The 144179-nt window shown below is 33.9% G+C and overlaps 11 protein-coding genes, 3 long non-coding RNA genes and 1 other non-coding gene across 20 annotated transcripts; 4 read left to right on the top strand and 11 right to left on the bottom strand.

The window, feature by feature from the left end:
* Nucleotides 1-12473: 12473 nt before the first annotated feature.
* Nucleotides 12474-15088, bottom strand: LOC123897103 (putative F-box/LRR-repeat protein At5g54820). The gene is made up of 3 exons (XM_045947597.1): nucleotides 14055-15088; nucleotides 13642-13785; nucleotides 12474-13224 (listed from the first exon to the last, which is right to left on the bottom strand). Exons 1-3 carry the CDS (start codon nucleotides 15033-15035, stop codon nucleotides 12910-12912), a joined length of 1440 nt encoding a protein of 479 aa, XP_045803553.1. The 5' UTR covers nucleotides 15036-15088; the 3' UTR covers nucleotides 12474-12909.
* Nucleotides 15089-15141: 53 nt separating this feature from the next.
* Nucleotides 15142-16199, bottom strand: LOC123895884. The gene is made up of 2 exons (XM_045946352.1): nucleotides 15762-16199; nucleotides 15142-15159 (listed from the first exon to the last, which is right to left on the bottom strand). Exons 1-2 carry the CDS (start codon nucleotides 16197-16199, stop codon nucleotides 15142-15144), a joined length of 456 nt encoding a protein of 151 aa, XP_045802308.1.
* Nucleotides 16200-37044: 20845 nt separating this feature from the next.
* On the top strand, nucleotides 37045-37422 carry LOC123895885. Its single transcript, XM_045946353.1, has one exon. The coding sequence runs from the start codon at nucleotides 37045-37047 to the stop codon at nucleotides 37420-37422; it is 378 nt and encodes a 125-aa protein (XP_045802309.1).
* Nucleotides 37423-42374: 4952 nt separating this feature from the next.
* Nucleotides 42375-47271, top strand: LOC123897104 (probable LRR receptor-like serine/threonine-protein kinase At1g14390). Its single transcript, XM_045947598.1, has 7 exons — nucleotides 42375-43874; nucleotides 44517-44650; nucleotides 44758-45001; nucleotides 45500-45693; nucleotides 46063-46103; nucleotides 46194-46305; nucleotides 46881-47271. Exons 1-7 carry the CDS (start codon nucleotides 42653-42655, stop codon nucleotides 47115-47117), a joined length of 2184 nt encoding a protein of 727 aa, XP_045803554.1. The 5' UTR covers nucleotides 42375-42652; the 3' UTR covers nucleotides 47118-47271.
* Nucleotides 47272-52191: 4920 nt separating this feature from the next.
* LOC123897105 (ubiquitin-conjugating enzyme E2 2) lies at nucleotides 52192-60468 on the bottom strand. 2 transcript variants are annotated; one of them, XM_045947599.1, is made up of 6 exons: nucleotides 60228-60468; nucleotides 59335-59468; nucleotides 59083-59108; nucleotides 58038-58127; nucleotides 56001-56089; nucleotides 52192-52494 (listed from the first exon to the last, which is right to left on the bottom strand). In XM_045947599.1, exons 2-6 carry the CDS (start codon nucleotides 59457-59459, stop codon nucleotides 52366-52368), a joined length of 459 nt encoding a protein of 152 aa, XP_045803555.1. In that variant the 5' UTR covers nucleotides 59460-59468; nucleotides 60228-60468; the 3' UTR covers nucleotides 52192-52365. The 2 variants fall into 2 exon arrangements, with proteins under 2 accessions (XP_045803555.1, XP_045803556.1); XM_045947600.1 differs by having other exon boundaries at nucleotides 59335-59474.
* A 619-nt stretch (nucleotides 60469-61087) lies between these two features.
* LOC123897107 lies at nucleotides 61088-66965 on the bottom strand. The gene is made up of 2 exons (XR_006804823.1): nucleotides 63283-66965; nucleotides 61088-61351 (listed from the first exon to the last, which is right to left on the bottom strand). It is a non-coding gene; the product is annotated as an uncharacterized LOC123897107 (long non-coding RNA).
* A 259-nt stretch (nucleotides 66966-67224) lies between these two features.
* LOC123897108 lies at nucleotides 67225-69933 on the bottom strand. The gene is made up of 2 exons (XR_006804824.1): nucleotides 69420-69933; nucleotides 67225-67488 (listed from the first exon to the last, which is right to left on the bottom strand). It is a non-coding gene; the product is annotated as an uncharacterized LOC123897108 (long non-coding RNA).
* A 3042-nt stretch (nucleotides 69934-72975) lies between these two features.
* Nucleotides 72976-76633, bottom strand: LOC123897110 (single-stranded DNA-binding protein WHY1, chloroplastic-like). Its single transcript, XM_045947603.1, has 7 exons — nucleotides 76312-76633; nucleotides 75813-75913; nucleotides 75425-75517; nucleotides 74831-74925; nucleotides 74488-74561; nucleotides 74153-74241; nucleotides 72976-73354 (listed from the first exon to the last, which is right to left on the bottom strand). The coding sequence occupies exons 1-7, from the start codon at nucleotides 76511-76513 to the stop codon at nucleotides 73235-73237; spliced, it is 774 nt and encodes a 257-aa protein (XP_045803559.1). The 5' UTR covers nucleotides 76514-76633; the 3' UTR covers nucleotides 72976-73234.
* Nucleotides 76634-79690: 3057 nt separating this feature from the next.
* Nucleotides 79691-85931, top strand: LOC123897109. The gene is made up of 8 exons (XM_045947601.1): nucleotides 79691-79988; nucleotides 80073-80128; nucleotides 80885-81047; nucleotides 82465-82553; nucleotides 83122-83254; nucleotides 83807-83899; nucleotides 84579-84681; nucleotides 85339-85931. The coding sequence occupies exons 1-8, from the start codon at nucleotides 79845-79847 to the stop codon at nucleotides 85701-85703; spliced, it is 1146 nt and encodes a 381-aa protein (XP_045803557.1). The 5' UTR covers nucleotides 79691-79844; the 3' UTR covers nucleotides 85704-85931.
* A 418-nt stretch (nucleotides 85932-86349) lies between these two features.
* Nucleotides 86350-91725, bottom strand: LOC123895886 (AP2-like ethylene-responsive transcription factor BBM2). The gene is made up of 8 exons (XM_045946355.1): nucleotides 91514-91725; nucleotides 91047-91129; nucleotides 88037-88045; nucleotides 87854-87942; nucleotides 87641-87714; nucleotides 87465-87515; nucleotides 87290-87366; nucleotides 86350-86984 (listed from the first exon to the last, which is right to left on the bottom strand). The coding sequence occupies exons 1-8, from the start codon at nucleotides 91723-91725 to the stop codon at nucleotides 86350-86352; spliced, it is 1230 nt and encodes a 409-aa protein (XP_045802311.1).
* A 6897-nt stretch (nucleotides 91726-98622) lies between these two features.
* On the top strand, nucleotides 98623-98706 carry TRNAL-CAA. Its single transcript has one exon. It is a non-coding gene; the product is annotated as a tRNA-Leu (tRNA).
* A 1857-nt stretch (nucleotides 98707-100563) lies between these two features.
* Nucleotides 100564-105327, bottom strand: LOC123897112 (probable glycosyltransferase At3g07620). The gene is made up of 5 exons (XM_045947604.1): nucleotides 104811-105327; nucleotides 102543-103002; nucleotides 102206-102438; nucleotides 101515-101863; nucleotides 100564-101262 (listed from the first exon to the last, which is right to left on the bottom strand). Exons 2-5 carry the CDS (start codon nucleotides 102726-102728, stop codon nucleotides 100603-100605), a joined length of 1428 nt encoding a protein of 475 aa, XP_045803560.1. The 5' UTR covers nucleotides 102729-103002; nucleotides 104811-105327; the 3' UTR covers nucleotides 100564-100602.
* Nucleotides 105328-119518: 14191 nt separating this feature from the next.
* LOC123897113 (probable glycosyltransferase At3g07620) lies at nucleotides 119519-121998 on the bottom strand. The gene is made up of 4 exons (XM_045947605.1): nucleotides 121487-121998; nucleotides 121153-121382; nucleotides 120462-120810; nucleotides 119519-120209 (listed from the first exon to the last, which is right to left on the bottom strand). Exons 1-4 carry the CDS (start codon nucleotides 121649-121651, stop codon nucleotides 119550-119552), a joined length of 1404 nt encoding a protein of 467 aa, XP_045803561.1. The 5' UTR covers nucleotides 121652-121998; the 3' UTR covers nucleotides 119519-119549.
* Nucleotides 121999-125110: 3112 nt separating this feature from the next.
* LOC123897114 lies at nucleotides 125111-127949 on the bottom strand. 5 transcript variants are annotated; one of them, XR_006804829.1, is made up of 6 exons: nucleotides 127788-127949; nucleotides 127447-127550; nucleotides 127045-127183; nucleotides 126333-126700; nucleotides 125954-126123; nucleotides 125111-125449 (listed from the first exon to the last, which is right to left on the bottom strand). It is a non-coding gene; the product is annotated as an uncharacterized LOC123897114 (long non-coding RNA). The 5 variants fall into 5 exon arrangements; XR_006804827.1 differs by having other exon boundaries at nucleotides 127042-127183; XR_006804826.1 differs by having other exon boundaries at nucleotides 126333-126430; nucleotides 126536-127183.
* Nucleotides 127950-128467: 518 nt separating this feature from the next.
* On the bottom strand, nucleotides 128468-131055 carry LOC123897115 (pectate lyase-like). The gene is made up of 3 exons (XM_045947606.1): nucleotides 130646-131055; nucleotides 129483-130137; nucleotides 128468-129290 (listed from the first exon to the last, which is right to left on the bottom strand). Exons 1-3 carry the CDS (start codon nucleotides 130867-130869, stop codon nucleotides 128802-128804), a joined length of 1368 nt encoding a protein of 455 aa, XP_045803562.1. The 5' UTR covers nucleotides 130870-131055; the 3' UTR covers nucleotides 128468-128801.
* Nucleotides 131056-144179: the final 13124 nt, after the last annotated feature.

A 144179-nucleotide genomic window follows, 5' to 3' on the forward strand; every position in this document is an offset into this window, starting at 1 on the left:
AAAGGTGAACGAGTTAACATACATTCTTCACACAAAAACAATAAAAAACAAGTATATCAAGAAGAATCAAGAAAAATGAGAAGATTTAGTTCACGTATTGCAGAGTTTCGGAGAAAGAAAGAAGAAGAAGAACGCGAAAAAGATGAGAAAGGTAAAGAAGACAACAAGAAACCACAAGATGCTGAGATAATAATCATTTCATCAGATTCTGAAACTGAAGAAAATGAAGATGATGCTGACTACGTTGAGTTCTTGGCTGGCTATGTTCCAGAAGAAGAACAGGAAGAAGAAGAAGAGCAGAACCCAGAGCCTATAGAAATTTCATCAGAGGATGCTGAGGAGAAATCTGAGATTTCTTCTGAGTATTATCCTTCTGACTAGGATTAGGTCATCTTTTTCTTTTAACCAATGTACTCATCGTTGTCAGATCAGCAATAAAAAATTTTCTTTTAAATTCATCTTGTGTTTTTATGTTCTTGTTTAGCAAAGAAAATAAAAGTAAACATCACACAACAAAAAAAATCAAACCAATAAATAAGAGAAAATTTAAAATAAGATTGTTCAGACTATAAATAATCATTAAAGACATAAGGTGCAAAGAATCCTAAGGTTTTTTGAGAAAGGCTAAGAGCTGGTCAAATTTGTCATTCAGAGAACCCACGTTGGAAACTAGACCATCCACTTTAGATTCCAAATTGAGTTGAGCTGTCCTTTGCCTTTCCAAACCTTCTTGTTGTTCCCTCAGAGCTTCTTGAAGAATCTGCAACTGATCTTCAACCAAAGGTGCCTTGCCTTCATCAGAGGAGGGTTCACCTTCCTCTGGATAATCAATCATCAGAATATCAGCATCTGGAGCATCCTCTTGGTTCAGCTCAGGAATTTCTTCAGCAAGTCTTGCAGCAGCTTCAGCCAGACGTTCATTCTCAATCCTTTGATCCTCAAGACTCTTGAAAAGCTTGGAATCCACCCAGCATTCCTTAAAAGCAGACATATGCCTTGCAGTAGCAGAAATAGCAGCCAGCTTAGCACGCTCATGCTCTTCATGGTTAAACACAGTCAGTCTTTACAAATAAGCCCTTGCTAAGCTATCCTTCAGCAGATGTACCACTTCCAAATCCCGTTGTCCAATAACAGTCTTGATCTCATCACCCATTGCATCCAGAGCATTGCAGATTTTAGCCTTAATTTGTGACACCTCCATATCCACATCAGAGGGACACACCAAAAACCTGTCCTGAATGTGTGATAACCTAAGTAAATCATCATAAAGCTGATTGGAGAGGTTACCAAAAGGATCAGAGGATGAGGGTGAGATATTGGGAATGGTAGAGTGTTTTGTTGATTCATTAGCAGGGTTGTCAATGATGACAACTTCTGCTTCTGAAGGTTTAGGGGCACAAGTATGAATGCGTGCAGGAGAAGCATGCTCAGCACTTGGATTAGGATTGGGTTCAGGAGTTGATTCAGAAGATGAGATGTCAGATGTTGATTCAGGATATATGTGTTCAGATGATGGTTCAGGAGATTTGTGTTCAGTTATTGGTTCAGGAGATTTGTGTTCAGTTGTTGGTTCAGGAGATTTGTCAGGAGAGGGTTGCTTTGTGGGAGAGGTTTGTTCAGAGATAGGATTATCTGGTTGAGGTTCAGATGATGGAATGTCAGGTGATTCTTTTTGTGGTTGAGGTTGAGGTAGAGGTGATTTTGTTTTAGGAGGTGATGAAGATTTGTGGGTTTCATGAGTAAGAGGCTGATTATTGAGGGGGTCAGGGCTAAGGTGTTTTTCTAGCTCAGAAAGGGGTTTATCAGAAGTTGAAATGTTGGGAAGAATAGTTCTAAGAGGTTTGGTAAACCCTATTCCAATTTCAGCTTCGTCAAAGATGTACTTAGGAGACTTACCTTTGGGATCAGGAACTTGTTTCTGATGCATCCTAGTACTCAGAGTTTCTTCATCAGACTCAGTTTCTGAATCAGACTGAGTTTCAGAAGAGTCACTTTCTTCACTTTCCTCTTCATCATCAACAACAATAGGCTTCTTTGATGAAGTTGCAGCAGCTTTTCCAGAAATAGCTTCATGTTTCCTTTTCGTTCTTTGTTCAGCAATAGCTTCTTCTACTTTAACCTTCTTCTGAGCAAGAAGATCTGGTTTTTCTTGTTCAGCTTTCCTCTTAGGTATCCTCTTAGGATTGTACATGTTTACAGGAGCTAGAGGGACCATACTCCTATCAACAGTATACCCTTCTTTTCTAAGAACTTCCAGATAATCTTGGATGATGTGCTCAGCATCCATTTCAGAGATTACTGGATATCCATCTACATACAGTCGATCTTCAAGACTAGCTGTAAACTCTTGTGGAGGTTGAACCAATTTTGATGAAATGATACGCATCTTGGTTAGAAAACTTGCATTCAGAATCTCAGGAGTGAACTTCTTTTCCACAAGTTCTGGATGAAACTTCTTCAGATTCTGAACAACATGACCTTGATAAAGAAGGTCTGAAAGTAATCTTGGATAAGCGATAGCTGTTTTCCTCTGAGATTTGCTGGAGAAGATTGCTTCACAGATCCTCTCAAAGAAGTATTCTCCCAGATTCACTTTCGTTCCTTTCAGAAGGAAATAGATCAGATGACGATGAGTCCAGGAGATTGTATCAGTACCACCAACTCTTGGACTGATAGCAGCTAGTATGATCTTGAATAGCACTCTGCAGACATCAGTCAAACCCTTGACTTTACCCTTCAGTTTCAGATCTGTACATATCAGAGCCAGAAGATCATCTCTGTACCTTGTGTCCTTCTCAAAAACATCTAACTCTATCCTAGAGTTATCCAAACCAAGCAAAGCGTTGAAGTGAATAGGAGAGAAAGCCAGATTCATACCACAGATATTTGACCTAATCTGTTTTCCAGTAAACTCCAGTAAACCCATTTCTTTCCTAGATTTACCTTTTAAACTAGGATCTCTTTCAATAGCAGCAAGTTCTTCCTGCTTAGCTTCAACCTTATCAAAAACCTTAGCCTTCATCCAGAATTTCTTCAAGAGATCTGGGTAAATAGGACCATTAAGCATGTTGAAGTACTTATCCCATCCTTGAGTGGAGAAGTATTGTTTCACATCGAACCCATTCGTCTTTAAGCTATCAAAATCTATCATCTTCTTAGAGAGAAAGATGAGTTCAGATTCTGGAAACTCCATTTCGTTCCCAACGATTTGAAGATTTCTGAACATGAATGGAGGAATCTTTGTTGTTGAAGAAGACGAAGAACCAACCATGATGGAGTTTAGGTAAGGGTAGGAACTAATGAGAGAGAAAGAAAATTTTGTTGAAGGTTTAGAGAGAAAAGAAAGTGTAGGTTGTGAGAGTGAGAAGTGTGCAAGTGTATTGTGTAAGTTTTATTTAAATGCACACAGTTAACACGAAAATAGCAAATTTGGGAAGTTACGCTAATTGACAGAAAGTTGAATACTAAAAGTCATCATTAACCACCCACTACCTGACACACGTAGACCACGTGCAGAAATTTACTCGGTAACTGCTATTTTAATGGACAACTGTTCAGCAGCGAATACTAAACGTTTCCACTTAAATAGTTCAGAGCCTCTGAGATTTTTAAAATTCTCTATCAGAGTTAAGTACTTCAGAGCTTGTGTTTCAGATGTTCTGAATCATAAGTTCTGATATACATAACCTCTTACACTTTAATTGCCAAAAAAAAATTTTCATTCAGAGATTGAAAACATGTTCAGATGTTTCTTTATAAAATCAAATCTTTCAACAGGTAAAGCTTTAGTAAATATGTCAGCCCATTGATTTTCAGTATCAACAAACTTAATATCTATAATGCCTCTCTGAACATAATCTCTGATAAAATGGTGTTTGATTTCAATATGTTTGGCTCTAGAGTGTAGGATAGGATTTTTTGATAAATGAATGGCTGCAGTATTATCACAATATAAAGGAATATTGTGACTGCTTACCTGATAATCTTCTAACTGATATTTTAGCCAGAGTAGTTGTGTGCAACACTTAGCTGCTGAAATGTATTCTGCTTCTGCTGTAGACAAAGCTATAGTAGTTTGTCTCTTACTAGCCCAGGAGATAAGGTTTTCACCAACAAATTGACAATTGCCACTTGTGGATTTTCTTTCAATTTTATCTCCAGCATAGTCAGCATCACAGAATCCATTTAGCACATAATCATTGGATTTCTTATAGAGAAGTCCAAGATTTGTTGTTCCTTTCAGATACCTAAAGATTCTCTTTACAGCAGTAAGATGAGATTCTCTAGGATCTGACTGGAATCTTGCACATAAGCAAACACTGAATAAAATATCTGGCCTAGAGGCTGTCAGATAGAGTAAGGAACCAATCATACCTCTGTAGACCTTTTGATCTACTTTTCCTTCATCTTCTGATTTGTTCATGTTGGTAGTTGAATGCATAGGAGTGTTCATTATTTTGCAATCATCTAGGTTGGACTTCTTCAGAAGTTCCTTGGTATATTTTGATTGATGAACATAAGTTCCTTCCTTCTTCTGATTGATTTGAATTCCCAGAAAGAACTTCAATTCTCCCATCATGCTCATTTCAAATTCATCCTGCATTATCTTAGAAAAATTCTTGCACAAGGAAGCATTAGTTGAACCAAAGATAATATCATCAACATAAATTTGAATGATTAAAATGTCTTCTTTGGTTGTTTTTCTAAAGAGTGTGCAGTCAACCTTCCCTTTCTCAAAACCCTTTTCAAGAAGGAAATTACTGAGTCTATCATACCAAGCTCTTGGAGCTTGTTTCAGACCATACAGTGATTTCTTCAATTTGAAAACATGTTATGGGTTTGAGACATCTTCAAAACCAGGAGGTTGCTTAACATACACTTCTTCAGAAATAAAACCATTTAAGAAGGCACTTTTAACATCCATCTGATACAAGGTTATTCCATGATTAACAGCATAAGATAGAAGTAACCTGATAGCTTCAAGTCTAGCAACTGGTGCAAAGGTTTCAGTATAGTCAATCCCCTCTTGCTGACTATAACCTTGTGCAACCAATCTAGCCTTGTTTCTCACCACTTCACCTTGTTCATTTAGCTTGTTTCTGAATACCCATTTTGTTCCAATAATGTTCTTGTGTGAAGGTTTGGGCACTAGAGTCCATACATCATTCCTTTGAAATTGATTCAGCTCTTCTTGCATTGCTACAATCCAAGCATCATCTTTCAGAGCTTCATCAATCTTTGAAGGTTCCATCATTGAGATAAGACCAACTAAAGATTCCTCATTTCTCAGTTGAGATCTTGTCTTCCTTGGACTATCCTTGTTGCCTAAGATCAGTTCCTCTGGATGTGATGATTTGTATTTGAAAGTGTTTCTTGGGGGCTCATCAACTTCAGACTCATCAACAGCAGGTTCAGCAGTTGCTTCAGTTCTTTGTTGTTCAGAGTCTGTAGGAACTGTCATGTTCAGAGGTTCTTCAGAGAATGGATGTTCTGAGTAGTCTGGAATATCTGAATACTGATCCTCTGATACCTGAAATCTAGACAAACCTTCCATAAGCTCTGACACTTGGTCAGGCTCTTTGTCATCAAATTTGACATGCATAGTTTCTTCCACAGTGTGTGTTTCAGAAATATACAGTCTGTATGCTTTTGAGCGTTCAGAATATCCTATAAAGATACCCTTATAACCTCTAGCATCAAATTTCTTTAGATGGACTTTGTTGTTTAAGATGTAACAAGTACATCCAAACTGATGAAAATAAGAAATGTCAGGCTTTCTTCCTTTGAACAATTCATAAGCAGTTTTGTTCAATTTAGATCTGATATAGATTCTATTTTGAACATAACATGCTGTGTTTACAGCTTCTGCCCATAAAAATTTTGCTACATTAGTTTCATGCATCATGGTTCTGGCCATTTCTTGCAGAGTTCTATTCTTCCTTTCTACAACCCCATTTTGTTGAGGAGTTCTAGGAGAAGAGAATTCTTGCAAGATGCCATATTTTTCACAAAAGTTTTCAAAAGGTTCATTTTCAAATTCCCCACCATGATCACTTCTAACTTTTAAAATCGTGTAGCCTTTTTCATTTTGAATTTGTTTGCAGAAAACACTAAACTCATCATATGCTTCATCTTTTGTTCTTAGGAATTTTACCCAAGTCCATCTACTGTAATCATCAACAATCACTAATCCATACTTCTTTCCATTGATAGAGGCAGTGTTAACTGGCCCAAACAGATCAATGTGAAGAAGTTCCAATGGTCTTGAGGTAGAAACAATGTTCTTAGGTTTAAAAGATGATTTTGTAATTTTTCCTTTTTGACAAGAACCACAAAGTGTGTTTGAGTGATATTTGATTTTTGGTAAACCTCTGACAAGGTCAAGCTTGCTAAGCTTAGAGATTAACCTCCAGTTAGCATGGCCTAACCTCTTATGCCAGATCCATTTTTCTTCACTCAAGGTCAAAAGACACATCACTTTTTGTTCATTCAAATCAGAAAGATTAATTTTATAAACATTGTTCTTTCTCAGACCTTTGAATATAATGGAGTTATCAGATTGTTTAGACACAGTACATGATTCCTTATTAAAGACAACTACATAACCATTGTCGCAAAATTGACTTATGCTCAATAAGTTATGTTTGAGTCCATCTACTAACCAAACATCATTAATAGATAGGGAAGAATTACCTACTGTACCTGTACCTATTATCTTTCCTTTTTGATTACCTCCAAAGCCAACAGATCCTCCTTCTTTCATAGTCAGCTTAGAAAATAGTTATTTGTCACCAGTCATATGCCTTGAACATCCACTATCCAGATACCATGAGTGATTCATGATACTTCTTTGAGTGGCAGGCTGTATGAGAAACAACTTTAATCATTGCGGTAGAACTCTTCATCACAGTTAATGATAAAGTCATCCCAGTATTCTTCCTCTTCATTTCTCAAGTTCTGATTGTTAACTTGAGAACTTGTCAGCCATTTGTCTAGGACATAAGCCCTTCTTCCTTTGCATAGGACTTGTTTCCATACTCTAGGTAGGACATATCCTTTCCTAGTTGGTAAATCTGAATGATACATTATTTCAGCTTTTGGTACCCATCTTCTGGGTCCACGCTTGTTAGTCCACAAATGCTTACTATGTTGTTTAGTGTTAGAGAAAGATCTTGGTTTGGAATAATAACCTTTTTGAAACCTTTTCTTTGTTTGAAATCTGTTATTATTCCAGGATTTGGATTGTTTATGATTCCAAGGTTTGTATTTATCACCAATCCCATGTTCTGATTGATTATATCTACTGACTCTAGAATCATAAATAATCTGAGTCCTGTACTGCATCTGAGGTTTGGAGTTTGAATTCTTTCTTTTAAAAACTTCTGAGCTTTTAGATTGACTAGACTCAGGTACTGAAGTCCCTTTGGTTCCAGAATTTGAAGTCTCAGATGTTGAAGTTTTCAGAACTTCTGAACTAATGTTCTCAGGGTCTAAACAACTTCTATCTTCTGAACTTTTCTTTCCAGATCCTGAGGAACTTGGTTCCTCTGAGCTGTCAGCTTCTAAATCACTCAGATCATCATTGTCATTTTCAACAATACCAGGATTCTTTCCCTCTTCACTTGGTGGAACAACATAATAAACCCAAGATTTTCCAACCTTTTTGGCAAAGGTCTTCAGCTTTGAATATGTTCTACCATATTCATAGCCAAGTCCTTCTCCTCTATGTCTCAAAACATTATAAATTCTATTAGCAGCTTTGCTCTTCCCAAGGTTGAGATGCACAAACTGTTGAAGAGCTATTTCCTGCTCATCAATAGGTTTGTGACAAACAGCACAACCCTTTTCAAAGTCATTCACTCTATTCAGAGTTTCTTGATATAGACCTTGAAAATGTTCTGCTTGTTCAGTCAGAGTGTTAATCTTTTCTTGTAAAACTTTTTGTTTACTTAACACTCTGAAATGTTTCTCAATGACCTTGTTAAGTGCAGTTATAAGTTGAGATTTAGAACAGTCAGAAAATACCTCATCTATTACTTCTGAATCTGATTCTGATTCATCCTCTGAGTCTGCATCTGAGTCAGTTGAAGCCATCAGGGCTAGATTTGCCTCTTCCTCTTCCTCAACTTCTTCCTCAGATGATAGCTCTTCAAAAGTAGCCATCAGACTCTTTTTCAATTTGCTCTTAAATTGTTGCTTCTTTGAGCTGTATCTTTTGTTTTTGTCTTTGGCAGACATTTCTGGACAGTCAGCAATAAAGTGTCCTGACTTCTTACAGTTGAAGCAGTTCTTCTGATCATCCTTTTTGCTTACAAAATTTCTGGAGCTGTTACCTCTGAAATTTCTTTTGTTAAATCTGTTCCATTGCTGAAACTTGGTGAATAAAGCAAACTCATCTTCACCCATTTCCTCCTCTTGACCATCTGCAGAAGATTCCTCTTCAAAGTCAAGAAGCTGAGTCTTAAGAGCTTTAGAAGGAGTCCTAGTTGACTGCAAAGCCACAGACTTGGACTTCTTCTTAGCTTCTGAATCAGCATTCAGAACCATCTCATGGCTTCTGAGATTGCTTATCAGAGCCTCAAGACTCAGAGTCTTGAGATTTTGAGCTTCTTCTATTGCAGTGACCTTAGGTCTCCAAGCAATAGGAAGACTTCTCAGAATCTTCTGAACATGGTCATAGGTGGAATAACTTCTCTTAAGAGCTTTAAGACCAGATACAAGGATTTGAAACCTTGTAAACATAGTCTCAATGTTTTCATCTTGTTGCATAGTGAATAGTTCATATTGCCTTATCAAGAGACTAGCCTTAGCCTCTTGAACCTTTTCATTACCATCATAGGTAGCACACATAGAATCAAAGATAGATTTAGCAGTAGACTTGTTTTCTATTCTGACATAATCTTCATGTCTAATAGCACCAACAACAATGTCCTTTACTCTATGATGCTTAGTGTAGGTTTTTAAGTTAGCTGGTGTGAGTAACTTTCTATGCTCAATGGACAATCTTCCATGTTCATTTAAGTTTTCAAAAGTTACTCCCAGCTCAACCAAATCCCACAACTCATGATCAATAGCAGTAATATTGCTATACAGTCTTTCCTTCCACCACTCAAATAATGATGCATCACCATTGAATATAGGGGCTTTCCTATTGCCACTATGTTCATGTGATTCATTACTTAAGTAGTCAAAACCAAAAGCATTTCTAGGACCACCACCAGCACCACTGGCATCACCGGCTTCACCGGTTGTTCTAGTGCTACTATCGTCTCCTCCAGACATAGTGTTCTCACAAGATCTTTACTGTCTCACTGTTAAGTGAAAGTAACAGACCAGTGCTCTAGATACCAATTGAAGGTGTGAAAACACAAGAAGGGGGGGTTGAATTATGTTTTAGTCAAGTTTAAAACTTTTTCAAGTTCTTAACTTAACTTCAACAGCAGCGGATAAATAACACAATAAAACAAGTTAAGAGAGAGAGAGAGAGAGAGAGAGAGAGATCACACAAGCAATTTATACTGGTTCCTCTCACAAAACGAGAGTAGTCCAGTCCCCTTGCACTTCCAAGGGATTTCACTATAATCACACAAGATTACAACTGCTCAAGCACACAAGCAAGAGACTTCACCACAATGCTCAAGCACACAAGCAAGAGACTTCTCAAGTACAAATGAAATGAATAATAGAATGTATACAACAGCTCTTAATCAAAACCTAGAAGAACAAATACTAAATATTTGAACTAAAAGTGCAACAACACAGTTTAGAGGTTCAGAGCTTTGTATGAGGAATTCAGATTTTTTTTCGAGCGTGTTAATAATCCTTGATAATAGTTACAACTGATTCCTTTAGTATATATATGACTAGAAAAGAGTCGTTGCAAAGAAGACCGTTGAAGTAGATAACCTTTTGTCTTCAAGCAGCCTGTCTTGATGCAGTTTGGTTGTATCTAAAACTAAGTAAGAGTTTCAGGTACTTTGACTACTGCAGAGAAGACTTTCCTTATTCAGCTAACACCACTGATGACCCACATTCTCAAAAGAGGACAGACATAAAGAGATTAGTTGTTCTGATCAGGCTTGAAAGGTCCTTTTCTTCATTGGTAGAAGAGTTGACTTGCAAAAGAGAATCTTTACAAACTTCAAGAAGATCATCAGAGTTTGATGAAGCTTAGACCTTAAGAAGTTCTGAAGACTTCATCGTCTGAAGATTACAACTTCTGAGTCTCACAATCTTCTGAACGCTTACAAACTTCTGAAGTCCTTATCTTCTGATCTTTAATCAGAGCTTAATTGAATCTAAGTCCTGCACATTTAAATTAAATTTTTAGTCCTTCCAATTGTTTATTAATACTTTGTTATCATCAAAACCTTAATAGATTTTAGGGGCAAACATTTTTAAATCAATTTTGTTCCAACAACAACCTGTGGTTTTCATATAATGTTGAATACAATGTTGTGACAATCACCGTGACAAACTTTACTCTTGCTTAAAAGCTTCGAGTAAATCACACACAGTTAACTTCGTACTTCAAAGCTTAGGAGTAACCTTAAAACATTACAACTCAATAAAACACCATCCTACTCAAGTATTAAACCAATACGTGAGAGGCTCACAAACACTATCTCCTTGCTTAAAAGCTTCATAGATATTACAAAACTCTACTCATTACCTAAAGGTTTCTGAGTTAGGACATAGTGACCATCTCACAACCCGAGTGGTTCACTTACACCAACTCTCCTAGAGAGTGGCTTAAAGACACGAAACCCTAAAGACTACATCTTTGATGAACAATGGTTTCGGTTCAATAAAATCTTGGTCTTGAGTCTTCTTTATATAGACAGAGCTAGCACACTCCTGATCATCCAAGATAAGCTCAGAACACAGCTAGTCTTTGAGTCACGTCCAGCTAAGCAAATCAGACCTTAATAAAAACTTTCCTAAAATGGTTGATCCTCTTTAGGAAATAAACAATGTGTTAATCATTCCATTAAGTCATGATAAGAACATATCTTCACTAATAACGTCTTGATCAGGTCAAATCTTGATATACACGTTTGTAGAGTGGATTTCCATATATAGCAGATACGTGTAATAAATGCGCGAGATTTGGGCAATCTGACTGTCGTACCCAAACATGTTACAACATTTGGTCCAACATCTTTTGTACCTAACATGTTGAAACATTTGGTCCAACATCTTGCTTGTATATTTGTTTTAGCAAAATGAGGCCAACACACAAATATCCAACATAATGTATATGGTCCATAATATAGACCTGATGCATTCAATATACAATGAACCTAAAAAGTATATTTTTGCTTATAAAGTGTTACGGAGGGGATAATTTTAAACACATTAATTTTTTTTTTTTTACAAAAGAAATTTTAAACACATTAATGAATACAACACTTTAATGCAACTGTTTGGATCAAATATATGAATCATTCTATGAATCTAAAAAGCAAAAGGAACCGGTGGAAAATGAAGTATATGATTGTGGTATATAGGCATTACATATATACTCGTTATTCATATAATTTTAGACACATTAATTTTTATTTTTTTTGACAAAAGAAATTTTAAACACATTAATCAATACAACACTTTAATGCAACTTTTTTTTATATATAGATGAGGGCTAATGTCCAATGCAACTTTTATTTAGTTGAAAGCTTTATCTTTAACTCTTAATGCAACTTTTATTTAGTTGCTACTAGGAGTGAGAGCAAAATATCTGATTACAAATATGTCAAAACCAATTTTCTACACACTAGAATCAATTTTGGCCTCTCTAGAAGTAGAACTAAACATACACTAAGTCTATAACCAAATCACAAACCAATTCTATATGATAGAATATTTATACAAAAAAATTAACTGGTCAATTCGAAAATGGTTGGTCCTCCGGTTTTATAAGCTAAGATCTTTTGTTGGATGTCCAGATCCATAACCATATATATTGTTGGATCGTTGGAACCTCTCTAGTCTCAAACTCTCTCACGATAGAAATGGTGAACTGACATTTTAAGATCGCGGAAACACAAAAGGCTTACAAGGACTGTCACTCTCTTAATCTCGTCATGGAGATTTGTTTCGTCGGTGAGCACGCAAGTGGATGATATGTTAGACCTCTTTCTGGCAGTGGTGCGCGTTGCAACCTGCAACAAAGATGGAACACCACATTCTCTAACAACATAACCATATTCGAAATCGTTTTAAAACTGGTTGCGGAATAGATATGGTTTTGGATTTGAAATCCAATCTAGAAAATTGTTTACAAATGAATATGGATAGGTTTTCGGATTATCCAATCCCTAAACAACCCTAGTTACAACTTTGTTCGCTCCACTTAACACTTTCGTAGTGATAAACAAACATAGAATTGAGTTGAGGGACATAGTTCCTTCTTTAACGCAATCGACTAAAGCAAACGAAATCATTGTTAATAAACATTGCATGATCATTCAACCTAAATTCAATTCATGTCAAGAGAACCTTTTTAATTTCATTGAAGTGTTTGGGGGAACTCCCTTTAGTTCAATGAACTCAGGGGTCCTAAAGTGTCCTTTTACATTTCACATTAGACTATAATACTAGTGAATCCCAAATTATAACCTTACACATTTCCATCATTTATTTTTCATCTACTTTCTCTCTAGATTCATCCTTGACTCACAACATCATACTTCATTAAGCTAATACAAGACTCCTTTTTATTTTATTTTTAACCACCAGTATTCAGGCCCCTTCACCGCGTAATTTGGTTCTGAGGTCAGCTCTGGCATCAAGTGGTTGTAACCTCCTTTTGATCGCAGTTGCGAGAGATCGAACCGTAGTACTCCCTACAAAGTACAGCGTCAATCACCACTAGACCAACTAACAATCGGTAAACAAGACTCCTTTTGTTTACAAGATTAACAATTCTACTAATGAACCAACTTCTTTCTTCAGAAAAAATTCAACTTTGTGCTTCTCAATTCTGCTCCAATTCTCACACACTTCTGAATGAACACATTTACCATTCCCAAGGTAAATTCTTGGATGCGGGTCAACTATCATCTTCTCAAGTGAAATTGCATTCCTTAGAAGATAAATTGCAATTGCAATTTCACTTGAGTGACCTCTAATTCCAGTTATTGTTATTTCCTTCAAATGTTTATGTAAGCATCTAGGAGGCCAATACGCAGTTAACTCTTCATCAATGTTAAAATATGTCCTAAGCTGCAACAAATTGAATTCATAAAGTATTAAAAAAATTCACTCAAAAAATTCAAATCATTTTTTTGTTTACAATGGAGTTGAGAACCGAACCTAGGAACCTCTACCATACTATCCAAACCCCTCAACACTAGACCAAACCTAGTGGCTTAAAAATGTATTTTAAGATCAAATATATAATAGTATATTACAATGGATTCTATATATATGTACACATTTTGTCCAATATATATATATATATATATATATATATATATATATATATATATATATATATATATATATATATATATGGACAAATTGGAAAAATCCAAGGATTGTAATTCATTGACATGGTCAGAATCAGAAATACATTACACAACCATAATTAAACAAAGTATTTTAAATTAAAATATTGTAAAAAGAAAATTCCAAACTTACATGAAGCTTAAGTTTTGTGATAGTGGGACAAGCATTGAGAGCAACTGGTATCCATGAGAGATCCTGTCTAAATATGCCCACTTTTATAATTTCTAGATGCCTCAAATTTTCAAATGTGGGAAATCTTTTTGTCATAACATCACCCTAAAGAAGAATAATTCAAACACTTATAATAATTATTAATATATAAATGGTTGAAAACTTGCATAAAACACTGCAGAACCATCGCATCCGAATGCAGTGGAATCTGAATCTAGATTCAATGCATCTGCAGTGGCAATAGTGGTTAAGGCAACAAATCTCAGTCGTCGAATTAATCTAATTGCCGAGAGTTAGGTTAAGGCAACGAATGAGATTTGACTAGAGAGATTGGAGAAGAATTTAGTTTGCACTCAAAAAGTGTATATACTTACCATGCAGCAGCATTCAAGGAGCAAATTTTCGAGCTGAGGAAGATCGGTAGAAAGTTTGCAAACTAGCCAATTTTCGCTCACATAACCAAAGAAACTTTTAAGGTTTGGGGCATCAAAAAAGAATGCAACTTTGCTTCCAACATATTCCAAGGTCTCCAAAATGTTGCTTTTCAGCATAATTCCCTTCAATTGGCGACAAAGGTTCACTTTCAAATACTTCAACTTCTTGCAAAAAGAGTGCTCAAGTTTCAAGTAATCCATATTATAACATTCGGAAAAGCTCAAAGACTCAAGGTTGTCGCAGCTAGACAACAAAATCCGGATATGCTCCTCAGATTTCAAATCAACTTTGAAAAGTTCCAATGTTGCGAGCGTGCTAAAACCATAGTTACATGAATTTAGTGGAGCAAGTACACAATGCGCCAAGCGCAAACACTTCAAAGTTGAATTGAAGTCAAAAGTATCGCAAGGGAAAACATAGAAGGAACCATCATTAGGATTAGGAGCACTAAGATGATTATCTTCCAACAAACAAAGATCAATCTCTTCTACATTTCGTTCAACCGCAAACCGGATCCACTCTTCGAGATCGTTGCAACCATACCCTTTATTGCGAAAAGTGAAACAAACTTTTAACTTGTCAATTTTTTGGACATTTTTAACATTTGACAAATACTTGTTCACATTACTTACAAAAGTAGAAGCTCTCTTCATTTTGATATTAAACATTAAAACTTTGCTTAGGTGACATATATTGGGAAATGGGTAATCTTTCACTAGCATGTTTTGTGCATCAAAAATAAGGTTGGTTGGATTGGTAAAAATATATCTCCAATTGGAAGATAGAACACTAGTTTTGACAGCTTCATTGATCTTAAGAGATGATAAAATATTGCACAATAAACTATAGGGTAGTTTACTAATATAATCTTGATTATTTCTTTCCACTACCCTTTGTTTCTTCCTTTGTTGATCCTTCATTTTCTATTGCTTCTTTCTCAAAACTTGAGAAAGTATTGGCCGTAGCCAAAAGGGGAAGGTAGCCACATACCAAAGGGGTATTTATTAAGAAATGGTTACGGAATAATCAATGTGCATAATTTGTCTTCACATATCAATGTGATTATAATAATAAGAAAGATATCTTAGAATATGGTCACAAAATTCAAATTGACTATAACCAACTAAGCCGGCAAAATCCCTCGTGTCCATTAATATTTTAATATATGAATAATATCAATTAAGATCTATATCTTTGGATTTATTTAATGTCGTCATAATGTATTCATATGGCCAATTGTTAAGGTTTCACCACATATCCACAATGTCCTATGTTTGGATTCCGCAGTTAATGTAAGGACTTGTTGGTAAATAATAATAATAAATTTGAATATTTTCTTAACTTTAATAAGTACTCGAAACTTGTCAGGTTTAAATTTAGACTCGATGAATTTTGAGGCTTATTTATTAATTCAAATTTAGATGAATTAATTGGAGTAAATATATTTCTTAACCTTTATTTTTTTTGTTTTTGGTAGATAATATATTTCTTTTTTTTTGAACCAAACAAACTTAATTCATATCATTAATTAATAAATGTTCAATACATAAGGGAATATTCTCAAATCTATGGAAACTAGCTCAAACATTGACCGCCCTAGCAAGAGTATGAGCAACCAAATTTGCTTGTCTCCTAACAAATTTAACCTCAAAGTTTACAGAAGAATATGACATAAGAAGAATAATGTCGTTAACAATTAAACTAAATTCCGAATTGCCCCGTCTTCTCGAATGAATGGCGTCAACCAATAACTTTGAGTCACTTTCAAGTTGGACTCGCTCAAATCCACGATGGATAGTCTCTCTCATAGCATGTAATAGTGTCAATGCTTCGCCTTCAACTATAGAGTAAAAAGACTGCTTCCATTGAGTCAAGTCAGCCACAAAATGCCCATTGGTATCACGAAAGCAAAGACCCATAGAAGTAACACAGGACCCAACTACAAACGCATCATCAACATTACACTTTATCCATCCCGCTGCTGGTTTCTCCCACCGAACCGGCCTAGGATCCTCAACAGGAACAACGTTATGACGCTGCAGTTGGTGGACAGTAAACCACTCATTCCAGACGATGAACGCCATGTTCCCAACTTGGCTCGGGGACTGAATATTGTCATTCCAGATCTTGTCGTTTCGATTATGCCAAATGCACCAAAATAACGATGCAACTCGTCCTATCATTGCACTTTCCTCGTTTCTGCACATTCGAAATATCCTGTCTGCGATAGTCCCATGCTAGTAAGTTGCATTATGCAGTAACTGTGACAGGCATGCGACCGATCAGCATTCGCGAGTTGCTACGCATCCAAAAAAACACATGAATATCATCTTCGACCTCGACATTGCACACAGGACAACTTAGTTCACATTCTACATAACGTTGTCTCAAGCGTACTCGCGTCGGCAGACACCCCCTACACAACCTCCATAGTAAGTGACGCGTTTTGTGCGGAGATTGAGCTTTCCAAATATCATTCCAATTGCCCTCTACATGGTGGTTATCGCTTCGAATAATACATCTCATGGCTAGATTGTAACCAGATTTAACTGAATAACACTCATTCCTTTCCTCATCCCAAACCACGTTATCCTCTTTAACCGAACTAATAAGAGGGGTTGCAATAATCTCGTCCACTACCCGACCTGTAAACAAGTTACGAATCTTAGCTATATCCCACGCTTTATAATTCTCAAGTAACAAGTCTTTAACAACTAAATGATAAACATCTTCCACTTGAGGTGAGGACACTCATCGATCACCCTTTCCACGCAGCCATGGATCATACATAACACGGATTCTGTCGCGACTACCAATCCGCCACCTACACCCATGTAAAAGAATTTGTCAGCCTTCCAAATACTACGCCACGCAAAGCTAGGATAATTATAACCCAAAGATGCTTCGAGTAACGATGAGCGTGAGAAATACCTTGCTTTAACTAGTTTAGCCACCAACGAGTTCGGATTTTGAATGATGTTCCATGTTTGTTTGGCCACCATAGCCATATTGAACGCTTCAAAATTACGAAAGCCTAAACCACCCTTCGCCTTAGGGCATGCGAGTCTGTCCCAAGCTAACCAGTGGATCCCTTTATTGTTGTTACCTCCGCCTCCCCACCAAATGGCATTCAACATTTTCTCGATATCGTCAATGATTGAGGAAGGAAGGATAAACATACTCATAACATATGATGGGATGGCTTGAAGCACAAATTTTATCATAACATCCTTACCGACCTTAGACAATGCCCTTCCCCTCCAAGAATTCATTTTCTTCCAGATACGATCCTTGATGAAGGAGAATATTGCTTTCTTACTCCTTCCTATCATAGAGGGAAGACCAAGATATATACTTGTTCCTAAAACATGACGGACACCAAGTATACGGGATAGGTCTTCTTTATCGGCAAGAGACATATTGCGACTAAAAAATACTTCGGATTTGGCCAAATTAATTTCCTGACCAGAGGCTAGTTCATAAGTATGAAGGATGCTCATAATCTGATTTACCTCTGCTACACTTGCCCGACAAAACAAGAAACAATCATCCGCAACACAAAAGGTGAGACACCTCTGGTAGAGAATATATTTCTTAACCTTAATAAGAACTTGAAACACATTATACTTGTGCTAGAAGATTGTTAAAAAAAACTTGAAAATGATATTTTGAACTCATATACTCCTTATCATTCCAATTTACTTGTATAAAAAAAAAATTATATTTGAATACTTAAGAGTTCCACATCAGCTTGTTCAAAAAAAAAAAAGTTTCACATCAAACACATCAGGTATTTTTAACGAACAAAACAAATAACACATTAGATATTAGATGACATGAACATAAATTTATAAATTGAAATAATCATCACTTTGTTTTGTAGAATTTAGTTAGAATAAATTTCCATTTTTTTTATACAGATGAGGTATGAGCCCTTCAATTCTAAGATGAACACCCATATATAATTTCTCAACACTCATTTAACATTACCAATTTATCACAAATATCACGTTATTCTCGTTTCAATGTATTTTTCTGTCAACAAACGAAGTAATAAACTCTACTAAATTTCCTAACAAAAAAAAAATACTAAATTTCACACAACTATGAATTGCGAATATCCAATTCAAACACGGATTTGGATTCTCTACTTTCAAAAATCTCAAATTCACCTACATATTCACTTGCATTAAATATGCTAAGATAGAGAATGAAGAAAGATAGAGAAATTCTTAGATGAGTCCTCACCTAAGCATTAATGATTAGGCACAACCAATTAAACAATTACAATTCATTAATGTATTAAATAATTACAAATAATTAATAGAGTAGTAATTAAAACCAAATCTCAATAAATAAGGAAATGAAAAAGAATTTTTTTTTTTGTCAAGAAACATGTGTTGTGCACTTTATTAAAAAAAAAAGTCTTCTAATTGCTCACATATATTTTTGTTTCAACTAAGCTCTGTCTTTTTTTTTTTTTTAATTTCTTTGTTTCAATTATTTTTATGTGAACATTTTGATATTTAATAATATTCTTGAATACCTGTTAAGTTTAAGTATAATATCATATCATATTTTAATATTAACTTATATTTACACAATTCATATTTCAAAGAATTTTACGTATGAAATAGTGATAAGCTAATTGATAAACAAACTTATATTGTATAAATTATAACGTAGCTTATAGCCGATAAGCTAGATAATTCAATTTGTATTATTTTAGTAAAATTAACGGCTGAATTATCTTATTAATATAAAGTGCCATACAAAATATTTAATTAATATTTAATTATTTTAAAGTAAGATAATAGGAATAAAATAAGAAAAAAATAAAATATAAACTTAGGTGAAATATAAAATATAAACTATAAACTAATTAAATTAGCTTATTAATATAAATACAAGGTTTCAATTAGTAAATAAATAAATAAAAATATAAAAAAAAAGCTTAGTATGAAAAAAAAAATGATGAGCATATTATAAATAAATCTTTATATAAATATAAAGTGCACATGTAATTTTTTTTTCTTTCCTTATTTATAAAGATTTGGTTTTATTAATTACTTGTCATTTTTTAATAAATTAATGATTTGTAATTATATGATTGGTTGTGCTAATCATTAATGCTTTTGTACGTGGACTCACCTAAGAATTTCTCAGAAAGATAATACGATAGATGATAATGACAAAATTAATATTAAAAATAAACCAAATATAGATGAATATAGAATTTTTGAATATAGAAAATCCAAATATGAATTAAAGTGTTCAACTTAGCAATACTTTCGAAACTTAGCAATACTTTGCAAACTTAATACAGTATTATCTTTTGTCAAAAAAAAAATATATATACAGTATTATCAAGCTGGCACATTTAAGGGTCAAAAATGGATTTTGATTCTCTCACCTTGCGATACTTCCTAACATAAAAAATGTCTTGTTATGAGCAAAAATATACACCGAAACGGTTATATTTTGTTTCTTGTGAACTTGGAATAATCGATCATATCATTGTAAATAAATCAGATTTACTTTCTCTATCGTTTAGCTATCAGTCTTGCCGATGAGAACAATAGTAAAATTTACATACGTAGAAAATAGTGTTTATTTCATTTATTTTTTGTCAGGTAGTATGGTGGCTAAAAAGTATTGCGTTAATTTACCCTCTTAATTATTTGTATTCACAAATTATCTGGAAAAAGAATAATTTTTATTTTTAATTCTCTAGGTTCTAGGGAAATATATGATAAGTAGAGCTGTAAAAAGGGCCTTAAGGGGCCGGCCCTTTAAGGGGCGGACCCACTTATTCCTGATTATTAATTTTATTTAAATTTTAAACAATTTTTCTAGTGTCGTGAACTTATTCTCGTTTTCTTCAATCAGCACTGTCCACGATCGGCACCCTAAAAAAACTGTGTTTAAAATTTAAATAAAATTAATAATCAGGAATAAGTGGGTCCGCCCCTTAAAGGGCCGGCCCCTTAAGGCCCTTTTTACAGCTCTAATGATAAGTCAGTGTTTGGTGGTGAGTTTAGCAAGATCGGTCTAAGAATTGTTTCAACTAGAAATTAAACTTGAGTTCTCTCAAACAATTCATCCTATGAAAATTATTAATCATTTGAACTCAATACTTTGGTCGAAAAAATTTTATTTGAAATTCACAAAACTAAGAAGTTCCAAAACAAGATATATGCTTACACGATATACCTTAATCCAAATATCAAATTTCATTTTCAATCCATTTCGGATAAAATACCGTCATCCCATTATTTTTTCAAAATTAGAACCAATATTTCGATAAAAAAGACATCAATTCAACAACCGATACCGTCAATTCAATTTTTCAAGTTGAAGACAACTTGATCCAAATATTAAATTTTATAGAAAATTGGAGAGGATTCAATCACCACTAGTTCGAAGCGTCGATCACCACTGAACTAATTAACAATTAGTAAGAGTCTTTTTTTAATTCTGAAGTGTTTGACAAGTTTTTTGAAATATCTCATGCGAGAGCCTTATTTAATTTTGTAATTTTATAGAATATTTATCATCCGCTTCAATGTTTATCTGGTTCGAAGGTCAGTTTTAGTATCAAGTGGTTTCAGTTATCTCTCAATCACAATTACAGGGGATCATTGGGGTTGGGTTGCACATTTTGATTGAGTCTTCCCGGCAAATTATGTTCAAAGAGTAATTTAGATTAATGCTTGTTTCACTATGATCAGTAATCAAAGCTTTTATTTATTAGATATTTTGTTTGGCGCAACTCTTTATAGAGCTTATGCAATTTTTATATATTATTATGAGTTTTTCAAGATAGTTTATGATAAAATAGTTTATAAAAATACAATTTTCACTAGTGTGAAATTATAAAATAATATAAAATCTAATTTATATTGCATAAACTGTTTGCATAATCTCTAAAAAATGTTAGGTCAAACCGGCTGTTTTCTAATCCGTCTTATAAGACTAAACCTGAAATGGATAATACTGAGTTGAAATGAATGATCGCAATCATGGTATATGTGACTGTTGTGAAGTTCATTTTAACGGTCTATTGTCGTAGGTTTACGAACAAAATTGTCAAAGCGTATGCACAAGATCATTGTTTTGATGTTATTACTAACACAGTTGGATTATGGATTATGGATTATTTTTTACGGTTAGTAATCTCTCTTTAATTTTCATATTTCATTAGTGTTACATATTTTTCTTGACTTGCACATAATTCTTGGAGGGTCTTAGATTTCAATTATTTGGACTGTGAAACATTAAATTCTTGACAATAAGATTGAGGACAAAAATTTATCTGATGCTATTTACTTTTTTCTAAAACAAATAAAAAAATCTTGAAGAATGATTGCTTTGTTGTGTGATTAATTCTTGTTAGGATAAACTACTAATTTTGTCCGGCATCCGAATTCTCTGTGCTAACAATATTGTTCTGGGCCGAGCTTAGAAGCTGGGTACACAAGTCAACGAGCTTGTGTAGTCATGATGACCCCTAATCACCGAGCACACCATAAACGCTCGGGATATCAACGGCTACTTCTCCATGGCTTCTGTAACGTCTAGATATCGGAATGATGAGCATTAACTGCTCTTCATGGCTCCTTAGCCGTTTTCCGGCAGCCACTTGATGGCCATTAATGCCATCAAGGGTCTTGGCCCAGCGCTGGGGGGCTATATATACACATGAACACACTTCATTCAGAGGTACGCATATTTTTAGCACAGAAAACCTACTCACACACAAACTGACTTGAGCGTCGAAGTGCCTGCAGGTACACAACCTCCCTCCGCTCCAACAGGGGTTTCAACCATCTTCAACGCTCTCGACCACCCTCAACGCCGGTGCAGTCGCATTCTCCTGGTCTACACGATCAAATATTTTTCATTGATTTGAGATCAGATAGATCAATAAATCCATTTTAAACAATCTCAACCATCAATTTAGATCCAAATCTATAACTGTATACTATAAGGTTTCAGTTTCCTTTTGTCCATAGACGTTATTAGAAGAAGTAGATATAAGAATGGTCGACAACAAGATTCAACAAAATCTGAACTTCCTCTTCTGTTTCAATAAAGCTAGTATTAACTCAACACTTCAAAGTCAAACTTCTTCTCTTATTTGGAATTTAAAATTTCACCATCCAAAATTGACTTATCAAATATCATGCATTCAAACAAAATTGTCTTTATTTCCATTTCACCAATAAAATTATTAAAATGATCAAATTGTGACAAAAGAAAGAATCCAAGATGATCGACATTACTTTACTAAAATCTATAGAATATAAAAAGTACCAGCTATGCCTATGGAACACTAAAACCGGATCTTGACAGGGTGTCCTACACTACTTTGGTATGTAGCAAATTGGTTTGGATAAAAATTAATTTTAAATTAATTAAATTTTGTAAAATTTATTTTACTTAAAAAATGAGTTGTATATAAAGTGGATTAGATTTAAATACTTCTTTTTTTGTCGATTTAAATATATTTACGTAAAAATGAGTTGAATAATAATAAAAATAAAAGAGGGAAGAAATCAAATTATAACGGTGTAACATTTGAATAATGTACACATTTCAATAACGTTTTAATAAATACAAATTTAATAAAACTTACCATTAAATTGAAAATTCATATTATATAGAATCACTTATATAAATTTTTAGAAAAATCTAAAATCATTTGATATCTTATAGAAAATCATTAAAATTAATTATTTTATTCAAATGTTAGATTAATTCATTCCCAAAACAATAAAGTTTAATATAAAAATTATGCTTAAACTCAAAATCTACATATTCTAACTAAGTTAGCATCAAATATGAAGCCAAAATTCTAAGTGCACAGGGCCATTTTTGATAAATTAATTAAGAGCATATATATATATAATATTAAAGTCATTGGAAGTAATTTATCTAGGAAGAATAATTGTGACAATAATTTAGGGATATATATAGTTTGGTTGATTTTGTTAGGGTCAACGATTTTTTTTTACATACACACTATGAACTAGCTGAAATTTATTATCTTAGGTTTATGATATCTTTCCTGTGTTTGTATGCTCCAATTATCATATAGCTAAATGTTGAAATTCTGCTTTGGTTTTAGTTCAGACGTGTTAAATTAGTTAAGTTGTTTTTTGTTTCAACTCAGATTGCGTATTTGTATTTGTGTTCTGATTATGCAAAACATTGAGAAATTTCATGTTCCAATTTTTATTTTCATTCTTCCTCTCTTTCTCCTTAATTACCTCTTAAGAATAGAAAGTTTGAATATATGTATATGAGAAGTGTGAGAAAAAAAAATACTCTATGAGTTAATTATAGGGATTTCAACAAGACGGGGATTGAGTGGAGAATTTTTACCACTTTCTTTTCCACCATCTAAAGCGCTCATCATCACTATCTTTATTTCCCGCTTCGGAGAGTATTCTTCTCACATCCTCATCCCCATGGATCCCCGTAGATCTTGTGGGGATCCATCAACATTAAAAAGATATCAAATTTCTATGATTTTCAACCAAGATAATTGTAATAAAAGAACAAAGTTTAAACATAAAACAAATTAAAAAAATTAAAACATTATTGCAGTTTTTTGACAATAATAAACATTATATATAAACAAATTTATATATATTGTGTGAAAATGTAATATATAAACTATTTGAATATACATATATAAAAGTTATTTTAATAAAGTATTCGGGGACGGAGTCTCCATGGGACGGAGGATGAAATTCTATCCCCATTCCCAAACATCTCTCGGGGACTTTTTCCTTCATCCCCTTCCTCACCGGAAAAAACTCCACCTTCGAATCCTCAAACAAGAAAATTCTCATAGGGATCCCCACTTATAAATCAAATTGACATCTCTAATTTCTTTTTTTAATTAGAAGAATGACTACATTCAGCTAGAAGATTGTTTCTAATTAATTTTTTTATGTTCTATTATGTTATTTACAATTTAAATAAAAGATAACTCTTTTTAATTTTTTGTGATTTTTTATTAAGGGTGCGTTTGAGCCGCAAAAGGATGGTTACTCGACAGAATAATGCTGGACAAGTGACTGAGTTACATGACAATTTTTTGTATTGTACCATGTTTGATGATCAGTGCACAGGACAAGCAATTTTGTACTGTATCTTGTTTGATATGCTCAGTACTGGACAAAATAATACAAAATTTACTTTTTGATGTAAAATTATTGATTTTGCATTGTATAAAATCACAAAACAAAATTTTGAAGATATAAATTTTGTGAGATTTTCTCACGTGAATAAATCATCAACGAACATGAATTTGTGTGTACAGTGATAAGATGAAGGAAAAAGTATAAAACAATAAAGAGAAGTAAATAGAGATATGTACTACAAAGCATGGAAGTGAAAGAAAAAAAGTAAAGCATAGAAATAAAAATGAAATTAACCAAATAGTTTACCTGATAGGTGTGAGAGACGGAGGCTTCACAGGCCTACAAGGTTACGTAGAAAAGGCGTGAACAATTTTGAAAGAAAGAATACGTACGTGAAGAAGCGAAATCTAAGGATAAAATAGGCTTTTCCATTTATTTGTCCGTCGGACAAAAAGTTGTCCCCCACTAAAGTGGGTAACAAAAAAGTAGCTAGTTGTCCGGTCCTCTCTAAATTTATTTGGGCTTTTCTCTTTTTCTTTTTTAAATCAAACATTGGACAACTATTTTTGTTCTGTTCCGTCCCTTATTTTTTAGCAAATTAAACGCACCCTAATGGTTTATTTCGGGAATGGATTCTCTCAAGTGTAATTTACACTTGAGAGAATAAAGTGTGCTTTGTTACCATTGATTAAGAGGGAGAAACATATAAAAATTTAGAGAAAATAAATTTAGATGGTGTTAGATTACACTTTATTCTCTCAAGTATAAATCACACTTGAGAGAATTCATTCCCGTTTATTTCTTTTATCAAAAGAAAATTAAATATCAATTTTTAATATATAATCATTTGGAACAAAAGAAATCACAGGTTATTTAGAAACTCGGAAATGCGTGTACCTCAATTATTGGACAAGGTTAAACTTTATTTTTATTGGTGGTTGTAGACAACAAATATTAATTTAGTTTCACACTATCATAGTTGGTGGTCAAACCCGTTTACTTTTTTCGGCATTGATTAATTTTGTTTTCATGTTGTTTTCCATATCGTATTGGAAACTCTTGTAGTCTTTTTTGACGCACCTTATACTGAGAGGACTATTTGTTTGGTTAATATATCTATTTTAATTTTGCTTGTTAAAAAAAAAAAAAACAACTATCCAACTCTTATTTATACTCTCTAAAATGCAGATGGGAGATTAAGCAAATATGGGATTAGGTAGAATAATTCATAGCACATTAAAATAATGTGTCTGTGTCACTCATGTTACCAAAGAATTTGTGTACTATATTGTAACATTTGGTCCTTATCTTCAGTTTGCCCTCACTTTTATAGTAACAACTCACCGACACAAACCCACAGCCACTAAACTCCAAAACCTACATCCATTCAACTATTCAACAGTTTTTTTTTTCCATCCTTTAACAAGTACAATATATTATATATTACCGATTATTAGTTGGTTCAGTGGTAATTGGCGCTGAACTTAATAGTAAAGACTATAGTTAAATCTCTTGCAACTGTAATCAAGAGAAACTGAAATTATTTGATGTCAGACTGATCCCCAAACCGAATTAAACTAGTGGTGAAAGCCAAAAAAAAACTCAACATTGTATGAGATTTGAAAAAATAAATTATAAAAAAGGTAAAACGTGATATAGTATTTTTTTTTTCTATAGATATTCGACACTTAACTAAACTCCGAGTATCCGAATGTTTATCATAAAACAACTAACAGTTAAATATGTTTTTTATTTCTATAATAACTTCGAAGCATTTCAATAATGATATGCTGCACAAAGAGAAGTGTTGAGTTTTCATGGTATATTTTAATATGTAATTTTTATTTTGTATTAATTATATCGATTGAATTGGAATATTTTTATTAGTTATAAATTCTATTAAATTTGGTCTTACTCCTGATCAATTGAAGAGCTATGATTTGGTTGAAATAGAGATTTTGTTGCAGATTAATAATACAGTAGGTGTTTGGAAAATTATCCTGAAACGCCGCGCAGAAGGATAGGGCATTGTTACCTGAGATACACAATAGATTGATTTATGACGAGTTGAACTATGACAGACAATCATTGACTGATGAGCATACTAATTGATGTCAACAAGATCGTTGAACATAGGAGAATATATGAACGGATCATGACAAGGGTCGAAGAAAAAAATCAAGTCTATTTTTTCTTTATGGCTATGGAGGAACTAACAAGACATGCATTGGAGGGCAATGTCTGCATCATTAAGGTTGAGGAGTGAAATTGTTTTAATTGTATCGTCAAGTGGGATAACCGACCGCATTGCTAATTTCTAATGGAAGAATGCATACTCAAGGTTTGTCATTTCTATAAATGTTGATGAATGCTCGACGGCATGTAGCTCCAAACTAATTAGCTTATTTAATATGTCGTACAAGGCTAATCATGTGGGATGAAATGCTTATAATGCACAAGCATTATTTTGAAGTTTTTGGTCTTAGTTTGAAGGATATACTGCGAGCCAAAAGTATCCCATTTGCTGGAAAAGTAGTTTTTTGAGTGGTGATTTTCGTCATATTCGTCATATTCATTATACTATTTTTTTTTCTCATCTTTGGAGTTTTGTGAGGTACTTACATTAACCACTAACATGAAACTTATAATCGGATGTACAGATTCTGACTTTGAAGAGAAGAAAAAAAATCATAATGAATTTTTGAAATTGGTGATGGAAGTATTAGAGAAGCCAATGGTGTGGATATCACAGTCCACATACCACAAGATTTATTAATTCCTAGTTTTGGCGATTCACTTTCAACTATTGTTCTAAGCACATATACAAATCAATTGCGCAACAAGAACGATCCTCCTAAGAATGCAATTGTTGACGCCATAAATTAATTGTTCCGGACTAGGCCAAAGGCCCATCCACGAGCTAGACCAGTTTACTGGATCCACGCTTGACAAAGAAGACCATATAATGGATATGCCCTTATTACATGCAAATACTGCTTGACAAGGGAACATAGACTATCTGACAAGGTCGCTCTGCCATCAAACAACACATGTCATAATCACCGGAACATAGAAGAATGTTTTCGGTGCTTACAATCCTAATTCTTCCCCTATATAAACCATCCAAAAAGGCTAGGTCATGTACTACCCCTCCTTCATAACAGAGTTCAACCTCCAAAAATCATCAATCCTTACACAATGAGTTATCATCAGCCTTATCATCCAGATCTCGAGTCCGGAGAAAATTATGATTATATAGCCAAATTAATTCTTATATATATATATATATATATATATATATATATATATATATATATATATATATATATATATATATATATATATATATATATATATATATATATATATGAAATTTTAAAAAACTTGTCCATCACACGGGTTAGAGTCTTGTTCATATATACTATTAAATTAATTAAGTATCGAAAAATACTTGCATCCCCACATGTTCTACAAAATCAATTTTGAAGTCTTTGAAAAAACCCATTGAGTATCAAGTTGTTTCCAAAGAAAATGGATTTTAGTGAGAAATCTGTCAAATAAATGAGTTTGTGATTTAAAGAGTAATTTACAAAAGAAAATATTATTTAGTAGTAACAAGTTTGCTCCCAAGAAAGAGAAACCACTCTCCCTCCTCTATGTATAGTTAGTCAATTTTTTATTAGTGGAATTTTCTACTTTTATGGATTGTTCTCTTTTTTTATATAAATCTTTCTTACTAGATAACGATGCTATTTGTAAATCTTGATACTCTTCCTTGGTATATTTTGTGCTTGGAAAACTGTTTATTAATATATCTCATTTTGGCTTGTTAAAAAAAAATAACGATGTCATTTACAAAATATCGCTAAATTCAGTCTATGGTAGTTTAGAAAAAAAATTTTGGCTTTCATCATTAGTTTAATCTGGTTTGAGGGTCAGTTATGGTATCAAGTGATTTCATTCTCCTCCCGATCGCAGTTGCAGTGGATCGAACCGTAGTCCTCCTTACCAAGTTCGGTGTCAATCACCATTAAACCAACTAACGATCGGTTGGTTTGGAAATTTTGCACATGATCATTGAACACCATATGATTTATATAAGAGAAAGCAAAGAATGTTATCTAGGAAGAAAAAAGATCGGGAAAATAAATAGGGTGTGACATTTGAGGGATTGCTCCATTGTCAAATTAATTTCAAATCCACCCAAAAATATCTACAATAAGGCTTTGTCTAACATGCAGAGGGCATTTAAGTTGTGCATGTTACACAAGTAATGATTTATATTATAACGAATACGAATTTTTTAAAATTCACCGTTGAATTGAAAGTTTATATCATATAGATCATCCATAAAAAATTTGGAAAAATTTAAAAATCATTTGATATGTTATTGAGATCCATTAAAATTAATGGTATTCAATAAAAACTCATAAACCGTTAATTTTGATGAGTCTCAATAACATATCAAATGATTTAAAAAAAAAATCAAAATTTTTATGAATAATTTATATGATATAAACTTTCAATTCAACGATGAATTTTATAAAATTTATATGCATTATAATATAAATCAACACTTGTGCACCATGCACAATATAAATGACTAGGCCTGAGCATCGGTCGGGTTCGGTCGGATTCGGGCCGAAAATTACTAAATTGATAAAAACCGCAACAATTTAATTTGGACCCAATTCCGACCGTCTATATCTTCAGTTTGTTCGGGTTCGGGTCATACGGGTGGCGGGTTGAACGAGTCGGTTATTATGGGTTAGATCGAAACTTTATTTACATCTAAAACTCCTTCATTATCCAAAAATTCATAATTTTCAAATAGTTTAATACCTCGTACACAATGCAACAAAAGATAGACGAATTAAATTAAAAAACAAAGAGGGTTAGATGCAGTTACTTTCTTTCAATATGTAGATCTAAAGACAATAAAATATCAAGTAGAAGAGACGTAGAAATTAAAATAGATCTAGAATATATATATTAGAATATCTTTCCCACCTTCTTTATCACCATATTATTAATTATAAGCTTTGTAAAATATAACATTTTTATCTTATATCAAAGATGGATAAAAATAACAAAGAGAAGAGTATATTAGATTGAAAGGGAGAGAAGGAAAAAAATTAATTTGAATCTAATGGTTGTTCGGTCGGTTTCGGTTATGGAGAGATAGAATTTTAGTGACCCGCACCCGCCCGTATGCAACCGTTCATGCCCGGTTTTTCGCAATTTGTTGACCCGAGACCCGACCCGCACCCGACCGAATGCTTCAATGTGTTGTCGGTTATATCGGTTTCGAGTCGGGTCTCGGGTTCATGCTCACCCCTATAAATGACTTGTGCATGGTAGACTTGGTCCTACAATAATGTCGTGGTATATCCTATATATCCATACTCTAGAAATGAAATAATCCATAAAAATACGATACAAGGAAAAATAAGCAAAAATAATATTCTCAATACTATCTAATATTAATAATAATGCTGTAAGATTATACTTTCCGGATAAAAAGTACGATTCGACATCACATGGGCGTATGTATGGCATGTGGGTTACATTACATTTGAGTTATCAACAAACTCTTTGAGACTATTCGTAAACAATAAATAAATAAATAAATAAATAAATAAAAACTCTTTCGACTATGCAGTGTTCATACTTGGGATATAGAAAAGACAGGTTAAGCCAAATTGAGTGGGTCTCTTATACAAAGAGAACATCAAATTGATTCCAAGACAAGTCACCAAATACAAATACAAATACATTAACAACTTTTAAAATAAAATAAACAAATTAATCAACAAATATAACTCATAATATGAATAAATTATAGTGAATTCTTTGATACTTAATTTATATTGTTCGGTTTCGCCGTTTCGGTACATCTAAAAAAAATTATTTAAAATATAATTTTTTCAAATATAAATTAATATGAAAATGTGATATGATAATGAATTTTATCAACAATGCTATATCAAGCGAATGAAAATTTCACGAAGGCATAGCGAAAAGAAAACTAACCAATAAAATTGTGCTATTTGCCGAAAAACACGGTGAAAACCAAAAAAGTCAACAAATATCTTGAATGATTCGCTATAGCTTTTTTTTCGCAATACATAGCATTTTCCTTTTATCAATGGTGTACTAGGTACCTAACAGTGTAGTCACCAAAATTTTGAATCAACCACTACTAAAAATCGCCTTCTTCTATGATCATCACCACTTCTATTTCCTCAATGGTTGGTGTGGTTAATTGTTTGTTTCCTGTATCACTGTTATGTTGCTCCTTGACTTTTAGTACTGGCGAATTTGGATAACATTCACCAAATAATAGCATTGTCTTGCAAATTAACCAAGAGTAGTAGAAACCTTTCTTAAGTAAAATAAAGTAAGAAAAATATAAAACAGAATTATTTAGAAACCAAGCAAGTCCTAGAATAGAAAAATGAAAGTGTGAAGAAAAAAAAAGAGAGAGAAATAGAATGAGTGTGAAAGACTACGAGTGAAAAATAAACTACAACCCTTTAATCTTTTTCTTTTTCCCGACAGAACGTGTAAATTGAGATTTTTGATTTAATCCCTACAAACAACCTTGTCTCTGTCTTTGGAAAGGTAAGAGGATTCCAATTCCCATGTCTATCATAAATACTTTCTCCTCTAATTATAAGATAAAATTTACTTTTAAATTTATAGTATAACTTTAGATATATTTAGTCCATATAAATCAGATACATTGAATATTATTTAAAAAGCAAATTTTTTCTTGTAATAAGGATCGGAGAGAGTAAATAAATTGATCAAAATCGAAGTTCCTTCGTTTGCTACTTTGACTTCAGGGCTGTGTTGACTTTGCTGTCATTGACACGGCGCATTCCTTGGAAAATGTAACAAGTAACTAACCTAGTGGCTATTTAATACTCCTTCCTTGTTTTTTTTTAACTACCTTAAATTTTAGACACATTTTTTCGATCACATATATAAAAAAAATTAAGAAAAATAATAATTACATAAAATATAATTTTTAAAAATTAAGAAAAATAATATTAAATACTTCATTAATAATATAAAGTGACTTATAATATAGTACAAATTTTTTTAAAAAAAAATTATAATTTAATACTAGAGAATATATGATTTGAAATTTTTTATTGTGTGACATTAAAAGAAGTGAAGTGACCATACACATATTATTAGTCTGGTCTTATAAGTTTTATGGTAACAGTTGGGGGTTTCTATATGACTTTGATTTACTAGTATATTGCTGTACTCCTTGTGCTGTTTTTATTTATTAACATTATTTGCTTTTCAGGAAAAAAATATCAATCAGCTGTCAATAAAAAATAAAATCATGGTAACAAGTATTTTAAGGGTATTACATCACTTTATATCCAAAAAAAATTCACAAAACTTTATATTCGAAAATTATTTCTTTTACTTATTTAAAAAATACTCCAAGAGTATTAATTTAAAATATTTTTCTTATTATAGATATCATTTAAAACAGGGACGGATTCAAAGGGGGAAGGCAGTGGCCAAGGCCCCCCCTCCCCCTCATATATGTATATAATATATATATTATTATGTCTCAATTATCTATCTATAACACTTTAGTTTAGTATTATGAATTATACTATGGTAAAAATAAATGACTAACATAAAATATATCGGTCCTTAAATATATGAAATATTAATTGTCAAATAAAGTGTATTGAAATTACAAAATATTCTCAAATAAGTCTATTATTAGTAATTTTTGGACAAACTGACTAACATAAAACATATTTGAGGACTAAACTAACAAAGGAAAGATAAATTTGAAAATCAAAATGACTAACAAAAAATATGCTTAAGGCTCAAAATAATTGTTCTTATTTCCGGCCCCCGTGCAATAAGTTTCTGGATCCGTCCCTGATTTAAAATAATGCATATTTCATTTTTTTTTAAGCAAACAAACTTAATTCATATCATTAACTAATAAATGTTCAATACATAAAGGAATAATCTCAAATCTATGGAAACTAACCCAAACTTTGGCCGCCCTAGCAAGAGTATGAGCAATCAAATTCGCTTGTCTCGTAACAAACTTAACCTCAAAGTTTACATTAGAAGATGACATAAGAGGAATAATGTCATTAATAATTGAATTAAACTCTGAATTGTCTGGTCTTCTCGAATGGATAGCGTCAATCAACAACTCTGAATCGCTTTCAAATTGAACTTGCTCAAATCCACGATGAATAACCTCTTTCATTGCATGTAATAGAGCCCATGCTTCCCCTTCCACTACTGAGTAAACAGGCTGCTGCCATTGACTCAAACCAGCCACAAATTGCCCATTGGTATTGCGAAAACAAAGGCTCATAGAAGTCACACCGGATCCACCTGCAAATGCTGCATCAGCATTACATTTTATACATCCCACTTCTGGTTTCTCCCACCGAACGGGCCTAAGATCCCCAACAGGAACACTATCACACTGCAACTAGTGGACAATAAACCACTCGTTCCAAACGGCGAACGCCATTCTTCCAACTTGGTTTGATGTCTGAATATTGTCATTCCAGATCTTGTCGTGTCGATTATGCCAAATGCACCAAAATAACGATTAAGAAATGATTTATCGTATTAAGTTTTGAGTAAAATAATACTACCTTCCGCTTTTTCTATAAAAAATATAATTTAACATAAATTGGCATACTTAGTTCATAAATACATCAACTTTTGTTGACCTTAATACATCTTATAAAAACATTCGTGAATAAAAAAAGACTTAATTACACTTTTAATCTTTTATCTTTATTTTAGGTTTCAAGTTGGTCCCTTATCTTTCAAACGTTTCAAGTTGGTCTATTATCTTTTCTGCAGATTTCAAGTTGGTCTCTTCCATCAAATTTTTCACTATTACCATTAAATTTGGACACGTGTCATCTTTCCAATTGTGGTTTCTTTTTGCCACTGTCCAAATTTAATGCTAATAGTGAAAAATTTGACGGGAGGGACCAACATGAAACCTGCAGAAAAGATAAGAGACCAACTTGAAACATTTAAAAGATAAGGGATCAACTTGAAACCTAAAATAAAAATAAGGACCAAAAAAGCAATTTATCAATTTAAATATGACAAAAATTTAAATAAAAGAATATTCTAAATATGTCATGTGGGGGTATCATGGCTTACATACCAATTTACCAACCACACTTTAATACACCTTTTCACTCTTTCATGTGATGTGTGTGTAACAAACAAAGGCTCCTTCACTAAAACTACTACTACTTACTAATTCTAGGCTCCTTCCCTCAAACTTTTGAAATCCCTATTTTTCAGATCTCAGATCCATTTTCTTCATGATGACAAATCGTCACACTCTCTATTCCATGCCTATTTTAGCAACATTAGATACATTTTAGTAGGTTTTTAGCAATAAATATAAGAGAAATCTAACCATTTGCTTGATGACTTGATTTGCAAGAAAACAGGAAAAAACTGCAGGAAATAAAGGATTTTCACTACGCTGGGGGCGTAGCCCATCACGCGCCGCGTGATGGAGCTCACAGGGAGCAAGGATTTTCACTCTGATCACGCGCGGCGTGATACTTGACCACGCGCGGCGTGAAGCTTGGTGCAGGAACTGGATTGCTCTCTGACTTGACTACGCGCGGCGTGATACTTGACCACGCGCGGCGTGAAGTCTTGATTGAAGATGAAGATTGCCTCTGACTTGATCACGCGCCGCGTGATTCTGTTACCACGCGCGGCGTAGTTGATGGAATTGCAACCACGCGCGGCGTGATGGATCTGGCGCGCGGCGTGGTTGCCTGCTGTATATATATTTTCTGCATAATTCTGTTTTCGGGTTGGAAAATTCTGCATCTTTTCACTACATTCTGGTCTTGGAACTTGAAGATCGTGATTCACACTCCAGCGGAGAGCTCCAAGCGCATCAGATCATGGATTCACAAGCCGTGGCGATGAAGCAAGGAAGCGTACGAAGAACGATGAGGAGCTAAACTCCCTCGGAGGTAGAATCTAGGTAGTTTAGGATGTAGTTCATCTGAATGTAACCTGCAATTGTGTAAGATCATACTCTCTTTATAGTATTCATTCAATTCAAGTCTGTTTCTAATGCTTTACAATCCTTCATTAGTGTTGTAATGATTTTGAGTTAAGTCACGTGCGAGAGTATTGATTTAATGTCTGAACTGAATTGAATTGAGCGCTCGAGTGTCTCCGGTCGAGAGATTGAGGCATAGAGTGTAGCAAACGATTGACGTGCGTTAATATCATTCGTTGTAGGTAGCTTCCGCCCGAGAGATCGGGGGAGTATCGACAACGAATAGAGTGGATTTTGACAAGAGATTGCGATTCACTATTTTGTCGATCTAGTTGTGAATACTTGAGTAGTTCTTATACATTGTAGGTTGCATGCGGTTAGCTATAGCCTAGATGATTCCGATGATTCTACCTCACCTTTCCATATTATCAAGCACATTTTCTAGCAATTCATTACTCAACATACCCCCAATTCATGTGTATTTTTTGTATAATGTCTATGAACACCGTTCGACTAGTTTGATCACACAATCCCTGTGGATCGATATTTTTATTACTACGTGATTTTCGTGCACTTGCGAAATTTATCATCAAGTTTTTGGCGCCGTTGCCGGGGATTGTGATTGGTTCAACTAGGCAATAGTGTTCATATTTTCTGTGTTTGTCTTTATTACTTTTTGTTGTGTATTTTTCTCCCGGAGCGTTCTACTTGTGTGTTTCATTGTGCATGCGGAGAACAGGTCCTCAAGAGCTGCAATTTGATCCAGAGATTGAAAAGACAGCTCGCGCAATTCGAAAGGCAACAAGGGAAGCTCAAGCTTTAAGGGGAACAGTTTTACTAAGGGATACACCGGACTGTCAAGGAAGGACTGCAGCAACAATGGAGGAAGAACAGGTTCCACCGGTTCCTCAACCGCCAAGGCGTACCCTTGGTGATTATGGGAGGAGAGACAATGACGCGTTGGCAAATCAAGGCTTTCAGCCGGCGAATCCTGTCTCATTCGACATCAAGAACACGGTCCTTTCCGCCTTAAAAGAGAATCCTTATTCAGGTTCGGAAGCTCAATGCCCGAATTTACACTTGTCTCACTTCTATGAAGCATGCGACTATACCGATCCGCCGGGGGTGAGCGAATCGGACAAAAGACTGAGGTTATTCAAGCATTCTCTCACCGGCCGTGCTAAAGATTGGTTAGACACGATACCAGCCGGAACAATTGAGACTTGGAGACAGCTGGAGCGGAAGTTCTTAGATCGTTATTTCCCTATTCATAAGTTTCTAGAAAGAAGGGCTGAAATTAGCAACTTCGAACAAGCGGATGGTGAGACGTTGTATGATGCTTGGGAGAGGTTCAAAGTTTGTCTTAAGAGGTGTCCGAATCACGGTTTCGATGGCCACAATCAGATGCAAATGTTTACCCAAGGTTTGAGGGCGCAAACGCGAATGATTCTTGACGCATCAGCCGGTGGTTCATTGAAGAACCGTGACGAAACTGAAGCGAGAGAATTGGTTGAAAGCATGGCTCAAAACGAGTATAGAGCTACTAATGATAGGGGAGCCAAAAAGAAAGGCGGAGTGTTGGAATTGGATACTCAAACAGCACTATTGGCACAGCAAAAGCTCATGACTAGCCAAATGGAAGCAATGATGAAGTTGCTGTCCAATCCACAAGTTCAATCTTCTCCGATAGGTAAAATTGACAATGTTCGCTGTGATTTTTGTTTGCAGGACCACCCAAATGGCGGATGCTTCCCGGAGGGTTCAGAGGAGGCTCGCTACTTGGCCAATTTTCGGAAGCCGTACAACAATAATAACAACGGTTCCGGATGGGGGAATGGTATGCAAAGTCAAGGTACACAGCAACAGCAGCAAAGGCCTCCATCAAGGATGGAAGAGACTCTAAATCAGTTCATGCTCATGACCCAAAGCAACTTTGAAGCGATGAAATCGAGTCAAGCAACCTCTAACAAGAATCATGAAGCTTCTATAAAGAATCTTGAGGTGCAAATGGGTCAGCTGTCAAGACAGTTTTCTATGTTGCAAAACCAAGGAGGTTTCGGTGGAAACACTCATGATAATCCGAAAAATGAAACTTGCAATGGAATCACTTTGAGGAGTAGAGAGATACCGGAAAGGCCAGTTGTGGAGAAGCCCTTGAAAAAGAAGGTCATTGAGGGAGAAGTAGAAAAGGAAGATGTGTCTAAGGAAGTTGAGATTAGTGAGGATGAAATAGAAGAAGTTGAAAAACAGAGGGAGATAAAAGAAAAAGAGAGTAAGAAGGTGGAAAAAGGTAAAGGAGTTGATGAATCGCCTTATGCTAGGATACCTTTTCCTAGGAGAAAGAAAGTAAAGAATCTTGAGCGGGAGAAGGAGTTCAAGAAGTTCATGAAGGTGTTGAACAAGCTTGAGTTGGCTATACCATTGGTTGAGGCATTAGAGCAAATGCCGAGTTATGCAAAGTTTTTGAAGGAGCTGCTCACAAAGAAAAGAAAACCATTGGATGATGAAATGGTAAGTATGACGGAAGAGTGCAGCGCCCTCATTCAACGGAAGCTACCTCAGAAAAAGAAAGATCCGGGGAGCTTTACCATTCCTTGTTCTATTGGAAATCTCGTGATTGAAAAAGCGTTGTGCGATTTGGGTGCTAGCATTAATCTAATGCCGTTATCAATGATGAAGAAGATACCGGGAGCTGTAGCAAAGCCGACAAAGATGAGTCTCTCTTTGGCGGATAGATCAATAGTGCATCCGGAAGGTATCCTCCATGACGTATTGGTTAGAGTGGGTGAATTTGTGTTTCCCGCAGACTTTGTGGTTCTAGACATAGAAGAAACTAGGGAGTGGGAACCGTTGCTACTTGGTAGACCCTTCCTAGCAACTAGCCGTGCCCTAATCGATGTAGAGATGGGGGAACTCATGCTAAGGACTGATGATCAGCAGCTTACCTTCAATGTCTTTGATAAGATGACGTGGGACGATGGAGACCCACAGTGTTTTAAAATCCAGGTTTATGATCATATGATTAAACATGCTTTGAAATTGCCTTGGAATGCACACTACTCGCCACATGGTGGCACTTCTTTTCCGTGACCCTTAGGGGTAGGGAACGTCAAGCATCGGGACGTTAAACAAGCGCTGGTTGGGAGGCAACCCAACGGTTTTTAATGTTTTAGTATGTTTTCTTTTGAAGTATGTAGGTAGGTGTGCAGCAGAAGCAAGGACGGAAGCAAAAACAGGGCAGAACAGAATTCTACCACGCCGGGGGCGCAGTACAATCACGCGCGGCGTGATCCTTCATCACAGAGGAGGAAGCTTTCAGAAAGCATTACGCGCAGCGTAGGGGTATATCACGCGCCGCGTGAAGATTGGAGAAATATGAAGTCTCTGACTAAGTGATTACGCGCCGCGTGAAGGTGATTACGCGCGGCGTGGCCTGTTTGAAAGAAGTTCTTGACCGTTACAATTGCTACTACGCGCGGCGTAGATGGACCACGCGCGGCGTGGTTACACAGGAAAGCGTGTCAAATTTGAATTTCTTCAGCTTTTCAACCACTCCAACCGTCCCATCATCAATTCACACGGTCTCCCACACGGAAAACTCCATTGACAACCCATTTTCACTCTCCAAACTCCTCCAATTTCACTTCTAATCACCTCCAATCATCCATTTCATTCACATCCACATTACACCCATATCACCCACTCCTAATTCCACTCCATATCCTTCATCTAACCACTTTCCCAAATTGACCCATTTCAATCTTTACAATATCACCATGTTGACACGGCTTACCGGAAAGGGAAAGAAGAAGAGTGATGCTAGTCCAACACAAGAGCCACCCAAGAAACCAAGGACGAAGATGAGTGCCAGCAAGGGACAATCTTCGCGGGCAGCGGAAGCATCTCCTCCTCGCCGGAGCAATGTGACTCAACCACAGGTTCACCCCCACTTCATCAGTGCAATCCATGAAAAAAGGTACACAAAAATCCAAACCTTTACTATTAATCAAGAAAAAGGTTTTGGAGAGGACTTGTTGAAGGGGGTTGCTGAATTAGGAAATGAGATCAGGTCTAGAAGATGGGGGAAGTTTAATAAGTTGATGACTAAGGATGAAGCTAATCCAGGTAATCAGATGTGGGTAAGGGAGTTTCTCGCGAATGCTTATTTGCCGGACCAGTCGTCGGTTCCGGAGTTCTATTCGACAGTTAGGGGTATAAGAGTGTACTATTCCGCAGCTCATATTAACACATTATTGGGTTGTCGTGTGAGAGGTGCTTGTGAGTTGGTATCCGAGAAGGAACGAATTTCTAATGGTGGTCTTGCTGTGAGAGAAGAGTTAAAGGCGATGGTTTGTAGGCCTGGAGCTAGATGGCTGTCACACTCAGCCTCATCCCTTCCTACTAGGTTGAGTTTGACGAGTTTCAACCCTATTCACCGTGCTTGGGGTGAATTTTGGCTTAAGAATGTGAGAGTGGTTGGTAATAACTCTGAAATCCAGATTGACAATGTGGCCGCTGTTCGATTATTAGCTGATGGTCGTTATATCGATCTTGGTCTTTGGTTACAAAGGGATTTACAGGAAATGGCAAACAATAATAATCCGACTTTTACTTTGGGGCATTGCAACTTAATTGCTGCGTTGTGTAGAGCAAGCAATGTCCCTATGAGTGTGCAAGAAGGTGACTTACATCCCGTCCGTCCACTATCTTTATCATATTTTGAGAAGAGATTTGAGAGAGGTCCGATTGTGCCCCGAGGTGAGGGGAATGCGGCTAGGGAAGAAGCATTAAGAGAGGAGGAAGAGATTAATCGTTTTGAAGAGGGTAACCATCCGGATCAACAGGGGGATCCGGCGTATGAGTCCCACGATATACCAGCTCAAGACCCTCCTCGCTACTCTCATGATATGAATCAGCTTGCTTCGATGTTGCATCAAATGGAAATTTCTCAATATTCGGGGCTGCCGAATCTCTACTTTGATACTGCTTCTACTATGTATACTGAGGCGATGTCTTATCGGTCTACTTTCCCTCCTCCCACTTTCGGGACGTTGTATCCCGTGGAGGCTGATTGGGAGGCGCATCAGGCAAGGGAGCTGACGTCGTTCCAGGCCAGACAAGCTTATAATTCCGGGTTGCGAGCTTCTGAGTTGGCCGATATTGAAAGGAGACGCCGTGTTGAGCAGGAGGAGGCTGCTGCGATGGAGCGAGAGATGTTGGATGTGGATGGGCTTAATCTGAACTTGAATAGCCCATTCACGAACTACTTCACTGGCCAGCCGGATGACGCGGTTTGATGTTGTTGGTGATGATGTTCTGCTACTTCTGCTGCTGCCACTACTCTACTACTCTATCTCTATCTTTACTTTTTGTCTTTTAATTGTTTGGTTTGTAATAATATTTGATGTTGCTTGGATATTAGCTGGATATTTTAATTGTGTACTCTAAATTTGAATCCTCCTTTGTTAATTGTGGAATGATTTTTACCTCTAGAGTTTACTTCAATATTTTGGCATGTTCTTTCTAGTCACTTGAGTATCAATTACTTGATTTTCTCCGTATGTGATATGTAAAACTTGCAGTGCAATAGCTTGTTGCACTCATGTGATCAAGAGGCAAAGGACGGGAACGCACACTTTTTGACCGGCTCTTTGATTCGACCCAACCGTGAGGTATTGAGCCAAACACTTCTCATTCTTTCTATGTGTGATATTCACTCGTGTATTGTCTCTCAATTTTGCTTGTCGTCTTTTTATTTGATTGGTAATTTTGTAGCACACACGAGGCATGTTGTTTTGTTACCCTTGAGCTTTTCTATCCACCCTTACATTTATGTCATTTGCTTACCCAATTTGAGCTGAAAGAAAATATGTTATTTTTGCAAACCTTAAGAAATTTTTGAAGAAAAAAAGGAATGACTTTCTTGGAGGTTAGGCACCTAATTAGTGGTTGATGCGCAATGCTCACCACTAAGTTTGGGGTTGCTCTTTGGAATTAGCAACAAATAAAGTTTGGGGTGAGGGTACTAGAGAACTTACAAAAAGTTTGAAAAATTGAAAAAAAATTTTCAAACTTTGCAAGGCAATGTTGAAAAGAAATGAAAAATGAAAAAAAAGAAGATGAATGATTGTGAAAGGAAAATAGAAAAGAAGTACAAAAAGAAGTGATAGCCTTGAATTCAAAAGAATTGCAAAACTTTGTTTGAAGATTGAAAAAGTTCTCTAGTCCACTATAGTTCAAAGGAAAAAGGGGTTTTGGTTTATGAATATTTTTGACCTTAGGGGGATCTAACTCCAAGTTTTTCTACTACTTATCCAAAATGTCACCATCCACCCTAGCCAAGCCACGTTATAACCCTAAAAGTCCTCTAATGTGTGTGCACAAAGTGAACCGAATGAATGCTTAGATTACTTGCAAAATTATTGTTGACTTGCATTGATGTGTTGATTTGAGTGAATTACCAAAAACTGAAGAGTGCATGTGAGTAGTGTGATGAAATCATAGAGCTTTGGTCGAAAAGTGTGAACTACTTGAAAATGCCTTGCGGGAACGATTGTGCAATTGAGCATTGTTTGCAGGAGGATCATTGATCATCAGGTGAGTCTCACGTATGTATGATTCGAGTGAATTTAAGGAAAATGCCAAGGTCTTGACACAAAAGCTTGAGGTAAAAGTTGTTTCCTTGAGGACAAGGAAAGGTTTAAGTTTGGGGTTGTGATGACAAATCGTCACACTCTCTATTCCATGCCTATTTTAGCAACATTAGATACATTTTAGTAGGTTTTTAGCAATAAATATAAGAGAAATCTAACCATTTGCTTGATGACTTGATTTGCAAGAAAACAGGAAAAAACTGCAGGAAATAAAGGATTTTCACTACGCTGGGGGCGTAGCCCATCACGCGCCGCGTGATGGAGCTCACAGGGAGCAAGGATTTTCACTCTGATCACGCGCGGCGTGATACTTGACCACGCGCGGCGTGAAGCTTGGTGCAGGAACTGGATTGCTCTCTGACTTGACTACGCGCGGCGTGATACTTGACCACGCGCGGCGTGAAGTCTTGATTGAAGATGAAGATTGCCTCTGACTTGATCACGCGCCGCGTGATTCTGTTACCACGCGCGGCGTAGTTGATGGAATTGCAACCACGCGCGGCGTGATGGATCTGGCGCGCGGCGTGGTTGCCTGCTGTATATATATTTTCTGCATAATTCTGTTTTCGGGTTGGAAAATTCTGCATCTTTTCACTACATTCTGGTCTTGGAACTTGAAGATCGTGATTCACACTCCAGCGGAGAGCTCCAAGCGCATCAGATCATGGATTCACAAGCCGTGGCGATGAAGCAAGGAAGCGTACGAAGAACGATGAGGAGCTAAACTCCCTCGGAGGTAGAATCTAGGTAGTTTAGGATGTAGTTCATCTGAATGTAACCTGCAATTGTGTAAGATCATACTCTCTTTATAGTATTCATTCAATTCAAGTCTGTTTCTAATGCTTTACAATCCTTCATTAGTGTTGTAATGATTTTGAGTTAAGTCACGTGCGAGAGTATTGATTTAATGTCTGAACTGAATTGAATTGAGCGCTCGAGTGTCTCCGGTCGAGAGATTGAGGCATAGAGTGTAGCAAACGATTGACGTGCGTTAATATCATTCGTTGTAGGTAGCTTCCGCCCGAGAGATCGGGGGAGTATCGACAACGAATAGAGTGGATTTTGACAAGAGATTGCGATTCACTATTTTGTCGATCTAGTTGTGAATACTTGAGTAGTTCTTATACATTGTAGGTTGCATGCGGTTAGCTATAGCCTAGATGATTCCGATGATTCTACCTCACCTTTCCATATTATCAAGCACATTTTCTAGCAATTCATTACTCAACATACCCCCAATTCATGTGTATTTTTTGTATAATGTCTATGAACACCGTTCGACTAGTTTGATCACACAATCCCTGTGGATCGATATTTTTATTACTACGTGATTTTCGTGCACTTGCGAAATTTATCATCACTTCACAAACTTGAGTCCTCACCACATTTCCTACCTACCTAATCCAAAATCACTTAATTCTTCAAGCTAATCATTTTTCACCAAAAGTAAAACCTTTTCTTGCAATCATTGTATCATGAATTTTTGACAACTAAAAAGCTTTTTTTCTCCTAATTATTAGACACACTGTACAACTTTAAAAGAGAATAAAAAAAAAAAGCAATCACAATTATTGATCAAAGATTCTGTTTTATATAAACATTCACTCAATTCATGTTATCTTCTTAGCAATTTCACTTTTCCAATCACAATTCTAAAATTTAGTATTATGAAGAAATTGTGGCTTTCTTTTTCTCACTTATTTCCTACACTCATTTTTCTTTTGCTTATTCCAACTTCAATTTCACAATTAACACAAACTGAAACTAGAATTCTTTTCCAAGTTCAGAAGCTTCTAGAATATCCACAAGTTCTTCAAGGATGGAACAATTGGACAAACTTCTGCTTCCTTCAGCCATCTCCATCACTCAAAATTGTTTGTTCGAACGGTCACATAACCGAATTAACTGTCATTGGAAACCGAACTTCTCCGTCTTCACATAGCAATAAACCTTTTCAAGCACTTTCCGGAACTTTCTCAACTGATTCATTTTTCACTGTTATGACAAAGCTTTCAAATTTGAAGGTTTTGTCATTAGTTTCATTAGGTTTATGGGGTCCATTACCTGAAAAAATCAACCGGTTTTCATCTCTCGAAGTATTGAACATTAGTTCCAATTTCATCACCGGTGAAATTCCGACATCAATATCTTCAATGAAAAATTTGAAGAGTATTGTTTTGGCTGATAATCTTTTCATTGGAAATATTCCAGATCTCCAAAGTTTAACTTCTCTTGAAGAGGTTAATTTTGATGGTAACAAATTAGGTCCTATATTTCCTTCACTAGGAAAAAATCTTGTGAAAATTATCTTGAGAAAAAACTCTATAAGATCTCAAATTCCTCCTCAGTTTATAATCCACTTTGATAAGCTTCAAATATTTGATATTTCTTCAAATAATTTTGTTGGGAAAATTCCATTTTCTATGTTTTCTTTACCATCACTTCATTACCTAGATTTGTCTTCAAACAAATTTAGTGGTAACCTTTCAATGAATTTACCTTGTAGTTCATCATTGACTTATGTTGATATTTCACATAATTTTCTAGTAGGAAAATTACCAACATGCATTATGAAATCAAAGGCTAAAGTATTGTATAATTGGAATTGTTTATCAACAAAAAAGTTGAATGATCAACAACATGGTTCTTCATATTGCAAAAAAGATGCAGCTTTAGCAGTTAAGCCACTTAAAACAAAGGTGAAGAAGGAATCATCAAGTATGAAATTGGGTCTTGTGCTTGTTATTGTTGGAGGTGTTGTTGGAATTGCATGTGTTTTTGCTTTGCTTATTGTGTTCATCTTGTGGAAATCCAAACCAGAGAGATTGAATCATAATTTGGATAGATCTTCTGTTCATAAGTTTTCAGAAAAATCAAATATTAATGCAAGTAAGTCCACCATCTTTATGTTATTTTGTTTATTATTATTATTGCTGTATATTAATTTATGATATGTTAAATCATATGCATCACAATTCACAACCAACTAATTGGTTTTAAGTGGTTAAGTAGCTTAAGTTAAAGTCAAATTCTCAATTTTTTTATAAAAATAAATAAAATTGGGGAAGTGATAGTAATGATTATTTTTACATTTTTTACAACTGTTCTTAAGGGGATTTGAATTCGGCACCTTTGGTAATAAGACTAAACTTTTATCACTAAACTAACACCTCAAATGTCGGAGTATCTGAATTTAAACTCTGAACAAAACAAATTTTTGTAAGACATTTTTTTTAACGCCAAAGTTAGTAACTAATGTTAATTTTTATCATCTTGCAAGGATTTGAACTTTGGACCTTTACATCTTAACTCCTTTCATCCTTAACTCAACTCATTACTAACACTAACTAATTTTGTCCTGGGTTCAAGGAGTAAAAGTCCAAAATTCAACCCACCAGTAATTAGTTGTTAATATTATTTTTCTCTAATATTCCTTTCATATATAACAACAAATTAGTAACCAAAAAATAAAATAATAACAAATTCCTTTATTTAAGAATTGCATTAATTTTATTTGATCAATGGAAACAGGACACGTTCCTCAAACAATGAGGCAAGCTACACATGGACAACCACCATACAATATTTTCACAGAAGAAGAAATTGAAGATGCAACAAATAACTTTGACCAATCAAATTTAATAGGAGAAGGATCACAAGGACAGGTAAAAAGAATAATTTTTATAATCTTTAAGGTTTATTCATAATTTATTCCTTATAATGAAATGGACCCCATATGACAAAGTTTTAATGATATTGATTATTTACACAGATATATAGAGGTTGGTTGAGAGATGGTTCAGTGGTCCTGATTAATTGTATAAAAATAAAGCAAAAGGGTTTACCTCACAGCATTATGCAACACTTAGATGTATTACAAAATTTGAGGCATAGGCATATGGTGAGTGTTCTAGGACATTGTGTTATTACTCATCAGGAACCTCCTCAAGTTACAAGCACAGTCTTCATTGTACTTGAATACATTTCAAATGTGTCATTGAGGGACCAACTCACAGGTAAACTATCAGAAAATTAAATTCACAGTGAAATTTTCATGCATTGTCAGTGTAAAAAGTTTTTCACTATCAGCATATTGCAACTATTATGTGTGCCGCTTTAAAATTGGTTATGATAAAAGTCAAATGTTTCTATTTATTTACAGTTACGATTCACTGACAGTCTAACAACTTTTTACACTGACGGTGTATATGAAATAACTCTTTACACTGTCAATCAATCATAACTATCACATCATTAACAACGTTTGACTTTATTCATAATTGATTTTGATTTGTTGATGGTGTATCAAAATTAAATACAACATATATATATATGTTAAAAAGTCTCACATCGGATATGAAATGACATGAATATGAGTTTATAAGTAAGATGCAATCTTCATCTTACAAACCGATTTTGTATGGTCGAGTTAGGCTCAATACTCAATTCTAACTATATAAAACAAAGATTGAATGTTCAAAAAAAATTGACATGGCATAAGTTTTTATTTACAGATGGGAAAAAGAAGGAAATATTGAAATGGCCACAAAGAATGGCAATAAGCATTGGGATTGCAAGAGGTGTTCAGTTCTTACATACAGGAGTTGCTCCTGGAATATTTGGCAACAATTTAAAGATTCAGAATATTTTGTTGGATGATAGTCTTAATGCAAAAGTCAGTGGATACAAAATTCCATTACCATCCAAGGTTAGGACACATGACTTTGATCATTTCTTTAGGGTCTGTTTAGTTGGAAGGAAGGAAAATGGAAAGAAAGGAATATACAGAAATCGATGAATGAATTTAGACTAAGATTTAGTTTGAGTTAACTCATTGATTTCTGTGTTTTCCTTCCTACTTTCTTTCTTTCCAACCAAACAGACCATTAGTAATAGTCTTCCACTTTAATTATAAGCAAATATTCTTTTTCAGATTCATTGATATATTTGGACTTAAATATAAATTGTATACATCAATTATTCAAATATTTATTTATAGTTAAGGCCGCAGGGATTATTTGTTTGATTTCATCTAAATTTCTAACATGCAACGATATATGTCTTGATGAATTTTCAGAGCACAGTTAATGAACAAAGTGCCACCAATCAAATTGCCAGGTATATCTCATATTAATTAATAACTTTATGTTCTGTTATATTTCACATTATCTTAAGATAATGTGTTAAAATTTAAATTCATATATGCAGCACAAGTAATGCAGAAAAAGAAGATATTTATCAGCTTGGTGTTATTCTACTTGAAATCATTACTGGTACACAAATTGCATCCTCTAGTGATGTAGAGCAGCTCAAGGATGAGGTATCCATAACTGTTTGTTTTTGGTAACTTATTTTAAATAAAAATGCTCATAGATTATAAAGTTAGTTAATCTTGCATAGTAAAAATTTCAATTAATGTTTTGGTAATTGGGTCAAACTAAAAACCGGTTAATTAAGTCTTTGGTTGGTTTGATTCTGATTACACTGCAGTTTGGTTGAATCGGGGTAGAACTGATGTTGGACTACGATTGGTTCAACCGATGTTCACTTTTTTAATATTTTTCATTATTTATTGGTCATTTAGATCAACCGATTCAACCAATTAAACCATGGTTAGAGATCTCACAAGTTCGATTTCGGATCCAACTTTTAACACATTGATTTTTAATATATAAGTACTATGCACTTACATGTACAACTTCTATACCATTTATTTAATCAAATTTCACAAGCACATATAATCTATTTTATTTGTCTTGTCAAACAGACCCTTAAACTATTGTTTTAAACTCGTTAAATAAATAATACTAATGCTTACTCTGAAAATTAAAAAGAAAGATAACCAAAATCAAGATTTAAATTCCAAATCTTTAATTATCTATTTTTAATGTTCAGCTGGAAAGAGGTTCATCAGAAGCACCATCAACAATACTAAGAAGTGCAATTGATCCTTCATTGAGAGGAAGTTATGCATATGAATCAATGAGTACTGCAGTTCAAATTACTCTCAATTGTCTCTCTAAGGTATCTAGTACACGTCCTTCAATAGAGGATGTTCTTTGGAATTTACAATATTCAATGCAAGTTCAAGAGAATTGGACTAGTAGTGGTAACCTTAGCACAAAATTCTAAATCTCTTTGTCAATAAAAATGTTGATTTCATTTCACAAGTTCATTGATCATAATGAATAAAAGGGTAATGTAAATATGTAATATCTTCCATTGTGCCACAAAAAACATATTTTGACCTACATTTTTCATATTTGTTGTTGATAAATTATTATTATTATTATTATTATTATTATTATTGGAGTTCTTTATAAATTTTGTATTTAGGTTATAAGTCCCTTGTCCCCTTGAATTACCATATAAATAATAAAAATTGTTCTATTTTTGGGAAAAATCAATATCAAGTATGAGTTTTGGCAGATTTTATTTATTTCCAGAACATGAATAAGTAAAAATATTTTCCAAAGAAGAAACAAATTCTTATTCAGTGCAATTAGAACTGATCGGAACAATCAAACCATTTTTAATAGAAATAAATGTAGTGGAATAGACAAAATCAGTAAAGAAGTTCCTTAACGGTCATACAATTTAATCGACGAAGTGGAGCAACTGATGGATAGCGTAGTAAAGAAATACAACATGTACTCAACCATTTGATATAGTAGGCTTTTTTTTTTTTTGTATTTTATTATTTTAGCTAGATTTGTTATTTTTATTTAGCTAGCTTTGTCATTTTTATTTAGCTAGGTTTGTTATTTTCTTTTACAATCTTTTAGGAGATTTGTTATCTTTATTTTTTACTGTTATTTAATCTAAACTATTGTAGCCTTGAAAACAACTTTTTCATTCAATAAAATATAGAGAATTTTCTCGAGTTTGGTGGATTCCTTCTTTCTGGTGGATTTCAGAGCTTTTATTTAACAGGATTAGCGTTTGCTATTCATTCCCGCTTCTGTACTGCGTCAGTTGGCATCATAACAGGTTTTCCCTGTTATTTCGTGAACGTGATTCGGCCATGGGAGATCAACAAATCCCGCGGCTTTTGCCACGACCCTAAATGCTTTGAATGTACAAATAACGGCGTTAGCACTCAGTTGAACAACAATGTCAACAACAACATTAAGTCATCAACACCAACAACAACCACAACAACAACAATCCGAACAAGAGAGGAGAACCAATTCCGGTTATTAGAGTTCGTAATAACAAACATACTATTGTTATGTATAGAAAATCAGAACATACTCGTGAATCTGATTTGGAATACTATGAGCGTAGATATTACAACAAGTTGAAAGATGATTACTACAAATTTAAAATCTCCGATTCGACATACCGTTGTCCGTTTTGTTACACCAAATATTACTCCTTGACCGACCTTTTGATACATGCTTCCAGAATGGCAGGTAACTCACGTAAGACGATTAAAGATATTGTTAAACATTCTGTTTTGATAACCTATATTAATGAGATAGGATCCGTTGACACAAGGTGTCAAACTTAAGTTTGACACCAAGTCTCAACCGTTTAAACTGATTAATCACACGGCTCAAAATATTTTATTTTAAAAAAATAAAATTATCAAAGAAAACAGCACGTGACTTTTTCATTCCTTTCAATCTCTCTTGGGGTTTTGCCGCCACAGCCAAAAACAGAGGACATCGTCGCCATCACGTCACGTCAGTAATAAGTAGTTTCTATGTTCATTATTCATGGATGTCAATATCGCCATTTTATCTTTGTCTCAAGAAATTTAATCTTCTGAGGAGAAAAAACAAAAAACAAAAAATTGGAGATGTTGAAAACACTTGCATATAAGAATAAGCAGTAAGACGACGGACAGAGAAGAGGGATGCACCCTTTCCGGTGGTTAACCCATTTGGGGTTGGTCGAATGGTGTTGGTTTGGGTCCTTGGAGTATGCTCCTTTCAAGGTCTCAGGTTCGATTCTCACTGGTGCCAATTTTGGTGGGCTAAGTCCATACAGAGCAAATAAAAACTCTGGCTTTAAATGGGGCCCCGCAAGTGGGCGGTGGGATTGGTCCTCTTGGATTAGTCGGTCCTAAGGCCGGATACCAAGCTTTCAAAAAAAAAAACGAAGAAAACAGTGACGAAAAGATCTCCATCAAAACAGTACACGACGGTGAACGGTGATGCTTCTTCTGTCCTGTTATAAACAACGGATTGTGACAATGGGTCGATAACAATTGGTAGCAAGTCGTCGGCCATGGTGCAGTTCCTCTCTACCATTTATATTGACAGTGGGTCGAAGAAGAGATTTGCGTTGACGGTGGGAAAAAGGGAAGATAGTGTAATCTCAAAGATGAAAGTTGGGAAAGAAGGTCACGTGTTAGTGTTAAGTGAATAAATCTAAGCCGTGTAATTAATTGATTTAAACGTTTGAGATTTTGTGTCAATTTTAAGTTTGACACCTGGTGTCAACGGATCCTGACTCTATAATAATAAGTATCTTAATGTTAAATTCGATTAAACATTTAGCATCATCAATAATGATACAACTGAAATAATTGAGGCATCTGTAGTTGGAAAGAATCGAATTATTGAGGATTTGAGTTCTTCTGAGGCATCCAACCAATAATTATTGAGGATTTGACATTTTGATACAACTCAAATCCTCGATAATTAAATTCTTTCCAACTACAAGTGCCTCGATTATTTCAGTTGTATCATTATTGATGATGCTAAATGTTTCATCGAATTTAACATTAAGATACCTATTAATAAAAGTTATCAATGTTTAGCAATATCTTTAATCGTCTTACGGGAGTTACCTGCCATTCTGGAAGCATGTCTCAAAAGGTCGGCCAAGGAGTACTCTTTGTTGTAACAAAACGAGCAACGATATGTCGAATCAGAGATTTTAAACTTGTAGTAATCATCTTTCAACTTGTAATATCTACGCTCATAGTATTTCAAATCAGATTCACGAGTATGTTCTGATTTTCTATACATAACAATAGTATGTTTGTTATTACGAACTCTAATAACCGGAATTGGTTCTCCTCTCTTGTTCGGATTGTTGTTGTGGTTGTTGTTGGCGTTGATGTTGTTGTTGGCATTGTTGTTCAACTGAATTACTAATGCCGCTATTTGTACATTCAAAGCATTTAGGGTCGTGGTAAAAGTCGCGGTACCCTTAAGGTCTGCCCTGGTTATTGATTGATCTCCCATGGCCGAATCACGTTCACGAAAGAACGGTGAAACTTACTCTGATGCCAACTGACGCAATACAAAAGCGGGAAGGAATAGCAAGCGCTAATCCTATTAGATAAAAGCTCTGGAATCCATCAAATTTCCGGAATCCACCAGAAAGAATAATTTGGAATCCACCAAACTTGAGAAAATTATCTATATTTTATTGAATGAAATAGTTGCCTTCAAGGCTACAATAGTTTAGATTAAATAGTAATGAAAAATAAAAATAACAAATCTCCTAAAAGGTTGTAAATAAAAATAACAAATCTAGCTAAATAAAAATAACAAATCTAACTAAAATAATAAAATACTAAAAAACCCTCCTACATCACCTTTATAATTACCAAATACTTTGAAAGAAAGCTAAACCAAATTCAATCAGAAAATAAAAAGAGGAATTATATACATAATGTTATTTCGTAACTGTCAAATACTAATCATATTAAGTGACGAACTTTCTCACCTTTTTTGCTCTTCACCAACGAATCAAACGAATCGAAATGAATCCACCACTTCTCGAAAGGAATAAAATCCACATTCAACCACTTATAAATACTCATTCATAGTATTTCAAAAAAAACACAGTTACTAAAAATAAATGGTGAATATTGCACCGATTTAAAATAAAAAGCACAGAGTAACTATGATGCCCCCAAGGCCACATTACACACATTTCCCTTACCTATATAATTCCTCCGGTCCTTATTATAAAAAACACTTTGACAAAATCACACAAACTAGGGAAGATAAATTTTCTCATTAATGATTCTAACATTTTATGTTATATTCCAAAACTAACCTTTGACTAGGATGGGAAATAGGCCTCTCTAATTAATGCACTAGCATTATACTCCCTCCGATCCTTTTTATAAGGAACACTTAGGGCAAAAAATTTGGTCCTTTTTATAAGAAACTTTGACCAATTTTCTAATGTTTTAAATGTTCAATTTCACTTATGCCCTTATTTATTATGAGAAAGAATTTAAAAATAAGTAAGTTAGTTGAATAAAGAGTAATTAAATAAGGGTATACATGGAATAAATTAAAATTTATAAGAGTATTAAATGAAAATAATTATGTTAAATGTGCTTCATTGGTCTGTGTGATTTTTCAAAGTGTTCCTTATAATAAGGACCGGAGGGAGTAATGAATTATTTGATTGTATTTAATATGGGTACAAATGGAATTGTGTCAAAGTGTTTCTTATAAAAAAGACCAAATAAAAATTCCAAAGTATTTCTTATAAAAAAGACCGAAGGGAGTATTATTCTTACCATTGATATATACTCAAAGACTATGAAAATTATCCTGACAAACACATTAAGTCATTAATAAACACATTTTCTCATAAAAAAGTCATTATACACATTTGGAAGAATCCAAATGGCTTCTACAATTATTGGTTATATTTTAAGGAAAATGCCAGGGCACTAGTTAAACATTTAAAATAAAAATTCTGCATCGAAATACGTACATTCAATACATCAAAAGTATCAAAAGTTGTTTTTTTTAATATTAATTTTATTTTTTATTTTCTTTTTTGGTATGCTTAACCGTTTAGCATGACCCAATAATTACCTATCATCCAAATCCTAAATTATAGTGTTTTCCCCTAAAAATAGGCAGGTTAAGACAAGACTAAAAAAATAAAGACAAGTTAAAAATAAAAGACTTGATGAACTTCAATTGGTTTATCAACAAAAAAAACCATAAAAGGAAAATTTTCAATACTTGATATTAAGAAATTCAACTATAATATATAAACATTTTTCTTCAATAAAAATCATTTAGATAACATCCATCTTTTTTTTTAAAATAAAATCGTCTATGCCATGCATTTTGTTGCACAGTAAAAAAATCAAAGAAAATTCAGGAACCTAATGGAAAATTGGTAGAAATCCAACCCCTTCTGTTTAAGGGAAAATCAAAACTGTTTGTTAACTATGTTGTCTTTCCTATAATGAGAAAACAAACTATGAAGGTGTCAACAAAAGCAGGAATGTTCTTAATTCATATGAAGTTTGAGCAAACACACAGTCAAGCAAGGGCAAGTAAAATAAAACATAGTTGTTGTTTATAAAGGTCTGGTGGTTATTCAATCAGATCCATTTTTATAACAGCCATTGTCACGTCAATGCCATATATATATGGTATGGTTAATCAGCAGTCCAACTCTGCTCAACAATCTCGCGTATTCTACGGTTGTATTCACGCTTGTTTTCGCTGAACATCCGAGCAGCTTCAGAATTCGCTGGAGAGTTTGGGTTTGGATCACACAACAATGACTACAAAACAAAACAAAAAAACACTTATCTTCCGTGAAAGAAAACAAGAATATATGCATAGTTACTATAACACATATATGTGTTTTTATTTATTATTTTTTGGCAAAAAAAATAGGGTGAAGGGATAGTGCCCCAGTCCAAGGAAGGAAAGATGACCTTAGAGCTCAAAGGGCACTTACAAAGTGGTTTACATTACCTCACTCCAAGGAGACTAGCGAGGCTTGAATCCGAAACCTCCAGATCCAAGACCTGTCTTTTTACCACTAGTCCAACGCCTTGGGCTTGAAGTTATATACGTGTTTTTCTTTGTTACTTTGTCTCTTTAGGTTGATATAAATTACTTCAAGGATCATCACCAAAATGAGGCCTCACATTACCAGAAGTTCTAAGGAACAAAAGTGAGTTCGAAGCATGAACTATCATGAACACTCCTAAAAATATCCCATTAAATCCCTCCCGTCCTCTCTTATCATTATATCCAAACAGACCCTCGAAGCAGAGAATGAAAAGAAATTTATAGGATAAACGACTGCAAGACCAAAATGATAGAGAATTTGATAGCACTCTCAACATTATGAGAAACGGAATATTACTGTTTATGCAATTAAGGAGCTCAATGGCTCATACAGCAACAAGTAAAGGCTAGTCGAGAGCCTGAGGCTCCTGCCAGAGAAATGATTCTCTAAACAAACTCTTATGGTTCTTGTTAAGAATAATGGTGATTAGTTAGTAGTTTCTATTAGTTAGTTAGAGTTTATATGAGTTTGTTATAGTTTGTTATTAGGTGGTTAGTTAGTTAACCCCTAAATTGCTCTATATAAGAGCCATCATTGTACTATTTTCATCATCTTTTATCAAATATGAATCCTTATGATTTTTACTATCTTGAAGACTTTCTAAAGTTTTCTCCATTTTCTCCAAACCATGGAAATCTTAACATGGTATCATCGCCTCGGTTTCGATCACCGAGAATCCGTCCCGCTTCCGCCATTGTACCGGTACCGGAGAATTCCTCCATTGCTTATCACAAAGAAGTTTACACTGTACTTTTTGATCCACCTTCATTTCTAATGGTTCACTCCATTTTTTGTCACCTATGGAAGAAATCAAAGATGGAAAAGAAGTTTTCGCCATTGCCGCCACTTCTTAAGCGACTGCAACAACTTCCGATGAATTTTGCAATTACTTCAACCATGGATGAGGATCTTGATTCTGAAATCTTGGAGAAGAACAATTCTGAGTTCACCTTTGACAGCTTCAGTTTCGGCAATTTTCGTTCTGAAATTGTTCCGATCAAGTCGATTAAGCCCGTTAAACCAAGATTCAATGGATGCATAATCAAGATCGGGGAGATATCTTGTTTCTTGAACAACTTCACACCAGAAGAACATCATGATTCCGCATCATCATTTTCGTTCCCAATTTCAGAGATCAAAGATGAATTGATGAAATTTCCAAATGCGAGTAACGCTTCTTCAACTACAAATCTTGAATCCGTGTTCGTTGTTTCTGAATCCGTCACGGAATTGAACGGGTCTTTTCAAGAATCAATGGATCTAGTGGTGCAGAATCCTCATCGCGGTTATTTTGGAATCGCCGTGAAAAATCACTCTATCTCCTCCTTCGCTGGTCACCTTCTAGAAGGTACAGTTCTCCTTGATCTAGATTTGGTTTCGATACAAATGTGTAGCTTGCTTCACCGCATCAACAACACCATTTTCGCCGTCGAAACTGTTTTCGATCCCGGCGGTGTAGTCAAGCCTCTCCCCGACATGATAACCTTGATATCGTTCTCACCGTCAACTTTTTGTTTGATCATGGTGTTCGTTGTTGAATTTTTGGGTGAATTCGCCGTCATTGTGTTTGATCCTGGCGGGAATCGTCACCACTCGCAGTTGAAGTCTCTAACTGCCATCTTCATTTCAGAAGAAAAGCACACAAAGGTCAGGGATTCAAAATCTTCTTTGTTCATCATTGACTCTGAACTCAATTTGGCCTCTGAACACAACTTACCTTCTGAACTCAATCTGGCTTCTGGTACAAATTCTGATACATCCTTGTTCCTCATACAACTTCACACCTTTGCATCTATCTCATCTGTTATTGGATTTTATTGTAGTCTTGAGTTTGGAATTTCATCCATCATTTTGGAGTTTTTTGGGAGCAACTATAAGAATTGAAATAGTTGATGATATTTGTTGAAGTTGATTAATCAGTTTTGGTTTTGTTTTCCAAACTCATACTAAAAATTCTCTTACTATGAGTTTGAGGGAGGCTATTACAATATAGAAGCCAATTCTACAATACTGTTCTTCAATGCTGCTTGTATGAAGATTGATGAGAGAATTTGGTTTCAATTACTTGCCATGAAGTAACTTGTGAAGGTTACTGAGATATACCCATACCTTGTTACTGCTATTTGGTGCCTAACGACTGAAGGCCTTAGTAGTTAGTGCAATTTGCTTCCTACAAGTATTGAAATTTGGTCTTGTGGGTGTCTGGAGCATGAAAATTAGCTTATGTCAATGATTGATCTAGTTGTGTTTGATACTCATTGGTCACTGAAGGTTTCGGAGAAGGCTTAAGCTTGGATTCTTTTCTTGTTTTAGCCCTGGATCGCATGCTTGTATTCCTATTGGACTTGGGTCACATGTTATTTGCTGCAATGCAATTTTAGATTGCATTTTTTTCACAATAAATGTTGAGAATCATTGTAATTCAAACTCAAATTGGAAAATTTTCCAATGTTGAGTTTGAGGGAGGATGTTAAGAATAATGGTGATTAGATAGTAGTTTCTATTAGTTAGTTAGAGTTTATATGAGTTTGTTATAGTTTGTTATTAGGTGGTTAGTTAGTTAGTTAACCCCTAAATTGCTCTATATAAGAGCCATCATTGTACTATTTTCATCATCTTTTATCAAATATGAATCCTTATGATTTTTACTATCTTGAAGACTTTCTAAAGTTTTCTCCATTTTCTCCAAACCATGGAAATCTTAACAGTTCTTACTACACTCTCTCAGCCACAATACATTCCCCTTCCCTCTAACTGTGTTCGTAGAATCCGGCTATACATCATAACTAACTCTCCCTCTTCCACTCTAAGTGGGCCCTGGATATTTGGGCCTATGTGTATAGATCAGGAAACTATCAGAATCATACTGAAGGAGGACAAATCTAATGCTTGAACATGAATCTATGCATGACACCAACACATAACGGGGAGCATGTGGCACTAAAAGAAAAATGGCAGTTTGTTTTAACATCATAACTTCAGAAAGCAATGTAGATATGGCACAGAGGGATCATGTTCAAACGCTCAAGTAATTCAAATAGTGTACAACACAAATTACTTGATGACATATTACTCTTTTATCCTCGGTTGACAATTTTCAACATTGATGCAATTGTATAATAAAGAAATCGATGAGCAGCGTAGAATTATATCATTTTCAGCAATTATTGTTTTAAAAAACCTCTGAAATATTATGTGAACCACAATTACCTGGATTGAGGTAAGTATTGCAGCTACATCATAAATTGGACTCCACTGATTCTGTAAAATATCCAAGCATATACTGCCATCTGCATAAACTATAATTTCCAAGCAAAAAGGGTCTTAGTACTACATTTAAAGTGATCATCATGCTAATCAAATAAAGGTTGTCAAACCCCAGAGAGTCTATATAAACTCTTAAAATTTTCATTGACTCAACTTGTATACTCATAATATTTTACTTAATACAAAAAATAATGTTTAAAACATGGATGATAGTATCCAGCACAATATACTATGAGCATTGTAAGAACTCAACATTTAACTTAGAATAGAAGAAACCGTAGCCAGGCTGGACTCGTCCAGAATACACAAAGATAGTATTATAAATTAAAATAGATAGACAAATTCACAGATATTGAGAAAGGTTGATTTAAAACAGGAAAGAGCTTAAGCTCAAAATTAATGGACAAATCGGAAAATCACAAGACTTGGAATTACCAACAATTGAGAGATGTCTTGTTCAAAAAAACAATTGAGAGATATTAGGCTTGGGTTCCCTTCATTGGAGCTTGATTCAGCTCAGCAGAGCTAGGTTTCAGCAGAGTTGGATTCATTACAATGGGCTCATTGGTTCCTAGTTTGTGACTTTGTTTATACTAGGAGCTACGGCGGTTGAGATTCTAGTAAATTACTTGATACAAGAATTCATGCTGAATAAGTAGGAGAACCCTTTTTGGAATACGCAATGTAGTTATGGGAGGGTTCATTATACATCTTTTCTGTTTGAACCAAAAGAGGTTTGGAAGTGAGAGAATGATCTTTTCTCGGAGGAGTTCATCTAACCACTTAGGAGTAATAGCTATGGTATCCATTGTAAGAGCTTAGGCTCTTCTACTATTTCCATAATTGATGGACAAATTCTCAAATCACAAGAAAGCTTCACAACTTAACACGAAAAAAGAGCATAATAAGTTCCAAATTGATGGACAAAAGACTCGATTATTGAAAATTGAAAGATGGTGGGAATGAGTTCTCCGCATTGGAACTAATTTCAGCTCAATACGTTTCCAGTCGTCATAGTTGGGCCATTCACCTAGTTGGCCTATTGGAAGGTGTTGGGATTCGATACAGTATTCTTCACCTCTTCTGCATACAGGTTCATGTTAAGTGTTACAAATGGGAGGTTCTTATTTTCTGCAATTTAGAGCCTTATCAATTCAATTATTGCATTTTAAAGTATTTTATAAAACAATGAAACACTGTGAATTTAGGCTTTTGTTGGGTAAATAACCATTATACTATAGAGCCGCTAAATCATCCTCAAACCTGTGAGTCTACCCGAGTTTACACAGAAACGGCTATGTGAATTAACCTGATTTTGAAACCTAGAGCTGTAAATTTGTATGATTGAGTTAGCTCAAGTGTTTGCTAATCACACTGATAAAAGTTTAACATGCATTTAAATGAACGCCAAAAATCTGCTGTGATATAACAGATAATGTTGCAGCCTTGCAGGCAAGTAGAGGATAGATTATATGTTGAAAAAAGTTTCTGTTTATGGTGAATATGGGAGTAATACCCACTGAACCGTTCAGTTTTTCTATGACAAAAATAGGTTATGTTGCACACATGCAGATTCTTCAGATTATCAGATGTATTATTTTAAAACATCCTAAAATTCTCTTTTTTCCGCTATTGCCACTACATCAGCTATCAAAAACTAGAATAGAGGCTGTTATTTGCCCTACGAGGATAGCATCACAGTTTTTGTAGCGGAGTCTTCAAAAATCGATATGCTATATCGCCACTATTTGATAAGACTGGGGAAAAGTATGGAAACTGTCTCCACTACCTAGAATCAAAGTTCCAAACCTGACTTAAGAAACTTCCAGAAGTTAAACTTGTAGACTGAAACACTTCCAATTTCTGTTTGAACTTCTTAATTTTAATACAACGATAATGCTCAGGCATTCAATGCACAAATAATTGAGATGGTTGCTATTCTAACTCCAGAAAGAAATTGTAAGGTAGTTCTGTACTTACTGTTTGGATGAAACATTCGAGAAACAAAGCGCACAGTAGGCGGTTTATTAGGATAATCCTCGGTGAACTGAAGAGTCAACTTGAACGTACCTGAAAGACACAAATATCCCTTAGATGAAAATCCAAAAATTTGAAGACTATGTACTACTTAAAACACCGTGACACGAGTTAGTTTTAGATATTTATCTTTTTTTCCTTTTTCTGTATATAACTTATAAGTTGAGAAATGACCCAAAAACTAAACACCTAAAATACATTAAATTACAACCAGCTTGTGACAAACACACACCTACAAGTTGAACTAATGTCTTTATGAATCAAATAATAGAACAACACCAAATTAGACACTTCCAGTGTTGTTAAATAGCAGATATAGTGGTGCTATAGAGTAGCTGAATTTCAACATATCGTTGTTTTCCGCATTATGCTATTTAGTACAAAACTTTGTAGATAGAGACAATAGCAGCCCTATAGCACCATTGTGTAGCGGAAATTTAACAAACCTCTATTTTCCATGATTGGAAACCCTGCTACCGACAACATACATGCAAGTCATCACAGTTAATTATTTTTGCCAAGAATCTGTTCATTCATGACATATCAATGCTGTTCATAACAATGTTTGAAAAACAGATGATATTTCTTACTAGTTAGCACATACTAGCAAGTCAAAAGTAAATTATTGCTGACAACGATTTTTGAACGAAAATCTGTTCATCCACAATGAATTGATAAATGATATTTCCAAGTAGTTAACAACATACTAGAAAGTCACAAATAATTGCCAAAAATCTGTTCATCCACTACGTATCGAAGTATCTAAGCATCTGGGAAACCCTCCCTTAAAAGCTAGCCATCAAAGGGAAAGAACCAAGCCACTTAAATACTCCACCAAGCATCCCATACTACTCAACGCGGGACTTCGGCCCTATAATGCCAAGTCTCTATCATTAAATCCGCGCACTAGAAAGTCACAAATCACAATTATAATATTAAAAACATTAAAAAAACATTATGATTAAAAGGGCAAAGAATATAACTGTACCTCCATCCCATGGGGTGTCATCTGGTCTGGAAAAGCACAAATAAAAGCATAATTAGATAGATTGCGATTAAATATTTAACTATCCAGAAACTAAAACTTCAAAATAAATGGGAAAACAAACGCGCTCTAGGCCCCGTTACGAAAATTTTATGTTGCCGAAACCACAACACAATCACAATTAAGGCAGCATCAGTTGCATTTGACCGCCCACACATAAGAAAAAAACATTATGAATAGTAAACTTCCACATACCCAAAGATTACAGCATTCCAAAGCATGATATTATTGTCTTGGGGAGCTCCACTAATGCCAGCGGGAGGATCATGTTGCAACCTCTTAAAATCCCTCATCAGTCTCTTCCTCGCAGGAGTCGACATTTTCACCACCTATATCTCAATCAAACACAAGCAAAAGAATGGAAATCTGTCAATAACATGCCCATATGCTTAGAAAAACAAGTGAGCTATGAAGCTCAGACACAGACACTGACACACCGACACCGATAATTGTTTGAAAAATGACATAATTCAATGGAATTGTAAGTGTCGGTGTCCGACACCTTGGACACGCCTAATCCGAGGAAAGTTCGTGCTTCACAGCAAGTGAGTGAGAACGAACAAGAATGAATAAGAACAACATATTGCAAACAAACATACCATATAGTAAAGTATATTATCTCAAAGCTTAACAATTACTAAAGTCAACAAAATTGTTCATATATCAATCCACAAGAAAACAACCCAATTAAAAGTGTTGAATTAAACTCACAAGTAACAAATAGTTCTATATTATGCATCAGTGAATTAAAATATGAATTAATTTCACAGTTCAGACAAACACTAAAACAACAAAGTAGAGTTAAGCTATTATTTCATATTTTCATGCTTTGCAAAAACCTAAAAACAAGAAAGAAAAAAATCAAAAGCTTCCAAAGATGAATAAAGCTTAATCAACCACAATCATAACCTCCAATTTAGCAAATAACCCTAGATCGAACAGTTCATACAAAACAAAGATTAATAACTAGTAAGAAAAAACAAGAAATGAATAAGGGATTTATGAAATTAACATGGATATGAATTGATTTGATGAAAAACAATTTAGATAAAGAGAATTGGAAGAGAGAGAGGGAGAGAGATTCTGACTTGCGAGTGGAGAAGGGTGAGAGAGGTGAAGAAGAGTCAGACAGAAGAATAGAGAGAAGATTGAAGCTTTAGAATAATTGTGGCTGTGAAAGAATTTATTTATTTAATTTAATTCATTTAAATATTTAAAAGAGAAAATGTGAAAACGCGGAATTTAACTTTTGTTATCACAGAAATGCTTCTTCCATGGCGATGGATATAGATTAGATAGGCTCATCATGAGAGAGAAACAGAAATGATGAGAATGACAGATTCTTTTGTTCCAATTATTTTTAACTCATTATGCTTTCTCTAACATGCACAATCTCCTTATGTTCTCTAACATGCACAATCTCCTTATGTTCTGTATGGTATACAAATAGTGATTTATATTATAATAAATACGAATTTTTTAAATTTTATCGTTAGATTGAAAGTTTATATCATATGCATCATCTATAAAATTTTGGAAAAAATTTGAAAATCATTTGATATGTTGTTGAGACCCTCAAAATTAACGGTATTTAATAAAAACTCATAAACCGTTAATTTTGATAAGTTTTAATAACATATCATATGATTTTCAATTTTTTTTATGAATAGTCTATATAATATAAATTTTCAATTCAACGATAGATTTTATAAAATTTGTATTTGTTATAATATAAATGACTACTTGTGCATCATGCACATAAGGAGTTTGTGCATGGTAGACTTGACCCTTCTTGATTGATTTTATTTTCCCATCAATTACTTTCTCTTGTCCTCATTATAACTATGCATCCAGATCTTCAACGTTGACGGCACTTGTAACACCCAAACCCGTTATTTAATTAACTCTGCCTTTATAAAATCTTTTTCGAAAATACGCAGCGGAAAAATTGAAAATCTGATTATAAAGCGCTGGTTTGAATATCACAAAATACAAAATCCTCCGCATCAACACGATGCGTTATAAGTTATACAAAACCAATACTTTTCACAAAGAATAATTCTTATATGAAAACATAAGCAATTACAGAGTAATTTTCTAAAGGAATTTATATATATATATACAAAACCCCTTTTCTCCCCGTGTCACAATCAGAGCGGAGCTTCACCACGCTACTCGGACAAGCTAACATATAACCTGTCAATCTGGATATCTGAACCCCCAAAGGTTCCAGTTAACACAAAGCAGAGAGTTAGTTTACATGATCAATAAAACAAGCATAAGAATGCACCTACGCTTTACACCACTATCATGCATACTACTAACTCACACGCACATTCATCAACAAATATTCCATTATAATTTACCAGACAAATTATAATTCAAACATCACTTGTACGTCAACAATTATCACATAATCAATCATCCACAAAATACACCAAACATATAGTTTCACGTCGTCTCGGACAATACCAAAACATCAACAAATACATTGTTCAGATTATGGTCATGACGGACCCTGCGTTATTCATTTTATAGTCATGACGGACTCTGCTCCTCACATACGGATTAACAATCAACATTTACCAAGTATGTGTCAAACATCATTTATTATAAAATGCACACAAAATCCCTAATGCAATCTAATGCTTCACATTCATGTTATGTCCTCTAGACACCTCTAATGCATGTGGTACCATCGTCTTTATCAGGGTATTTCACCTCCGATATCCTTCTTTATCAAACAAATATAGTTCGATATCCTTCTTTATTGGACAAGCCAATATCCCTAAATATTCATGATGCATGCACTCAAAACTCATGAATATATCCATCAACAATTATGGCATATAGCCCATCAACAATAACGTGGAACACTATCCAACGTCCGTCTTTATTAAGATAATCAATACCTTAATATCCGTCTTTATCAAATAACATAATTCGATATACTTCTTTATTAGAATAACATAATTCTAATATCCTTCTTTATTAAGTTGATTAACACCTTAATATACTTCTTTGACATTTAAATAAACATCATCATTCATCAACAAGCTATCATCACATAAACATCAACACAACCCTCATGCAATTAATATATAACAACTACATTAAGCATGCCTCAACTCATAAAACAAACACCGGAATCGGAGTCTACACGAAAAACTGAGTAAAATAGGTTCCGGGGTCGAAAACCCTCAAAAGTCAACCAAAAGTCAACATTTTCAATCCTGTGAACAGTGCCTGCGCTGGGGCGCCAGCCTTCGTCACAAAACAGAGTCAAAATGGCATTTCTAGACTTCTCTGGGCGCCTGGGCACCACTCCTCTAAAACGGTGCGCCACAGACAAATTGTGCAGGATTTCTGCAGGACAGCCTCTCATTGCAACGATCATAACTTGGGCTACGAAAGTCCAATGGAGACGCACATATACTCGTTGGAAAGCTAACAAACAGGGCTACAACTTTTATGTTGGCCACTAAAACCAGTTCACAACGAAAAGAGGTCAAAAATGCACGTAAAGGTTCAGACCTCATAGATAACAATTTTCTACATTTCTCATTTCAAACTCTAAACTCTCAAGACTCTCACATAAACCATTTTTCATATTCTAAACTCCATCACACATATATACATACTCAAAACACTTACAAAAGTCCATTTAAACATCAATACATCATTCATTGCTTATTATTCAAAGAAATTCATGAACATTTTGCAAAACTCATCAACACTTTGCAAATCATTGAGCTTGGCTAAGGCCAATCTAGGGCTTAGGCAAAGCACACCAAAATAACCACACATCAACACAATCAACCAAGCATATTCATAAGCACTTAAACACAAGTATTTTAACCATCAAAAACACTTATACACATAGTTATGATTCCATTTATACAAGCTTGTGAACATATCAAAATTCATCAAGAACACAAACTTTTTCCTTAACAAACATCTACATATTCCCTCATACAATCATGTCATGAATAAATAACATCTCATGATCTTTTCCTTTCAATGATTCATGAAGAAAATCACCCAAAACCCCAAAGAAAATGAGTGAGAGAGTTTGGGAATGGAGGCCTAGACAACCTCCCCTCTCTTTGACCACTCATGAATCATGGAAACTAACTCTCTTACCTTAGAAATTTGATGAATCCTCAAGCTCCTCATGTTCTAGCTCTCATGAGCTCCTCTCTTTCTCAAGCCCTAGCACCCTCTTGCTTTGCTCTCTTGCTTGCCCTAGCTTAGGGATGATGATCCATGAACTCTCATGTTTCCAACAAGCTTAAGATGGATCAATTTGGTGAAGAAATGAAATTTGTGATGGAAGGAATGGAAAAGAATGGTCACGGCCAAAGAAGAGAGAAGAAGAAGGATGAATGAACTTTGTGATTTTTCTCTTGTTCTTATCTCCTTTCCACCTTTATTGACTTTTCTTACCAACCAAGTAGAAGAAAATATCTTCTCCTCCCACTTGCATCACAAACCGCCCCCCTTTCCCTTGCCTTGGCTCATTGGGCTTCAAGCCCACTTGCATGGTTTCGCTCACGTAACGCTCCTAACTCGCGTATTAACTTAGGTTCGCGCCAATTAATTATTCGCTGCTTAATAAAATAATTATGAATCACGCCCCCGCGTAATAAAATAATTAAATAACGAATAATAAATTTCGGGTCGTTACAACTCTCCCCCACTTAAAAGATTTTCGCCCTCGAAAATTATCCGACTAAAACACAACCTCAGATAAAACTCTAATCCAACTTTCTAATTCCCAACTTACATTCTAACCAACGGGTTTCTACTCATAATACCTTAACCGATGTGATCTCTTACACAATCTCCGGTCCAAAAATCATCCTTTCTACGGATTCATGCTAACAAAACGTTCCAATTCCATATCAAACCAAGTTTGACAAAATCAGTTCACCCCAATCATCACAATTTCGTCTACTACCAACAATAGATCAAGGACGGCCAGTCCCTCAATTTGTCGATAGATAGTCAACAATCACGATGACGGTATGAACCATTCTCATCAAACTACTTAAACGTCCAAATAATATCTTAGGGTACTCACGACACTACTCCAAAACAACTTCGACTCCGTCTAATGCACCTCGAAAGACACTCCGTTGAACACTTCACAACTTTTCAAGTTCCATAAACCTTTACTTCTTTCCTTAATCACTTAACTTTGTTGAATCTTATCCCAACCATTTAGTCGACAACACAACCTCAACATTCCTTTGTTGACCAACTCTTCAAATTTTCTTGACACTTGTCAAATTCACCATCTCTAACCGTTAAATTCCTTATTCTTACAATTTCCAAATCATTGCGTCGCATTCCAACACAATCACTTTATTTCCAAATAACCTCTTAGCCAATTTCTAAGATTCTTAACATGTCATTTCCAATATCATTTCTCCATCGAAATGCTCTTATCCAAAATATTATCTGCAGTCACCCATCGACTCACTGTCGTTCCACCGTCCACGATGACATTATCTGAAATCCTTAAATCACTTACCACATGGTATGACCTTATTATTCCAATAGATTACGATGTATCCAACATCTCTAATCTCCACCGACTTTTCCATCTCATAATTAACTTTTCCAACGAACTTTTACTCAACATAAGTCACTTCTTTACATCTCTCTAATACTCGTGCTCGACACGTTTCCAAAGGCTAACTTCCTTATTTCCAATTATCCAAATACGACACTTCGTACTTAGCTTCCTTTCGACTTCTAAGGTTCCATCCAACCTCGACACCAATTGTCCGATCATTATCCAAATGAAAATATTTCCTTCTCAACAAACTCTTACAAAATCCATCAAATTGTTACCTCACTTCTATCTTGGAATAACTCTACTACTCATACCGTCCTCTACTACTTGACACCTTCACAAGTTTACTAACCCTACTACGGTATCTCTTAATTCCATTCTCATCTACTATGAGAATTTACTTCTTTTCCTTGATTATGCAACACTAATGGTTCTCTAAGCTTAACATCTATTTCTAAGCTTCTCAAATCTTTCCAAGAAATGATTACTTGGCTCTAACACACTCAACCACTATAAATCCTTCCTAGGCTCTTCTCGATCACCTAGTAAGTCCATATTCAATCTCGGTGACTATCCAAAAGTTGATTTCCAAACAACCATGATCTCTATCTTGTTGATTCCAACAACGTCCTTAATTTGTCGCACACAATCCAACTAGTCACGGATCATTCTCATTGTGACAAACATACTTTTCTCCATTCGATCAGTTCTTATTCGCATCTCGTGACTATCTTAAAGTCATAACATCCTAAAGTTCATCCACACAAAATCTCTATTCCAATCTTGACTAGTCTCTTCGAACTATTCAAAATGTTTACTTTCCTTAAAGGTTCACTTGCTAATAATTAACAAGTTTAGCTCACACTGATACAACTCTATAGGTATTCCCACCATTCTTATAACCATCTCCTAATCATCACTAGGTTCGCCTACTCTTAACGCACAACGTCTTCTCCGTTTTCCAACAACGGTTTTCATTTAACATCTCTGTCCGTTCCACCATTCAACAATGGTCACATTCTCTTTACGGCTAAACAACTTTAGTTCGACTCATTCTGAATCTTCCGGAATGATCATCTAATATTTCCTCCAAAATACTCTCCAAATAAGAACTTTACTTTCAATCCCTTATCAAATTGACGTCTACTCGTCCTTACTCAACTTGTCTGAACGACAACGTCCTACTCCTTCCATTCCATGGTATTGCTTCTGAGAAATTCTTGTAGTTCTCATCCGCCTCTAGTCCATACTCTTTTGTACACTACACGATCTCCAATCGTTTCCAAACGGTCTTCATCTTTCTTAACCAATCTCAGTGTTGATCCCATGACGAACACTTAGTCCAACAACTTCTCATCTAGCAATCCTCACAACTTGCTGTCCAAGTTCCTTCCACTTCGAACAACACTAATCAATCTTGAACAATCTACTTCAAGAGCATCTCCATCCATCCTAACTTCTTCACATTCGAACCATCTCGGAGAGACACAACTTTCTCCCCCACTTATCTCAAACCCATCTATACTCTTCCACTAGAACTTCCGGTATAAACTCCTAGTCATTCTATCGATTCTAAATATATTCTCCCAAAAAGAATCTAGTACCGACAACATTCACATGCGTGTCGCATACAAGGGTAAACGTAAGGCATTAAACCTAGACATCTACACAAATATCCTGTACAGTCCTCTTGACATATACGCCACTACGCAAATACATAAGTATTCTATTCCCCACATATACTAGTGTAACAACCTTCATACCAACTAGCATACGCAAACACAACAACATGTCAATACATATATTTATAACTAAAATATATGTAAGACAACAAAACATCCATGTACACAAGACATCGAGTCAAGTACATGCATTACATTTCATTTGTTCGCATACTTACAACATCTACTCAAACATGTATAAAACATAGCATGTTCTCAAACAAGTTCTCATCATGAGAATACATTCACATAGTTCAATTAAAGAACCACACTAAGTACTAGTAATCAATCTACCACATGTTATAAACAAACATATAACAACACACACTAGGATCTACTTACATCCTACTCCTTTCTCACTCTAGTGAAAAATTCATTTTCACTTACTCAAAAGAAAATAATCTTATATTTTCAACAAAATCTTCATCACATGCAGTTTTACATCATGCCGGATCATCAACAATTAGCAATAAGCATCTACAAACCAAAAGTTCAAACCACACAAATTTTTAAAACTTTAAGCATAAAAATACACAACCACTACTTGACTTGATAACTTATAACAATGATAAGTATCAATCGCATCAAGTACACACAACAAGAAAAGACAGACACAACTGGCACACACGCTCACTCGATCTGACTGCACAGGACGGCTCTGATTGACACATAACATCACAGTCCGAAGACGACCTGCTCTGATACCACTTTGTAACACCCAAACCCGTTATTTAATTAACTCTGCCTTTATAAAATCTTTTTCGAAAATACGCAGCGGAAAAATTGAAAATCTGATTATAAAGCGCTGGTTTGAATATCACAAAATACAAAATCCTCCGCATCAACACGATGCGTTATAAGTTATACAAAACCAATACTTTTCACAAAGAATAATTCTTATATGAAAACATAAGCAATTACAGAGTAATTTTCTAAAGGAATTTATATATATATATACAAAACCCCTTTTCTCCCCGTGTCACAATCAGAGCGGAGCTTCACCACGCTACTCGGACAAGCTAACATATAACCTGTCAATCTGGATATCTGAACCCCCAAAGGTTCCAGTTAACACAAAGCAGAGAGTTAGTTTACATGATCAATAAAACAAGCATAAGAATGCACCTACGCTTTACACCACTATCATGCATACTACTAACTCACACGCACATTCATCAACAAATATTCCATTATAATTTACCAGACAAATTATAATTCAAACATCACTTGTACGTCAACAATTATCACATAATCAATCATCCACAAAATACACCAAACATATAGTTTCACGTCGTCTCGGACAATACCAAAACATCAACAAATACATTGTTCAGATTATGGTCATGACGGACCCTGCGTTATTCATTTTATAGTCATGACGGACTCTGCTCCTCACATACGGATTAACAATCAACATTTACCAAGTATGTGTCAAACATCATTTATTATAAAATGCACACAAAATCCCTAATGCAATCTAATGCTTCACATTCATGTTATGTCCTCTAGACACCTCTAATGCATGTGGTACCATCGTCTTTATCAGGGTATTTCACCTCCGATATCCTTCTTTATCAAACAAATATAGTTCGATATCCTTCTTTATTGGACAAGCCAATATCCCTAAATATTCATGATGCATGCACTCAAAACTCATGAATATATCCATCAACAATTATGGCATATAGCCCATCAACAATAACGTGGAACACTATCCAACGTCCGTCTTTATTAAGATAATCAATACCTTAATATCCGTCTTTATCAAATAACATAATTCGATATACTTCTTTATTAGAATAACATAATTCTAATATCCTTCTTTATTAAGTTGATTAACACCTTAATATACTTCTTTGACATTTAAATAAACATCATCATTCATCAACAAGCTATCATCACATAAACATCAACACAACCCTCATGCAATTAATATATAACAACTACATTAAGCATGCCTCAACTCATAAAACAAACACCGGAATCGGAGTCTACACGAAAAACTGAGTAAAATAGGTTCCGGGGTCGAAAACCCTCAAAAGTCAACCAAAAGTCAACATTTTCAATCCTGTGAACAGTGCCTGCGCTGGGGCGCCAGCCTTCGTCACAAAACAGAGTCAAAATGGCATTTCTAGACTTCTCTGGGCGCCTGGGCACCACTCCTCTAAAACGGTGCGCCACAGACAAATTGTGCAGGATTTCTGCAGGACAGCCTCTCATTGCAACGATCATAACTTGGGCTACGAAAGTCCAATGGAGACGCACATATACTCGTTGGAAAGCTAACAAACAGGGCTACAACTTTTATGTTGGCCACTAAAACCAGTTCACAACGAAAAGAGGTCAAAAATGCACGTAAAGGTTCAGACCTCATAGATAACAATTTTCTACATTTCTCATTTCAAACTCTAAACTCTCAAGACTCTCACATAAACCATTTTTCATATTCTAAACTCCATCACACATATATACATACTCAAAACACTTACAAAAGTCCATTTAAACATCAATACATCATTCATTGCTTATTATTCAAAGAAATTCATGAACATTTTGCAAAACTCATCAACACTTTGCAAATCATTGAGCTTGGCTAAGGCCAATCTAGGGCTTAGGCAAAGCACACCAAAATAACCACACATCAACACAATCAACCAAGCATATTCATAAGCACTTAAACACAAGTATTTTAACCATCAAAAACACTTATACACATAGTTATGATTCCATTTATACAAGCTTGTGAACATATCAAAATTCATCAAGAACACAAACTTTTTCCTTAACAAACATCTACATATTCCCTCATACAATCATGTCATGAATAAATAACATCTCATGATCTTTTCCTTTCAATGATTCATGAAGAAAATCACCCAAAACCCCAAAGAAAATGAGTGAGAGAGTTTGGGAATGGAGGCCTAGACAACCTCCCCTCTCTTTGACCACTCATGAATCATGGAAACTAACTCTCTTACCTTAGAAATTTGATGAATCCTCAAGCTCCTCATGTTCTAGCTCTCATGAGCTCCTCTCTTTCTCAAGCCCTAGCACCCTCTTGCTTTGCTCTCTTGCTTGCCCTAGCTTAGGGATGATGATCCATGAACTCTCATGTTTCCAACAAGCTTAAGATGGATCAATTTGGTGAAGAAATGAAATTTGTGATGGAAGGAATGGAAAAGAATGGCCACGGCCAAAGAAGAGAGAAGAAGAAGGATGAATGAACTTTGTGATTTTTCTCTTGTTCTTATCTCCTTTCCACCTTTATTGACTTTTCTTACCAACCAAGTAGAAGAAAATATCTTCTCCTCCCACTTGCATCACAAACCGCCCCCCTTTCCCTTGCCTTGGCTCATTGGGCTTCAAGCCCACTTGCATGGTTTCGCTCACGTAACGCTCCTAACTCGCGTATTAACTTAGGTTCGCGCCAATTAATTATTCGCTGCTTAATAAAATAATTATGAATCACGCCCCCGCGTAATAAAATAATTAAATAACGAATAATAAATTTCGGGTCGTTACAGCACTAAAATCATTGAATCTGTACTGAATTTGGATCGAAGCAAATCTGCAAATATGAACAAAATCAAACACCGTACCAAGATGGGAAATCAAAACAAACACCGTACTAAGACGGGACAAAACCAAAACTCTGCATTAAGACCGGATTAAAACAACATCAGACAAAAAAAACCACGAAACAAAACCTATAAATATGTGGGTATCATTTATTTGAATAAAAAGAAATAAAAAATGATCAAGAGAGGTAATTTCAAATCGAAAATGATCCTAAACTATCCATCTCTAATTGATAAACCAGAAAAGAAAAAATAAAAAACCAAATAAAAGGTGGTGTGGCCGCAGAGTTGGAGAAGAGAGAGAATTGCCTACAAATATACTTCTACAAATATACTTCATTTTAATTTTGATCCCTATAAAAAAAATTGATTGATTTATATCTTGTATGATAAAATTTTCTTATTAGTATGCTTAAGAGAGTTAGCATTTTCATATATATATATTCTAATCTACTTTTCTAATATAATACAATTGATTATTGTCAAAATTATTAATTTATCCTTATCGGTTTTAATAATATTCCAAATTTTGTATTTTCATTGTAATTTTACAAACAAAAAAAAAGTTATAGAAAAAATTAGATGAATACAATAAAAAGATTATGGACCTGTTTAGATTATCTTATTTATGAGCTTATGCAAAATAACTTATGCAAATAAATAAATTTTTATGTAATATTATAAGTTTTTCAAGGTAGTTTATGGAAAAATAGTTTAATAAAAACACAATTTTTGTTAGTGAAAACATATGGATTAACATAAAAGTTTATTTATTTGAATAAGCTATTTTCATTAGCTCACAAATAAGTCATATCCAAATGTGCCCTATATATGAATCTAGGCATTTTTTTTAAGCAATATGAATCTAAACATAAAAATAGGAATAAAACAAAAGTAATAATAAGAGTATCGAAAGTTTAGTAAAAAAAAAGTATCGAAAAAATATAGAAAGAATAAAAAGATTATTGAAAGTTTCCCTTTTATTATAAAAAAAAAAGATTATCGAAAGCCACTAGATTTGGTATAGTTGTGAGGGGTCTGGGTGTATGCTGAAGGGAGTGTAATTTACTCAAAAAATTATACAAAAATATAAATAAAATAAAAAAAAAGATAAATACGCATATAAAAACATAAACAATGTATTTTTCATAAAAAAAATTAATACTACCAAGTTTACTACTTTAATATAATAAAAATTGATTAATACCAAATTTACTCATTCGTCTCTCCTTATCAATTTCAATAATATTCCAAATTTTGTTCTCATGAGTTTTAATTTTATTAATATTCAAAATTTTCTAATTTTACTTTAATAAGAATATATGCATCAAAATAGGAACAAAACATAAATAAGAATTTGTGCACAAACATAGGAATAAAACAAAAACAACAAGATTATAGAAAGAATAAGATGAATATATGCATAAAAATAAAAGGTACTCAGGAATTTCTCTATCGCCTGTCCTTAAGGTCTCAGGTTCGATTTTCTCTGGTGCCAATTTGGGTGGGCTAATTTAGCTTCTTAAAAAACAAAATCTACTCAGCAATCTATTTAAACATTAATATAATAAAATTAAGGGGAAATAGTCATTTTGGTCCCTGAATGTACAACTCTTTGTCATTATGGTCTTTGACCCAAGAAAAATACAAAATAGTCTCTAACTCTGCAATTCGTTAGTCACTTTGGTTTCTTGTGTCAGGGACTAGAATGACAGCGAGTTGCATATTAAGAGATCAAAATGTATGTTTTCCCTAAAATTAATTGCTATCAAATTTACTAATTTGCCCTCATCAGTTTTAATAATATTTCAAAATTTTCACCATTCTATGTAATTCTACTCTAATAAAAATCATCTATAAATAGTAATATAATTAAGTTAATTAGTATCAAATTTAGTAAATTGCTCTAAATACGCCTAATAAAATTTTTAATTAAAAAATATACAATTTTTAATAAACTAATATTATTTTTTAATAAAAAATGACTATTTTTAGTTTTTTTGTCAAACTATTTTTAGTTGTTTTAATATGGGCTTAAATATCACATTCGTTACTGTATGTACGCGCTTTTTTGGTTTTAGTCCTTGTATCTTTTTTTAAAAAAACGTCATGGAATGTGCAAATCTTGTTGATTTTCGCCCCCCGTTAACGCAATCGTTTTTTTAACTATAAACACAATTAGCTATAAACGCAATCGTTTTTTAACGGGAGGGACGAAAATCAACAAGATTTGCACATTCATAAATGTTTTTGAAATTGAACCATTGGCCGTAAGTTTGTGGTTTATGGCAACATTGTCAGAATCGAGGATTTATCTTGACTCGTTTTGCCAATGTAAAATCAAAACGTAAAATTGTCAATTTTACCTCATTAAAAATAATATTAAATTTATATACATAGCATATATTTAATTATATATAATAATATTATAAATGTATAAAAAATTTAAAATTTCAACTTAATTTAAAAGTTAAAATATGCTAAATCACCATAATATAATGTAATAAATTCATAAATTCGGATGAAACTACACAAATTATCCACCAAATCATCAAAATAACATAAAAAAAAAAAAAGTGGGGGAGAATTTTAATGGGCAAATAAAAAATTGGGCTTTTTAAAATTTACAAAAAAAAAAAAGGTTAAATCATCTCAAAGAGTTAAAACCAACGATTTTAGAGCAATTTAAATCATATAAAGTCGTTTCAGCCTACGATTTTACCCAAAAACAATTCTACTAGTGATTTAACTCGAATTGCTGACCTAAAAACGTGAAATCTATGATTTTTACATTTTAAATCGCGATTTTAACAACCATTATACCATATGTATGGCGTGGCATCAAGAAAGTTTTGGGAATCTACATTCTGTGAATCTTTGACTGGGTTTTGTCACCATTGATTGATCTTGTTTGGTTTTGCCACCATTTTTTTAAGATATTTGAGTTCCTTAACACTTAGTAGAACATCATGTTATATTTTTTAACTACTATTTTACACCTTTCCAACCAAAATATCATTCTTACACGTACTAATGATAACATGCACCAAGTAATGACATCATCTCAATTCTCAAGAACCAAAATTCCTAAAACAGTTAATCTAACAGGTCATGGCGATTTAACACATTTCAAAGCTTTGTTAAAAAAAAAACACATTTCAAAGCTTAGAAGTTCACAAAGTGAGGGTTATGTAATACAAGCATAAAAGTTATTTCTATCTGCTCCATTCATAGTCTCCTCCATATGTCGGATTAGCATTGTTCGCCACGGCAGAACACTCCGGATTTATGGAGTTTGCAAAGGTATGCCAACCTAGAAGGTACGGCATAATATACTACGCAAAAATAAAAAATACAATAACATGATCAAAATGAACAATATATTAATCAAGTTGTATGTATAAAGAGAATATTAGATTTACCAAAGCATGAATCATATTGCACAAAACCTTTGTTAAAACATTCTCACTAAAGTGACTAAATAAACACAACAGCCCAACTTTCCAATGACCTGTTCAGCTATTCAGTATTGTCAATCGCGGATGGTGAAAAATTGTAGTTTGTTCTAATTTCACTACACTGCAGTATTATAGTGTCACTACTTGACAACACTCATATCGCAGAATAATGTTTTGTTCAAATTCTACTATGCTATAGCCGCTATCTGAGAATACTGAAGCTATTTAAAATTCTATATTCTCTTTCAAATAGACAAGCAAAAAATCTATAGACATTTAAGATTTCATGATTTCTTACTTCAAAAGACAATTTCCTAGTTTGGCTGGGCAATAGAATTTTCTCGACAAAGATTAAGCAACTACAACTATTAAGAGCCTGTTTGGATTGCTTATTTTTGAGCTTATACGAAACAGCTTATGCAAATAAATAAGTTTTTCGAGATAGTTTATGATAAAACAGCTTATAAAGATACAATTTTTGTCATTGAAAACTTATGAATTAACATAAAAGTTTATTTATTTACATAAACTATTTTCATAAGCTAAAAATAAGCCAAATCCAAACGGGCCCTTATTAGATTTTAATTGCTACTTCTCCGTAATGATAATAAATTATTCTCACCACAATCATGGAAATAAAAAAATTTCCTTTAGAGAAGTCAGAATGAGATATACCTTGAAAATTGAGCGCAGAACTGCCAACTCTGCTTTTGATATAGGGATATTGATGCTTTCATCCGCATTTATAATCTTGTTTTGAACATCTTCAAAAATGCCATAATAAAGTCAGAACTCATGCAAATATAATAAATTTAACTCTCTTCATTTAAATGATCTAAAGACTAAACTTGCCTTCAAAATATTCGTCACTGAGTGGGATTTATACAGTTTAATAAAAATATGTAATTGACTAACTGAACTAAACATTTCTCAGTGCCACAACTTGAATATGTCAAAGAAAACAATGATAAAAAAGTTGCAGCTTAAGGTTCATGAAGAAAGAGAATTACTGAGGTTAAAGAAGAAACCAGAACCATCCGGGAGAGGCTCAACCTTCAAAACTTTCCTGACTTTGCCTTCATCACTGCATAAAAGGAGAATTTTGGAAATGTGTTAAATTAAATGAATATAGAATCGTAGCTGACATGATTTAAGACATTGAAACCTGTTCCTGCATTTCGTCAGCCACATAACAAGAACATGGAAAATCTAGAGAAGTATGCATTGATGTAGCCAATGTACAAACACACACATATGGTCTACTCTTATTGCAGGATAAATCAAGCAAAGTTAAGAGATATTATAACATGTTAATCTCATCACACAATAAGTAGAAGTAAGCATAGAAATTACCTTTTTCCCATAAAAGGATCATGAAAAAATTCACAGCTTTCCCTTCCACCAAGGCTAATCACACCTCCCATTTCGGCCACAGATAAAGAGAACACCTGCATTCAAGTAAACCAGATAATGACATCATATTTTTACCAACGAGAGACCAGCTTCATAACTGCAACAGAACCATATCCGGAGATATTAAAACCATACCAACCGGAGATCGCAGAAAATAGTGGTTTGTTAAAATTACACTACACAACAGTGCCATAGCTTTTCCATAGCCGTATTTGACAGTATTTTGTACAAAATAACAGTGATTTGTTCAAATTCTGCTACGCTATGGCCACTATTTAATAACACTAGAAAAAAACTTGCAAACTCCACGAGTAACGCTCTCAAAGTTCAAATCTCAACCCAAATATAGTAATCTAATTCTAACCAAACTGCAATTAAGGAATAAATTGTTATATTGTAGGACAAGCCCATGTCCTATGTTTTCAGAAAACTAACATAATCCTATCAGAGGCAGAGCACATATGAACTTGTCGAATTTGCAATAACATTGTCACAGAAGTCAACCTTAAATTACATGAGACAAACATAACTAACCTGTTTACTATTCCAATCATATTGTCGTGGTCCAAGAGAGGGCGCAAACTGAAGCAGCACGTAACCATCCCTAGTTATCTTATATGCCCCTGACTACAAAGTACAAAATGCACCAAAACCATCCACATTAAAAGCATCGAACTCACAAGTCCACAAAGAATACAGCACAATCCAACAAATATAATCATACATCTATGTTGTCAATTGCAAATGCAACAAAACAACAGTTTGTTCAAATCTTGTTACCTACAGAGCTATATCAACCACTGTATCCAGAATCTGACATCACTTTGTACTAAATTGTGTATTGCAAAACAGTAGCTATTTTTCCAAATTCCGCTACACTACGGCACTATAGATGCTATTTGGCTAACAATGTCATACTTACATCCAAAGGTGCGAATTCCGGTGGTCTTGGAGTGATAGTGAGAGCAGCCTTCCCCTTATAAATGGAATGACCAACATAAACCCTAGGTGGCAAAGCTCCAACTAAACAAACAACACACACATGAAACAACAAACCAAATTAGTACATTACACAACCAAACAACAACCTTTTACAATTTGCTACTCCGGCCACAATTATAAGCAAAAGATAACTTTTCATATTCATTAATTAAGTAATTGATGTATGTGATTTATATTATGGTCATATACATCAGTTATTCAATCGACCTAAAAAGTAAATTTTTGCTTTATAATAAATATGGCCAGAGAGAGTACCTACCATTTAATTATCCATAGTTTTTTTTATATTTTTTTATTCACTTCGAACAAAAATAAAAAAAAAATAAAAACAAACTTTTTAAAATGGGGTTTAGTTTCTGAGTAAAGGAACAGTTTTTAGTGAAAATGGGTTTATGGAAATAAATAGAAAATAGAAATACCTGGGTTAGGGTTTGGTGAAGAAACGTTGGTTCTGGTTTCGAAGACGTCAGAGTGGCGGCATCTGATAGTGAGGGGTTTGAAAGGAAGAGAGTTTGTTGGAGAGAAAGAGTTTTTGTTTGAGAAAAACTTGAGGGAAGAAAGAGATGATGAAAAGAGTGATGGTGGTGCTTGTGAGTGTAGCTGTAACTGCAAATGTGACATCTTCGCCGCTACTTTTCTGCTTCTGTGTTTCAAAGTCTCAAGTAGTAAACAGTCTGTCAAGGAGTATTTGTATTCAAGAGTTGTACTATGGCAAGAAAATGGAAATCTTTTTGTTTTTTTAAATGTAACATAAAATGAACGGGGTTAGCAAATATAAAAAGGAGGTAAATTTGGGGTAAAAATCGAGGGATGGAATCGGGAGACTAAAAACCAACAATTGTAAAATTTAGCGGATAAAATCTAGTAATTAGTTTATAAATCCTAACTCAATTAATAGAAATATCGAAATTGTTAAATCAGATTCAACTGGTGGTGAAAGCCACAAAAAAGAAACACTGAAATTGCTAGTGTCGGATGTTGTGACCGGGTTCGATCCCCGGTCCCTTCACTTCATGTGTGTGTGAGTTTCCAATAATTTGTCATTTCTTCTTTACCCCAAAAATAATAAATCAAGCAATTGAAACTTAGGGCCAAAATCAACAGATCGAATAGTCAAGACAAAATTAAATAATCTCTCTGTTCTTAACTTCTTATTTATAAGAGATAATTCACCTTTTAAGATTCATTGAATAATTCATTGAAGAACATATTGACAAGACTATTAGAGGATGGGGGAGTGAGGACAAAGATCCTTAATTTGAGATAGGAGATCATTTTCCACATGTAATCATCCTAATGAATGAGAGAGAATCACTCTCCGCAATAATTTGCTGAAATCCACGTTGTTTAACTATAAAAGAACCATGGTATATACCCCATAATTTAGCATAAGTTATAGAATGCCTACACAAACTACAAGAAAATGTTGTAATAAAAGCACTATGTCAATCAACAACATAATTGAAGTAAAAATATCACGCACGAGAAATAGGGTTTGAATTGTGACCTTTTAAAAACTTTGACTTGACAGATAATTGAGAATAAGAATGTTTTACTTTCAAAACCACTAAATATGATAACTTAGCAAAAAAAAAAAAACACATTTTCAACTAGCTACCACTAATAAAGAGATAAGTGACAGACAAGATTGACACAGAGATTTATACTGGTTCACATAATATGGGTTGGTCAAGTCCTCATAACTTTGTGAGATTTTCATTATGGTGCTTGAGAGATCTTCCCAAATAGTACGCATTACAATCTTTTGGTCACCTGACATTTTACAAGTTTTTGGTAGCCTCTTCAGACTTACAAACCACTTACACAAGGCTTAATTAGTAAAATAGTCCCTTAAGGACATTTTTGGTTTCAGATTGGTCCCTTAAAGAAAAAAAGGTCCAAATAGGTCCCTTAAAGAAAAAAAAGTCCGAATAGGTCCCTTAAAGACATCTCCGTTAATCAGTTTGGTCCCTAAAAAGAGGTCTAAATAGGACCAAACTGATTAACTGAGATGTCTTTAAGGGACCTATTCGGACTTTTTTTTCTTTAAGGAACCTATTTGGACCTTTTTTTCTTTAAGGGACCAATCTGAAACCAAAAATGTCTTTAAGAGACCATTTTACTAATTAAGCCCTTACACAATCATTCTTTACAACCCAAAGAACATTGATGTTGTTCTTACAATCAACTATCAATGGTTTTTGTGATTGATATCCCTGAAGACTTGATACAGATCTCACAATGTGCGAGTCTTGTCTTTTGAGATACACTTGAAGATTTATAAGAAGATATATGCAGATACACTTGAAGATTTATACGAAAGCGACTGTATCTTTTGCGAATTTCTTAATATGAGAATGTGATTTTTATGTTATGTATTGTTGGAGTGTTTGATAATGTGACCTAAGTACTATGGGAGTGGGGAATCTCTTCTTTATCTCATATGTTATCGAACTTTGATGAGATTTTCAAGTCTGTTTAAGTCTTGTTATTTCTTTGGAATGTTGACTTTATTTATAGAAAGTTAGGTGACCGTTGCAAGGACTTGGGGAGTAAGCAAGCAAAATTAGCCAAAATTGGTCTCATATTTCGGTTCTTTATTTTCTTGTGAACCTGAATGATCTGATCTTCAAATTCATGGTCATTTTGATGATCTAAACTCAATTTTTAGATTGGAGGTGTTATCATGCATCAATGTTTCTTGAATATTTCATGAAACAGTTGTAATTCTGAAATTCATTCTCATCACCCATGTCCATTATCATGATTCCATGTTTCTTCAATATTTGTTTGGAGATTGATGAACAATTGTCTTCCAATGGAGGACAATTTGGTATGTAGAGGTAAGAGGTGTATTTAAATTTATACCGATGCACAACTTTACGTAACAGTGACAAAATTGTTCAACATATGCTTTTTGAATGTTCTATTTTGGAACAAGTGTCGTTATTTGTTTTGAGATGGATAAGCATGAACTATGCTTTGGTAAATCAATTTGGGAATATACTTTTCGGTTTTCTAGTTTAACTTCGAAGTGTTTTTACTATTTGGCTAGCTTGGTAAAATATCTAATATAAAAACAACATATATTATAGTAAAAAAAAAACATTATGAGACAACAATGATCAATTGATCAAATATATTTAAAACCTTTTTACTGATTTTTTTACGAAATTAAAACACATGTATTAATAAACAATAAAGTGCTTTACCAAACAATCCTAGATTTTTAGTGATGTAAGCTTCACCATGGCTCATTTTGAGTCATATTTTGTTTGGAATCACCTATCTACATCATTTTTCTTGGCTTTTATCTAAACATGTGTTATTCATGTTTTTTATTTTGTGATTTTGTCATCCATGTATGACATTATTGTGGTATTTTTAATTTATTCTATCTTCAAGTAAATGAATATCTTATTTCTAAAAAAAAAATCTTAGAAAAAAGTTCCATCCGTTTATTTTTAAGTGTTGTTTTAGCATAAAACTCTCCAACTATGATAGTAAATTGCTGGAGTATTTTTTTTTCCTATTCTACCCTCATTTTAAAAAAAGAAATATTTATTGAGAGAAAATGAATTAATCTTATGGAAATTGTGAAATAAAAGTTATTGAGAGAATAAAAAAATAATTGACAAATTGTAACTTTAAACTTTCAAATAATAATTAAATTGGAAAAAAAAAAAAATCGAAAATGACATTTAAAAATGAACAGTAAATTAAAATAATTAGTACTATTATTTAAAAAATAAAAAAAATAAAATGAATATATCCATGTACCAAAAAAAAAAATTCTATGATCACCGATTGATGATTCACTATCATCAATCCCCTCCTTCTCCTGTCTACTTTGTGACCACACATTTGTCGTAGCTCAACCCTCATACCAATTCCCATCATCAACTTCATCTTGAGAAAACAAACTCAACACATTTTGAAATTTGAATAAACAATGTTTCACACTCCGTTTCGTTTACTTAATTTTCCCTGCACAAAACCTCCACATCTAAACATTCATATCTTGCTTTCCCTTCGTTCACCAACCATCCTTTGCTCATTCAATGAAGATTCCTTTTCTATCCCTAAATCAACCCAGGCATGCTCTCTTTTCCATTTTTTCTTTTACTTTTTTTTTTTTTTTTTGGATAATGTGATGATGAATTTTTTTTTTTTTTAACAGTTTGGTTACAGTCCTCCAGAGGATCTATTTGGGCTAGAGGTGGAACTCAAACCAAGGTCTCAATTTTATATTTTTTGTTACACTTGATGTACTTTGTAGCATTGACACATCTAATCAAAGTCTTGTCGTGTTCGACAGGTGTCAATGTCCAACACCGACACATATCGATACATATGACTACAATTTACATCCAATTAATTATCGGTATCGAGGTGTCAATGTGTGTTCGATGTTTGTGATGTCTGTGTCTATGTACTTCATAGTTGGTTATCTATCTGTTTTATCATATTCATTACATAATATCAACATAAAATAAAATAACAAATTTTAATTTGAGGGTTAGAATGGAACTACTATTGGTCCCCGTAAGCATAATTCAGTTGGTAGGGACATGACATTGCAATATGCAGAAGCCGGGGTTCGAACACATGATTCTCAACTGACACTGGACACAACAAGACATTAACACGTTGACACCGATAATAATTTGAGAAAATGACATAATTCAATGTAATAATAAGTGTCGGTGTCAGACACCGACGTCCGACACCGGGACATAGCTTATTCACCTTAAGTAGTGAAATTCTAGCCACCAGCTATTTGACAAAATAAAGAGATAATGAAACTACTATTGAAACTAATGAACTGTGCACAATTTTCTAGCTGTTTCCTTCATTTACTTTTTATTTGTAATTGTTGATGAAGGTAAAATTGAAGAAATCAACATCTTGTACCCTATTATTTATAAGTATAGATATAATACAAACTGTTTCAATGAAGATTTGAATTATGACAAGGTTCATTTTTTTTAGGAAAACTAACTCTCATATAAGAGAACCAAGGTCTTGGTTTGGTCCAAATGGACAGTATATCAGAGAGCTACCTTGTCCAAGTTGCCGAGGAAGGGGTTATACTCCTTGTACAGAATGTGGAATAGAAAGATCTAGATCAGACTGTCCAGAATGTAATGGAAAGGTACTTTCCTTTTTATGACTATCTGTTCACTGATTAAAACACAATTTCAATTTGATATTTTCTACGTAGCAATGACACTTCAAATTAAGGTGTGTGCGAGTGTCGGACACATGTTGAGGTTCATCACCAACAAAATAATGACACGTGGTTACATACAATTACTTTCATTTTTTCAAATTATTACCAGTGCCTCTGTATCGATGTTTGTGTCAATGTTTCGTGTCAATGCTTCATAAAATCTTATTAGAATTGTTTAGTGACTTTGATCGTTTGTGCCATGAATAACCAAATTTCTTCAGAAAATCTTGGTTAGTACATAAAATTTCTGTAGATGCATGTACTGGATATACCTATAGTAAGTGAAGAAATTTCTACACCTCAATTTCTTTTTGATGCTCTCACATTTAACTTATCTTCTAACATCTATAAGCTTAAATGGATTTATGTGTAAGTGAAGAATCACAAGCTTATTATTTTGATTGAGAAATTCTTACATGCTCAAGACTATTTCAAACTGTGTCTAAGTCGTTTCTGATTTGAACAAAAAATTCTGAATGTGAAAGTTAAATTTACTTTAGGATAGAGTGCAGGAGCTTTCACTTCTTTTGCATTTGTAGTCACAAGGGAAACATTTAGCGATAGTGACTGTTTGGATCTGCAGTTGAACAGTGAAACTTGTTTTCCAATGCATGTGAATATGGAAGCAACAATTTTCATATGCAACGTGCATCCAACTGTTTGCTGCCACGGGTCCAAACACACTGTTAATGGAGATGTGGTTTGATATTTTGTGGTAGCTATCTCCTAAAAGTCACAACACCATGGTCCTAAATGAGCCACTTCTAGAATAACCACAGTGAAAAGCTGAAAGCCTTACTGTTCCTTTTGATTCAACTGATTTCCTTGGACCATTAAATATTGTTATTGCTCATAGTTCAGCACTAGGAAAATTTTGTGAGCATATATTGATACACACCATACTTCAACAATCACAATGCTTGACGAAAAGATATTTATTCACTTATGAGACAATTTATTAGTTTAAAATACTATTTCATATTTGTATCTTAGGTGTTTGTGATGTCATATATAAAGTAGCTTCCTGATTCTTGCCCCTTTGGTACTAGCTAAGGAAACAAAAAAAGTAAATTTTGTATCAAAATAAGGGTAGAATAAGAAAAAAACTACAACAATACACTACATTGGTTGGAGAGCTTTATGCTAAAATGAAACTTAAAAAGGAACGGAGGGAGTAGCATTTTACCATATTTGGATCCTTAACTAGTGTCTCAGGGGCACTAATTAGTATTTTCCTTTCTTATTTTATATCAGTTATGAAACATAATGGTACAGAGTATAATATAAGTGAAAGAGATTTAATTCATAATCTATTCCCTTTTGGTCTTCATGTGAACAGGGTTTACTGACTTGCCACCAGTGCTCTGGAGATTGTGTCATATGGGAAGAATCAATTGATGAACGACCATGGGAGAGAGCTCAATCAATGTAAGACTTGAAAATTAAATTTCCTCTTTCTTTACTGTTCTTATCTTCTGTTAACTCCTCGGAAATGTTAAGGCGTCTTACAATAAACTTTATTTATCGCAAATACATGTGCCAAACACACCTCAAATTTTTGTATCACATTAACAATATCCTCCTCCATAACAACTCCTGTCTGCCTCTTATCTTTACTACTTTATCAAACCACTGGTTTAAAATTACCCTAAAAATTTGGTTCAGAAACAGAACGGATAGTTATGTATAACATTCCTTTTCAATCTATCAAAAAGTGATCAATTCTTACTCCTTCTTATCTATAATATGGACAATAGATGATCACCTAACTGTTTTTACATTCAAAAGATTTTGTTTGGATTTTGCTTTGTTTCCCCCTTATGTAATGTGTTATATAATCTTTCTTGTGGATATATGCTCGCTGTTGAACTTATGTAACCTTGCATTGTACTCTGCATCCCTGCACTTGTTTTTATTGGATTTTGAAAACTGGTGCAGCATTTTCATGTTAATATGCGAGTAGGATCCAATTGTTTACTATTTTGATTTTTCTTAGATCTCCACTCAAAGTGAAGGAAGACGATGAAGTTGACAAATTAGACATAAAGCTTGATGCAAAGAAAAAATCCAAGCGTGTTTACCAGTCACCTTCTCCTGAAGTTGGATTAAAGATTAGTCGTTCATTAAAAGTTAGTTGGCTGCTTAATTTTACTAGGATTATTATGGATGTAAATTGTTAAATGGCATAAGTTTTACATGGATTACATTGATTCAATTGGCTTGTTCAGTTTATAGATTGATAAATATTAACATATAGGCACACTCAAACCACAAACAAGAGCTCAGGTTAAGGTCAAACTAATCGGGAGTAGTCGAGTTCAAACCCTAGCTGGAACCATCCTTAGCAAGATATTATTTACCTCATGACCAAACTCCGATTTATCAGAATCCCTTTTCCCTAGGAATGAAGGTTTAAGACCCAAAAATATGACACACAAGAGAACACATCTTTAAACAAGGCCATTTATAGAATCTCAATACCTTCTTATCATGCAAAAGTAATTATTGTAGTATAGACTATAGAGGATAGTTATAATTGTGACTGATTTGAATAAATTTCATGTTCCTTTTTCTCTTTCCTTTGGTTTAGTGGTGTATTAATATGATAATCTAAACAAAGGATTCATATTAGTTGCTAAGATTGCAAATTTAATTGTGTTTGTTTAGTTGAATGATTGCAGAGTCTCAATGCCAAAACTGGTCTATTTAGCAAACGAATGAAGATCATCCACCAGGATCCAATTCTTCAGGCACAGAGAGTGATTGCTATTAAGGTTTAAAATGCTTAAACTTGTTTTTCATTTCCGTTTAGTGCTTTTTTTTTTTCTATTGCATATATAAATATTGATCCTCCATTTATAAATATCTTAAATTGGTCCTCTAAAGATCTGTGCAATATCAAATTTTTGAGTGTCACATTTTTACCATCAAATTGGTACTACAACGAAAAAATTGATGTCATAAATAATAATTGAAGGACTGATTTGATATCATTGATAAACAAAATATCTTTAAAGGACCAAAATGAGTATGATATGCTCATGTGAAATGGTTTATATTTCTTTCCAGTCACACCTTAATTAAACTCAAATTGCTTTTGAATGCTATGATTATAGTTTTAATTAGGGCAGGAAATAAGGCATCTTCAAAAAGCCTGAGTAATTACCTTTTTTGTTCTATATATGTTGTATGAATTTTATATAATACTAATTTTGATCATGCTTAGTTGATATGAAATATACTAAGCCTGAGTCTTTTTCTTTTCGTTAGCATTAAATCATATGTTCTAGATAGAAGAGTAGTAATACATAATCACACATAAAATGACATGGGCCACTACTTGAGTATGTGCATAAGACTTTTCTTTTTCTGGAAAAATTATGCATTTGAAGCATTTGAATTTTTTACACACTGAAAATTCTGCACAATGAATGTTTGCTTTGATGGATGCAGAAAGCTAAGAGAACTGTTTCAGCAAGAATGCATGCTTCCAAAACTATGAAAGAGTTCTTTAGTGATCCAATAAACCGTCAAAAAAGGAGCATAGCCATGAAAGGTAATTTTCATACCCTCTGCATCCACAACTTCAAACTAGCCCATTTATTTTACCTTTTAGTTGTACTATTTGAACATATAAATTTGACAACTTTTGCTACAGAATCTAAATGGTTAATGTATTTCAAATAGTTAACCATGTTCAGTAGATGGTTAATAGATTTATCAGGTGCAAAAATTCATAATCATCAAAGATGGACGTGATTTAAGCCACTAGGTTTGGTCTAGTAGTGAGGGGTTTGGGTAGTATGCTATAGGTTCTGGGTTCGATCCCCAGCTCATTGTAAACAAAAAAAAAAAAACAAAAAAGATGGACGTGATTGATCACATCCAATTTTGTGGTTAATGAGTTCTAGTATATCCATTAACCATCTATTGAAAATTATTAACCACATATTTGAAATGCCCTTAACACTTACAGAAGTTGTTGTAAAAGTTGTCTAAATTTGGTTGTACTAAAATAATTCCTCTTTTAAGTTTTGAGAGGTCTCAAATAGGATCCAATTAGCAAAAATAACTTCCTTTGTTAAAAGGTGCATTGGGAAACATTATATTTCCATTTACTTCCACTTGAATTTTTTTAAAAAAAAGAGACTTTTTTTTAAAACAAAGGCATAGTTGAACTTCAAACTCGAACTTTTTCCCTACTCTAATGCAGGAGTGAAATTCTACTGCCAAAACTGTGGACGTGAAGGACATAGGAGACACTATTGTCCAGAACTCAAGGATGGTTTGGTTGATCGGAGATTCACATGTAAGCTATGTGGTGAAAAAGGGCACAACCGAAGGACATGCATTAAGTTAAGGATAAGCCATAGTGATGGGAGAGTTATAAAACACCATCGATGTAAAATATGTCGACAATATGGCCATAACAGAAGGACATGCCCTCAAGTTATTTCGAATAAAGGAACGGACACAACATCTCAAAGAATATACAAATGTCGATTGTGCCAGAAAGAGGGACACAATATTAGAACATGTCCTAGAAGAATAGTTGGTACTGAAAATTCTCAAAAGTAATAGTCCTACTTTTGAGAAATTCGAGTTTGAACCTAAATCTCATTGACGAGATTTGAAAAGCTTTTATTTTGCTCACTTATGTAACTGCAACATGATCTATTAATCAATGTTGATTAGCCTAAACTTGTCAGAAATTGGTTAGATTTAAGGTTGCTTGTTGGAACTTGGATGAAACAAAAATGGTAGGGGTCATTCATATGCCCAAGAGTAAACTAGCTTCCCAACTAATATGGCCGAACTTAATTGTCTCTTGCAAACACTAAAAATTTTCTAGCTGAAGTTTTGGTCATAAAGCCTTATATTTAGGGACGGAGGTAGTATCGCTAGATCTCATTTTAATTGAAATTTAATTAAAGGAAGTATTTAATAAAGGTGTATTTATATAATATTATGCTATATATCATTATTAAAAGATTATATACAGAAAGTTATGTGTACTTGACATTTTTTATTTATGAGCAGAGAAGGTTTCTCTGCAAGTATTCACATCTTAACAATTATTTGACATCCATAACTAGTATGTTAAGATAATAGAGATTTTCTATCAAAGTTCTCAATCAGTTAGATATGTAGGAAGCAACCATTCCACAGGGTTTGCATAGATCTATTTTTGGTTTTTCATAAGTTCCTTTTACTACAAGTAATCCTATTCGAGGCACTGTTGCGTACTAAATGTGGAAACTTTTCCCAACCGGGATTCGAATCTTGATAGGGATTGCATAGTTCCATGATACATAGGCGACGACCCCTCTTCTGATGACACCAAGGAAGGTAATTTGTTGACATTAGAAGAGCACAAATAAGTGTTACTGTTGTTTTCGATATCAAAAACCCCTCTAATACTTTCTTGAGGATATTTCAATTCAACTTCTTCTTCGTCTTCACTAGAACAATTCAGGTTTCTCTGCATTAGTTCTCTAAATACCGAAGATTTTAGTAGAAGTCCTAATGCTGTTGGTGAAGCTGGTTTATTGCAAGAACTTAAAGGTGTCATCATAAGGTTGGAAAAGTCTCGCTTCTTTGTAGTTTCAACTTGCAAAAGCTTTTCTGGATTGATGTTGGAGTTGGATGCATCAATGTTTGTTCTTGTTTGGATTGAATTAGTGGCTGCAAAGGGTACTTGAAGTTCCGTGTTTTGCTTTTGTTCTTGTGAAGTAGTTGAATTTGGTCCTGGCCTTAACCATCTAATGTAGGTGCTTAAATCAAAGTTTGTTACTGCATTTATGCCTCGGTATTCAATTGCTGCGATATCGTACGCGCGAGCCGCCTCTTCTTGTGTACCTTTATAGAGATAGATATTGATCACATTAGTTATCTGATGAACTTAATTCACTAAAGTCGAAAAACCACAGCTACTACCATCGACAAATCTCAACGGTTAGATTAAGATTGCACACTTAATTTTCCGATTTTACAAATGTCTAGTTTAAAATACAAACTTAGAATATTAATATTATTTATCTTCATGGATGGTCGATATCTATTGACTAGTGACTAAATGGTATTTTGAACGCATCAAATCCAAGTCCATTGTCTGAGTATTTTTCGAAAGATACGAGACTTGTTTAAGGGCGTGGAAAACTCACCATAAGTCCCGAGGTAGAGATACTTGTTGCCGAACACTCTCCCAATCCTTGCCTCCCATCTTCCATTGTGATGGTGCCTGTATTAAATTTTCATATATACAATCTTAGCATTATGTAATTCATTTGTTAGAAACAAAATGCAGAGTTTCATTGCACAAGATAGAATATATTTCACCTTGCTACCCCTCTATATTTTGAAACACCTCTAGAAAAACCACTGCTCCTCCTATAATAACAAAAGAAAAAGATATATAACTCGGAAAAATATCAATTTTTTTTAAGACTCTGTATCCGGCTCAATATAAAAAAATATTAGTGACACTTTTGCTAGAAAAAAAAAATTAGATTTACCTTCTCAAAGAAGCAAGATACTCTTCTTTGCTCATAGTTATCATTATCTCAATTTCTTTCTCATAATCAGATACCTATAAAATCATGATAGTTGCTAAATAAAAACACTCGCGAAGAAAACTTACTAACATAACGACAAATATATTAATATTTGTCTTAAAAACGAATGATTACAATAAAAAATTGAAGTTCAAGTACTAAAAAGATACATACAGGAAAATTTGTAAAAGTTGATGTTCCCCAATACTTGAGTGCAGCCAAATCATAAGCTCTAGCAGCAGCTTCTTCATCATTATATGCTCCTGATATTAAAAACCAAATGTGAAAACTTAAAGGTTAATTTCTACTGTTCTGTTATTAATAGAGTAAAAAAAAAAAAAGTTCTGAAGTTCTTACCCAAATATACTGCTCCATATCAGCAAAGAAGCAAATTCACATTCACAAACAGAACCACAATGCAATGAACAATTTGTTAGAAAATGAAAACAAAAAAAACAAATTTAAGTTAGGGGCTGCTAATTTAGACCCAGTTGGGTCTAAATTAGCAAGGTGCACCTTTTGAGTTGGACAAAAATACCCTTTCTTTTTTTAAAAAAAAAAAAAAAAAAATATTGGCGCTGATCCAGTGTCGCGCGCCTACCGCAGGACCACCGTTACAGACCGTTGATTTCCATCAGACGGCCAAGAGATGATCTCATCATGGCTGTCGGATCAATCAGACAGTCCAGATCATCCATCTCCATGATAAGCCAGCGCGTGCACCACACTAGATCTGCGCCTGGAGAGAAAATTTCATTTTAAAAAAGCAGGACACGTGTCAACTGCTGGGTGGTTGGCGTGTTTTTTTTTTTCATTTAATACTTTAAACTCAATTATTTCGTTGTAAATTAATTTTTTATTTTTTTATTTTTATACCAAAATTCATAATTTTTTTTTGTCTACAAATAGAGACTTGGTTCGTTTGATTTGGACACAAAAAAAAAAACTCAATTTTTCACTACCTTTAATTATCTTTATATAATAATGTGAAACCATTTAGCTGGTAGAATGGTTTCACAGTATAACTCTCTGAAACCATTTTACTGGTAGAATGGTTTCAGTGAGTAATTTCTTAATTGTTTGCTTCTGAAACCATTCTGAAACCATTTAGCTGGTACAATAGTTTCAGAGCGTTGTACTTTGAAACCATTTCACTGATAGAATGGTTTCAGGGGAGTTGATTTTTAATTGTTTGCTTCTGAAACCATTTTACTGCTAGAATGGTTTCACAGTATAACTCTCTGAAACCATTCTTCCAGCTAAATGGTTTCAGAAGCAAACAATAGTTTTTAATTACCGTTTTATCTCATTTAATTAACGAAAAATAGTTTCAGGTCTCAAAAAATTTCATAAAATATACCAAAAGTTCCAGAATATTATCTAATATTTTATTAGAAACAAATAAAAACACAATTGGTTTCAGAGTACAAATCTATGAAATTATTATTATTATTTGTTAAATGGTTTTAAATAATCAGCGGAATTTGTGAAAATAATTTCATGACTTGAACTAGGGAGAGTGAGGTACACAAGAGGGTTCTAAATAATTCATAGTACTTTACATAAAATTTTGGAAATTTTTTATGGAATTATAATATTTTTAATTACCTTTTTACTCATTTAATTAACTAAAAATAGTTTCGGGTCTCCAAAAATTTCATACAATATACCAAAATTTCCAGATTATTATCTACTATTTTATTATGAAAAAATAAAAAAAAATAGAGCCTCCCTGAGGCCGCACGCGCTCCCACGCGCCTCCGGTGAGAGTGGGCGTGGGCGACGCGCACTGTTCATCGTCCCTCCCACCCGTTTTATGCAGAAACGGGTCGTGCGACCCGGTTTTTGACCCGGTTCGATCTCCCTCAATACTCAACGAAACTCGACGTTCCTTATATGGATTTTGATCGTTTTTCAATTTTACAAAGGTTTCCGATATTAGTTTTTGAAATCGGCGTTCGATTCGCACGTAAAATGAGGTCGAAATTTGGAAGAAATTTAAAAAATGTAATAGTTGTTCTATTGTTTCAAAAAAAAAAAAGGGTATTTTTATGATGCAAATTACATACATGCCCCAGTTGCTCTATTGTTTCAAAAAAAAAAAAATGGGTATTTTTGTCCAACTCAAAAGGTGCACCTTGCTAACTTAGACCTAACTAGGGTCTAAGTTAGAAAACCCCTTTTAAGTTATTAATAAACTAGTAGTAAAGGTCTCTTGCAAGAGCACATAATGATAGGAACTAGAGGTGTGAAATTTTGTCACGTGTCATGAAGCACCGACACAGACACTGACATGATATTGATAGGACGTGTTGACACCGGAAATTTTTGAAAAAATGAATTAATTCAACGTAATGACATGTGTGCTGGTGTGACTCGACAACAGTATGTGTCGACAAGCTTTCCATAAAAAATGTCGGTGCTACAGGGTGACATTAAGGAGAAGACTTTTCTTAGAATAAATAGAATTTTATGGATGTCTAGTAGTAATACTTTATCAATACACCATTTTAAATATGTTTTAAAAATTAATATTATTTCCGTAAAAAAAAATTAGGCTTTAATGCACTTTTGATCTCCCTATTTTGAAAAACTTGAACTTTTGATCCCCCTATTTTAAAAGCCAACTTTTTGATCCCCCTATTTTAGTTTTTTCTGAATTTTGGTCCCTCATCTCAATTTGGTCAAAGTTTTGCTTATGTGTCATGCTCATTGATGATGTGGCAGTGTCCATATTGACATATCATATTCCATGTCATTATTATTATTTTTTAAAATCAAATATTATGTGTAATTTATTAATTTTTAATTAAATATTTGGGTAATCTAGTAATTTTTAATTATACATTTGGGTAATTTACTTGTTCAATTTTTTTTTGGGTAATTTATTAATTTTTAATTATATTTTCGAGTAATTTACTATTTTTAATTATATATTTGAGTAATTTATTAATTTTTAATTAAATATTTGGGTTATTTAGTAATTTTTAATTATATATTTGGGTAATTTACTATTTTTAATTATTTAATTAATTATTTTTTATTTTTTTAATATTTTTAAAACATAATATTTGATTTTAAAAAATAATAATAATGACATGGAATATGATATGTAAATATGGACACTGCCACATCATCAATGAGCATGACACATAAGCAAAACTTTGACCAAATTGAGATGGGGGACCGAAATTCAGAAAAAACTAAAATAGGGGATCAAAAAGTTGACTTTTAAAATAGAGGGATCAAAAGTTCAAGTTTTTCAAAATAGAGAAATCAAAAGTGCATTAAAGCCAAAAAATTAATATTATGATTTAAAGAAATAGTAAAATATGAATATTGTGATAAGTATTTAAAGTCTTATTACCTTGCTTTCCTTTTTTCTTTTGAGTTGGATTCCATGTTCCTTTATCCCATAAATGAGCTTCATACCTTCCAGTCCACCTATGTCTGCATCACATGAATTACGAACATAGACACATATGTCAGATACGACACTAACTGATAGAAGATTAATAGTAGTTAATTAAATAATTATAAGGTAGTAGTTTATTAATACCTAAATTATTAATAAACTACTACCTTATAATTATTTAATTAACTACTATTAATCTTCTATCATTAACACATCGACACCAATACTTTGGAAAATATCATATGTCATTACACAAAAAATTGAATATAATATATGTGTCAGTTTTGTGTGTCAGTGTTGGATACCAACACAGGTCAGACACCGTTCACACCTTCGATCGTGTGTGTTGGTGCCACAGAGCTAACAATAAAAACAAAAAATAAAAACCAAACAAAATGTTTATGAACATCAACACATGCCTGCTAACACCTCTAAACTTTGAGCTTCTCTTCACAGTGGTTGCTTGTCCACTCAGTGGCTGCTGCATTTCTGATACATCACCTTGTTGTGCAATAGACGAATCTCTTCGCCGCCTTTTGACACATTTAGTAGTTACAACAGAATCAGCTTCCAACATGAGCAATCTATGACTTCTTGGACTTAATTCATTTTTCACAAGTGCAAGTTCCATGATCAGTACTCTTCTGTTTCTTAGCAGCCAAAGTTAGTAAGCAAACAATGTAATTTACTTAGGAACAATATAGTATATGGTTCAAGCTGTGATTTTAGTTATATAGGCTACAAAATATTTGTTTCATGTTTATTTTGTTCTTTTGTTGTTTTAACTTCTTTTGTTAATAAAGACAGAAATGTCGATGATAACATTACTATAAAACAAATTTAGTTTTGCCAACACCAGAAAAAAACAAGAACTGCAGTAAAGAGATTATTATTATTGAGGTATAAAACAAAGTTATCCAGATTAATGTGAGCCAATTAATTGTATTTGAGGAATAATATTATTTTTGAGAACTATATATCCAGAACTTTGCTTTGATATAATCAAAGTCTACAAAAGTTTATTGTATTTGTAATTTGGTCACTTCCATATGGGATTGAGATTTGCTGCAGTAAAAAAATATAAAGTTTTTGTCTAATTTTTTTCAATCTCAGCCGTTAATTATTAATCGGATGGTTCAAAATAAAAAAATTAAAAAATCACATAAATGATCTCAACCACACATTTGAGATCAGACAAATCTAAATTAAAACTGTGTGAAATAGTAGATAATATTACAACATAAAATCTGCTTGCTTCTTTATATAGAAATATAAAAGTTAGACCAATCATGACTATGCTGAGGATTTTACCATGTAACCCCTAAATGGTTAAGATTATCTTCACATAATGAGAGAAATAATCAAGATAAATTAATGAAACATTTGATTTGTTATGAAATAAAGACGGGGCAAAACAATTTTAGTTGTAGTGTTTTTGATTTTAAAATTATTCGTGAGATTGAAAAAATAAAAGTCAAGAGAGTGAACAAAATCTGAAAATTTTGTCGATAACTATTACAACCTCATTGTTCCTAAATATATGCCATTTGTAGGAATTTCCTAATGACTTTTCATAGGTTCTTTATAAATTTTCAACTACATAAATTATTTCGTTACTATACTAGTACCTTATATTATTTTATATATCATGTAGAGTACCAACTTAAATAACTTATTCTTTCTTTTGAAGTATCATAGGTTCAAATTCAGTCCTAAGAATAAAGTTGCGTTAAAATTCTTGAGGGAGAACTTTATTTTTCTTTGTGGTCTAACCTGTTTGGAGCAAAACAAATAAGCTCCACCGACAAATGAGCGCCCTTCCTCACTGGAACAGCCCGAGCAAACAAAGCGACGCTCCGCTGCAAGGGATTAAATTATGTTGTTACACATAAGCTAATTTACACAAAAAAAAATTATATATTAACTTTTTAATTCTCGTAATTTGATCAATATAGTTCTATAGTTAGGAAATTAAGAATGTTGCATTTTTTGTTTTTAGCTGTTTTTATTACACCTAATTAGGAATCAATAGAATGGGAAGTGATTCGGCTTCTCTATGAATGAAGTTGGCAATACTAAAAAGTAAAAAGTGATTTGAAAGTAATAGAAGGAAAGTTTTAACATTTACAAAATGATACAAAAGAGTTTTGGCAAGTTATGAAGGATGAGTGCAAAATGTCCATTTAGCATGTTCTGTTTTTGGGGATAACCACGTACAAGCTATTTTGGTGTCAACCATAAGTGCAAAATATAATGTGTCACTAACGAAAATTGTTGAAGTAAATGCCTTGTACATATCGTCCATAATGAGTAGTAGTTTCCTAAAAGCACAACTTGTGCCAACCAACGTGTGTATAGAAGAGTAAGTCGTCCATAACAGAGTTTTTTTTACAACCAATAAACTATATCATTTTATTATTCAATAAAAGAGTAATACAAAGCGGTAAAGTCTCAAAAATACAGTGACTAGGCTAAGAAATGACCGTCCTAACAAGTGTGTGTGCAACTATGTTCGCTTGCCGTTTAATAAACTAAACCTTAAAGTTTGGATTACATAACAGAATGTTATTAGTATGACCAATATAATAGAACTAAACTCAGAACTACCTCCGCGGAGCTTTATTAATTTCCTACGGAATGAAATATGGAATAGAGTACGAGGCATTAAAATGTATGTATAACAGGTCCCCGTGAGGATAACTCAGTTGGTAGTGACATTGCATGTAAAATGCAAGGACTGAGGTTCGAACCTTGGTACTCCACTTATTGACCTTTAAAGGTGAAATTGTAGTCATTAGGCTGGCTACTTGACAAAAAAAAAAAGTACGTATAACCTGAGATTGGGGTTATAAATTTTTTTATTTTTTATTTTAATTAAGAGGTGATTAAACATCAAGAAAAATTTATACATCTCAACTAAGTTGACATTTTTAAAAAACATTTATTTTATGCCACGCGTTTGATTTGTAAAACAGCAAGAACTTGACAGAACAATACATGACAAAACAAGATAATACAAGACATAACAAAACTGTACCGGAGAGAGATAGAGCGATAATATTTTTATATTAAAAAATAAAATGGATATTTTCGTATTTTTTATAGTTGTATTGTGGACAAAAAGTTGTCATGTGGTTCAGTGAGGGACAAAAATTCTTGTTTTTGTCCAATCCTATAACCAGTTTCAAATCAAACATGGTACATCAAAAGTTGTCCAATTCAGTCTCCTATTTTTTAGCAGATCAAACACACCAATGTCTACTAATTTATTGATTATTCAAATGCTATAAAAATTTTAGCGTGAGAGACCTGTGTGCAACACTAATAGAATTCACTTCATTGACTTTTTAAACGATTTTCGATAAATGTTATATTTTATAGACATGATAATATAATTCAATCCAATGTTCACCATAAAGGTTAATCTAATTGTTATCTCATCCTCTAATTTTAAAACCCTCTTACTTGAAACATCTCATATATATATATATATATATATATATATATATATATATATATATATATATATATATATAGGGGGCTGCTAACTTAGACCCAGTTGGGTCTAAGTTAGCAAGGTGCACCTTTTGAGTTGGACAAAAATACCCTTTCTTTTTTTTTTTTAAAAAAAAAACATATTGGCGCTGATCCAGTGTCGCGCGCCTACCGCAGGACCACCGTTACAGACCGTTGATTTCCATCAGACGACCAAGAGATGATCTCATCATGGCTGTCGGATCAATCAGACAGTCCAGATCATCCATCTCCATGATAAGCCAGCGCGTGCACCACACTAGATCTGCGCCTGGAGAGAGAAAATTTCATTTTAAAAAAGCAGGACACGTGTCAACTGCTGGGTGGTTGGCGTGTTTTTTTTTTCATTTAATACTTTAAACTCAATTATTTTGTTGTAAATTAATTTTTTATTTTTTTATTTTTATACCAAAATTCATAATTTTTTTTGTCTACAAATAGAGACTTGGCTCGTTTGATTTGGACACAAAAAAAAAAAACTCAATTTTTCACTACCTTTAATTATCTTTATATAATACTGTGAAACCATTTAGCTGGTAGAATGGTTTCACAGTATAACTCTCTGAAACCATTTTACTGGTAGAATGGTTTCAGTGAGTAATTTCTTAATTGTTTGCTTCTGAAACCATTCTGAAACCATTTAGCTGGTACAATGGTTTCAGAGCGTTGTACTTTGAAACCATTTCACTGATAGAATGGTTTCAGGGGAGTTGATTTTTAATTGTTTGCTTCTGAAACCATTTTACTGCTAGAATGGTTTCACAGTATAACTCTCTGAAACCATTCTTCCAGCTAAATGGTTTCAGAAGCAAACAATAGTTTTTAATTACCGTTTTATCTCATTTAATTAACGAAAAATAGTTTCAGGTCTCAAAAAATTTCATAAAATATACCAAAAGTTCCAGAATATTATCTAATATTTTATTAGAAACAAATAAAAAAACAATTGGTTTCAGAGTACAAATCTATGAAATTATTATTATTATTTGTTAAATGGTTTTAAATAATCAGCGGAATTTGTGAAAATAATTTCATGACTTGAACTAGGGAGAGTGAGGTACACAAGAGGGTTCTAAATAATTCATAGTACTTTACATAAAATTTTGGAAATTTTTTATGGAATTATAATATTTTTAATTACCTTTTTAATCATTTAATTAACTAAAAATAGTTTCGGGTCTCCAAAAATTTCATACAATATACCAAAATTTCCAGAATATTATCTACTATTTTATTATGAAAAAATAAAAAAAAGGCTTAATTAATAAAATGGTCCCTTAAAGACATTTTTGGTTTCATATTGGTCCCTTAAAGAAAAAAAGGTCTAAATAGGTCCCTTAAAGAAAAAAAGGTCTGAATAGGTCCCTTAAAGACATATCTGTTAATCAGTTTGGTCCTATTTAGACCTCTTTTTAGGGACCAAACTGATTAACGGAGATGTCTTTAAGGGACCTATTCGGACTTTTTTTTCTTTAAGGGACCTATTTGGACCTTTTTTTCTTTAAGGGACCAATCTGAAACCAAAAATATCTTTAAGGGACCATTTTATTAATTAAGCCTAAAAAAAAGTAGAGCCTCCCTGAGGCCGCACGCTCCCCACGCGCCGCCGGTGAGAGTGGGCGTGGGCGACGCGCACTGTTCATCGTCCCTCCCACCCGTTTTATGCAGAAACGGGTCGTGCGACCCGGTTTTTGACCCGGTTCGATCTCCCTCAATACTCAACGAAACTCGACGTTCCTTATATGGATTTTGATCGTTTTTCAATTTTACAAAGGTTTCCGGTATTAGTTTTTGAAATCGGCGTTCGATTCGCACGTAAAATGAGGTCGAAATTTGGAAGAAATTTAAAAAATGTAATAGTTGTTCTATTGTTTCAAAAAAAAAAAAAAGGGTATTTTTATGATGCAAATTACATACATGCCCCAGTTGCTCTATTGTTTCAAAAAAAAAAAAAGGGTATTTTTGTCCAACTCAAAAGGTGCACCTTGCTAACTTAGACCTAACTAGGGTCTAAGTTAGAAAACCCCATATATATATATATATATATATATATATATATATATATATATATATATATATATATATATATATATATATATATATATATATATATATATATATATATATATATATATATATATATATATATATATATATATGGGGGCTGCTAACTTAGACCCAGTTGGGTCTAAGTTAGCAAGGTGCACCTTTTCAGTTGGACAAAAATACCTATTCTTTTTAATTAATTAACCAAATTACCATCAATGGACGCGGATCCAGTGTCGCGCGCTTACCGCAGGACCATGGTTACAAACCGTTGATTTCCATCAGACAGCCAAGATCTGATCTCATCAAGACTGTCTGATCAATCAGACAGCCCAGATCATCCGAATCCATCAGATTCCAGCGCGTGCACCACACTGGATTACACCCTGGAGAGAGAAGAATCTACTTTTTAAAAGCAGGACACGTGTCGCTGTCTGATCGGCTGGGCGTGATTTTTTTCCATTTAATACTTTGAACTCAATTATTTCGTTGTAAATTAATTTTTTTTTTTTTTATACCAAAATTCATAATTTTTTTTCTCTACAAATAGAGACTTGGTTCGTTTGATTTGGACACAGAAAAAAAAACCCAATTTTTCACTACCTTAATCTCATTTTTCACTACCTTACATCAACTCACTGAAACCATTCTACCAGCAAAATGGTTTCAGATTACAACTCTCTGAAACCATTGTACCAGATAAATGGTTTCAGAAGCAAACACAATTAATAAATTATTCACTGAAACCATTCTACCAGTAAAATGGTTTCAGAATACAACTATGTGCAACCATTCTACAAGCTAATAGGTTTCAGAAGCAAATAACTAATAATCAACTTACTGAAACCATTCTACCAGCAAAATGGTTTCAGATTACAACTCTCTGAAACCATTGTACCAGATAATTAAATGGTTTCAGAAGCAAACACAATTAATAAATTACTCATTGAAACCATTCTACCAGTAAAATGGTTTCAGAATAAAACTATGTGCAACCATTCTACCAGTAAAATGGTTTCAGAAGCAAACACTAGTTTTTAATTACCGTTTTATCTCATTTAATTAACTAAAAATAGTTTCAGGTCTCCAAAAATTTCATAAAATATACCAAAAGTTTCAGAATATTATCTACTATTTTCCTGGTATAATGGTTTCAGTGAGTTGGTTGAGTGGTGCGTGTTAAATTACAACACACAAGTAACGTATTTAGTAGACAAAAAATGAGATTAAGGTAGTGAAAAATTGCATTTTTTTTCGGTGTCCAAATCAAACGAACCAAGTCTCTATTTGTAGAAAAAAAAAATTATGAATTTTGGTATAAAAAAAAAAAAAAAAAATTAATTTACAACGAAATAATTGAGTTCAAAGTATTAAATGAACAAAAATCACGTCCAGCCAACCATTGTGTGACACGTGTCCTACTTTTAAAAAGCAAATTTTTCTCTCTCCAGGGTGTAATCCAGTGTGGCGCACGCGCTGAAATCTGATGGATCAGGATGATCTGGGCTGTCGGATTGATCAGACAGTCTTGATGAGATCAGATCTTTGCTGTCTGATGGAAATCAACGATCTGTAACCATGGTCTTTCGGTACGCGCGCGACACTGGATCCGCGTCCATTGATGGGTATTTTGGTTAATTAATTAAAAAGAATGGGTATTTTGGTCCAATTGAAAAGGTGCACCTTGCTAACTTAGACCTAACTAGGGTCTAAGTTAGAAAACCCCTATATATATATATATATACACACACACACACACACATAATTGAACACCGTTAATCTTAATGACTCAATTTTATATCAAGTGAATTTATATTTCTATACAAATTTACATGAATGATTTTTACGATATAAACTTACAATCAAATGGCAAATTTCGTAAAATTTATATTTGTTACATTTAAAATAACATCTAACAAGGTGAATTGTTTTTATTTAACAATCACAAGTCAGGATGGCCGAGTGGTCTAAGGCGCCAGACTCAAGTTCTGGTCTTCGAGAGAGGGCGTGGGTTCAAATCCCACTTCTGACATTTTTCTTTTTATTTTGGCGGATAAAAATTTTAGGGTGAGAGATGATGCCTTTAGTTTAAGATAAAGTTGATGAAATTAATTTGGCAAATATGAGTCCAATAAAATTTACCCCATTCTCTAAATATTAGAAGAACTAATTTTCAAATGGGTCAAAAATCTTAATAAAAAAGTTGGGTTAAATGGGATCAGATTTGTTTACCCAAGGCGCAATGAGGTTTAAGGGTAAAAAATCTTGAACTATTTAACATGGCTTTGCTGAGTAAATCGAAATTGAGATTTTTAACTGAGGATGATGCGATTTGGGCTAACTTGCTTCGACATCGGTATGGACATTTGCCTTCTATTTTGATGGATGGTCAAGAGTTGGTGTCAGACACTAATTCCTCTTTGTGGTGGCGTGATATAATTATCTCTGGAAAATGATATAGTGATTGTTGGTTTCAATCAAATGTTAGTTTTCGTGTTGGTAAGGGCAATAACATTGCATTTTGGAAGCATAAATGGTTTGGAAATCAAGCTTTTTGTGATTTATTCCCAGATTTGTATGCTAAAGAGAATCATAAATTTGCCACGGTTTCTGAGCGGACTACAACGAAATTTTTTTAACATGTATGTGCACTTCTTCACACACAAAACCCCGTCCGCCTATATCTATCTATATAATCGATTAAAATGAGGAAGCTCTCTCTTTCAATCTAACCATTTTTTTGAAAACTTGGTATCCGGCCTTAGGACCGACTAATCCAAGGGGACCAATCCCACCGCCCACTTGCGGGGGCCCCATTTAAAGCCAGAGTTTTTTGCTCTGTATGGACTTAGCCCACCGAAATTGGCACCAGTGGGAATCGAACCTGAGACCTTGAGAGGAGTATACTCCAAGGGCCCAAGTCAACACCACTCGACCAACCCCAAGTGGGTTCTTTCAATCTAACCATTATGGCTATTAACTAGGAATAAAAGGGTAATGATACCAATTGAAAGTATAACGTGTTTGACCATATAAACACACGTTTTAGTTTTAATAACAAATCATTAATAATAATAATAACAACAACATTAATTCTTTTAAAACTATTTATAAAATTATTTTAAATAAATGTAAAATAAATTATAAGATCAAAATATCCTACAATCCCCAACAATTTATTTTAAAGTATAGAATAATACCCAAAAAATCATTTCCTGGATTAACATCATTGATGTAATGCATCAAACTGGTGTAACAAGCTATATGAACCAATGCTAGCCTGATAGTACTAAACACACAGTAACATTGATGTAGCAAGCTATATGAACCAATGATACTTAGCATAGAATAAGTAGAATATATTTGAATTATAAAATTGAATTATCCTATAATTTTTACTTGACACAATAAGTAGAATATATTTGAATTATACAATTTAATTTTTAGAGGCCACTGTGAGTCTGTGATGATATTTTTTACCTATGCATAATGTTGATCAACTTGAGGTTAAATAGATGCTACTTGTGATACTGAAGGCAGATGCTATTAATGTGATGCTAAATGAATTTGGTGCTTATGAGAATAATATAGAAGTAGTTTTATTTTGTTAATAGATGAACTGATGTCACTTAGAAATATTCTAAGTAGATCCGTATATGATTGTGATTCATGAAATATTTTGAGATACCATAAACTATAATATGGTATATTGTGGATTATCCATTGTATTAAAATAATACAATGATGTTTAGTGAAATTGTGGATTATCCATTGTATTAAAATAATAGAATGATGTTTATTGAAATTTGTTTATAAGAAAATATTTATCTCTATGTTAGAATTATAAATTTGTTATACTAGTGTATATTACACCAACCAACAATACAACTCATTGTCTTATGACTAAGCCACAATCAGAGGAGATTACTCATTTCACAATTACATTTAATCTCCTAAGCCATATAGAATGAATAATCATATGGAATACATCATATCTCTTAGCAGGATTATTAACAACAAAATGTCTTTGCACTTGCTTAACTCCCTCATACAATCTCATATATTTTTCCTCAGATATACCCAACAAAATTTCCTTAAGCTTAGGAATTTCACTAACTTCAATCTGAACAGAGAAAGAATTCCAATTAAGAACATCACTAAAAGGTAGTACATATTGTTGCGATATTATAATAGGTACACATTCCGCATAAATTGCCTCAACAATTCTTGGACTTGCCACTTCCCACCCACTTGGACAAAGACAGTATTTACTCATCTTCATTGTTTCATGGTATGAAACATTTTTTGGAAGTTTTTCAAAAACTAACATATCTTTGTCTTTGTTCTTCCAATGTTCGAAAAGTATCGGTCTAATTTTGCCATGCATTCCCCCTGCAAAGAAAGCCAAAATAGTTCTATTCCATGATGGATAGCCACCTAGTTGACCTGTTGTTTCCCCTGTTGCTAAGTTGATTTCAGGAAATGATGCATCTTTCTCGGGATTGAAATGTTCGGTGATGTTTGCGTTGCAAAGTACTCGAATTGCAATGAAATATAATTCCTTGACATACCATGTTGCCCTTGGTCCCTATGCACAAACATTTTTTCATAAAATATAAGCATACTGTATTCATGCTACTAGCATATCAGTGACCGTTGCATTGAAATTGACGGTTTTGATTTCAAACAAAGTATTTTAAACCATAAAATATGGATCATTCGATCTCAATCCAACAGTCAACGATATGTTGTGTGTGAATATGTGCAATTGACGACCAAAAAGAAAATTGGATTTGAATTAGTGCACTGTAATTAGAGGAAGAAAAATGAAAATAAGTACCCAATCATGACAAGAAAGCATGAAATGATCAGCTCCATAACTTCTATTCCAAAATGCATATTTGTGAGATATAATATGAACATAATCACCAATAGTTCTCCCCAAAACAGCTTTGTCACGAATAACTGGGTGAAAGAGTTTGTCCAGGATCATAACAACACTAAATGGAAGAAAGTAGACGTGAGCTTCGTTTGGATTCTGAGTCCGAAACATAGTATTGCTTTCCAATAAATTGATAAATATTCCTTCCATTGAATATATACTCTTGCAAGGACCATAATGAAAAAGAGGAGGTTCTCCCTCTTCATACACAAAGATTTTAAAGAGCTTCTCCATTAAGTAGTAACTCCTATATCATATCATATCATATATAAGTAATAAAGATTATAATTCAAAAGAATTAAAAATAAAGCATGACATGTAAGGGAGGTAATACAAGGAGGAGCCGAATTGGGCCAATCTCTTATAGGCAGGCTCAAACTCGGTCTACTTAGCTAACTCATGTGCAACCCGGTTACACGCCTTGTTAACCCAAGATATTGAGGAATTAGGGTTTGCATTGAGGAAACCCACACACCGATTCCAGATCTTAGCTTGTTACTTCACCCGCTCTAACCACTGATTGATTATCACAATATTATATTTGTTTAGTGAAACATATCACATAAAACAAAATCAATAAAAATCATACCTATGAAAAGCAAAAGCATTTCTGTAGATCTCTCCTTGTGGAGTATAATCATGAGAGTCCTCAAGAGGCACAATATCATTGGTTCTCAACAAGGCTTGTTTTATCAATGCTCTTGCTTTTGCAAGACTTTCTTCAACTTTCTCCAAATTTCCAACTCCTTGCATTGATCTTCTAATTACAGGCAATTTGTTAACTAATCCATTATAGACCATTGGCTTATATATACCCTCATCCTACGTACATGTAAAAAATCAACAACACAAAACAAAATATTAATCAATCAAACCTTAATTAACCTTAGGTTGACAAAAAATTCATTCATATTATTATATATTACCTTGTAAGATGAAAGGGTAGATCCTAATTGTCCCTTTTGAACCCCTTGATATTTCAATCTAGACAACAATTTTACACCCTCTAATGAACAAATACCAAAAAACACCACAAAGATAGTGATAGAAAATGCAATTGGATTCAAGTGTATTTTGTTCAAGTGCCACATTGTAACATCCTGGATTTTCATTCAATATATTTGTAAAAATTTTGCTTGATAAGAAAATGTGCCGCTATATTTTTTTTTTCTTTTTAAAATAAAATGGTTACATATATAATTGAAGTGAAATTTAAAGAAATATAAATTTAATTAAAATTGAATTATTGTTTGAAAATTTCCGGCGGAAGAAAATACAACAAAGAACTATTTATTACATAAAATTCACAAGTTACAAAACCCAATTTTTTCCCCGTTCGTACGCGCTCCAGTCATCACATTCAATCAAAGCTTTCTCCTTGAGTACCTAAAATGTTGATTGTAAGGGTCAACTTCCTGGTCCACATTGAATCATACTCACCACAAGAAAATGTTATAAAATAATAACAAAACACTTCACCTTTCCAAAAACATATAATTAATAGTTTTCTAAAAGAGTTTGGTGATTAGAGCACAAGTATAAGAAGTACCATTGTTTAAGGCAGAAAATAAACAAAGCAATATATATTACAAATTGCACAACAAGTCAAATGAAATAAGAGAAGCAACGATCGCAGTTTTATTACGGACTAACTATACTTTTTGTTTTCCTCCCTTTTTACGTTGGTTCTTTTATGACCGGGATAATTATTTACTATTGTTAATTTTCTTCCTCTCTATATGAAATGCAATGCAACTTAGACCACCCTATATGAGATACTAATGATCCGGATAATAAATCTCATACCAATGAGAGAACCAGCCACACAGGTTTCAAGTCACACAGGCTAAATTAAACCAGCCACACAGGCTAAAAAATAAACCAGCCACACGGGCTAAAAATGGCACTTAACTGACTCTTCTATACTCATCTTATGATGCATGTCTGATACGATCACGAGTTCCCTAAACATGTGGAAGGAAACTTATAAAAAAATGCATAAAAAAAAATATTTGGATGAAGATGCTTGAGCCCAACTTGAAGTCCAATTCATATGATAAGAAACATCCTTGGGCTGAATTGTGGTCTAATAATATTGGACTAAATAAAAAAACAATTAAGTCCAATTTTCTTTATTTTTATTGTAATTTTCGTTTTTGGTATTAGGAGAGTTTTTAGATGACCTTTAGTTGCTCCCTAAGCTCTCTAGATGCTTCCTAGTGGTGCACTAAGTCATTATAGTGGCTAGTGGGAATTTATAAGCATGTTAGTGGGAATTTTCTAAGTCCTATGGTGAATGTATGGTAGTGGACAATAAATCCTACTATGTAAGGATATGCTATAAATAGGACTATCATGTACTTTTCAAACAACTTGGAATATAATCTAATTTGAGAGAGTTTCTCTTGTGAGAACTTTTGTTTTGTTCTTGTGATAAGAACATTGTTCTTGAGATAAGAACTTTATAGTGTTGGTTCTACCGGCAGGTCGCGGTTAGGGTCGCACTTTCTTTGATAACTTTGGTTCTACTGGCAGGTCGCGGTTAGGGTCAAGTTCCTCTATATCTTGATAACTTTGGTTCTACCGGCAGGTCGCGGTTAGGGTCAAGTTCCTCTTTTACCTGTTTTCAAGACGATCCTAAGCGGTCGCTTATCAATGTCTCTATGACATAAGGAAAATGACTTATTAAATAAACCAGTCGTAACCTGCTACCATAGACCGAACGCTAATACTCCTTATACTCTTATTTATATACCTTGGTTTATACTATAAGTCATTGACAATGGGACTAATTCACAATTTTCCCCTCACGGTCTAAATATAAAGTGGTTAAATTTTTTCTTGTTTAAACATTGATTAGGACAGACCACACATAGCTCAACATAGTCTTGAGAACAAAACATAACAGCACGTCTAGCAATATATATTATATGGTACATGCGTAAATAATAGACTAACAACAAGCATTGAAGCAGCTCATAATAATACATATGTATATTATGATATAATAGAAACACAATTAAGAAAACATTTTACATATACAAATGAACCTAACCAATAATTCCAAGTACCCTACCCCTCTTTCTTTTCATTATAAAGTTGATTCCTTTGGTTCATTTTAAGCGATAAAGATTTCACTATCATCTCACAACATAAACTTATGTAGCATGAATGTATGGGGAAAGAGCCCTTACCTTATAGGCGCTTTACTTCCTAATTGAAGAAACTCTAAAGCCCACGAAACGATGCTCACAAAATCAAAGCTTGACGATCACTTGAAATTATGAGAAAAGAAATTTATAGAACTTGGAATAATTGGTGGAAAATGTGTGTGGTAGTCTTTTAGTTGGAATGAAAACTAAAATTAATAGGAATGGCTAAACTGACTATATACGACCAAATTGATGAAATAGGAGTTTGGTTTCATAGACTTGGTTATCTACCGTTGCATATATAATGCCTTGTCAATGATGTAACTAAAATCGCATGGCATAACATTGAAACCAATAATAATAGGTTAAAGGTAATTATGGTATGGATATAATGGTTGATGATTAATAGGTTAATTATATGGTATTAAGACAATTGAATTGGAATGAATGGGAAATAATGCACCCGATCAAAATGGTGAAGAATAAATATTTATTTGACATCTATCGTTAACTTGATTGGCAAATAGAAGGCTATATTAAGAAAATACTATAGACTTTATGGTTAATGAAATCATGGAGCATTTTTGGCTAACTATCATACTATTCACGTGATAACTATTAAGGATAAGGATAAGGATAAGGATGATTCAACCTAGTCAAATTTGGTTTGGTCACTCTTATTAATTCTAGGCTTAAATGCAGTTTTGCCCCCCCTGTTTTGATTAAATCGGAATTTTACCCCCCCTGTTTTAAAACGCGGACTTTTACCCCCCCTGTTTTATAATTTGCTGGATTTTGCCCCCCCTAAAATTCTGCTTTCGAGTCACAACTTTAAAGCTTCGCACACAACTCAATTTTGATCAATAATTTACCAAAAGGATACCGAAATGACCGTAATCGAGTTATCTTTCCACATAATCAAACCCCACTGAATTTGGAGTTACAAAGAGAGATTAATTACCGTTTTAGTGAAGGTATGTCCCCCAAAATTCTGCAAAAAATCTGCTTTCGAGTCACAACTTCAAAGCTTCGCATACAACTCAATTTGGATCCATAATTCACCAAACGGCTACCGAAATGACCGTAATCGAGTTATCTTTCCACATAATCAAACCCCACTGAATTTGGAGTTACAAAGAGAGATTAATTACCGTTTTAGTGAAGGTATGTTCCCAAAATTCTGCAAAAAATCTGCTTTCGAGTCACAACTTCAAAGCTTCGCATACAACTCAATTTGGATCCATAATTCACCAAATGGCTACCGAAATGACCGTAATCGAGTTAGCTTTCCACAGAATCAAACCCCACTAAATTTGGAGTTACAAAGAGAGATTAATTACCGTTTTAGTGAAGGTCTGTCATTCTGCAGAAATCTACTTGTGATCTTCAAATTCAACATCGTCTACCGAACACATCGTAACTCCAAATTCGACGAAATTGAAATGCCAACAAGGTTAATTTCGTTAGATTTCCATACATGTAAATAGTATTAAAAAATGAGCTACAGGGTGAGAGGAATGACGAGAATACCAGTAGTAGTTTCATACGATAATTAATTTGAACAGACCTTCACTAAAACAGTAATTAATCTCTCTCTGTAACTCCAAATTTAGTGGAGTTTGATTCTGTGGAAAACTAACTCGATTACGGTCGTTTCGGTACCAGTTTGGTGAATTATTGATCCAAATTGAGTTCTGTGCGTAGCTTTGAACTTGAGGCTCAGAAGCAGATTTTGTGGAAAATTTTGGTGGGGGGGCAAAATCCAACAAATTATAAAATAGGGGGGGTAAAATTCCGCATTTTAAAATAGGGGGGTAAAATTCCGCATTTTTCAAAATAGGGGGGTAAAACTGCATTTAAGCCTTAATTCTAAAATAATTAAACAAGAAATAAAACAAGAATTATATTTAATTAAATAATAAATCAATAAAATGCACATATAAAATATTAGGGTGTTACAAACATTTTCTCAGAACTCAACAAAATTTTAATTCATAGCCAAATCTCTCGTTTCAGTCTTTGACGGAGTTTTTTTGTGGAAAAAAAAATACATACTATGAATTATCCTATTCACGTGGTTAGCATAAATAATTAAATATAGACAAATTGTATATTACTAGTACAAAATTTAAAATTATATTATCAAAAGGAATTTAAAAAGAAAAAGAAAAATTAAAATTACTAATATTTGTTCACAATTCAAATTAAGAAAGTTCGCGGATATAGAAATTTTGTATTAAAAATAATAATTTTTAAACTTCCAAAAAATTAAATGAAACATTTTTTAACACTTTTAAGTTAATATTTACATATTTGTTTCCTTAGATGGTATTACACTCAAATATAGAAGATAAGGATAAGTCAATGCTTATCAAAAAAAAAGTCACTATCTTAGTTCTATCTAGTCCACATAAAAAGAATCGGTTCTGCTAGTTAGATTAGGCACTAATCAGCTAGATACTAGTGCTTAACACTTAGTTTACATATCTTAACACCTATAATTATAAATAGAGAATGTAATTACTCCAATTGTAACAATAATGAGAATTTCAATTCATTTCTCTTCTTTCCTCCAAGATGGCTTTTATGATGGGTAGGTTCAATATTTTCCCAGAATGAGGAAGTTACTTTTGACTGCCAATTTGCAGTTACTAATTTTCACAGTTATGATCTTTTTTTTCTTTTTAGAATTTTTTTTTTAAATAAACAAATTCAATTTATATCATTAATCAAATAGTTGCTAATACAATGAGGAATCGACTCGAAAATACAGCGCCTGGTCCTAGAATATGCCGCTCTTGCTAAGGAATAAGCCACCATATATATTTGACCGCTTGACGCTTAACAAATTAAACTTCACCTCGATGTTGGGAACTAATAATAACAAGGATTTAATATGTGAAATTAAATTAGTAAATTCGGAGGATCTATGTCGATGAGAAGAGATAGCTTCAATAATAATTTGTGAGTCGCTTTTGATGATCACATGAGAGTAGCCTCTTTGTATCAACTTACTGATAGCTTCCTTCATGGTCATAGCTTCTCCTTTAATCGTGTTGAGTCTAGCTTGAATGACATTAGAACCTGCCAACATAAATCAACCTTGATGATCGTATAAGCACCACCCCTAGCCCTAGCCTATTGCATTAGCTGTTTCAAATAAGTTTGCATCAACATTGCATTTTAGGTAGCCTTGTGTAGGTGGCAGCCACATGATTGATGTGTGGTCTGCTGTATGTTGTATTGCTGCATGTAACACCCTAACCCGTACTACCCTTAAAAACGTAATTTTAAAAACTTTTTAACAAGTGTAAAGGCAGAGTGCCACGCGGTAATTAAAACACATGCATACACACAGAGCATCATGAAATTTAACATGAAAAGCAACAGCGGATTCCAATCAAACCAAGCATGCATATATATACATATATATATACATAAGCCAAATTCATCCCTAAGGATGTCACTTATACAAGAACTAGCATAACAAAAGGTAACACCGGTATACGATGAAAGCCAAGCGAAAACCCCGACTCGATGTTACATTACCAGAGCATTTACTATTTACAAACTCTAGTCAAAAGCTAGTACTAAGAGGAGTAATCTATGCTAAGTCTCCTCACCAAAAGGTACTTCAACACCACGCTAGAACAGCAGTCTAAACGTCGGCACAATCCTCAGCCTGAATATCTGAACCCCCAAAGGTCCAGCAAATAACACAAAGCAGAGAGTTAGAAAAACATAATCGCATATCATACGAGCATAAGAAAAGCCTTACACTTTCGAGCTATCATACATATTCTAACTCACGCCAAAACATTGTACTAAACAATTATCAATTAATAAAGTTCAACACAATTCGACCAGATAATGTCACATACCACTTATCAAATATATGCGCATTTACCCTAAGGTATCTAATGCCAATTAATTCACTGTCATGCCATCCCTAGACATAACTAAATGCATGTGGTACCAAGATGTCACACCAACGGTGGACCAAGAACAGTTTTATATCATGCTGGATATGTCGGAACTTACCGAACCATCTTATCTCCCTTGGATAAGCCAAAACAGTTTTATATCCTGTTGGATAGCAGCTCTGGACTCATGGATTCATCTAATCCGATCCTCGGCTTCATTATGGACACATAATCCATTTTCGTTATTGGAACCCAAGTTTCCAATGTTCACATACAATCATGAATGCATGTATGCATACACATATCAACCATATGATATTCTCTAGCTCGAAGCTACACTTTTATGAATGCGGGAACACAATCCTAACACATTCACTTAACATTGCAAATTAATGCTAAAACATAACATTGCTCATTTTAAGCTACAACTTATTGCATACATGTTTATCATTCATATAACGATTAACAATAAGCATTAACAGTATCAACATGTATCAACAATCATGTAAGGATACCCTTAAACCATGTTACAGGTGCCTAATTGCACTTAAAACAATTATCAAAAAGTTGCTGTCACAGAGCTGTTCGCTGAGCGAATCCGTAGCGAACCCGTAGCGAACACGTAGCGAACACGTTCGCTGTAGCGAACAGGTAGCGAACTACATCAGAGGGTTACAGGTACATGGCGAACACGTAGCGAACCCGTAGCGAACTTATTCGCTAAGCGAATCCGTAGCGAATCCGTAGCGAACTTATTCGCTAAGCGAATCCGTAGCGAATCCGTAGCGAACTACACCAGAAACCTCTGTTCTTGAGTTATCTAAGGCGGTTTAACCTCAAATCCACTCAAAAATTCATCTAAACATGTTATAAATTCATATAAACAGTCATTTCAAACATATATGGTACTAAGGAACATTAATCATCCCTTCCAAACATCCAAATACCTCTAACAATCAAAATCATGGCAATTTCTTGAGTTTTAAGCAACTTTCATAAACTTTCCAAAAATGATCCAAACACATACATATTTTTCATGAGATCAAACTAGTGATTAACACATACAAAGTGATGATGAAGAACATCATACTCACATACACAAGCTTAATCAAAATCTAAAAGAAATTGAGTGGGAGAGTTCGGGAACGGAGACATAGACAATCTCCCCTCTCCTTGCCACTCAAGAATCATGAATTCTAATCTCTTACCTTAAGTTTGGTGATGATCCAAGCCTTCTCTCTTTCTCGTGAATCCCTAAGCCAAAACCCTAGCTCACTTTGCTCTCTTGTTCTTGCTCACTCAAACTCAAAGAAATGAATTTATGAAACTATTCATGTGTTTGACTTGTTACTTATACTACTTTCCAAATGTCATGAACCAAGCCCAAATGGCTTAGGCCCATGCCTCTCACGCCCATAAGCCCAAAACAATGGTTCTCGCGTCTAATAACTTACGTTCGGCTAAACAATTATTCGTCGCCCACTAAAATAATAAAAGCCAATTAATAAATAAAATAACATTTAATAAAATATACGAATACGAAAAATGGGTCGTTACAATCCTACCCCCCTTAAAAGAATTTCGCCCTCGAAATTACCTAGAAACAGATCGGGATAAGAATCTCTCATCTTGCTTTCCAACTCCCACGTTGCATTCTCACCAGCCGGTCCTCCCCACACGACTTTCACGGATGCAATCTCTTTGTTTCTCAACCTCTTCACTTCTCTCCCTTCGATTCTCAAAGGCACAGTCTCGATGGTCAAGTCATCCCTCACTTGAACATCGTCCGATTCAATCACGTGTGTCGGATCAGACACATACTTGCGCAACTGTGATACATGGAAAACATCGTGCAAATTCGCCAATGATGGCGGTAATGCAATCCTATACGCAACTTTCCCAACTCGTTTCAAAATCTCAAACGGTCCAATAAACCTCGATGTCAACTTCCTTGACTTCAACGCACGTCCTACTCCAGTAGTCGATGTAACTCGTAGGAATACATGATCCCCTTCTTGGAATTCAATGTCCTTCCTCCTCTTATCATGGTAACTCTTCTGTCGACTCTGAGACACTTTCATCTTCTCACGAATCATCCGAATCTTCTCTGTTGTCTCTTGTACAATCTCTGGTCCAAGAATTGCACCTTCTCCAGTTTCATACCAACACAGAGGTGTCCTACACCTTCTCCCATACAAAGCCTCAAACGGTGCCATTCCGATACTAGAATGATAACTGTTGTTGTATGTAAACTCTACCAACGGCAAACAAGAATCCCAATTCACGTTTTGCTCCAAAACACAAGCCCTCAACAAATCCTCTAAGGATTGTATCGTCCTCTCCGACTGACCATCTGTCTGAGGATGATAAGCTGAACTCAACCTCAACTTCGTTCCTAAAGCTTCTTGCAAGCTTTCCCAAAATCTAGAAGTAAATCTCGGATCTCTATCCGAAATAATACTTGTTGGAATACCATGTAGCCTCACAATCTGCTCCACATAAATCTCGGCCAACTTAGGCACCAAAGTACCTTTCCTGATAGCAATGAAGTGAGCACACTTCGTCAGACGATCTACCACTACCCAAATCACTTCATGACCTTTCTTGGTCTTCGGTAAACCTCCCACAAAATCCATCGCAATGCTATCCCATTTCCATTCGGGTATAAACATTGGTTGCAACAAACCAAACGGCTTCTGATGTTCAATTTTCGATTTCTGACAAGTTAAGCATGAATAAACAAATTCAGAAATTTGCCTCTTCATTCCCGGCCACCAAAACAACTTCCTCAAATCCTGATACATCTTGGTTACTCCAGGATGTATACTCAAACCACTTCTGTGACCTTCTTCCATGATCATTCTCTTCAATTCGGGTACATCCGGTACACAAACTCTTCCTTGAAATCTCATGACTCCACTTTCGTCAATCTTGATATTGGTCTCCTTGCCTTCATTGATGAGTACCATCTTCTCCATCAATTTCTTATCCGATTTCTGACGTTCTTTAATATCTTCAAGAAAAGGATTCGTCAGTCTTAACATTCCAAGCTTCACACTTGTAGAAGTAACCTCACACACAAGACTCAAGTCTCGGAATTCTTCAATCAACTCTAACTCTTTCACCATCAATGATGACATATGCAAAGTTTTCCTACTTAATGCATCGGCCACTACATTGGCTTTTCCGGGGTGATAACTCAATTCAAAATCGTAGTCCTTTAAGAATTCGAGCCATCTACGTTGCCTCATATTCAACTCCTTCTGGTCGAATAAGTATCTCAGACTCTTGTGATCACTAAACACTTCAAACCTCGATCCATACAAGTAGTGTCTCCACACTTTCAAAGCAAACACCACTGCGGCTAACTCTAAATCATGCGTTGGATAGTTCCTCTCGTGAACCTTCAGTTGCCTTGAAGCATATGCTACCACATTACCCCCTTGCATAAGCACTCCACCAAGTCCTAACTTCGAAGCATCGCAATATACGACGAACGACTCTTTGGCATCGGGTAAAATCAACACGGGTGCAGTAGTCAATCTTCTCTTGAGCTCTTGGAAACTCTTCTCACAAATACCATCCCAAACAAACGCTTGATCTTTCCTCGTCAACTTGGTTAACGGCAAAGCCAACTTCGAAAAACCTTCGATGAATCTTCTATAATAACCGGCCAAACCAAGGAAACTTCTAATCTCTGAAACAGATTCCGGCGTTCCCCACTGTGACACAGCGTCAACCTTCGCAGGATCTACCGCGATTCCTCCACTTGAAATTATATGCCCTAGGAAACTCACCTCTTTCATCCAAAATTCACACTTTGACAACTTGGCATACAACTTCTTCTCCTTCAAGACTTGCAAAACAATCCTCAAGTGCTCTTCGTGCTCTTCCTCGGATTTTGAGTAAATCAAAATGTCGTCGATGAACACCACCACGAATCTATCCAAAAATGAATGGAAAATTCGGTTCATATACTCCATGAAAACTCCAGGTGCATTGGTCACACCAAACGGCATAACTGAATACTCGTAGTGCCCATACCTCGTCCTAAATGCAGTCTTAGGTATGTCTTCCGTCTTCACTCTAATCTGATGGTATCCAGATCTCAAATCGATCTTACTAAACACACAAGCTCCAACTAGTTGATCCATCAAATCATCTATCCTCGGAAGTGGATATTTATTCTTGATCGTCACTTTGTTCAACTGACGATAGTCTATACATAATCTCATGCTCCCATCTTTCTTCTTTACAAGCAATACCGGCGCTCCCCATGGCGAAACACTCGGTCGAACAAACCTCTTCTCAAGCAGCTCTTCAAGTTGCTTCTTCAATTCATTCAACTCTGACGCTGACATTCGATACGGCGCCATCGATATCGGGCTAGTTCCAGGTACTAGGTCGATAGAAAACTCTACCTCTCGCTTTGGAGGCACGTCAGATATGTCATCCGGAAACACATCTGGGAATTCACAAACGATCGGTAACTCTTCTATCTTAACTCCTCCTTCGAGTTTCAATGATGCAAACATCATGAACATCTCGGCATGTTCTTTCAACGCTTCCGATACTTCCTTCCCGCTCATCAAATGCAAGTTCTCCTCCGGCTTCGGAAAAACAACGGCTTTCTCACGACAGTTGATATGAATTCGGTTGAAGATTAACCAATTCATACCAAAAATCACATCCATACCACTAAGTGGAATACACACTAAATCCATACCAAAATGCCTATCAAAAATGGTTACGGGGCAGTTACGACATACATGTCGGGTAATCACTGAACCATTAGCAGGAGTTTCTATTTCCATCCTACCCATCATATCCGTTAAAGGAATACTAAGACGCTTCGCACAATCCAAAGAAATAAAAGAATGCGTCGCTCCCGTATCTATAATCGCAATTAAAGGAGTGTCATAGATGAAACACGTACCTCTAATGAGATTGTCCTCAAGGCTAGCATCCTCTCCACTCAAAGCAAACACCTTGCCCATCACCTTCTTGGGCTTCTTACAAGTCAGACTCTTGTGGCCTTCATCTCCACAGTTGAAACACACCACTTTTGTCCTACACACTTCGGTCTTGTGGCCCAGCCTTCCACAATTCTTACACCTATCCCCTTTCTTCGGGCAATCATAAGACATATGACCCCGTTCTCCACAGTTGTAACAATTTCCATTCACCGGCTTCTTACCACCACTTGTATTACCCCTACCGCGGTTATCATAAGGTTTTCCGCGCTCTTGTCCCTTCCCTTTTCGGTCGTTCACAGCCTTGTAGTAGCTCACCTTAGCTCTACCATCTTCATCACAAATCCTACTCTTGTTCACGAGGGTCGCAAAATCCCTTATCTGTGAAAATCCAATCATATGCTTAATGTCTGGACGTAGACCACTTTCAAACTTCACACACTTGTCGTTCTCCGCTTCCATAGTGTTGTAATGCGGGCTAAACGCACACAAGGTCTCAAACTTGACGGCATAGTCAGCTACCGTCATATTTCCCTGTTTCAGTTCCATGAATTCCACCACCTTCTTATTCTTCACATCCACAGGAAAATACTTAACCAAAAATTCTCTTTTAAACATTGCCCATGGTATAGCCATACCACCGGGTCCTAGCCTCAACTTGGCGTTCTTCCACCACACATTCGCTTCCTCGCGCAACACATATGTTCCAAGGGTTGTCTTCCCTTCCTCGGAACAATCCATTGCTTCAAAAATTATTTCAAGTTCCTCCAGCCACTTGTGAGCTCCATCCGGGTTGTAACCTCCGGTAAATGTTGGCGGTTTCTGCTTCATGAACCTTTCCAACCTCATCTCTACCTCTCTTCCAGGTTGATGATCTCTAACCACAATGTTGGTGAGTGCGGCCAAAGCTTCCGCAATCTGAGCATTCGTTCTTGCAGCAGCCATGATTCCTGAACGAATCACAACTAGACGTTAGAAAGTACTAACAGTGTTCCCTACACATGCTCATACGGGGAAAAGAAAAGTCCTAGTTGGTTCACACGAACCGACCTGCTCTGATACCACTATTGTAACACCCTAACCCGTACTACCCTTAAAAACGTAATTTTAAAAACTTTTTAACAAGTGTAAAGGCAGAGTGCCACGCGGTAATTAAAACACATGCATACACACAGAGCATCATGAAATTTAACATGAAAAGCAACAGCGGATTCCAATCAAACCAAGCATGCATATATATACATATATATATACATAAGCCAAATTCATCCCTAAGGATGTCACTTATACAAGAACTAGCATAACAAAAGGTAACACCGGTATACGATGAAAGCCAAGCGAAAACCCCGACTCGATGTTACATTACCAGAGCATTTACTATTTACAAACTCTAGTCAAAAGCTAGTACTAAGAGGAGTAATCTATGCTAAGTCTCCTCACCAAAAGGTACTTCAACACCACGCTAGAACAGCAGTCTAAACGTCGGCACAATCCTCAGCCTGAATATCTGAACCCCCAAAGGTCCAGCAAATAACACAAAGCAGAGAGTTAGAAAAACATAATCGCATATCATACGAGCATAAGAAAAGCCTTACACTTTCGAGCTATCATACATATTCTAACTCACGCCAAAACATTGTACTAAACAATTATCAATTAATAAAGTTCAACACAATTCGACCAGATAATGTCACATACCACTTATCAAATATATGCGCATTTACCCTAAGGTATCTAATGCCAATTAATTCACTGTCATGCCATCCCTAGACATAACTAAATGCATGTGGTACCAAGATGTCACACCAACGGTGGACCAAGAACAGTTTTATATCATGCTGGATATGTCGGAACTTACCGAACCATCTTATCTCCCTTGGATAAGCCAAAACAGTTTTATATCCTGTTGGATAGCAGCTCTGGACTCATGGATTCATCTAATCCGATCCTCGGCTTCATTATGGACACATAATCCATTTTCGTTATTGGAACCCAAGTTTCCAATGTTCACATACAATCATGAATGCATGTATGCATACACATATCAACCATATGATATTCTCTAGCTCGAAGCTACACTTTTATGAATGCGGGAACACAATCCTAACACATTCACTTAACATTGCAAATTAATGCTAAAACATAACATTGCTCATTTTAAGCTACAACTTATTGCATACATGTTTATCATTCATATAACGATTAACAATAAGCATTAACAGTATCAACATGTATCAACAATCATGTAAGGATACCCTTAAACCATGTTACAGGTGCCTAATTGCACTTAAAACAATTATCAAAAAGTTGCTGTCACAGAGCTGTTCGCTGAGCGAATCCGTAGCGAACCCGTAGCGAACACGTAGCGAACACGTTCGCTGTAGCGAACAGGTAGCGAACTACATCAGAGGGTTACAGGTACATGGCGAACACGTAGCGAACCCGTAGCGAACTTATTCGCTAAGCGAATCCGTAGCGAATCCGTAGCGAACTTATTCGCTAAGCGAATCCGTAGCGAATCCGTAGCGAACTACACCAGAAACCTCTGTTCTTGAGTTATCTAAGGCGGTTTAACCTCAAATCCACTCAAAAATTCATCTAAACATGTTATAAATTCATATAAACAGTCATTTCAAACATATATGGTACTAAGGAACATTAATCATCCCTTCCAAACATCCAAATACCTCTAACAATCAAAATCATGGCAATTTCTTGAGTTTTAAGCAACTTTCATAAACTTTCCAAAAATGATCCAAACACATACATATTTTTCATGAGATCAAACTAGTGATTAACACATACAAAGTGATGATGAAGAACATCATACTCACATACACAAGCTTAATCAAAATCTAAAAGAAATTGAGTGGGAGAGTTCGGGAACGGAGACATAGACAATCTCCCCTCTCCTTGCCACTCAAGAATCATGAATTCTAATCTCTTACCTTAAGTTTGGTGATGATCCAAGCCTTCTCTCTTTCTCGTGAATCCCTAAGCCAAAACCCTAGCTCACTTTGCTCTCTTGTTCTTGCTCACTCAAACTCAAAGAAATGAATTTATGAAACTATTCATGTGTTTGACTTGTTACTTATACTACTTTCCAAATGTCATGAACCAAGCCCAAATGGCTTAGGCCCATGCCTCTCACGCCCATAAGCCCAAAACAATGGTTCTCGCGTCTAATAACTTACGTTCGGCTAAACAATTATTCGTCGCCCACTAAAATAATAAAAGCCAATTAATAAATAAAATAACATTTAATAAAATATACGAATACGAAAAATGGGTCGTTACACTGCACCTGTTTCAGCAACAGTTAGACCATTCATGGTTACCCACTCATTCCACATACTCGCCGCTTGTGCAACTGCTTGTCTTGCCCAAATTTTGCTTCATTCCATACACAATTGTTCCTATTTTGCTAAATTACCCACAATAACATAGCCATCTTCCCAATCATTTCCTTACTTTCTTTGCAACAAATATGAAAAATCAACTCTTAAATATTATAAAAAAGTTGCAATCTTGATGTTATAATATGATTCAAACCCACGACATTCCATGCTTCCTGGCTACCCTCACACTCTAATAACAAACGCCAATCCTCTTCCGGTGCTTGTAAACACAAAAGACATTCCATTTGAGATTGAATATGGTGATTCTTAAGCGCATCCGTGTTGGTAAGCAATCTTTACAAATTCGCCACAGCAAGTGTTGAGCTTTTCAAAGGTTTCTTCATTCGGTTATGCATTCCCTCCCTTATTCTAAAGACACCAAATATGTTTAAGAACGGGGTACTGGTTTCTAACTCGTACCCTCTCGAGTCAATTACGTGTTCATATATTACCCCAATCCATTTGGTTAGAGAGATAATGAATGAACCTTATTAAGCACAATTTATATATAATCCTTTCGCCCAATGCCCCAAAATCACCTAGACTATCTTCATTCTTTTGGTAACTTTGTCTAATCCTATTTGTCTAACAATGACCTTCACCTATCGGTCCTTCGGTCATTATCTACATACATGTATTTATAATCACAAGACAATTAAAACTTAGAATCAGGTGACACTACTAGAAAACAACATTTTAGAGTCAGCCAGAAACCCACGCTAAAGGCAAAGTGGACTACAACGACAAAATTTTAACATGTATGTGCACTTCTTCACACACAAAACCTCGTCCGCCTATATCTATCTATATAATCAATTAAAATGAGGAAGCTCTCTCTTTCAATCTAACCATTATGGCTATTAACTAGGAATAAAAGGGTAATGATAGTCTAGGGGTGATCGTATCCGAACCAATCCAAAAGTAAAACCGCAAATCGAACCAAACCAAACGGAAAACCGCAAAAATTGCATTTGGTTTGGATGTATTTGGATGGCTTTCTTACTGAACCGCAAACCGCAAAACCGCAAACCGCATTAAGTTACTATTATATATTTATATTCCAATATCGTAAAAGAAAATATATTTATATTCCAATATACATGCCCAATTACCAAGTCAGTCGACCAAATTAATCGAACTTCAAGTTGTTTTTATTTTTTGTACTGAAATTTTATTTTGGTGTTGTAATGTTATTTTAAATAAACAAATTTTATCGGTACCGTGATGTTATTTTGAAAATTCAATTTTTTTATATATTTAAAATTGTAAGTTACTATAATGTTATTTTGGATAAATAATTTTTGTTGGTACTACAATGTTATTTTGGAACTTCAATTTTTTATTTTTTTTTTTATGCTTAAAATTGTTCGGTACAATCGTTATGTTTTAAACCGCACCAACCGAACCGATCCAAACCGCATTGGTTTGGTTTGATTTGGTTTGGATGACTTTTTAAAAATCAACCGAACCAAACCGAACCGCATGCATTTTTATCTCGCGGTTAGGATGACTTTTATGCTCAAAACCGAACCAAACCGCACCGCGATCACCCCTAAATGATACCAATTGAAAGTATAACGTGTTTGACCATATAAACACACGTTTAAGTTTTAATAACAAATCATTAATAATAATAATAACAACAACATTAATTCTTTTAAAACTATTTATAAAATTATTTTAAATAACTTTAAAATAAATTATAAGATCAAAATATCCTACAATCCCCCACAATTTATTTTAAAGTATATAATAATACCCAAAAAATCATTTCCTGGATTAACATCATTGATGTAATGCATCAAACTGGTGTAACAAGCTATATGAACCAATGCTAGCCTGATAGTACTTAACACACAGTAACATTGGTGTAGCAAGCTATATGAACCAATGATACTTAGCATAGAATAAGTAGAATATATTTGAATTATAAAATTGAATTATCCTATAATTTTTACTTGACACAATAAGTAGAATATATTTGAATTATACAATTTAATTTTTAGAGGCCCCTGTGAGTCTGTGATGATATTTTTTACCTATGCATAATGTTGATCAACTTGAGGTTAAATAGATGCTACTTGTGATACTGAAGGCAGATGCTATTAATGTGATGCTAAATGAATTTGGTGCTTATGAGAATAATATAGAAGTAGTTTTATTTTGTTAATAGATGAACTGATGTCACTTAGAAATATTCTAAGTAGATCCGTATATGATTGTGATTCATGAAATATTTTGAGATATCATAAACTATAATATGGTATATTGTGGATTATCCATTGTATTAAAATAATACAATGATGTTTAGTGAAATTGTGGATTATCCATTGTATTAAAATAATACAATGATGTTTATTGAAATTTGTTTATAAGAAAATATTTATCTCTATGTTAGAATTATAAATTTGTTATACTAGTGTATACTACACCAACCAACAATACAACTCATTGTCTTATGACTAAGCCACAACCAGAGGAGATTACTCATTTCACAATTACATTTAATCTCCTAAGCCATATAGAATGAATAATCATATGGAATACATCATATCTCTTAGGAGGATTATTAACAACAAAATGTCTTTGCACTTGCTTAACTGCCTCATACAATCTCATATATTTTTCCTCAGATATACCCAACAAAATTTCCTTAAGCTTAGGAATTTCACTAACTTCAATCTGAACAGAGAAAGAATTCCAATTAAGAACATCACTAAAAGGTAGTACATATTGTTGTGATATTATAATAGGTACACATTCCGCATAAATTGCCTCAACAATTCTTGGACTTGCCACTTCCCACCCACTTGGACAAAGACAGTATTTACTCATCTTCATTGTTTCATGGTATGAAACATTTTCTGGAAGTTTTTCATAAACTAACATATCTTTGTCTTTGTTCTTCCAATGTTCGAAAAGTACCGGTCTAATTTTGCCATGCATTCCCCCTGCAAAGAAAGCCAAAATAGTTCTATTCCATGATGGATAGCCACCTAGTTGACCTGTTGTTTCCCCTGTTGCTAAGTTGATTTCAGGAAATGATGCATCTTTCTCGGGATTGAAATGTTCGGTGATGTTTGCGTTGCAAAGTACTCGGATTGCAATGAAATATAATTCCTTGACATACCATGTTGCCCTTGGTCCCTATGCACAAACATTTTTTCATAAAATATAAGCATACTGTATTCATGCTACTAGCATATCAGTGACCGTTGCATTGAAATTGACGGTTTTGATTTCAAACAAAGTATTTTAAACCATAAAATATGGATCATTCGATCTCAATCCAACAGTCAACGATATGTTGTGTGTGAATATGTGCAATTGACGACCAAAAAGAAAATTGGATTTGAATTAGTGCACTGTAATTAGAGGAAGAAAAATGAAAATAAGTACCCAATCATGACAAGAAAGCATGAAATGATCAGCTCCATAACTTCTATTCCAAAATGCATATTTGTGAGATATAATATGAACATAATCACCAATAGTTCTCCCCAAAACAGCTTTGTCACGAATAACTGGGTGAAAGAGTTTGTCCAGGATCATAACAACACTAAATGGAAGAAAGTAGACGTGAGCTTCGTTTGGATTCTGAGTCCGAAACTTAGTATTGCTTTCCAATAAATTGATAAATATTCCTTCCATTGAATATATACTCTTGCAAGGACCATAATGAAAAAGAGGAGGTTCTCCCTCTTCATACACAAAGATTTTAAAGAGCTTCTCCATTAAGTAGTAACTCCTATATCATATCATATCATATATAAGTAATAAAGATTATAATTCAAAAGAATTAAAAATAAAGCATGACATGTAAGGGAGGTAATACAAGGAGGAGCCGAATTGGGCCAATCTCTTATAGGCAGGCTCAAACTCGGTCTACTTAGCTAACTCATGTGCAACCCGGTTACACGCCTTGTTAACCCAAGATATTGAGGAATTAGGGTTTGCATTGAGGAAACCCACACACCGATTCCGGATCTTAGCTTGTTACTTCACCCGCTCTAACCACTGATTGATTATCCCAATATTATATATGTTTAGTGAAACATATCACATAAAACAAAATCAATAAAAATCATACCTATGAAAAGCAAAAGCATTTCTGTAGATGTCTCCTTGTGGAGTATAATCATGAGAGTCCTCAAGAGGCACAATATCATTGGTTCTCAACAAGGCTTGTTTTATCAATGCTCTTGCTTTTGCAAGACTTTCTTCAACTTTCTCCAAATTTCCAACTCCTTGCATTGATCTTCTTACAGGCAATTTGTTAACTAATCCATTATAGACCATTGGCTTATATATACCCTCATCCTACGTACATGTAAAAAATCAACAACACAAAACAAAATATTAATCAATCAAACCTTAATTAACCTTAGGTTGACAAAAAATTCATTCATATTATTATATATTACCTTGTAAGATGAAAGGGTAGATCCTAATTGTCCCTTTTGAACCCCTTGATATTTCAATCTAGACAACAATTTTACACCCTCTAATGAACAAATACCAAAAAACACCACAAAGATAGTGATAGAAAATGCAATTGGATTCAAGTGTATTTTGTTCAAGTGCCACATTTTCTCAGAACTCAACAAAATTTTAATTCATAGCCAAATCTCTCGTTTCAGTCTTTGACGGAGTTTTTTTGTGAAAAAAAAAAATACATACTATGAATTATCCTATTCACGTGGTTAGCATAAATAATTAAATATAGACAAATTGTATATTACTAGTACAAAATTTAAAATTATATTATCAAAAGGAATTTAAAAAGAAAAAGAAAAATTAAAATTACTAATATTTGTTCACAATTCAAATTAAGAAAGTTCGCGGATATAGAAATTTTGTATTAAAAATAATAATTTTTAAACTTCCAAAAAATTAAATGAAACATTTTTTAACACTTTTAAGTTAATATTTACATATTTGTTTCCTTAGATGGTATTACACTCAAATATAGAAGATAAGGATAAGTCAATGCTTATCAAAAAAAAAGTCACTATCTTAGTTCTATCTAGTCCACATAAAAAGAATCGGTTCTGCTAGTTAGATTAGGCACTAATCAGCTAGATACTAGTGCTTAACACTTAGTTTACATATCTTAACACCTATAATTATAAATAGAGAATGTAATTACTCCAATTGTAACAATAATGAGAATTTCAATTCATTTCTCTTCTTTCCTCCTAGATGGCTTTTATGATGGGTAGGTTCAATATTTTCCCAGCATGAGGAAGTTACTTTTGACTGCCAATTTGCAGTTACTAATTTTCACAGTTATGATCTTTTTTTTCTTTTTAGAATTTTTTTTTTTAAATAAACAAATTCAATTTATATCATTAATCAAATAGTTGCTAATACAATGAGGAATCGACTCGAAAATACAGCGCCTGGTCCTAGAATATGCCGCTCTTGCTAAGGAATAAGCCACCATATATATTTGACCGCTTGACGCTTAACAAATTAAACTTCACCTCGATGTTGGGAACTAATAATAACAAGGATTTAATATATGAAATTAAATTAGTAAATTCGGAGGATCTATGTCGATGAGAAGAGATAGCTTCAATAACAATTTGTGAGTCGCTTTCGATGATCACATGAGAGTAGCCTCTTTGTATCAACTTACTGATAGCTTCCTTCATGGCCATAGCTTCTCCATTAATCGTGTTGAGTCTAGCTTGAATGACATTAGAACCTGCCAACATAAACCAACCTTGATGATCGTATAAGCACCACCCCTAGCCCTAGCCTATTGCATTAGCTGTTTCAAATAAGTTTGCATCAACATTGCATTTTAGGTAGCCTTGTGTAGGTGGCAGCCACATGATTGATGTGTGGTCTGCTGTATGTTGTATTGCTGCACCTGTTTCAGCAACAGTTAGACCATTCATGGTTACCCACTCATTCCACATACTCGCCGCTTGTGCAACTGCTTGTCTTGCCCAAATTTTGCTTCATTCCATACACAATTGTTCCTATTTTGCTAAATTACCCACAATAACATAGCCATCTTCCCAATCATTTCCTTACTTTCTTTGCAACAAATATGAAAAATCAACCCTTAAATATTATAAAAAAGTTGCAATCTTGATGTTATAATATGATTCAAACCCACGACATTCCATGCTTCCTGGCTACCCTCACACTCTAATAACAAACGCCAATCCTCTTCCGGTGCTTGTAAACACAAAAGACATTCCATTTGACATTGAATACGGTGATTCTTAAGCGCATCCGTGTTGGTAAGCAATCTTTACAAATTCGCCACAACAAGTGTTGAGCTTTTCAAAGGTTTCTTCATTCGGTTATGCATTCCCTCCCTTATTCTAAAGACACCAAATATGTTTAAGAACGGGGTACTGGTTTGTAACTCGTACCCTCTCGAGTCAATTACGTGTTCATATATTACCCCAATCCATTTGGTTAGAGAGATAATGAATGAACCTTATTAAGCACAATTTATATATAATCCTTTCGCCCAATGCCCCAAAATCACCTAGGCTATCTTCACGCTTTTGGTAACTTTGTCTAATCCTATTTGTCTAACAACGACCTTCACCTTTCAGTCCTTCGGTCACTATCTACATACATGTATTTATAATCACAAGACAATTAAAACATAGAATCAAGTGACACTACTAGAAAACAACATTTTAGAGTCAGACAGAAACCCACGCTAAAGGCAAAGTGGACTACTCACCCTTGATCTTGGTGAGAAACCACGAGCCTAAGCTATACTATAACTAAGAACTATATATGAACTAAAAATTAAGATTATTGGTAGAGGGAAAACAAAGAGATAAGATTGATTTATGAGAAGCTGACAACATTTGGCACTGTCACGGCCGTGTGAGAGCATGCACGGGCCATGACAGCCTTCAGTTTGGTGGCTTTTGATTTTTCTTTTCTCTTTCTTGTACTTAGTTGAGTTTTAATGATCTTTAGTGTGTACTGTGTATAATGGCCAATCCCACGAAATTGTAACTCTTGTTGCAATAATTTCCACTAGCTCTTCTCTAAACAAACACTCATCCACATCATCATTGCATGCCTTGGTCATAAGTCATGAAAATGGGTATAATTCCACTTGTCTATGCTATTGGGCATACAAAGGATAAAAAAAAATCAAAATTTAGTAAGAAACCACTAGAAACTTTGTATACAAGCAATATTATTATAAGGAAATATTTTAGAGGTGTCACTAGGGATTAAGGAAGTGAGTGGGTTCTCATACTTAGGGGCAGTCCTTAGGTAGAAAGGGCACCAGGATAAACAAACGGCACAGGATAACATAGGGGTTTGTTGTTGCTTGTAAGTCTAAGTACCGATTCAAAGCAGTGATTTTCCTTTCCTGAATTGGTATCCTACGAAGTAGTGCGGTTTTCACCGAACTGAGTAAACAATTGATTGTGTCGTTTCCTTTATTGTTTATCTTGCTGTGTCATATTGTCGTACAAGTTATGTCAGACATCATGTACAACATCTGTCCTCTGAAGAAAAAAAATTTAGTTCTCACCATTCTCATATAAAATACTCTTTTTCACTGGATATGCGCTCTATCACTATAACAAATATGAGATTTAGTAACATTTGAACACATGTTGCATAAAGCCCATGTTACTATTTTGTAACACTTGAAAGTTTTGTTAGTAACATCTAAAAAATGTTACTTATTTAGTAGCTAACTCGTAGCCAATTTATAGCAAATGAGTTTAGCTAAAACTTGAGCATGAATTGAGTGGCCAAGTAGCTATGAAATAATTTCGTAGCTAATTTATAGTTAACCTTAAAACATCTGAAGCCAATCTACACCAATTACACTATATTTGTAACCGATTTTTCATCTTCTAACATATCACAATATCACACACCCTTTATAATATATATGTAATATGTTACACCTTATAGTCACACATTTTAATAAGTGAACAGAGGATAAAGTGTTACATAGAAAACTCTATCATAAGAGTTATTTTATATGAATGATCAAAACAACAAAATTAATAAAATAAAAAGTGAAAAGAAAGTACAAATGCTATAAAAGTTTCAAGATGCATTCATAATAAAATCTTACATGGAGCTTTAATGCTACAATTTATAAAAAATGTATGTAAAGCATCAGGTATCACAATGATATATGTCGAGCTATAACTCGAAAACAAAAAACCATTATTGGTTTAACTATTCCATCCACCTCCTACACAGTCTCAAAGATGATATAATAATATTGAGATTTGCAAAACCTCACTATAAGGAACTATCACAAGGAAACTATAAAGAAACTTTTATGAAGTGTGGCATCCCAATTGAACAGAAATCAAGAAATCAAGTCCAAAGCATGTTCCTAGAATACCTATCATTGCAATTTTAACCTGAAATGTACATGTAACTATGAAGTCAAAGTAAGTCTAATGAGAAAAGGAGAAATAGTACAAACTTATTTCTATGATACAGGTGACACGTAACACAGAATGAACACAGATACATGCAGAAAGACACACATGTCAATCATTTAATTAAGTCAAGCGAGGTGAAAACATACATGTATTAAACTTTTGTTAACAAGTTGCAGCTACAAGGAAAACATATTAACAAGATCTGAAATAATAAACTAGAAATCTAGCATTACATAAAGAGACCAGAAATTGCATAGTTCGTCATAACTATGCACCAACTCTGACATTGTCATAGCTAAAGCAACTAGAAATTACTTCAGTGACATATCGAAATGCAGAAACATTCCATAAATAACAACAATATGCTTAGAAATATCTTATAAACAAAGACTGTATTGACACTCAATTGAAAAACAGAGCATAAATGCCTCCAAAACAGATTTCAAAATAATTCCCAACTTTTAAGTAGGTCAAGCTTACCTCTAAAACAAGTTGTTCTAGGCTAGATATCTCATGAAAGAACAATGCAATAATGTTGTCTCGTGCAACACACTGCCAACAGAGACACTCACTAGAACATGTCTGCTATAGCAAAATTGTGAGGGCTCAACTGTACAAATGATGCTCCTTTGTACTGCTCCATCATATGGCTGTGCAAATAATATAATGAGAAATTGATTATCTTGTTGTGACTCACATATATCTTCTTAAGAGAAATTAGAAGGGTTAGAGAGAGAGAGAGAGAGAGAGAGAGAGAGAGAGAGAGAGAGAGAGAGAGAGAGAGAGAGAGAGAGAGAGAGAGAGAGAGAGAGAGAGAGAGAGAGATAACCAACACTAAAAGACAAAGGAAAATGAAAACCTTAATCTTCTTGGTGACAGAAGAGCTAGGTGATGGAGTATCATCTGAGCTTAGATATATAAAGCAAATCAGTGAGAAAATGGTTCAAATCTTCATCCCTTTTAAACATAATTTAACAACAAAAACATAAAAGTCATAAGCAATCAAATAAATATGTAACCCTTATCAATTTGAACACAGAGGACAAGTTATTAGCATCAAACCTTCAACCAAATGAAGCACCCTACAGCAAGACACTTGTTAGCATATAGCCTTAAAGTAAGCCACATGTGAAACCAGTTAAGCTACTATCTCAAACAAGAATGTATTACTAAAGTAATCTTTATTCTCAGTTATTGTTGAGCAGCTTCAATTGAACTAACCTAAGTCTGCGAATGCAACCATATATCCATGAACATGAGATAATAATAGTAAATTAATAAAAGTTCAATTCTCAAGTTTAGACATTAGCAGCATGAGAGTATGATCAAGTTGCTCCAAGTTGCTTTTCATCTAGTGCCTACTATGTCCAATAGCTTCTCCACATCTAGTATTCAAGCTTAATATGATTTCAATTATGACCACCAAACCATGGTGTTTTACCACTCGTGATGTTACTTTATGAAAAATATTGATAAATGAAGGAACCTATGTAGTCAAGCCTATTGTGATTTAAATCATGACCACCTAACTAGTGAGTGCTACAAGTGTAATGGTAAAAGTGAAGTACCACCAATTATAGAAGCTCTCAAATTCCCCTTCCATTTTCTGTGTTGGTGTCAAATTGATCAGCAATAAAAGCAATGTTGCAAGGCTACAAAGCTGCAGAATGATAAACATCAAGCTCTTCAAACTCCTGATTTGTAGAGACCCTGAAATTAAACAACTATTTCTTGGTCAAAAACGTTATGCAGTATATTCTGAAGAATTAAGAAGCAACTATGAAGCTCGGTACCATCGAGTAACCACATGTTCAGTCAAGAAATTTAACACAAAACTTTTCATGGAAAAGCTATGGTAATCAAAATTTTATGATCATTTAGTTGTCCTGAAAATCAAGTTGTTAATAATGCAAAGAAGAAACAATGTATGTAAAAATACAGTTTCATTGGGAATGTAAAAACAAGCCATGAACCTTGAACCTCTGTTTCAGCGTTATCATCTTCCTTTGCAAATCAAGGGACAAAATTGCATGAATCTTTAGAAAATCTCCACCCATCAATATTGCACAGAGTCTTCCTAAGCAATAAAAATTTGAACAAATCAATTTAAAAAAATAGTCACAATGAAATTTCCCAAAGAATACAAAATTAGGGTTTTAATTTTTTTTTAATTTGATCTGAAAGAACTGAATAGAAAACGAATAAATAGAAATTGAGTTGCAATTCAAAAAAAAAAAAAAAAACTCACGGATAAACTAGATTCACGCTTTTTTAAAATCAACGAAATGTGTTTGATGAATTGCGAAATACTTACTTCTCTCATTGTGAATACTTGGACCGAAATGTGCTTTATCGTTCAGCGGAGAAAACCAACGGAGTTGCCGGAGAATCCTGATGTGACGGTGGCAGAGGCTGCGGCGAAGATTGAACGGGAAAACAGTGGAGGCGAAGGGAGAGCATCGAAAAGGGAAAGTGAAAATTGAAAATATTGAAAATGCGTAACATTTGGCTTAAAAATTGAAAATATTGAAAATGCGTAACATTTGGCTTAAAAATTGAAAATATTGAAAATAGTTTAATTGATATGCACCGACGGTGTTATTTAGTTTTACACAATCGTTCAATAAACAATTATTATTTTGCCATATTATATCAAGAAAGTCGGGTGATGTGACGAAAAACATGATTGGTATTGGTTGAAAATGTAAAATTATTTTACACCGTCCATAATACACAAAGTAACATTTGGCTTAAAAATGTCACATGTGTTAAATTAGAGGATCTAGTAACACTTTTATACAGGTGTTGCATATTATTTGATGTTACCAAAGGCCTTATATGCATTAGTGTATATATATATGTATGTTCCTGCATTTCTTCAGTCATTCCATTTGAAAATAGGATCATTACTTTTCGCTGTGTATAATATGTTTTTTTTAATCACTGTATAATAATATGTTTAAAAGTACATTATTACGTTGGATTTGTATTGTATTTTTTTGTTTCTGTAATGCTATATAATTAAAAAATAAAAGGAAAGAATATTGGAGGAAAAAAAAAGTAAAATGACAAAAAGAATTAAAAAATTTCATTGGCAACAAAACTGAACACTCCTTTTCTAGTACATGTATGTGGCATTAAAATGTAAGATTTCTTGACTGATCCTTTCCTATTAGGAAATTGAAGGAAAAGTAAACAAGAAAATAAAAAAAATCTATTTGGGAAACTATGTTAAGTCATTCTATTATTGCTCTTTGTTCTTTTTTATCCTTTGACATGCCACTATTGTAGCAATGAGTAGTAGCAACAATAACAGAACGACAAAAAATTAACAAGGTTTACCCACAATGCATCGTAGGTTTCCGGCATATCGTGTAAGTCTTCCAACATAACTTCCTGGTTTAGCTGTTATCATGTCTTGCCTTGAAAATGGTCTGTCCTTTAGCTCTGGTCCAGATTGAATAAAGTAAGCGCCGTTCAAAAATTCATCGTTTATTGATCTCCATTGCCAATTTTTCCATATACTTTCATCAGTGTATTCTCTCTTTGTTACTTCTTTAGAATTAATAAGGTCTTTACCTACCATTTTGTTTTCTGGGCCAATGAATCTGTTACCCTCACTGATAATTGTAGGGTTCGAGCTACCACCAATGGCATACATTTCCCAATGAGTGTAGTCATTGTTAACACAATGGACAAAACCAAATCTTGCCCTTGGCATCCTTTGTACTAATCTCTTTCCAAAGTGGTTGAATGCTAATGTGATTTGCATGATCTTGTCATCTTTATGATTGTCATTAGCACCAAAAAGCATCACCTACATTGCACAAAAATCCAAAATAAAGAAACTTAATTCTTCGATGAACAAAAACAAACCAAGGTTAAATTAAAAAACACACTGAAAATTGTTGATGAAGAAAAAAGGAACTAAAAATCTTCTGGTCCAGTTATGGTTGATGAAAATGTCAATCAAGTGAAAGCGCGAGAAACAAATTAATTAATTGATCACCTCATTGTGGTCAGTGAAGTGACCGTTGGAAATGGTAATAGCAGTAGATCCCATGATTGCATCAATCAAACCATCAGTACAATTTCTCATGGAAACATGATCAATCCAAATATTACTAGAACCAAATATGGAAATACCATCACCATCACTCTTAGTCCTAAAACCATAATGGGTCTCAGAATCTCTAATCATACCACCTTCGCGTACTTGAATGTCGTAAACCTTAATTCCATGGATGATAATATTCTTAACAAATTGAATGGTAATACCAGCACCATTGGCAATGAAAACATCGACTCCTCTACCATCAATGGTCTTATCACTACTCATGATAAGTTCTTGTTGTAGTGTGATCAGCATGCTGTGAGCGAATGTGATCCAAAGGGGTCCATTACGTGTGACTGCGTAACGGAGTGTGCCGGGTTTGGGGTCCATCAATTCATCGTCAGAAGGATCGGTGACAACGTAGATTGGACCGCCTTTACCTCCACGGGTGTTTCTGCCGAATCCTTGGACACAATCGGCTAGTTTTTGGCGGTTATCAGCCCAATTTGGGTCACACCTCCAGCATCTATCAATGGGGTTTGTGGCCAGACATTGTCCTCCCCCTTTGTTTCCCCTCAGGTTCCTTCTTAAGTTCTTTCCAGCAATGACTCTGTTTGTCAAAAACATCAAAAACACACACATATATATATATATATATATATATTTTTTTTCTTCTAATTTTTAGAACATTGAATTCGCAATTTATCTTATATTATTGATTTCAGACATTTCTACAAATGCTTTTGAAAAAAATATTATGTTATGATCAAAAGTATGTGTAAAAGCATTTTAACAAATCGTTCAACTATTTTAATAAATTTTAAAAATAAATAGAATTTTATTTTATGTAAAAAGAGTGTTATATATATAGACACACACAAAAGAAATTTTTACTCTATGCATATCTTATGAAATTTAATGTGTCATGAATATGATATGATATAGTGTAATGTAATGTAATTAGCAACATGCTCACTAGTTTGCTAAAACAAGGCTCAAACATATCGAAATTAATTTTATTCAATTTTACGTAACACTAATCACACACCATGTTTATCTTATGAAATTGAATATGTTGTGAATATAAATTTGTATGGTAAAAGTAGAAAAGTGCTCACTCTGTAATAGAAGCAGTTAGGTTGCCAGAGACTGCAAAAGGATCAGGGAAATAAGCTTTGTGATTGAATTCTTTTGCTTCTACAGACCTTTCCTCCCAATATGGATCAAACTCAGGTCTTTCTTCCTTCCAAAATTCCTCACTCTCTAATTCATTGGCAGTCAATGTAGGCGTGATGACTGCCAAACAAAGAAAAAATAGGAAAATGTTGAGTGATCTCGCCATTTTTATTTTATTTTTTAAAATTTGTTTCGGTTCTTTGTTCCTTTATTGGAAGATGTTGACCGAAAATTGGGATTGAACTTCGCAACGAAGTTAAACCCCAAGGCCAACAAAACGGAAAGAAAGAACACTTGTTATTATTGGGTGGCACTTGAAAACAAGAAAGATAGAAGAAATTGCCCCCCGATTATGATTACAATGTTTCGTAGGTATTTATACTCCAAAACCAAATAGATCAAAATCTAATTTTGGGTTATGTAAGAAAAACATGAGGCTAGATAAACGGGTTACTTCTCGTTAACAATGATTTTTTTTGAGGTTGTATATTTGTAGTGAATTCTGTTTCACTCATTTGCTAAATCGCTATTACTATTTATAGGAAATAGTATAGTAAAGAATTTTAAGTTTTTTTTCATCCATGTAAGATGATTTCTTTAATATTTTATTATTTTAATTAGATTTAATTTTATTATATTTCACCTAGATTAGTTATTTTTATGTTTTAGGTATATTTGTTGTTTTTATTTAGCTATGTTTGTTATTTTTATTTTTATTTTTACTATCTTTTAGGTAGATTTTGGGATTTCTTTGCTTAAATAGTAGGGAAAAATAAAAATAACAAATCAACCTAAAAGATAGTAAAAATAAAAATAACAAATAAAAATAACAAATTTATCTAAAATATAAAAATAACTAATCTAGGTGTATTATCCCATATTTTAGTCGAGCTAAAATATGCATTTAATCTTTTGTTTGATACAATGTTGACTCTATTCAAAAAGTCCATTAACTTTGACTTTCATAAAGGGAGACATAAATGTCTTCAAGAATAAGAGAGATTGTATTTAATCTTCTCATTTTATGAAGGTAAAGGGATTCTTTAAGAATAAAAAAGTTCTAATGGAAAGTATTCGAAAGTATGAATGTGTTATCATGCTTTGAAGTCGAAGAGGCGAAAGATGAAGAAATAACTTAGTTTTTTTGTTATAAGCAAATAATGTCTTTCGATCATTATTCCTTTCGATTACAGTTATTAAGTTGAAATATTAATGATTGTGGACTTAGAATATTTTCTCATTTCAAAGTGCAGTTCGATTTCGACGGTTGCAGCATTTCAAGTAACGTTTCATTTCAAACGAAGGAAGATGCGTGGCAGAAGATTAGTAGTAGAACGTTTAGGCAACAGTTACTTATTTGTATCTATAAATACTATTTTTTTTAGTCGAAATCAGGGTCACAATTCGCATACACAAACTCAAAGTACCCATGCTAACGCGAGAAACGAGTGCAACGAGAAACATGTATGAATCTGTGAACTATTATCTTTTATTTATACACATTTACAATTCAATGCAAAGTTAATTTTCTGCAAAGTCTTTACTTTCAAACTTACGTTCTTGCATTTAAATGGTTCTCTCATTCGAGTGAACTTCCTTTCATTTACATTTAACTTGCAATTTACATGTTTTTCTTGTAAACTTTATCTTTCAAACCTTTTTTTACAATCATTTGTATTTAAACCTTTTTGCATTAAATCGTTCTTTATAACAAGTAAACGTTGTATTCGATGAACATTCAAAACTCTTTTAAACCAACGCACAAACACTTGTCCCGAGATTTACTAGATGATCTCTCAATTTAAACTAGCGGTTGTTTACCAAAAATCAACATAAACAAGGTGAAATATAAAAATAACAAATCTACCTAAAATATAATAAAACTAAATCTAGTTCTACACCAATGAGAATTTCCTCATGGTACAATGTGGTGTGTGAAGGTGAGAAAACACACAAGAAGGGGGTTGAATTGTATTGGCTTTTTCAATTTCTGAGTGTTTTAGACAAGTCAGACTCTGAACAAGAAGTAGAGTCTGACCTAGTTATGAAGAGAGTTTGCATTGAATATGAATAAAAACACAAAGAAGTGAGAGAGACGTGAGAGAAAGAGAGAAAACACTTTCAAAGGAGTTCTAGTATAATCTCACAAGATTACAAATTTGCTCAAGCAAACAAGCAAAAGACTTTCAAATGCTCAAGTACTCAAACCAGAGACTTCCAATGCTCACTCTTCACACCCTATCTTAATCAAATAAAGAAAGAAGTGTTTTGGGTTTTAAGCAATACAATACAATGAGACTCTGTTACTTGAGAATTTCTAAGATATAAATTTGATTAAGAAATTCTAAGTGTAAATTTGAGCTTGAATTTTGACAGAATTTTTGCACTCTCAAATTATGTCCAAAGTCTTAATTTTCTTCAAGTCTCCAACTCCTTATATAGGCCAACATAAGGCCAACATAAGAGACCAGTTGGAGAAGAATAAGTGCCCCAATTTGAGTCCTCAAGAAGCTTGATCCAAAACCGTTGATATCTTCCTTGATATAGATAACTAGTCGACTGCCCGTGCGTTGCACGGGATTGACGGAACGTCATATATATGTGACGTTGTCAATCATGGATGTTGATATTAAAATACTTATTAACAAATTGTTATACTACCCAATTATATGAGCAATGCCCATTTGTTGCACGAGTTCAACGGAACGCAATATATATGTCAATCATGGACGTTGTTAATCATGAATGTTGATATTAAAATACTTATTAACAAAATTATACTACCCAATTATATGAGCAAAGTGGTACATTAATCAAATTTAACACGCGAATGAGTCTCATCATATTCAAAGACCAACAATGGAATGGTGGTAAATAAATGAGATGGAAAGTAATACATAAATGATATAAGTTAATCGTAAAGCATAAGTTGGAATGATATAAGTTAATCATAAGTTGGCGGAAATCAACAAAATTCATTTGTGTGGTGAGATGAGTCATTGATTTCCAATAATTATCTTTTTCCTTTTGTTTTACAAATCTAATCACCTTTTGGAAGAAAATAGTATTTAGAGAAGAAGGCGAAAAACTTAAATTGTGTAACTAAAAATATGGAAAGATTTAGATAGAGATAATTAGTTATCAACCCTCCCTAAAAAATAGCATTCATAATTAATCCCTTAGAAATAGCATTCATATGAGTACACTTTTTTTTTTCTAGGGATATTGTCATATTGATTACAAATAATTAGTCATTGAGTAATTGGTATAGTACGTATTCATAAAGGTACACGTTTTTGTTTTTATTTTTTAGGATTAAGGATTGGCATGACCAACTTGAAATTTGTTTAAAGTCAATTGATTTATATGGAAATTAATTATATTTTGTTATATATATATATATATAACAAAATATAATTAATTTCCCTAATTATATTTATAAATTAAAAGATATATATAAATTTGTTTAAAGTCCCTAATTATATTTTTTTTGTGATTTGGAAGCATAAAAATATAAACAAAAATAGGAAAATAAAAATAAATTAAAAGATTTAATTTTAATTAAAAAAAAGAAGGAAATGGGTGCAAATAATAAAATTTGGGGGTGTAAATACCAGGGAAAAACAAAGTCCAAGTCCAGTGGACGCCAAAAAAGAAAAAAAAAAGGAGGGGATATCGTGGCCGTCTGATTAATCAGACTGCCTTGATCTGATAAGGAGAGAAGCACACTTGATCGTTTGTTAAAGCTTAAAGGTCAGGATGGCGTGGGTGCACGCTTCTACCGTAGGTGCACGTACACCGGATCTAGTCCTTATAAATACCCAAAATACCCAAATTTGATCGTTTTTCCATTCATTTTCTCTCTCTAATATGAAAACTCCCTCTTCTCTCTTCTTTCACCTTCACCAATGAACTTTTCTATTAATTTTTTTTGTTAAGCTTCACTAAATCATGCTTAGAAAAACATATATTGTTACAACATGTTCATCACATTTCTTGATAGTGCTCTCAAGTTTAAACAAAATAAACAACAATCATAAGTATTTTAATCTCATTTTCTTCAAAATCAATCTCTTAAACAAAGTGTTTGAATCCTCTACTTTTCCTTATAGTTGCATGATTTTTGCTCTAACTTGATGCACCTTAAATAGATGGATTGCTTGAGCAAACTCTTAAACAAAGTGATTGAATCCTCTACTCTTACTTATTTTTTTGTGTAAAAATTTGTGTGGTTGTTTTTTGGTTTGAAGAAGAATCACTACACTTGTCACTTGATTAGGGAATGCAAAACCATGGATGGATATTAGAGAATGAAGTAGAAGCACTACACTTATCACTTGATTATGGTGTCATTTGGCTTGAAGAAGATATATGTGGTCAATGCATGCAAGATGGAGGTTCCAAAAGCTTCTTGAGTGATCACCAAGACACAATTGTCACATGAGCATTAGGCTTATTGCATCACACATGACATAAGACACTAAGTGCAAAGATCATGACACACTTGTCATATCACTATTGGACTACACATGATAGGCCCACACATGCTTATAGGTGTCAAAAGATGGTTGGCCATGATGGATAAACATTCTTAAAGGAATTAGGGTTTCCAATGACATCATGCATGATGTCATCCAATTAGGGTTGCAACTTTTATCTTTTATAGTAAGTAAAGATGTTGTTGAAAGACATTTGAAATTCCTTAGCTCAAAATGGAATTTACTGTTTCATTCAAATTTGTTTTTGATGATTTTGTTTGATTCTGCACGTGATCAGAAGAAGACAAAGTTGACTCTAAGCTTGACCATGACCCATCAGAGTCTTCAGATGTTGACGCGTCCTTCAAAGTCTAAGACCTTTAAAAGCTCACTACTAGAAAGTTCGCGTTTAGAGACCGAAAAATTACGGTCACTTTAAAGACCAAAATTTCAAATGTAAAAGTCAAAAATTCGAGACTGATAATTAGTGAACAATATTTCAGTCGCTTTAGAGACCGGATTTAGAGATCAATATTTCGAGGGTCAAAGTCAAAAAATATTTGATCGATCATTACGCAATTATAGAGACCGGATTGGAGATCGATTATTAGCGACCAACAGATCCGACGCATTTTTTTTTTTACAAATCACAAAAAAAAAATTAATCAAATATTATTACTACTTTTTTTTCCTGCAAAAACATCTCCCTCTATTTTGTTTTTTCCTCCACTCACTACTTATTGTGACTAGTTTGTAGTCACTTTTTAATTTTTCCTGCTTTGAGTTTCTTAAAAGTTGATGTGCGATAACAAAAGTTATATTCATGTTTTTTTTTAAGGTATTATTATCTTTTATATTATAAGCGTGTATACACAAGCAAATCTTAAACCCTAATTTGTTTTTCCTGTTTTCCCTCCATTTTATCTTGCAATTTTTATTAAAAAATAATATAATTTTGTCTTGACTAGAATTCGAACCCGCAACCCTTCAGTGCAAAACAATATTTCCAACCACTATAGCAGTATACCAATTGTGATTAAAATTATGTGCAATAATTGATAAGCATTTAAAAGTATATCATATCAAAATTATTGTTGACTATATTATTCATCACGAAATATTTTTATGTCTTTCCTGATCAATGATTTTTTTCCTACCGGATCATAAATTTAGAGAATAATTATCATGTGAGATTTGGAAAGTTATTATCACGTGTGATTTTGAAAGTTATATATATATATATATATATATATATATATATATATATATGGGGGCTGCTAACTTAGACCTAGTTGGGTCTAAGTTAGCAAGGTGCATCTTTTCAGTCGGACAAAAATACCCATTCTTTTTAATTAATTAACCAAATTACCATCAATGGACGCGGATCCAGTGTCGCGCGCGTACCGCAGGACCATGGTTACAAACCGTTGATTTCCATCAGACAGCCAAGATCTGATCTCATCAAGACTGTCTGATCAATCAGACAGCCCAGATCATCCGAATCCATCAGATTCCAGCGCGTGCACGACACTGGATTACACCCTGGAGAGAGAAGAATCTACTTTTTAAAAGCAGGACACGTGTCGCTGTCTGATCGGCTGGGCGTGATTTTTTTCCATTTAATACTTTGAACTCAATTATTTCGTTGTAAATTAATTTTTTATTTTTATTTTTATACCAAAATTCATAATTTTTTTTTCTCTACAAATAGAGACTTGGTTCGTTTGATTTGGACACAGAAAAAAAACCCAATTTTTCACTACCTTAATCTCATTTTTCACTACCTTACATCAACTCACTGAAACCATTCTACCAGCAAAATGGTTTCAGATTACAACTCTCTGAAACCATTGTACCAGATAAATGGTTTCAGAAGCAAACACAATTAATAAATTACTCACTGAAACCATTCTACCAGAAAAATGGTTTCAGAATACAACTATGTGCAACCATTCTACAAGCTAAATGGTTTCAGAAGCAAATAACTAATAATCAACTTACTGAAACCATTCTACCAGCAAAATGGTTTCAGATTACAACTCTCTGAAACCATTGTACCAGATAAATGGTTTCAGAAGCAAACACAATTAATAAATTACTCATTGAAACCATTCTACCAGTAAAATGGTTTCAGAATACAACTATGTGCAACCATTCTACCAGTAAAATGGTTTCAGAAGCAAACACTAGTTTTTAATTACCGTTTTATCTCATTTAATTAACTAAAAATAGTTTCAGATCTCCAAAAATTTCATAAAATATACCAAAAGTTCCAGAATATTATCTACTATTTTCCTGGTATAATGGTTTCAGTGAGTTGGTTGAGTGGTGCTTGTTAAATTACAACACAAAAGTAACGTATTTAGTAGACAAAAAATGAGATTAAGGTAGTGAAAAATTGCATTTTTTTTTCGGTGTCCAAATCAAACGAACCAAGTCTCTATTTGTAGAAAAAAAAAATTATGAATTTTGGTATAAAAAAAAAAATAAAAAATTAATTTACAACGAAATAATTGAGTTCAAAGTATTAAATGAACAAAAATCACGTCCAGCCAACCATTGTGTGACACGTGTCCTACTTTTAAAAAGCAAATTTTTCTCTCTCCAGGGTGTAATCCAGTGTGGCGCACGCGCTGGAATCTGATGGATCAGGATGATCTGGGCTGTCGGATTGATCAGACAGTCTTGATGAGATCAGATCTTGGCTGTCTGATAGAAATCAACGGTCTGTAACCATGGTCCTTCGGTACGTGCGCGACACTGGATCCGCGTCCATTGATGGGTATTTTGGTTAATTAATTAAAAAGAATGGGTATTTTGGTCCAATTGAAAAGGTGCACCTTGCTAACTTAGACCTAACTAGGGTCTAAGTTAGAAATATATATATTCTGATACTATAACACCTTCAACAATATTGAAATCTATTAAAAAAAAAACATCTTTCACATTTTAATGTCTCATGTAACCTTGCTTATATCACTTTTTAAATTATTTATTATGTAGTTTATTAAATTGTAGTTTTTTAAAATTGGAAAAAGAATTGATATTTTTTATAAATACCCTTTATTTTTACGTTAATGTATCAAAACATAAATCAATTATGTTTAACTCACTTTTAACCAAAATCAAATCTATCAAACTCAATTCTGCTAAATCAATTTTTTTTTTTTTGCAATACAACCAAACACAACCATAGTCATGGCACTAATCACATTCATTATTTTGATTTTAACATTGCAGATTTAATATTAACCGATGATCAATTGATACAATATGCACTAGCAGTTATTGAGATGATGTTACGTAGTTGTGGGAAGAGTTTAAAAGATTATCCTCCAATGCCTAGAGCAGACACATCATTAGTTCCTGATATACAAAATAGTAATACACGACGAATTGAATTATAACAGACAATTATTAGTTGATGAACATGTTAGATTGATGTCAACTATGACTTCAGAGCAACGTAAAGTATATGCCACAATCATGACAAGAGTTAACGAAAACAAACCTGGTGTGTTTTTCCTTTATGGTTATGGCGGTACAGGCAAGATATTTATCTGGAGGGCCATGTCAGCCGCATTACGCTCAAAATGTGAGATAGTTTTAACAATTGCCTCAAGTGGGATCACTGCATTGCTTATACCTGGCGTTAGAACAACACATTCAAAGTTTTGTATTCCTCTAAATGTTGATGAGTTTTCAACATGTACCATAGTTCCTAAAAGCCCTTTGGCGCTATTAATACAAAAAGCAAAGCTCATTATATGGGATGAAGCACCAATGATGCACAAACACTGTTTCGAAGCTGTTGATCGAACTTTAAAAGATATTCTCAAGTCTTTTGATGAAAAAATAAACACATTCCCTTCGGTGGAAAAGTTGTTGTTTTTGGCGGAGATTTTAGATAAATTCTACCAGTAATACCCAAAGGTACAAGGCCAGAAGTTGTTCATGCTACTATTAATTCTTCGGTTCTTTGGAATTTTTGTGAAGTTTTAACATTGAGTAAAAACATGAGGCTTCTCAACGGTGCTTCGAGTGCAGACGTTGAACAAAGAAGATTGTTTTCTGAATGAGTTTTGAGTGTTGGCGATTGAGAAATTGGAGATGACAACGACGATGATTTAGAACTTGACATTCCATCAGATTTATTGATTCCAAATTCAGGTGATCCTCTTGCTTCTATCGTTGAAAGCACCTATCCCCAACTTTTATAAAACATGAACGATATAACGTATTTCCAAAATAGAGCTATACTAGCTCCTAAAAATTCAATAGTCGACACAATAAATGATTATATGTTGGATTATAATTGCTGGTGAAGAAAAAACATATTTGTGTTATGATACTCCATTCACACAAAATGTAGACGGTCAAACAGTGGATGATGTTCATACTCTCGAATTTTTTAACACGATTTCTACGTAGGGACTTCCAAATCACAAGTTGAGACTTACAGTTGGAGTTCCAGTTATGCTATTAAGGAATTTGAATAAAAAATTAGGATTATGCAATGGAACAAGACTTATTATTACGAGATTGAGAAAACATGCTCTTGAAGGAAAAATTATTTCAGGAAGTAATATTGGTGATCAGGTTTTCATACCTAGATTTTCTCTAAGACCATCTGACGTGAGAATTCCTTTTAAATTTCAACAAAGACAATTTCCTATAATGATTTCTTTTGCGATGACTATTAATAAGAGTCAGGGACAATCTTTAAAGCATGTTGGGATATATCTTCCGTCGCCAGTGTTTTCACATGGTCAGTTGTATGTTGCAATTTCAAGAGTTACTTCTAGAAAAAGATTAAAAATATTGATCATCGATGACGACGGTGAAGATACGACTAAGACTTCGAATGTGGTCTATAAGGAAGTCTTCCGTAACATAACATAATTTTCTTTGTATGAATATTTATCCAAAATTATTGTTGAACTATCATTTAATGTTACTCAACTTTTTTCATATACCTTTTACATTATTGGAATTATCATATCTTATTTAATCATTATATATCTTACAACTAATCAGACCCGTGCACCGCACGGGTCGATGTTCTGGTCATTATATATATATAACAAGACAAGATGTCCACCTTGTATTGAACCATCTCTTCCAAACCCTATTATCTTTGTATTTTGTTTCTTTTTCAAAAAAATTCTTCTAATTAAGGCCAATGTTCCATTAAGTGTTCTGCTCATTGGCTTATCAATAACAAAACTCTGGATATTGCAATATAGGAATCTTTCCCTTGGAACTGGAAATTAAAGTGTCATGAGAATTTGAAGCTTTATTTGGCAATGCATGCACAAGCACAACAACGTACTATGATTAAAGAGCATGAGATGCTTCCATTCCAAAATCAGGCTATAGTTTCTATTCTAATCATTTGGATGACAATCTTCCCAAGGTGCTGCAATATTGAGACTTGTAGCTTTTTGTTTGATGAGCCCCTTCTCCATGTCATTGTCAATAATGCTTGAAACTTATCAATTGATGCATTTTTATCACTTATAATTTGGGTTCTGTAACTGGATAGTGAATTCTACTATGTGGTAGGCAAGTTATTTTACTCTTAACCTTTTGTCTCATTGCAGGACACATTAGTATTAAGGTTTCTGCTTATATGAGAGATCCTTGTAGAATGATCAAGTATATGCAGGGGCGTCTCCGGGTTTTAGGAGGCCCTGTGTAAAATATAAAAGTGGCCCCTTAATATAAAAAATTTAATTTTAAAAAAAAAAAATTGTCGATTTAAATTGCGTATAATATAAAAAAATCATTTTTATTCTTGTAAACATATAGATTATCAATATTAAACCAATTACATCAAATCAAATGTGATAAGAAATACAAAATATGGGTCGTGGTATAACGAACAATTATACCAAATATGTCAGCTATATATTAATATATTTGGATCAGTAATTCAATTTCAACAGACGTACTAATATGGGTCGTGGTATAAGGAACAATTATAACTTACGTACTAATTTTTGTATTAGAAAATAGGGGTCGTGTTTTGTTTTGATCTTGACATATAAAACGGTGAAATGGCACATCTTATTGTACTGATATGGGTCATTTCCTTATGTATAAAATTAGGCAAGAGAGAAATAATATCAGGAAAGCTAATTATGGGTGTACATGATCAGTAAGATGGCAAGTCCAATGATGAAGTTATAGTACCTTTGAAGAATTATTTGTGTCTATTATTATTGATTAATTATTTCAATATTTAAGCTGAATAATTAAGTTTATGTTTCTGATTTTTTTATTTTTTTTTATATTCTGTTTCTGATTTTTTTAGTTGTTACTATCACTATTATGTTAGTTTATTGTTTTTCAATGTAGGTAATGGGCGTAAGGGAGTTGAGCACTTGGTGCCTCATAATTAGATGGTTAAGATAAACTAGTGATGCGGAAACCTATTGTAAGTGTGTTGTAAGTGTATTTCCTTCTTTATTATAAGAATTCGATTTGAATGTTATGAATTTTAAGTTCTATTACCACATTTTATCTTTGTACTAGTGTATTTTATCTATTATGAATTTTGAGTATTCTGATTTTTTGTTCTTTTTACCATTTTGCAGGGGATCATCGGAAGCTAGCAATATTTGAAGTTATATAAGAGATATTCTTTCTTAGTACAAGTTAATGTTTGAATAATGTTTAGTACTCATGATTGTCATTTTAATTTTATCGGATGATTTTAAAATATTTGTTAAATGTTTTACTGTTACAGAAATTCAAATTCAAACAAATTTAATCTCATAAGTATTTGGTAATACTTAAATATATTATTATGTAAGCCACTAGAGTTTGGGTAGTACGTTTTAGGTACTGGGTTCGATCTCAGCTCATCGTAAACAAAAAAAAATTATTATGTTCATATTGTGTGCATATTTAATTCTTTGGTGTTTATAATGTTTTAGAGATATTAAATTAGATTTAAAAAAATTACTTTTAGGGATTGTAAATTTAATAATAATAATAATTTTTTTTTTAAAAAAAAAAACTCCTTTGAGATTGAAATAGAGACTGAATTTATTATAACGTCGCAAAATCGGTCACTAAAACGGTTTCTAAAATTGGTAACTAAATCAGTAACTAATAGAGACAGAAATAGAGATCGATTTCAACTAATTGGTCACAAACTTGGTCGCAACGAACAAGAAAAAATCCCATATCAGCCGCAAAAGTGGTCGCTAAGACTGGACACTAAATCGGTAGCTAATAGCGTCGAACTACGCGTCACAATTGTCAATCTCTGAATTCGGTCTCCGAATGTGGTCTCTAAATTGGTCGCTGAAATTTGTCGCCAGTTCGGTGGCTAATAAACCGGTTGCTTGAATGGTCACTATGGATTAGCCATCAAGGTTTTTGCCACCTCAAAAATTTGGTCACTAATTCGGTCGCTGATGGATTTGGATTTAGTGACCGATTTTAAAGATTTTCTGTCTCTATTATTTGATGACATTACATTTTCTATTAAATATTAGGCTTAAATATGCAAAAGGTCCCTGCACTTATGGGTCATTTGAGTTTTAGTCCCTGCATTTTAAAATCCTTTCATTTTGCCACTGCACTTTCATTTTACTTTAAAAATGGTCCCTAGACCCATTTTTTGTTGAAGTGGCACATTTTTTTATGATGTGTCAATTTTATTTTACTTTTAAAAAATTACTTATTTAAGAGTATTTTGGTCGATTCACTGCAAAATTAAACGAGTCAACAACTCTAAAGTACGGTCAACAGTGACACATCAACAAAAATGTGCCATTTCAGCAAAAAAAAAAAGGGTCTAGGGACCATTTTTAAAGTAAAATGAAAGTGTAGTGGCAAAATGAAAGGATTTTAAAATGCAGGGACTAAAACTCAAATGACTCATAAGTGCAAGGACCTTTTGCATATTTAACTCTAAATATTAAAATAAAAAGCATTTACATTTTTAATAATAAATATTTTTTACAGGGGAGGAATCAAATTACACCGGTGTAATATTTGAGTAATGTTACACCGCTCAATAACGCTTCAACGAATACAAATTTTACAAAATCCACCGTTGGATTGAAAGTTTATATTATATAGATCATTCATGTTCAATTCTATAAAAATCTAAAATCATTTGATATGTTATTGAGATTGATCAAACTTAATGGTATTCAATAAAAACACATAAAGCGTTAATTTTTATCTGTCTCAATAACATATCAAACGATTTTAGATTTTTGTAAAATTGAACATGGATGATCTAAATGATATAAACTTTCAATCCAACAGTGGATTTTGTAAAATTTGTATTCGTTGAAGCGTTATTGAGCGGTGTAACATTACTCAAATGTTACACCGGTGTAATTTGATCCCTCCCCTTTTTTACATAACTTTAAGCGTTACTTAACAATATCAATACCGTCACGTGCAAATCATAACTAATTAAATAACAATTTTGATATATTAAGTTGTAACGGTTATATCATATCATTAACAATTACATAGTCCTTTCGTTCAGATTGAATTTTTTTTTTTGTTTTAGATGAAGTGATAATCTGTTAGCGCAACAATCGGGGGAGGGTCGAGCGAGGAGCATTCACTTTTGTGGCACTTGTTATTTTGAGCAACACACCTTTGTGGGAGACACACCACTTGTTCACCCAAAACCTTAAGGTGATAGGTGAGTGGGTTCTCCCACTTATAAATGCTCAAGTCACCACATTCCTATCCAATGTGAGACTATTTCCACAAACTCACACTTGCTATATTCTCAACACTCCCCCTCAAGTGTGAGTCCACAATGCTCCCCCTCAAGTGGAAGCTCTTTCTTCCACATACACTTTGTACCGCCGTTGACTCACTTCAACGGAACACTCTTTTACCCACATGTGGGACACTTACTCATTACCATGTGGGGTACTTTTCGATACAAGTAAGCCGGTCCCTTTCTTGAAACCAAAGGCTCGTAATACCATTTGTTAGCGCAACAATCGGGGGA

This window comes from Trifolium pratense, linkage group LG7 (genome assembly GCF_020283565.1).
Source record: "Trifolium pratense cultivar HEN17-A07 linkage group LG7, ARS_RC_1.1, whole genome shotgun sequence".
NCBI lineage: Eukaryota > Viridiplantae > Streptophyta > Magnoliopsida > Fabales > Fabaceae > Trifolium > Trifolium pratense.

What these genes read in the sequence shown, in the direction of transcription:
- LOC123895886 (XM_045946355.1), bottom strand. Translation starts at nt 91,725, where the DNA reads ATGGAACTTGCACTTGTGAAAAATGAATTAAGTCCAAGAAGTCATAGA. An exon ending in CAACTTTTACAAATTTTCCT is followed by an intron (nt 87,715 to 87,853) that starts GTATGTATCTTT and finishes ATGATTTTATAG; the next exon opens with GTATCTGATTATGAGAAAGA. An exon ending in TATCTTGCTTCTTTGAGAAG is followed by an intron (nt 87,516 to 87,640) that starts GTAAATCTAATT and finishes TTGTTATTATAG; the next exon opens with GAGGAGCAGTGGTTTTTCTA.
- LOC123897115 (XM_045947606.1), bottom strand. Translation starts at nt 130,869, where the DNA reads ATGGCGAGATCACTCAACATTTTCCTATTTTTTCTTTGTTTGGCAGTC. An exon ending in CTAACTGCTTCTATTACAGA is followed by an intron (nt 130,138 to 130,645) that starts GTGAGCACTTTT and finishes TTTGACAAACAG; the next exon opens with AGTCATTGCTGGAAAGAACT. An exon ending in ACTTCACTGACCACAATGAG is followed by an intron (nt 129,291 to 129,482) that starts GTGATCAATTAA and finishes TGTGCAATGTAG; the next exon opens with GTGATGCTTTTTGGTGCTAA.
- LOC123897105 (XM_045947599.1), bottom strand. Translation starts at nt 59,459, where the DNA reads ATGTCGACTCCTGCGAGGAAGAGACTGATGAGGGATTTTAAGAGGTTG. An exon ending in TGGAATGCTGTAATCTTTGG is followed by an intron (nt 59,109 to 59,334) that starts GTATGTGGAAGT and finishes GTGCTTTTCCAG; the next exon opens with ACCAGATGACACCCCATGGG. An exon ending in TGACACCCCATGGGATGGAG is followed by an intron (nt 58,128 to 59,082) that starts GTACAGTTATAT and finishes TGTGTCTTTCAG; the next exon opens with GTACGTTCAAGTTGACTCTT.
- LOC123897112 (XM_045947604.1), bottom strand. Translation starts at nt 102,728, where the DNA reads ATGAAAATCCAGGATGTTACAATGTGGCACTTGAACAAAATACACTTG. An exon ending in AATGCTTTTGCTTTTCATAG is followed by an intron (nt 101,864 to 102,205) that starts GTATGATTTTTA and finishes GATATGATATAG; the next exon opens with GAGTTACTACTTAATGGAGA. An exon ending in TGCTTTCTTGTCATGATTGG is followed by an intron (nt 101,263 to 101,514) that starts GTACTTATTTTC and finishes GTTTGTGCATAG; the next exon opens with GGACCAAGGGCAACATGGTA.
- LOC123897104 (XM_045947598.1), top strand. Translation starts at nt 42,653, where the DNA reads ATGAAGAAATTGTGGCTTTCTTTTTCTCACTTATTTCCTACACTCATT. An exon ending in AAAATCAAATATTAATGCAA is followed by an intron (nt 43,875 to 44,516) that starts GTAAGTCCACCA and finishes CAATGGAAACAG; the next exon opens with GACACGTTCCTCAAACAATG. An exon ending in TAGAGCAGCTCAAGGATGAG is followed by an intron (nt 46,306 to 46,880) that starts GTATCCATAACT and finishes TTTAATGTTCAG; the next exon opens with CTGGAAAGAGGTTCATCAGA.
- LOC123897110 (XM_045947603.1), bottom strand. Translation starts at nt 76,513, where the DNA reads ATGTCACATTTGCAGTTACAGCTACACTCACAAGCACCACCATCACTC. An exon ending in GATCCTTTTATGGGAAAAAG is followed by an intron (nt 74,562 to 74,830) that starts GTAATTTCTATG and finishes CCTTTTATGCAG; the next exon opens with TGATGAAGGCAAAGTCAGGA. An exon ending in TGGTTTCTTCTTTAACCTCA is followed by an intron (nt 74,242 to 74,487) that starts GTAATTCTCTTT and finishes GCATTTTTGAAG; the next exon opens with ATGTTCAAAACAAGATTATA.
- LOC123897113 (XM_045947605.1), bottom strand. Translation starts at nt 121,651, where the DNA reads ATGTGGCACTTGAACAAAATACACTTGAATCCAATTGCATTTTCTATC. An exon ending in CTACCCTTTCATCTTACAAG is followed by an intron (nt 121,383 to 121,486) that starts GTAATATATAAT and finishes ACATGTACGTAG; the next exon opens with GATGAGGGTATATATAAGCC. An exon ending in AATGCTTTTGCTTTTCATAG is followed by an intron (nt 120,811 to 121,152) that starts GTATGATTTTTA and finishes GATATGATATAG; the next exon opens with GAGTTACTACTTAATGGAGA.
- LOC123897109 (XM_045947601.1), top strand. Translation starts at nt 79,845, where the DNA reads ATGTTTCACACTCCGTTTCGTTTACTTAATTTTCCCTGCACAAAACCT. An exon ending in CTATCCCTAAATCAACCCAG is followed by an intron (nt 79,989 to 80,072) that starts GCATGCTCTCTT and finishes TTTTTTTAACAG; the next exon opens with TTTGGTTACAGTCCTCCAGA. An exon ending in AAGGAGCATAGCCATGAAAG is followed by an intron (nt 84,682 to 85,338) that starts GTAATTTTCATA and finishes ACTCTAATGCAG; the next exon opens with GAGTGAAATTCTACTGCCAA.
- LOC123895884 (XM_045946352.1), bottom strand. Translation starts at nt 16,199, where the DNA reads ATGGCGTTCATCGTCTGGAATGAGTGGTTTACTGTCCACCAACTGCAG.
- LOC123895885 (XM_045946353.1), top strand. Translation starts at nt 37,045, where the DNA reads ATGAGTCTCTCTTTGGCGGATAGATCAATAGTGCATCCGGAAGGTATC.
- LOC123897103 (XM_045947597.1), bottom strand. Translation starts at nt 15,035, where the DNA reads ATGAAGGATCAACAAAGGAAGAAACAAAGGGTAGTGGAAAGAAATAAT. An exon ending in TCCTTGAATGCTGCTGCATG is followed by an intron (nt 13,786 to 14,054) that starts GTAAGTATATAC and finishes ATTCTTCTTTAG; the next exon opens with GGTGATGTTATGACAAAAAG. An exon ending in TCACAAAACTTAAGCTTCAT is followed by an intron (nt 13,225 to 13,641) that starts GTAAGTTTGGAA and finishes AATTTGTTGCAG; the next exon opens with CTTAGGACATATTTTAACAT.